The 144,179-nt window shown below is 40.3% G+C and overlaps 5 protein-coding genes across 10 annotated transcripts in view; 1 reads left to right on the top strand and 4 right to left on the bottom strand.

The window, feature by feature from the left end:
• mtmr1a (myotubularin related protein 1a) overlaps nt 1–22,621 on the bottom strand; it is a 29,630-nt gene extending 7,009 nt beyond the window's left edge. Inside the window, exons 1-13 of one of the 4 annotated variants that reach the window (XM_041984841.1) lie at nt 22,341–22,621; nt 16,101–16,206; nt 12,432–12,455; nt 9,598–9,660; nt 8,883–8,970; nt 8,671–8,765; nt 8,065–8,172; nt 7,886–7,984; nt 5,287–5,370; nt 4,597–4,746; nt 1,120–1,308; nt 800–985; nt 537–695 (exon numbers count right to left, since the gene is read on the bottom strand). In XM_041984841.1, coding sequence (XP_041840775.1) covers nt 537–695; nt 800–985; nt 1,120–1,308; nt 4,597–4,746; nt 5,287–5,370; nt 7,886–7,984; nt 8,065–8,172; nt 8,671–8,765; nt 8,883–8,970; nt 9,598–9,660; nt 12,432–12,455; nt 16,101–16,206; nt 22,341–22,393 — 1,404 coding nt within the window. In that variant the 5' untranslated portion in view covers nt 22,394–22,621. The remainder of the gene's footprint in view (nt 1–536; nt 696–799; nt 986–1,119; nt 1,309–4,596; nt 4,747–5,286; nt 5,371–7,885; nt 7,985–8,064; nt 8,173–8,670; nt 8,766–8,882; nt 8,971–9,597; nt 9,661–12,431; nt 12,456–16,100; nt 16,207–22,340) is intronic. The other 3 variants (XM_041984842.1, XM_041984843.1, XM_041984844.1) reach the window with 3 other exon arrangements.
• A 2,644-nt stretch (nt 22,622–25,265) lies between these two features.
• mtm1 (myotubularin 1) lies at nt 25,266–47,864 on the bottom strand. Its single transcript, XM_041984847.1, is given in 17 exon segments — nt 25,266–27,381; nt 27,499–27,675; nt 27,909–28,022; nt 30,171–30,263; nt 30,354–30,401; nt 30,491–30,646; nt 30,744–30,926; nt 32,849–33,034; nt 33,431–33,580; nt 33,674–33,757; nt 35,556–35,657; nt 35,819–35,872; nt 35,874–35,930; nt 39,813–39,907; nt 42,333–42,405; nt 42,998–43,078; nt 47,782–47,864. Coding segments are annotated over 16 exon segments (1,818 nt in total). The 5' UTR covers nt 43,055–43,078; nt 47,782–47,864; the 3' UTR covers nt 25,266–27,192.
• Nucleotides 47,865–52,130: 4,266 nt separating this feature from the next.
• Nucleotides 52,131–97,641, top strand: nat16 (N-acetyltransferase 16). Of its 3 annotated transcripts, XM_041984864.1 has the most exons (6): nt 52,131–52,324; nt 82,561–82,741; nt 89,101–89,326; nt 90,438–90,662; nt 90,767–91,101; nt 92,523–97,641. In XM_041984864.1, exons 3-6 carry the CDS (start codon nt 89,111–89,113, stop codon nt 92,749–92,751), a joined length of 1,005 nt encoding a protein of 334 aa, XP_041840798.1. In that variant the 5' UTR covers nt 52,131–52,324; nt 82,561–82,741; nt 89,101–89,110; the 3' UTR covers nt 92,752–97,641. The 3 variants fall into 3 exon arrangements, with proteins under 3 accessions (XP_041840798.1, XP_041840799.1, XP_041840800.1); XM_041984865.1 differs by lacking the exon at nt 82,561–82,741; XM_041984866.1 differs by lacking the exons at nt 52,131–52,324; nt 82,561–82,741 and adding an exon at nt 87,809–87,869.
• A 2,682-nt stretch (nt 97,642–100,323) lies between these two features.
• Nucleotides 100,324–132,796, bottom strand: acox3 (acyl-CoA oxidase 3, pristanoyl). The gene is made up of 19 exons (XM_041984838.1): nt 132,731–132,796; nt 131,515–131,688; nt 128,722–128,819; nt 128,499–128,634; nt 127,173–127,247; nt 126,970–127,059; nt 126,294–126,437; nt 125,057–125,145; nt 121,199–121,295; nt 112,666–112,848; nt 107,827–107,949; nt 107,615–107,735; nt 107,416–107,538; nt 106,520–106,633; nt 105,940–106,055; nt 105,197–105,371; nt 105,059–105,126; nt 102,623–102,709; nt 100,324–101,846 (listed from the first exon to the last, which is right to left on the bottom strand). Exons 2-19 carry the CDS (start codon nt 131,632–131,634, stop codon nt 101,727–101,729), a joined length of 2,079 nt encoding a protein of 692 aa, XP_041840772.1. The 5' UTR covers nt 131,635–131,688; nt 132,731–132,796; the 3' UTR covers nt 100,324–101,726.
• Nucleotides 132,797–142,647: 9,851 nt separating this feature from the next.
• htra3b (HtrA serine peptidase 3b) overlaps nt 142,648–144,179 on the bottom strand; it is a 19,870-nt gene continuing 18,338 nt past the window's right edge. Inside the window, exons 9-10 of the mRNA XM_041984855.1 lie at nt 143,595–143,690; nt 142,648–143,503 (exon numbers count right to left, since the gene is read on the bottom strand). Of these exons, the coding sequence (XP_041840789.1) occupies nt 143,335–143,503; nt 143,595–143,690 (265 nt within the window). The 3' untranslated portion in view covers nt 142,648–143,334. The remainder of the gene's footprint in view (nt 143,504–143,594; nt 143,691–144,179) is intronic.

The raw sequence follows: 144,179 nt of genomic DNA, 5'->3' as shown, positions 1-144,179 counted from the left end.
TTTATGTGTACTATAAAAAGTTCTATAAATAAAGAGGAAAAAATAATAATTGTGTTAAATAATCAAGACCTCAGTTTTAATCAAAGTAATTGTGATTATCATTTTTGCCATAATCGAGCAGCCCTAGTTGAAGGGTGTAATATTGAGAAGCAGAAGAATGGTGAGTAAAATAGTGTGAAACAGTGAAATGGTGTCTGTGGAGACAGAGGACAACCCTGCCTGCACCTTCTCTAAACCTCAAAGTTCCCACGTTGGTGATGACATCTGTTACTGGACAGTTTTAAAGAACCCTTACACATTTAATAAAGATGTACCAACGCCTCATCATTCCAGACTTCTCTGCATCTGAACGGGACAATATTCAGACTGATGTCTAAATAACAGAATGTCTGATGTTTTCACCAAAGTTTCCGTCTTTAATAAAACCCGTTTTGTCTGCTGAACCTGATAAAATGGATTCCGGACGCGTCTGTCTGAATCTTGAGCTCCACATCAACAAAGAGTAGCAATGTATGTCTGACAATGTATGACATGACCTGGAAGCCTCTGAGGGTGCGGTAGTAACTGTCCAGCATCAACATCGCCAGGGAGGTCAGCTGGGCGGTTCGGTCCCACCCATCGCTGCAGTGAACCACCACAGATGTCTTTGCAGACTCCACCTTTAACGCCACCTTTGCGGCTCCTGCTAATAACAGCTAGACATAACACATGACAGTATTATAAAAAAACATAAAGATGCATTTTCTTTTAATATCTACTTTAGAAGGTGAATATTTAATTGATTATTGGGTGTGATTACCCTTATGTACTCCAGCCAGTGTGTCTGGTCAATAGCAGAATGCCAGTGGGGTTCATCAATTGTAGGATAAACCACATCCTTCATCTTCCTCAGAGACTCCCTCATCACGTGGATGTTAGGGATGTCCAGAAAATTCAGTTCTACATTGGGGTAGAAATTTTCACTTTCATATCCTCCATCCTTTGCCTGATGTGCAGAGATAGAGGAGTGAAGTGATTGAAAAGCGATTGTCAAATCTGACAAAGCATCTCATGGCATACTGAACAAAAAGAACAAAAAGATAAAAATATATCACTGGTGGAAGAGGTTAAACTGTTAACCTTGTTGGTGAATGCCACACTGCTCTGCCGGGCATCAAAGATGGTGAGTTTATGAGACTGGGCGTTGGCGTCCATGATGATTTGGAGCAAATGTTCGTCTTCTTTGCAGCGACGGTCTGAAGGTCCAACTAACGGCTGGCTGCAGCGCATTATTGCAGCCTGAGACTCTGGGTGGATCCAAGACAAGACCTGGAGGAAAATTAGGACCAGTTCAGAACTAGTTTCCTATTAAATGACATAATGAGAGATATATAGCATAATTTTCATGTACAAACTGAATAATGTAAATTAAACTTTAAATTAAACTTTGTCTATTGTCAGGACATGTACCTCAATACGTTAAGACTGCTAATCAAACCTTTAAAAAAAATGGTAGCTCCTATACAGACCTATATCCAACCTCCCCTATATGTCTAAAATTAGTTTCAACTCCATGTGCCCATTTGAGCATAAATAATCTGAATAATTTCAGTCAGGATTTGGAGCTCATCATAAATCGTGAAAGTTACCAATGATCTTCTCATGGCCTCAGATGAAGGACTAATGTCTGTACTTATCTTGTTAGATTTCAGTGCTGCATTCAACATTCTGTTACAAAGGCTTGGACATGTTGACATGACATATTGGGAATAAAAGAACTGCATTAGGCTGGCTAAGTCACATTTGTCTGATAGATTTCAGTTTGTTAATGTAAGTGATCAATCTTCGTTATGCACCAGAGTAAGCCATGGAGTTCATGCTAACATGCTTCCCTTAGTTAATATTAGAAAGCATGGTATAAACTTTCATTGTTACGCAGATGATACTCAGATTTACTTATCCATAAAGCCTGACCAATCAGTTTGTTAGATTACATGTTAGATGTCTTTTCTTTTCCTCCTCAACCTGTCCTGTCCAGCATCATGACAGCAGAATGACGGTCTGGCTGCCGCATTGTGCTGTACAAATTTTCCCTACCTTGGATATGGGGCTCCCTTTGAATCTTAAATGTTATTCTTTATTATTATTTTAAAATATGTTTTTGCTTAAAGGTAAAGAAGAGGTAGAAAAAAAACACAACAACTGCAACCAAAGCTAAACAGAGAAACCGAACACCTGGAACACCTGCTACACCTGCTACACCTGGAAAGAACCAGTTAATATTGTCAAGTCTTCTAAGAGAACACAAAAGACAATCTATAGGGTCACCTGTGAGAAGAAAAACTGTGAAAACATGAACAACAATGAACAAGACAGCAGCTAGTATGTGTGTGTGTCTGTGTGCAGAGTTGTGGGTGTGTATGTCTGTGTGTGTACTGTACATTAAGAGTGAGTTGTGTTGAGTGGTCATGCAAATACAACCGCACCCCCTCCAAAAACAGAACTAAGACAGTGTGGCCGTTGGAAACCTGGGGCAGAAGTTCACAGCCCTGCCTGACACCGGCCCCAAGAGTATGAGCCAGCGACAGAACCCATGACCCTGCGAACCAGAGGGCCACCCACCATCCCAGGGAAGGCCCGGCCGGACACCCGGGACACATCTGTCCACCGCGAGCCAGCACCTGTCCCAGTGCCCATCCCACACCCCAGACCCAGCGCAACCCATCCCCTTATCAACCCGTTCCACATCTCCAAATCTAGGATAAAATTTAATCTAGGATTAAATCTAGGATATAATTTAAAATTCTTCTCCATATAAAGCTCTACATGACCAGGCTCCATTGTAAATCAAAGATCTCATAGTTCCATATATTCCCAACAGAGCACTTCGCGCTCAGACTACAGGTCTACTTGTGGCTCCCAGAGTCTCTGAGAGTACAATGGGAGGCAGAGCCATCGGCTATCAGGCCCCTCTCTTGTGGAACCAGCTCCCAGTTTGGGTTCGGGAGGCAGACACCCTCTCTACCTTTAAGATCATGCTTAAAACCTTAATTTCTGAAAGATCCTATAATTAGGGGTGGTTAGCACTCCCTTGGTCATGCTATCATAGGCTTAGACTGCTGAGGGATGTTCCATGATACACTGAGCTCTTCAATTTCATCTGCCTGCTCCTTATCTTCCATGTATAAACATATGACAGTTTTGGCTTTATTAACATATTTCTCCTCTCTGAGCAGGTCTTCTTGGCTAAAAGTTGCAGTGTCTGTTGGTCTCTCTTTCCTGTCCTCTCCAAACCCAATCAGTCAAGGCTGGCCGCCTTCCCTGAGCCAGGTTCTGCCAGAGGGTTTTCCTTTCTGTTAAGATGTTTTTCCTTTCCACTGTCACCTTTTGCATGCTCAGGATTGGGGATTAAATCAAAGTTAAGACTCTGTGCCTGTTGGTTTAGATCTATTAGTTTTCTGTAACTTGGATATTATTTATTATGAATTGGCTCAAACTGATTCATCTGTTAAGTGCCCTGAGATGTGGCACTATACAAATAAATCTGAACTGAATTAAGCTTAATGGCAATCCCAAATTATCTCTGCATGCCAATTGTAGCAGGTTAATACCTTCATCACAACCCCCCCTCATGTACCAAACCTATTTTCCTTCATGCATAGACTAAAAAGCCATGCACCCCCTGTCCCATCTCGTGCTCTCTGAGTGCTTCTAATACTTTATTGATGACTAGGACTATACTCATTCCTAGGATTTCTTTACTAATTCCTTGAACTATTTTACTGATTCGGAGGATTAGTTCATTAATTCTATACATCCATCTACTTCCTTGCTACTTATTGGGTTGGGTTGTGGGGAGAGCTGCATCAGCAGAGAAGCTCAGACTTCCTTCTTCTCAGCCACTTCTTCCAGCTCATCCAGGGGGTCCCAAGGCATTTCCTGGCCAACTGGGAGTTTTAGTACTTCCAGCATATCCTGAGCCTTCCCCGGGGTATCCTTGGGTGGGACGTCCCTGGAACACCTCACCAGGGAGGCATCCAGAAGGCATACTAACCAGATTCCCGAGCCACCTCATTAGTGGAGGAGTCATATTCTAAGCCCCTCCAAGATGAGTAAGGGTGAGTCTGGTCATTTCCTGGTGGAGGAAACTAATTTCGGCTGCTTGTATTTGGAGTCTCGTTCTTTTGGTCACTACCCACAGCTTATGATCGTATGTGAGGGTAGGAACATAGACTGACATAGATTAATGTGTAAGTATTATAAAAAAATATTGCTCTTGATGTCAAATGTCTGGATCAGGTAAAAGAAAGGGGAAAGAACTTTAAAAAAAAGTGTAAGGTGTGTGATCCCTTTCTCTGACCATGTGTCTCAGCTTTCTTTTGAGACCAAGATTTACACCCCTGCAACCAGAAACACAAACGTTTACCAGACACCCTGGTCAACAATCAGCTGGTTCACCATCACTTTCTGTTACATTGACCCGATAAGGATGATGTGAGCAAACCTGCTGGCAGAAAAATGTCCAACAGCGTGTTTATCAACTGCTTTTTTTCAAGGATTTTTACTAAACAAGGAAATTTGAAAACATTGGTGCACGTACATGTTCCTCAGACTCACCGGTATGCGGTGTCTGGCTCTAAACAACGCAACTTGCTTCAGGTTTTCCTCGCTGATGTTGGTGGGAATGACCAGGATGGAAGGGTAGGTGTCACACAGCTCATAGCTGCTGTTAATCTTACTAATGGCCCAGCTTTCATTTGGGAGACCCTGAAAACACATCCAACCATAGTGAGTAAATTATGAAGAAGAAATTTTACATTTACTTCAGCAAAGCTAAATTCTGACCAAGAGAGAATCAGACTCATTATTTAAGTGATAAACTGAAAATAAATTCACAGATTCATTGCTACCAACTGGATAACTGTCACTTTCCGAACAAGTAAAAAGGTAAAGTTTTCCTGCACGACAGAGGTTAGAACCTCAGCTCCTTTCCACCAACTTTAATTTAAAACACAGAAACATTAAAACATTTCAGTAAAAAATGGTCACTTTCCATCTTGGTGGTAAGAGCTTTTAATCTAGGAGGTTCTACAAAGGATTCAATACAATCTCATTCACACAGCAACACCTTGTTTTATACCCTCACGCTATATATGCAGCACTTTTTAACTCTTCAGCCTCACACATAAAGGTGGAGGAGTCAGAAACCCGATTTTCTGATTGGAAACAGACCAGCTTCATGGCTCTGATATCTCACATCTTCCAGCTGCACCAAGTCAATGTGAATAAAGTTATCTCCAACATTACCTGACGCCTGTACTCCACTGCAGGCTCGTACACCTTCCAGCCATCCTCAGGAAACTGCTCCTTGTAAAGGAATGCAAACAGAGGCTGACAGAGAACACAACACATTAACATTTAGAAGATAAGGGACAAACATTATATATATATATATATATATATATATATATATAGATCCAAGACTCTTTTCACCGCCACAGACCAGTCCTCCTGATAGTTATTTTTTTCTTTTATGAAGATTTAATAATTCAAATAAAATGGTAAAATGGTATTCAAAGGATTAAACATCCTGAAAATGATTAAATGTTTAGTAGTTTTGAGCAGGTCTGAAGTTGCATAAGTGATTTATGGGGAAAAGGCAGAAAAATATTAATGTTTGATCATTAAACAGCAGTTTCAGGACATGTTTGCTATCAAGCTGTTCAGAGTGCTAAAGTTCAGGGAGGGCAGAATGGTTTATAGATCAATTAATATTATATAAAATCTAGTTCCTGTGAGGGGAGAGAAAAACGTTTGGTTATTTCATCAATTCACCAAACAAAGCTTATACCAATAAATGCAGCCAAAACTAGTTTACAAAATAATAATAAAACAAAACATGTGAATTAAATATTGTGTGCAGACACAAACATACATGTTTAAGATCAATGTGATTATGGTGGTGAGAAGCTCTACTAAACATTAATAAGAAGAGATAAGGATATCAATTTAAGGACATATACATTACTATAATAAATAAAATAGGACAGTAAAATAAGTAATGTCAATGTGAATATAAAAAAAGTTACCATTTAGTAAAACCTACTGATAAAGTATAGTTAAAAGCCAGACAAAAAATTATGCGTTTCAAGTTTTCCTTTAAAAATGTCAAAACTCTCAGCTGCTCTCAGGTCTTCAGCTAAGCTGTTCCACTGGTGGGGACCATAAGAAGAAGAAGCTGCATCTCTGTGTGTTTTAGTTCTGGTTTCAGGTATTGATAAAAGGCCTCTATCTGAAGACTTGAGTGCTTTCAAGGTCTTATAAGTTAAGAGCAAAACAGATAAATTAGTAGGACTAAGACTATGAAGACCTTTAAAAACCAGTAAAAGGATCTTAAAAGTTAAATCCTGAAGCACACAGGTAGCCAGTATAGAGACTTTAAAATAGCTGTGTGAGCTCTTTTTGTGGTCTTCGCTAGCACACACGCAGCTAAATTTAGCAGCAGCTGTAACGGTGCAATAGTCTTTAAGACAGACCAGAAAGAACAGCATGACAATAGCCTATTCTGCAGGTAATAAAAGCATGAATTCAATTTTCTGGGTTTATTTTTGAAAGAAACAATGATTTGGTAATGATGAGAAAAGCAGATTTTTGTTACGTGACAAATTTGGTTGTCAAAGTTTAAATCTGAGTTAATTAAAACACCATGATTCTTCACTTTTTTCAGATAAAATGAGGGCCAAAGCTTTCAGTTTAGAATGCAGTATCTTCCTGTGCGCCTCAGGACCAATAACCAGTACTTAAGTTTTGTCCTAGTTGATCTGTAAAAAAATCTGCCATTCATGACCCAATGTCTAAAATACAATAAAAAGGATATTTATTGGTCCTGTGTCATCAGGAGACACAGTAATATAAAGCTGTGTATCATCAGCATAACACAGCATGCTGTGTCTCCTGATGACAGCACCCAGTGGCAACAAATAGAGATTAAAACAGAACAGGACCAAAAATCAAGTCTGGGGGGGACACCACAGTTGAGGTCATAGTTCCTATATGGACATGCATTCATATTTATAAAAAAAAATGTATATTGCTAAGGTTAAAATTAGTACCAGTTATACCAATATGCTTTGAAGTATTTTATGATCAACATTATCTAATTCTGCTGTCAAGTCTAATAAAACCAGCACAGAAACACTTTGTCTCCAGGTTACACCTAAGGTCCTCTACAATTTTTACCAGAGATGTCTCAGTGCTGTGATTAGCCCGGAACCCAAATGGACACTGTTGGAGTTAATAAAATCATATGACTGATTAAAGACAAGCTTCTCTACAATTCTATGAAAAAAGGTATGTTGGATACTGGTTCAAAATATCCAAACCATCTCTCTTCAGGACAGGCCAACATGTGCAGCTGAGAAAGATACAAAGCCGTTTATACGGTAGAATATATGGTTTTGACATTATTTACTTTTTTTTTGCTGTAATTTATTCATAGAAATAAGTAAATAAAACAGAAACGCATTTTGCATGTGAAAGCTTTAAGTTTAATCTTGTTTTTAAGTTTAAGTTTTTAATAAAGAAAAGGAAAAAAAATCTATTAAAATCAGAAATTGGATTAGGTTTGAAAAAAAATCTGATTTTATTTTTAGGCCATATGGCCAAGCGCTAGGTTTCTGTATTTATTCTGTTTGACCTTTTTTAATGTCAGAGATTCTCCGAATCTCTCATCAGCATTTCCTGTGATGCGTTTGGCTGTTTGCCTTTAAAATGAACTATTCTGGTCATGGTTAAAATGCCATCCTGAAAGTTTACAATGATGCCAGACTATCTTTATGTTCAGTCATCTAGCACACATGTGGTAGCATCACATCAAGCATTAGAGCTTCGTCTGAATGAAACTGACCAGGCTGTGAGTGAGAGGAAAGGCGTGTTTAACCAGAACATCTAGAACATCAGGCTGACCATCTTCTGTCCTGTAGGCAAACCTGGGACTCCTCAGGTCCTGATCAGAGATAACATTAGAAACAAATCAATCGGGACAAAAAGATAAAACATGAAAAACTGTGTTTGTGTCAGGAGTACCTTGCAGACCAGTTCCAGTCCCTTAGTATTGTCTCCCTGTTTAGGAACACAGATAGCCTCCAGCCTGCTAATGACTCCTAGATTTACATCAAGGATGAAGGGAGAGACCTGAAAGAACACATCAACTTTAACTTGCACAAAGGCAGCAGAACCTTCAATTATCAGACCCGTCTGTGGAACTAGCTTCCAGTTTGGCTGTAAGAGGCTGGTACCCTCTCTACCTTTCAGGTAAATGGACTGTACTTATATAGCGCTTTTCTAATCATGTTGACCACTCAAAGCGCTTTACACCACGTCACATTCACCCATTCATGCACACACTCATACAGTACAAGTTATACACTGCTTTGCTCTATCACACACATTCATACCCTGATAAACACATCGGGAGAAAACATGGGGTTCAGTGTCTTGCCCAAAGACATTTCAGCATGTAGTCAGGGAATCCATCAATTTTTAGGTTGGCAGATGACTGCTCTTCCTCCTGAGCTACAGAGAAGACTTAAAACTTTCCTTTTTGATAAATCATACAAGTAGGGCTGGCTAGCCATGAAGACCTTAACACAATACAAACAGTAGGTGGAGAAGCAAACAAACATGTTCTACCTTTTCCTCACTGGTGAAGTACAGCTTATAGTCTGTGATGGTCAGAGTCCCATTTACCAAACCACTGAATGGACAGATGTACATCACATCCTTCACTACACACACACACACACAGAATGAATAAAATAGTTTACTTTAGGTTAACTAACAACATATGGAATAAAAACAAGTAGAGAAAAGGCGTGCTGACAAACAGCTGGGGATACATGTACCTGTGATCTGGACTGTCTCTCCTGGCAGCAAAGGAACCTGATTCTGGAACATTTTGACCTGTGACCTGTATCCCAGAGCTGGAAGGTTCTGGAGAAAACACAGACCAGTAACTGATCCAGCAGGAATCACAAAAAAATATGGACTCACTCAGAATATTTTTCCAGGTGTTGTAAAGGAATAAAGACCACGTGGATGAGGTGCTGATCCTCTGAAGAAATGTGTCCACAGCCCAGTTTAACTGAAGCAATATGGACCTGTCCAGAAGCAGCTGCTACTCATCAGTTTTCCACATGTTTAACTCAGCCCAGCTTACAGGAAGTTTAACCCATTTTATTAACAGCTGCTGCTGTTTTTCTGTGTTCACCATTTTTCTGCATCATTTTTTCAATCCTGCTGATTAATTGGAGATGATAAAAATAGGATTTTTGCATCTTTTTCTAGCCCCAAATTTAATAAAAGAAAGAACAGTTAACATTTCAGTAAACTCATCTGTACATTTTAAAGTTCAATACAGTATAGAAAATGATCAGCCATCCACGTGGTTATGGTCTCACAAGAAAACAGTGATAAAAATAATAAATAACAATTTAAGACATTACAGTGCTTTTATTTCTCTGATTAACTCCAAACAGCCTCATTTAGCTGACGGAAAACATAAGTGGGGAAAGGCAGGTGGGACAGGAAGAAGACAGAAGGACGGACAAACAGACTTGCCAAAGCATCAGAAGGATGTTCAGGGTCACTTTCTCCAAAGAAAAAAAGCCCGTCTACTGAATCCTGCAGAGGAGAGCCGGCATGGAGAAAGTGACAGCAAGAGAAAAGAAGAAGAAGAAGAAAAAGACAAAGAATTGTTTTTTGGTCACTCAGCATTGCAGAGCTGCATTACAGGGTCGAGGAGAGCAGCCCAAACTTTGTCATTTCTCTTCAAAACCAGCATTCACTGGTAAAATTTCAGCAAGAGGTACCGACAGTTCACATTTCTCTTTTTTAACCTTTACTTAACCAGGCAAGACAGATTAAGATCAAATTCTTATTTGAATCAAACCTATTTGGTTTCAGAATCATTCTTAATTTTTATTATTACACATTTTAGTGCAGAAATTAATTCACAACTGACAAATCAATAAAGGTTCTTTCAATAATAATATTCATCCTGAGAGCTGAACAGAGAATCTCTATTACATGGCAAATAAAACCTGAGTCAGAGGTCTATGTCATAACTCCCAGAGACTTTTTCTGACCCAAACACTCAGCAGCCTGTTAAAGCCAAGGCTGTAAAACACCCACAATGCACACAGCCTTGTGTTGAACCTGACTATCAAAAAACTGTAACCAATTTCTGGGAAAAAAATAAAATAAATAAACTTTCACCATTTTTTCTCTGTTTGGTGAGAGCCTCAAAAGTACTGGGAACTGTGGAAATAAGGCGGCAGGGACTTATTCCACAAATGTGTCTGTGGTTTCAGATCTTTAGCTTCATAGGTAAAGAAAACTGACATAGCACAGTATCTTTTTATGTAACTCATAAAACATTCATTTATACAGCACATTTCACACCAACTCAGTCAATTAATAAAGTCCCAAGTGTCAAATGAACTCAAGAAAAGCTCTCTGCTGACCAGACCTGCTCAGGCAGCTCAGTCCAGAGTTTAAATGTTCTGTCAGCTCTGGTCTGAAACCAGGACTCTGGATCCAGTCAGGCTTTTCGCAACGGCAGGTGCTGGTTTCTGAACCTGATTATAAACCAAATGCCACGTTCAGACCAAAACACTGGAGAAGTCAGTTATCAATAGGTACCATGAAATGGTGGCTGTCCTTTGTGAACTTAAGATAAAGGCTTATTCACCTGAACTCCAGACCAAATACTGCAACAGTAAAATAAAAGACTTGGACAAAAGTGGAGCTGGGCATGGCGTTGCATGTCCATCTTTCCAGCTGTTGGACTATGGAGGACTGAAACTGCCAAAATAAAAAATACAAAAAAATTAAGGCTGTCAAAAATAACGCATTGGCAGTAACTAATTTATGTAATTAATTGCACCGATATTTTTAACACATATTTCACATTTGCAGCATAACAAGCCACAGACATCCGTCATTCCTCGGTTATGATGGCGGGGAATTCAGGTGTTTTGAAGCGAGAAGGAACAAGATAAGCTAGCTGGTTCAATGGATGGATTTGAGTCTAAAAAGAACATTAATGGGACATCTAATAAATAAAAAGTGATCTGCACAATCTACAAGAAGTTTTATTTCAACCAAAGTACTTCAAGCACCATCAGAACTGGCGTGCACTACGTGAGTGGGGGAGGGGTGAGTTATGGTGGCGCGCATCTCAGGTGGAGGTTAATATTAACAGACGTCAACTCGTCCAAGACTCAGGAGAAGCTTTCAGAAAGTTTAGAAAACTTCCAGTTCCAGTGTAGAGGTATGTGGTTTTATCTGACATTAAAATGCTGTTTTATTTTTAATCTGTACCAGCTAACGGCTAGCGAAGATGGAATAAAGCAGAGTTTCATCTGTACGAGCTGAGGATACCTAAACTGGAATAAAACTTCTCCACATAATGATGCTGTGGGTCTCAAACCCGCAGCCGCAGGATGATATTTTGTGGCCCCCTACTTGACATCAAAGTTTGGTGTTTCTGCATTTTTCTCGAATGCACCTTTTTACCGTGTCGTTGTGTAGGTTTACAGTCACATGACCACTTCACACAAACCATGGCTGCAGCGCAGTACAAACAAACTCTTCATAGCAGACCGGGAATGAAGCACAAGAAAGCTATTAGAGGGTCCGTCTGTAATGCTGAACCAGAGAAGGATGAATATCTGGCCTTACACATTAAGTATGTTTGGAGGATGAAGTGGCTTTTGGTGGATTCTGTTCACCACTGTGACAAAACACCTATAGGACCAAAATCAGATTTTCTGTTGCTATTTTTATCTGTTGATAAAAATAGCATGTGTGTGTGCGAATTACAAGATTTGTGAATTACAAATCTGACAAAGAAAATCTAACAAATTTGCATTATCATCATCATTAAAATTTGCAGTTTTACACCAACGTCTAGATTCAGATTAAATTTTCTGTAAGAAACAATATTCTATTAAAGTGCTGATACACACTTTCTGCAGTCAAAAGTTTAGTTTACTTTTTACAGACATATAAAAGTCTATAAAAGATATTCTTATGGGTTATTTAGGTTTCATTTTCAATTTGTACAGGACATTTGTAGGTTGTACAGGACACAGTAAACACAGCAGAGTATGAACGAGATCCAAGTTGAGAGGTTAGGAACTAAGAAAGAGCCAACAGGAGAGAAGCTGACAATAGAGCACACTTCTAACAGGAAATAGTTCCAACAGGAAGCAGCTCAAAAATGAAGCAGCTCAAAACGTAAACAGCCTAAACGGGAAGCAGCTCAAACAGAAAGCATTTCAAACACTGATGTGTCTTACAGCTCAGCCACACAATAACTCATATTTACTTTAAGCAGAAGGCAAACAATCTGTTAACAGACACACACATATAAATGAAACAAGTCTTACCATGTGATTCAGCCGCTTGGATAGCTGGATGTTAAACACACAGAACAAATGTAGCTTAACATTAAAACCTTCTGGCAGGATATATGGGTTCTGGTTTGGATCTGTGGAAACCATTTGGCTCTAGCATACATTTTCCCCCAGTCTGCCAGTCCTCTGCTCAATCATTTTCAGTCTCCCGGGTGTAAACTAGTTCCTCCTCAGTGTGCATGCCTTCTCTTGAATACAGGCTCATCTCCCTCCACATCAGAACATACTGAGACCTTCTCTGCCTCCATCTCTAGCCTGTCTGCCTTCTGCAGCTCCCTCGCATCAGCAGAGAGAGAGTGCACATTGGAAATAGTTGCATCAACCACCTGTAAGGCAGACAAATATCTACATAATAATAATAATGCCCTCCCTTATTCAATAATAAGAGCAGCTGGAGGTGTTTCCTGCTCTGGTGTACTAAATACTTCATGGTTTATAGTTTAGCTATACAGGGGCGGGTCTAGAGAAGTTCTAATGGGGGCCAGGCAGGAGCACTGACCAAGAAAAAAAACAGGGCACAAATGAGACCCTTTATTAGGTCTAGATTTTATAAAATATTGAACTGATAATTGTCAGGTGTAGGCGGAGGTGAGGACCCCAATGCAGATAGATCATGCAGAAGCTGAACTGGGATGAAAAACTGGTTTGTTTACCGAAAACTCAGGACAGGGAACAACACACGACAGGGAGTAAACCATAAGGGCCTGACAGGGAAGAACTGAAACCATCAAGTATTTGTACACAGAGGAACTAATAGAAAACAGGTGAAATGAATCAAAATCAAACCACGTGAGCTAATGAGCCAGGGACAGAAAACACAGCACACGAGGGAAACTAAAGACTGTAACAAAACCAGAAACCCTAAAGCAAAATCATAACTAAAGACAAAAATCAGAACTAATCATTGATATTAAGAAAACACCAAACCCAGGAAAAGAACCAAAACATGTTCATCATGACAGGTTATTATAGGGATGGACCGATATGAATATTTTTGCCGATACCGATATTAATATTGTTGTTACTGCCAATAACCGATATTTACCAATGTCGATATATATTTTGTTTCAAAAGGTTTAAGATTATCAAATTCTGTACAAAGTAAAAATGATACAAACATTAAGGGTGTTAGCTTCTCACCATTGTTTGTGAACTTCTAGATGGTAGATTTTCAGATGACAGATCAAGTTTGTGTGATTAAATGATTTGACACGGCGTCCTACCTGCATCTTTTCGACTTTGCAGATATTGCATGCTGCTTTTCTTCTTTTGACACCATGAAAAATGACCACACAGCTGACATTGCTTCTAGCTTCCGTTATATCCCACAATGTAATGCTGCATCACTGTTACCAAACATGGTCGCATGGCCAAACCCGCCTCCTCCTCCCAATATACGTACAAAAACAGCAATTAGACAAAAATAAATATTGGCTGTTAATATCGACCCAGTTTTCCTTTTCAGACCGATACCGAGATGTTAAAAAATGACTAACATCGGCCGATACCGATATTAATGCAAATATATTGTGCATCCCTAATAATTACAACTAAAGTAATCATCTAATGTAAAAAAAGTGAAGATAACTAGTAAAACAAGCAGCCAATTATGTATTTTATCAGTAGGTGTTTACTTTGGATGATCCTGCTGTAGGACATTTATCACTGCTGCACAAACACTCACACTTACCACATGGTAAATGGTCTGTATTCATATAGCACTTTACTATTTCTGGAATGATACCCAAGGCGCTTTACATCATACTTTACGTTGTTCACGCCTTCACACAAATTCACACACTGATGACAGAAGCTACCACGATCCAGAGCAATTTTGGGACTCAGTGTCTTGCTCAGGGACACCTCGACATGAGCCGAGGATCAGACCGGCAACCCTCAGGCTACAAGATGACCACTCTATCCACTAAGCCACGCCGCCGTTTCATCATCGATGTCGGCTGTTTCACTTCAGTTGTCACATCTGCTGGTTTTATGACAGACATTTTCACCATTGAGACGGTTGGTGAGATGATGATATATGAATTCTGAATTATGATCTAGAACTTGGTAGAGATGATTTAGAAAAACATATAGAAGTACTTTACATGCTGCACTTACTGAGCCTTGGACATTGACGTTTACCCAAGGGAAGTTCAGTTAACACCAAATATTTGTAAACTGGCTCTTTTGGTTGACACAGTAATAACGGGCAAATTTCAGGCATAGCTGCGAATAATGATTAGCTGTGATTAATTTGATTAAAATTTTAATCATTTGACAGCCATCAAGTAGATGAGAAAGTGAATCAGGAAGACCTCAGGACTGAATCTAGTTTGTCTGTGCTTCTTTGCCATGTAAATTAAACGCTGTGCCTACAGCAACAAAAGCAATTTTTTCTTGTCTTTCCGTCTGATCTTTTTGCTTCTGAAGGGCAACATTTCTTTGATGGTTTAGTAACCAGAAGCTCTGGTGTGTTGGCTCCATTATTGGGGAAAACTCCGGACAAAAACGGTTGTTAAAATTTCCACCACCACAACAAGCTCAGGAGGCTGAAGAGAGGTGATTACTTCTAGGTGAAACTTAGTGGTGAAGCAGACACGGGACTCTGCTGTAACTGGCAGAGCTGTGTGGTCTTTATTGCTAAAGCTGGTAGCAAAACATTCACAGCTAATCAGGAAGTTTCTCACAGCTACTTTCTCAGCTCCAACGTCCCCCGCCTTCCCTCCCCTGCACTGTGCATCTCTCTCTTGAGCTAAAATGTTCTTAAGGGGCCACACAGTTCTTTCAACACAGCGCTGCAAACAGCAGCATGTCTCTGCACATTGACAGATGACTCTTGCAATCTGTTATGTTTAGTTTTTTTTTAATTAACGTAATCTGGCAGGCCAGATATTATTGGCGGCGGGCAAGCACAGGCCCGCGGGCCACCAGTTGTCAACCACTGATCTAGAAGAAAGAACAGATCCAACTCTACTTATGGAGGAAGCTCAGATCCTTTAATGACTGGACCAAGATGTTTCTTATCTTTTAGCAGTCTGTTTTGCAGCATCTGCTGAGGCAGCAGAGCCAGAACCAGAAACTTAAAGAAGCTGAACAAACTGATCCAGAAGTTTTGGTTCTGTTCTGTGGACTGATCTGGAGCTGCTGGAGCTGACTGTGCAGAGGAGAATGGACTTGTTTGCCTTCGTCTTTGATCTTTCTGTCAACCAGTGAGGTTGGAGAAAAGGCTGGTTACACCAGTGACCAACCAATCAACCCAGTTCAATCTTCTTCAAAATAGTGAAAACAGCTTCATAACAGAAGGATTTTCTCCCATTTTCATTGAAAGACTCAGCAGTAACTTAGCAACTAAATGAAAATGAATGAGAAATGTGTTAGCAGTGTGAGCATGTATTTGTTTTTCCCGACATGATGGGGAAAACTGACTCAAACTTATGGAGACTTCCTAAATTTGTGGAATTTTGTCCCCGAGTCAAAAATCTGAAGGTTAGCACTTAGTTTTAGGGTCTGGAATAGAGTCAGATTTTGATTTCAGTGTAAAGGTTATGGTTTAGCATCCATTCAAGACAAATGTGCTGTTAGAGAACAGGTCCTGTCTAACTTGGACAGGTCCAGTAGAAAAATGTTTTTTGTGATAATCACCTTGTTATCCCTGTTGAGAAGATCAGGTTGGGCAGATCTGGACATCTGACCGGAGATGGTGGCTGCAATCAGCTGCTTACACCACTCCACATGGGAACCTGTTGGACTAAACACAAAGACCAGTTTAAAACCAGTTTAAAAAAGAATTCTTGTTCTCCCACTAAATGATGACATCCTTTAAAAATGTGAAAAATGGCAGAATGGTGAATGAGAGTTACTTGTTGCCATGTCAACAACACTATTCTGTCCACACACAGTGGATTGTACACTGTACACTCAGTGTGGAGGCGGAGGACAGGTGATTACTTCTGGGTGAAACTGCAGCTAGCTTCAGAGTTAGCTCCCTTTACTTTAACCAGCAGTGGTGAAGCAGACACAGGACTCTGCTGGAACTAGCAGAGCTGTGTGGTGTTTATTGCTAAAGCTGGTAGCAAAACGATCATCTCTGCATACCATCTTTACAAAATACTTCCACATTATCAGATCCAGAACTTCGGGAAACTAAAACAGAACAGTGCAGAACCTGTAGGTCAAAGTGACCACCTGTCGCCAAAATAGGTAGAAATGGTCATATTTCGTTTGGTTTTTACTTAAAAGTCAGGGACCAGCACGGCTTCATTTTTTTATTTGACATGACTGTATATGCAAATTTCAAAACGGTCAAAATCACTGCTTTGGCTGTTAAAGAGATAATGAAATTCTGATTGGATTATTAACAAATACACAATCATTTAATGCCTTTAAATTATAATAATTACAGTCATCTCAAATTTCATTATTTAGTGTCCCTTCACAGTTTCAGTAAATATTTAAATTTTATTATAAATACACTGCTATGATTTTAGTTGAAAAATTGGGTTTAAATAAATTACATTTATGAACAGTCTCCTCTCTGAGCTGCCACCTTATCCCGGTGGAGGAGTTTGCATGTCCTGACGACCCTAGGAGCTATGTTGTCGGGGGTTTTATGCCCCTGGCATTGTCACCAATGGCAAACAGGTCTCTAGGGGAGGTGCAGGACAAAGTGCAGCTCAACAGACCCTTATGATGAAGAAAAAATGGACCTAGTTTTCCCTTGCCTGGACGTGGGTCACTGGGGCCTCCCTCTGGAGCCAGGCCTGGAAATGGGGCACGAACACGAGTGCCTGGTGGCTGGGCCTTTGCCCATGGGGCCTGGTCAGGCTCAGCTCAAAAGGGTGACATGAGCCCCTCACCCCTGGGCTCACCATCTGGAGGAGGGCCATAGGGGTTGGGTGCAGTGTGAGCTGGGTGGTGGCCGAAGGCGGGGACCCTGGCGGTCTGATCCTCGGCTGGAAAAGCTAGCTGTAGGAACGTGGAACGTCTCCTCTCTGGCGGGGAAGGAGCCTGAGCTGGTGCGCGAGGTTGAGCAGTTCTAGCTAGATATAGTTGGACTCACCTCGATGCACAGCTTAGGTTCTGGAACCATTGTCCTCGAGAGGGCCTGGACTCTCTTCTATTGTGGAGTTGCTCACGGTGACAGGCGACAAGCAGGTGTGGGCATACTCAATGCCCCCCAGCTTGGCGCCTCTACATTGGGGGTCATCAATTCAGACTCAAAAGTCTCCACATGTGCACATGGCACCAGGACATTCTAGACCGCAGTTCGATAATCGACTTTGTAGTTGTATCATCGGACTTGCAGCCACATGTCTTGGCCACTCAGGTGAAGAGAGGGGCAGAGTTATCAACTGATCACCACCTGGTGGTGAGTTGGCACATATGGTGGGGGAGGATGCCGGTCAGGCCTTGCAGACCCAAGCGTGTTGTGAGGGTCTGGTTGGACTGTCTGGTGGAGGACATTGTGTCCGAATGAGCTGTGTTCCGTGCGTTATCTGTTGAGGCGGCCATCTGGAGCTGTGGCTGTAAGGTTGTCTGTGCATGTTGTGGCGGTAATCCCCGAACTCGTTGGTGGACACCAGCAGTGAGGGATGCCATCAAGCTGAAGAAAGAGTCCTATTTGGCCTTTTTGGCCTGTGAGGCAGCTGATCGGTATTGGAAGGCAAAGCAGGATGCAGCTTTGGCAGTCACTAAGGCAAAAACTTGGGCATGGGAGTAGTTTGGAGAGGCCATTGAAAATGACTACCAGACAGCTTTGAGAAGATTATGGTCCACCATCTGGCAGCTCAGGAAGTGGAAGCAGTGCTATATCAACACTGTGTACAGTGGGGATGGGAACTGCTGACCTCGACCTGGGATGTTATGGGCCGGTGAAGGGAATCCTTTGAAGACCTCCTCAATCCCAACAAAACATCTTCCAATGAGGAAGCAGAGTGGGGGGACCCTGGCATTGGTCCTATCTCTGGTGCTGAGGTCGCTGAGTTGGTTAAAAAGCTCCTAGGTGGCAGAGTCCCAGGGGTGGATGAGGTCCCCCAGAGTTCCTTAAGGCTCTGGATGCTGTAGGGCTAAATGGACAGTCCACGCCTTTACTTGGAAAGTTTACAAACGTTTTGTGTAAACAGTGTCACAGCTCTAGTCAATCACATTTATTTGTCTTTTTATTTTGGCTGACACGCCTCTGCAGCATTGCATGGACATCGGGGACAGTTCCCCTGGACTGGCAGACTATAGTGATGGTCTCCCACTTCAAAAAGGGGGATCGGAGCGTGTGCTCCAACTACAGCAGGATCACACTCCTCAGTCTCCCTGGTAAAGTCTATTCAGGGGTCCTGGATCGGAAGGTCCGCCGGATAGTCGAACCTCGAATTGAGGAGCCGCAGTGTGGCTTTCATCCCGGTATCCCAGTATCTCCAGTTCTGTTCATAACTTGAGGGGATTGAGGTGTTGAGGGGATCAGGTTTAGTGGCCTCAGGATTGGGTCTCTGCTCTTTGTGGATGTTGTTCTGTTGGATCTTTAGCTTTTGCTGAAGTATTTTGCAGCCAAGTGTGAAGTTGCTGGGATGAGAATTAGCACCTCCAAATCCGAGATCATGGTCGTCAGCCGGAAAAGGGTGGAGTGTTTTCTCCGGGTCAGGAATGAGGTCCTGCTCCATATGGAGGTGTTCAAATATCTCAGAGTCTTGCTCAGAGAGAAGAGAGAGAAGGATGGAGAGGGACATTGTCAGGCAGATTGGGGATCTTCTTAAACATCCACACTAACACATTGTGATGTGAATTCTGCATTGGTCTGTCATGATGAAGAAGGACCACGAGCTGTGGGTAGTGACCGAAAGAACGAGATCATGATTACAAGTGGCCACAATGAGTTTTCTCCACAGGGTGGCTGGACTCTCCCTTGGAGGAGCTTGGTGGTCCAGGAGGGGCTCAGAGCAGAGTTGCTCTCCTCCACATTGAGAGGAGCCAGATGAGGTGGCTCAGGAATCTGGTCAGGATGCCTCCTGGATGCCTCCCTAGTGAGATGTTCCAGGCATACCTCAGTGTGAGGAGAACCTGGGAAAGACCCAGGACACACTGGAGGGATTGCATCTCTCAGCTGTCCTGGGATTGCCTCGGGATCCCCCTGGATGAGCTGGCGAATGTGGCCGGGGAAAGGGAAGTCTTGGCTTCCCTGCTTAGCCAGCTGCCCCTGCAGCCCGACCCCAGATGAGCAGAAGAAAACAGATGGATGGACATTGATGAACAAATCATTTGTTTGTAATATCAGCATACCAATCTGTGTTCCCCTGCCATGTGTTTGCCACTGCTGCTGTGGCGGGCATGTTTGCCTTTCCACACACTAGCTCAATATGGAAAAATATAGTAGGTGCATTTTAATAAATAGGAAATCCTTTTTATTTTTTTTTTACAAAGATTGGATGGATCATGGGATGTTGTCAATATTACGTTGTTGAATAGCTATATATAACTACGTTAATATTAATTTTATTTCTAAATATAACTTGGTGTGTTCTGAAAGCAAATTTAGTAAAGTTGTGAAAGCTTTATTGGGGGGAATATCATTCAATTGTCTAAAGGAGTTTTAATGGATTATTCGTATAGTTATAGAATATGTTTAATAATGTAAAGATATAAGTTTGTGGACAAGACCCACAGCAACAAATTCCTAAGGACATACCTCACTAAATAATCTCACTGAAGAAAAAAACACCTTTCTTTTAAGGTTACAGCCCAAACTTTTAATTCAATATCTTTCTTTTCCAATCTCACCAAAAGCCGAAGAAATTAAATTTAAAGTGTTCAAAGCTTACTAACTATCCAGTGGCTTTCTTTATGGCAGATTAAACATCCACACTAACACATGTACCTCACAATCAGCCGAACTTCTTTTTACTTTGACTTCTATTTGGATAGGTTTCCAGGGGGGTATTCCACCAACGTAGCTAAAGAAAGCCAGGTTGTATTGGGAAAGCCTCGCTTGAACTAACACTATCTCTGAATTAAGACTCAAGCCGTTCCACTAACACATTTCAGCTACATCTAATTGAGGCTAATTCAAGCTAGGCTTACATAGCCTGGCTATGTGGGAGGTCCTGAGGAACGTAGGAAGCCCTGACGAGTAGATGGTGGAAAAGAGGAGCTGCAGAAAAAGAGAGCAAGCCGAGAGCTTCATTTTCTCAGCAGCTGAACAAAGAATGCTGATGGAGATCAGTGACGTGCGGTGAGGTTCATGGCTGGTGAGGCACTGACTCCTCTGGAGTCAGATTTACAATTTTAAGAATCGAAAAGAGCATCTTATTTCACTATTCATCCAACAGCATGCAACTACGCCCCCTTGAGGTGAGGCAGAGTAATGCCTGCCTCACCTGCTGACTTTTCTCTGCACTTTATTGTACGATAAGAAGGAATAATTTTCTCACACATACATTAAAGACATTACACGGACTGTAGAGAGTCATGGTATATAACAACTTTTTCTGTAATGTTAATATTGGCGATATGCTGAGGAACAGAAACGGGCACGTGTCATGCAACCCAGTTTGTACTGGATCACCAGTCAGAGGAGGCACAGCTCGCCAGCTGATCAGGAAATCCTCAAATTGTATAGAGTCATACTGAAAATGTATTTTTAACACAGATCAGTAGAAAATATTAATATTTATTTTATGTACTTTTCTTTTTTATCATGACACCTCTCCTGACCGCACGTCACTGCTCTCAATTGTTGATTTCACTGTCCTCATTTATTTATGGTCTCCCCTTGTGTTATAAATCTACTTACATAAAGCAGCTGAATTATCTCTGTATGTACTGGCCCTGCTCAATTTATCAATAACCCAATAATCAATATGCATCATCTTTGTGATTATCGTGTGTGTGTGTGTGCATACGCACATGTGTGTGCGACCTACATTAATTCTGCACTTTTACATCTCAACAGCAGCATCTTACCATCTAATCTAATCTAATAACAATAATAATTCCAAAAACCAGGGGCCCCTTCCAGAAATTAGGGGCCCGTTAAAGAACTCAAGAGCCCATTATAGAAACCAGAAGTGCTTTCCAGAAACCAGGGACCTGTTACAGAAAGCAGAGGTGGGGCCCAGAAACATGGGGACCAGAAATCACAGATGTGCTCCAGAAACCAGGCGCACATCCAAGAAACTAGAGGCAGAGCGCGTTCCAGAAACCAGGGGCAGGGCCCATAGATTTAGGAGAGGAATTAATTGTCTTGGTGTCCTGTCCTGGACACATGTCCTCAGGAGATTTCTCTTATATAAGCTTCCATTCATCAATTTGTGGTTTTTATTTATTTACGATGTTAGTAGGTGATTCTGCAACAGGAAGCAATGTGTACATAAGAGTCAGATGGTGTTATAAAAAACAGCTGAAAAGCTGCAGGGAGAGTGGATGGGGGTCCATCACCGCAGACTCATCTGAACCCAATACAGTCAACCTCTGTAAACGTCAAAGTGACTGAATGGTTAGAAGTGAAACAGGAAGTGTTGCATGTTATACTCCCTGTACGGCCTCTACAGAAGCTCTGATGTTGCCTTAGTTTCAGCTCTAGGGGCAGAAAAATTATTCTGAGAAGTTCTGGAATGAAAAGTTCTGGTTCTGTGCAGACAGCCAGACTTTCAGAGGAACCACAGACAAATTTCATATGTTCAAACCCACACCTCTTTATTGATCTGCTTGAGTCCAAACCTCGGATGGTTCTCACTAATGGAGCAAATTCCTCTGACTGAGCTCGGAACTTGTCTGAATTTTATAGAATCTGTTTGTAGATCAGTTCTGGAACTGGTCCATTTGCAGACATTAAGATTCAGAAAATGGTCTGAGGAAAACCTGGTGTGTAAAAAGGAATTGTTTGTACCGACTCACCTATGCGGCCCATCTCCTTCCATGGTTCCGCCAGCTGCTGTCTGCTTCTCCATCTGTCGACTAACTGGCTGCTATCTGGGTCAGAGGGGTGGGGATAGACAAGGATGTGGATCAAATCTAACTGTATTTGTTGTGTCCGGACGCGAGTCGAATCTGAAGAGATTCAGTGGTTTCCTGTCGCTCCGCTTCCTCTAGTATTTTCCTCCGTTTGCGGCTCCGCCCAACTCCCGACCCGCTTATGTCTGCACGAGCTGCTGTTGTTATGATGTCTCATACGCAGTGTGTATAGTGCGCTACGCGGAGTGATATGACATCCAGCAGCTTCATCACTACTCCTGTAACAGGTCTGTGTGAAATTGACCAGAGGTCATTCTTCTCTCAGTTCAGATGACAAACAAAACAGGACAGCGGTACCGGAGTTAGCTGAAATCGTTTGAAATCAGTCCCCCTGCAGATGAAAGCATCGCCGTCACGCATTTTGAGTTGGCCTGCTTTAAAAGGCGTGCACACATAAAAAGAAGTTAGATTAAACCTTTTATTCCTAAATGTTTCACCTGTGTCCCTACGATAGATATATATATGAGGACTGACTAAACTCTGGTCCTCACCGGGATGCGTCCTCTGGACCGGAAGGCAGCCACTCTCTTCAGGTCTTCTTCTTTACTTTTAAAGGGCACGGCCAGCACAGTGGGGTACGTGTCACAGTTCATAGTTCTTATTGATGAAGGTGATGCGCCACTTATTGTTAGGCAAACCCTGCAGGAAACAATAAAAACCATCATATAGATATATATGTTACTTTACTGAATAAGGATAAATTAAAGCTATTAGACCATGAGCTCCATTCAAAACTTAAGTTACACAGCGTATCTATAAGATAGAAAACACAGAATGAAAGCATATTTTACCAGCATATACCATAGACAGCGTTCCCGGGGGGTGGGGGGCACAGGGGACGTGACCTCCTCTCCATGAAGCCTAAAAGTTAACCCATCACAACTCACGACACATACCAGTGTTTGTTTTTTTGTGAGCTAGTGGGTCTATATCCTCCTGACTACCAGAAAAAAAAATTGTTTAATCAATATTTTTTTTAATTTCCCCGACTGTTTGAAGGGTAATGAGAAAACTCTGACAATGAAACTCGTTCTTCTTATATGAAAAATACAGAACAAAATTCAGGAAATAGCTACAAATGTCCACTACAGAAGACAATTCTCAAACTTATGTTGTGGTAAAATGTTGTTATATTCATTTAGAAAATGGTTTAATGTGTTCTCAAGAGATATCATAAAGAAATATTACAATAATACTTCAGGACTACATTTGCACAAAAAGAAGTTATGAACTCTTCTTATGAAATGTGATTGTGGTAATGAATGCCATTTTCCTTGAGGAAAAACAGGATGTTCCCAAAGCCCCACCCCTATAAATGTGGTACCATTCAAAAGCCCTGGATGTCCTTTTTAGAGAACAAAATGAGTGGGTTTAATAGCGTGAAAGGGGGATGGAGATATTCAGGTTTACAAATGTCCTCCACAGAGGACTAATTTATACTACTGGTAGTCAGGAGGATATACCACAGGGTAATGTGATGGGCACTGGATTTTAAATGTCTCAAATCCATGGCATTAGACTCAAAGTCGTTACCTTTTGATTAATTTACAGAGCCCATGACCAAGATGCCTCATGGAAACTGAGAAACCAGACCAGACTAGCGGGGATCTCAAGCCACAATGGTCCCTATAGGTGGTTTCTACTTAACATGGAGACCAACCCAACACTGGCACAGCAAAGGCCAAGTAACGACAAGACAATGTGTTGTTGTGTAAAAGTGTAATTATCTGATTTTGTGCCTTAAGGATCTCTGTCGTGTGTGATATTTAAAGCATGTAAGGTTTTCCTCTCAAATGTCCTCCTTCTACTCTCCTTCAGCCTCCTCCACCTCTCCAAGTCTGATCTCGACTGACACTCCAAAGCTCGAGTCCTCCTCTCGCACAAGTCTGGTAGGGTTCCAAGAAACTGGATCCCTGTGTGTCTATTGGATGCCACACCTGAGCAGCAGCATCTCAGTTTTCCACACTGGCTGACTTGATGTGAACAGGGGTGTGGAAAGTACCGTGCCTTCTGGAGCTCTCCCCACACCAAAGCCATCAAAGATGTCATCCTTTCCCTGTATGAGGATTAGAAAAGAAACCTTCATTTTCTTCTTGCTGCACTGAACTGTGTACAATGTCGTCTTTAACCTAAATCAGGATGAGTAGAAACACACTACTCACATTATAGTAGTCCCAAGTCATTCTGGCCTCCCCAGTAGTTTTGCGACTTTTTGTCGGTGCAGTAAATATAATAGTTGTTCATTCATGGTAGACAAAAGCAGCAAAGTTGTTTTGTTTCATTTCTGCAAATAGAATTTTAGGGCATTATCAGAAATGCACTGCCAGCCCACATTTCTCAGTGAACATGGAAAATAGTCATACCAGATTGGGACTACTGATAATCATGTGTGGACTCTTCCACAGTGTCCCGGCATATGGAAGGTGAAGGTGGGATGACCCCACCTGTAACAGCTGGTCCTTGAGGTGGAGGTCAGTTCAAGTTGTGAATATATTGAAAGGAGAGAAAGGATAATCTTGGGAAAGCAATGAGGACTTTTTCATATTTCATACTTCTTACTTACCAGAAGACCCTGATGGAAAGTATGTAAGAAAGTAATTACACATTTTTGTGTAAACAAAATTATGTTTTCTTTTTAAAAAAGGTCATAAAAACAGAAAAAAGCAGGTATAAAATTAGACCAGTGAATTACCTAACAGGAAGTGGAATTAGGTATGGTATGTGTCTATTAAAACATTTAACATTAGTATCCTGAATGCAGCAGGAGCACAAAGTCATGGTAAAAAAAACACAGATATGACTCAGAAATCCTTAAATTAATTTAATAAGGAATATTTACAGAATAGGAGCAGATCCAACAAACTAAAGAGTAAGTTACCCAAGTAAATACATTCAGAATGTATTCAGATTTCTGTTCAAACACATTTCATGTGTACTTATTACAAAGGAGGCTATAAATGATAGAAACACCCAGACGTCCAACCCCAGGGTAAGAAAAAAAAACTGAAGTGAAATGAACATTACAGACTGAAATGAAGAGGAAACGTCGCCCTCCTGCTCAAACAAAAAATGCCCTCACTTAGAAAATAGAACATTTTCAACTCACTGAGCAGAAATCCAAAATTTTTATATCAACAACTTTAATCAATATTACTTCCTTTTTCATTTTTTTATAAAATTATTTTACTACATAAAATAAATGTATTTTACAACAATTCAGACAGTAAAATAGGTTCTGATTGAGGTAACCACATCATGGTGTTTATATAAAATAATTTGAGAACACTTCATGTTCCACCTGTAGACCTCACGGAACACACACTTCCTGTTCCACCTGTAGACCGCCTCACAGAACACACACTTCCTGTTTTACCTGTAGACCGCCTCACAGAACACACACTTCCTGTTTTACCTGCAGACCTCCTCACAAAACACACACTTCTTCAGAGCTGCAGAAATTCCCTTTTCTATTATTTGTCTGGTAACACACGTCAGTCACACCATTTCCTGTTTGTAGGACAGAGAAGAAGAATCGGTGTGTGTGGGTGTGTATGTTGTAATATACTGGTTGCTAACGGGACTGAACTCAGAAAAGAGCAACGGGGAAAGAACAAACACTCATATGTCCAATTCCTGTAGAGCAACTCAGCACAATGCTGTTTTTTAAATATGGGAACTGATATTCCAGACAGTAGAATTCCACACATTTCTAAGTATTATTACTGGTTCATTTATCTCTGCCTGGATAATCTGAAGGAAACAAGAAAACTGCTGGATAATCTGAAGAAACTGGGAAAAAACACTTCCTGTTAAAAACAAGGATGAAAATGCCTGACACACAAATCCAAAGCAAAACTTCTCCACAAGGCACATAGACAGAATAAAAATAGATATTAAATGAAATCTTTTCTCCCTTTGCTGGTAACTGTAAACTGTGTGTTCTGGGTTGGTTGTGAAAACACTGGATAAGAACCATTTTATTTTCCCATCTGAAGAAGCTGAACTCTATTTGAAACTACAAAGCAGCACTGAACATCAGAATAAAGTCAAACTCCAACCACAGCTCTGGACCTGAACATGAGACAGAACCAGTTCCGTCTTCCACCAGACATGCCGGGTGGACAGTACAAGCTGCAGATCTGACAGAACAGGACGTGGAGAGTAGAAAGCTTGCTTTGAAGAGCATCATCCAGCTGGAAATGTGCTGCAGGTAGAAACATCTCTCACTACGGCCACGCGTGTCTCCGTTGTCACGGCTTTTTCACCTCTGACCTCTGATCACGACTGAAGGTGTTGTGGCTTTCTCTTACGCTCCAAATTCTCTGTTCTTCCACATTTAGCCAAAATAATCTGAGCTGGATTAGAAAGTGTCAGTTTACAGATTAACTTCATAAAAAGCTGAAACCTGAGTTAAAAATGACGATTATGGTTCAGTTATTGATGCTGTTCTGGAATATTCTTCTAAACTGATGTATAGGTTCAGCCCTGTGTGTGGTAAATGCGTGTGCGTGCTGTGTATTGGAGCCCTTGAAAGCCAGTGAATGTTTAAGGCTTCACTGCATGATGAGACAAAAGGCTTAACTGTGACATATTGCATAAATCATCTTCACGAATGATGTTAGTAAATCTGAAGTCCACATGAATGTGTGTGTGTGTGTGTGCATGAGAACAATAATGGGAGTGAAGAGGACATTAAGTGCAAGTCAACAAGAATTTCTGGTGTGTGTGTTTTCCCTCAGAGTGGAGTCTGTAGGTGTGTGTATTGCTGTGATGGAGAAGTGGGGGAGGTGGTGTTGGGAGAGGTGGAGTTAGCCAGGTGGGAGGAGGTGGGAGACTCTGACAGCTGCAGCTGCTCCAGCTTCTTCAAGTATTCGTCTCGGAGGGCCAACAGCTCCTTGTAGCGCTGCTCCACCGGACTCTGCTGCTGAACACACAAACACAACGATGTGAAAATGAAGGTTTTTACAGACTTTTTTTTTTATCTGATCATGTTACTGATCAGTCACGGTGTGAACGGCTTGGTAAACACACAGAATCCTACCTGCTGTCGGATACGGGGGTTCCAGCGGATGTAGTAGGTAACCCACAGCTCAAGGTGGCGCATGCTGGCAACAGGATAGAGGACCCTGCCAGACTCAGGGGTGTAGAAGGGGTTTAAATACAGTTCCATCTTACTGTTGACCAGGGACCACAGAGAGACCGTCTTCAACCTGACTTCCTGCACCAGAGAAAGAGATTTTGTAGACAAAGTACATTCAGCTGACGAAGTTAAAGCAGAGTGACACACACACACACACACACAACAGCTTTTTGTACAGAAGAGTTTTAATATCTTCTGGTTAGCTGAGTTTACACCTAATCCTAATCCAGATGTTGGCACCATCAGCAGATTGGAGATGGTGCTACACCTTGTCATTGAAAAGCTCCAGGAGAACGTGCATGTGGTCTTACATTCTGGTCTCGTGCACTCTCACAGTTGTAGAGGAAAGTCCCAAAGCGACAGCTGTACAGATGATCCAGGATTGTCAGCAGGAGATGCTCATTAAACTCAAAAGCTGTAGGAAACTTAAAGAAAAAGAAAAAAACTCCATCAGACATGTGAAATGTTGCGCAGTAAGTTTTAAGCTGAGGCAGACTCCATTTACACCCGATGTCTGTTTTTGTTTATGATCTGACACCCTGAGATTAAAATAAATGATCATTTCAAGGAAAAAAGATTAAATAATCCAACCAATCTGCATTGTGTGCATTATTATTATTAAAAAAAAGATTTGCAGATACTGATTGATACTAAAAATATTATCCAGTTACATGTCAATAAGCTTTGATGTTGATACTTAAATGTCACTTCTGCATCTGCTGGTTTAGAGAAAAGACAAGCCACCCTAACCATTTTTAACAGGGATTGCAGTAGGCAGCCACTAACGCTGCAGCAGCTACCTGGTGAACACGTTTTCTACACAAAACATGCATTTCCAACATGGCTGCAGCCAAAAGCAGCTCATGACTTGAGTTCCTTGAGGCCAGTTTTGTTAGAAAATCTGAAAAGACTTTGAAGTGATGCTTCACCGGAGACTCCAAATGGAGTCGTGTGAACTATCTGTGGAAGCAGACCAGGGTGAGTTTAAAGTGGACCAAACGGTGTTAACACATTACTTAACATTACTTTAAATTATGTGTGGAATATCGAGAGGTGAGTAAACTGCTGCTCAAACATAATATGAACACTGAGTTTCTACTGTCCAGCCTGGCCGCCAGTAAAAGTTAATTACACCGCTCAAAAAAATAAAGGAACACTTAAACAACACAACGTAACTAGAAGTCAAACACACTTCTGTGAAATCAAACTGTCCACTTAGGAAGCAACACTGACTGACGATCAATTCCACATGGAACAGACAACAGGTGGAAATTATAGGCAATTATAAAGACACCTTCAATCAAGGAGGGTTCTGCAGGTGGTGACCACAGACCACTTCTCAGTTCTGCTTTCTGGCTCATGTTTTGGTCACTTTTGAAAGCTGGCGGTGCTTTCACTCTAGTGGTAGCATGAGACGTCCACAGGGGTGGTTGTGCTTACAGCCAAACACGTGCAGGACGTTTGGCATTTGCCAGAGAAAACACCAAGATTGGTAACTTCACCATTGGCGCCCTGTGTTCTTCACAGATGAAAGCAGGTTCACACTGAGCACATGAGACAGACGTGACAGAGTCTGGAGACGCCGTGGATAACGTTCTGCTGCCTGCAACATCCTCCAGCATGACCGATTTGGCAGTGGGTCAGTAATGGTGGGGGGTGGCATTTCTTTGGGGGGCCGCACAGCCCTCCATGTGCTCGCCAGAGGTAGCCTGACTGCCATTAGGTACCGAGATGAGATCCTCAGACCCCTTGTGAGACCATATGCTGGTGTGGTTGGTCCTGGGTTCCTCCTAATGCAAGATAGTACTAGACCTCATGTGGCTGGAGTGTGTCAGCAGTTCCTGCACGACGAAGCATTGATGCTATGGACTGGCCGCCCGTTCCCCAGACCTGAATCCAACTGAGCACATCTGGGACATCATGTCTCGCTCCATCCACCACAGACTGTCTAGGAGTTGGCGGATGCTTTAGTCCAGGTCTGGGAGGAGATCCTTCAGGAGACCATCCGCCACCTCATCAGGAGCATGCCCAGTTGTAGGGAGGTCATACAGGCACGTGGAGGCCACACACACTACTGAGCCTCATTCTGACTTGTTTTAAGGACATTACAGCAAAGCTGGATCAGCCTGTAGTTTGTTTTTCCACTTTAATTTGGAGTGTGACTCCAAATCCAGACCTCCATGGGTTAATTAATTTGATTTCCATTGATAATTTTTGTGTGATTTTGTTGTCAGCACATTTAACTATGTAAAGAACAAAGTGTTTAATAAGAATATTTCATTCATTCAGACCTAGGATGTGTTATTTTATTGTTCCCTTTATTTATTTATTTATTTATTTTGAGCAGTGTTTATGGCCGTCTGTGTCGTCGCACCTCTCTCAGCACTTGACAGTTATCTAAATACATAACACGCTTGTATTTTCCACCGCTCCAAAGCAAGGAGTGTTTTTGTTTTGTTTTAGCTCAAAAGCGTGGAATTCAAGAGAAGTCGAATGATAGAGATATGCTGCTGGCATCCATATCTAGCTTTGACTCAACCCATCGTGTTCATGAAAAACAACAGAAAACATACCTGTTTAGTCATCTGCCAAACACAGTCGATGAACTGAACAAAGATGGGTGATCTGTCCTGATCTGCATGGTTTTTGTCACCATGACCTATTCTCTACACACAGACAAAAAGAAAGAAAAGATGTGAAGACGTCCTGTCTGTATCCAGCTGAAGGAGAAACTTTCTCAACACATGTTTACTTACTGAAGCAAACTTGTGGCCGAAGCTGATCCATTCCTTTTCAATCAGCACCTGAAGAACCCAAACAGAACATTTTCTATGATCAGATCTTTTATGGACCACCACCCAGCAGGCTTCCTTCACCCCATTCAGGTTCTGACCTGGAATCCCCTCAGAGTTCGGTAATGGCTGTCCAACATCAGCATGGCGAGTGAAGTCAGCTGAGCGGTTCTGTCCCAGCCGTCACTGCAGTGGACCACCACAGAGTTCCCACCTGAGACTTTGTCTGCTACCTGGATAGCTCCTGACAGGACCAACTACTCCAAAGCACAAGGGGGAAAACACAGAACACAGGAATTAGAACATCTTTCTGAACCAGAACTATCTCTGTGTTATCCTGATGCTCATTCTGACCTTTACATGTTCCAGCCAATGTGTGGACTCCAGACTGGACAACCAATGGGACTCCTCCACGTTGGGGTACACGATGTCTTTGAGCTTTTTCAGCGACTCCCTCATCACATGTATATTCTGGATGTCCAGGAAGATGAGCTCTGCATTTTGGTACTCGTCACCTTCATAGCCCCCTCCGGTGGCCTGAGGAAGCAGAGAACCTCAATTGGACACATGGACGTATCAGACAAACTGACATACAACCAGCTAATCTATCAGGAATAAGCTAGTTGGTAAAGACTGTATACAGAAAAGAAAATTTAAATTTTTAATTTTAATAATTTGGCTTTATCCCGATACACATCCCGATCTTTTGAAATCTCCTCCAAAACACAGTATAAATGTTGAATTCAACATCGGAACCTCTCTCCCCTCCCTGCAAAACATCTACACCTCTCGCCTCACCCGTAAAGCCCTCTGCGTGGCCAGAGACCCCCACCCACCCGTCACTCTGCAGCCTGCTGCCACCAGGAAAGGACGGCAGTGCCTGCGGGCCAGGACCAGCAGACTGAGGGACGGCTTCGTCCACCAGGCTGTCAGGATGCTGAAGTCTCTCCCTGCTCTGCCCCCCTCCCACACACCCTGGATGCTGACTCCCCCCCATCAACACTTGAACTTTTTACACCCTCAGGAACAAGCACACAGCCACTTTAACCAGACCATAAGATAACTTTTCTTTTTAACTAGAACCATAAACAAATATTGCACTGACTGTAATTTGCCTTGTCTATTTATCATCGTGTTTTATTTACTTAGTGATCGTACTTGTTTTGTTTGTTTTGTTCATTGGCTTATATTCTTGTATTTCATGCATCAAGGTTTGAGAGAAACATAATTTCTATTCTCTGTTTGCTGCAGAATTGACAATAAAGCTGACTTTGATTATCATGCATAAAAAGAGATCAGTAGGATTTAAGTAAGATTTATTTTGAACCAGGGACCTGCACTGAAACACTTAATAAAATCCAGTGTTTCCACGACCATTAAATTAGGGGGCGCCCCAACCTCACAACAGAAACTCCCACCAACCCCAGAAAATCAAGTTCATTTTATTTTCTAGAATTGCTCAATATCTGATATATTTTTTTAATTCAATTATACTGAAATATCATCTTATTGTACTATTTAGGTTATTTTTGTTTTGCACTAGATCACAAGAGAACTTCTAAGTTCTAAGGTTAATTTTCCTCTAGAACAGGTTTATATTATATCTCATGCTGACGTTGAGTCATGTCTGTACATGCCGTGCTGCATGCAAGCACAGGTGAGCTACGCTCCCATCAGCAGAGAGCCAGAGCACCTGGAAATTGTTGCATCAATCACCTGTAAATCAAACAAAAATCTCTGGTTTAAATCAGCTCTTATTTAATAGTAAGAACAGCTGGAGGAGTTTCCTGCTTTGGTGTACTAAGAACTTTATGTCAATCGGGAAAAACGCAAAGCTGAACAATCAGTCTCCCCATCACAGTCGTCATTTCTGAGGCATATTACTAAAATAAAACAGACGTCTTGCATTCAGCTTCCTTGCTTGCTAGCTAGCTTCTGTCCTGTCTCTCCTGAAACAACACACATGTGCACAGGAGTGTTTTTCTAGATGGGCGGGGTAGTGAGCTGTCTGCTCTGAGTGAGAGAAGCTAAACTATGTAGAAAGTCGCATGTAGACGCTTGTACTCTATGTTTGCGATATAGACATTATATTTATCGTACGTAAAACTTTTCGGGATATATCCGATATATCGCCCAGCCCTACGATAAACTGATGTAACACATGATTCAGCAGAGCTGATTTCAAGGTTGAGATTTACACCTTTGTTCATTAATCCTGTATCTAAGTTACACGTATGAAACTTTAGAGTCAAAATAGACTAATTCTTATTTGTTGGTGGTGGGTCGGCGTCGTGCCAGAACTTCATCATCAAGCTCTTTGCAGCCTGTTAACGAGCCACTCGTTTCCTTCAGGTTTGTTACAGCAGGCTTATCTTTAAAGCATGCGGGTGGTGGGTCCTAAGGACCTGGATTGAAAAACACTGATTTAGATGACGCTGAGTGGTTCTGAAAGCTCTGACCTTGTTTGCCACGGCATTGACGTTGGGCCGAGCGTCGTATATGGTGAGCTTTGTCGTGTCATTAGCCTCTCTGATCAGGTCCAGGTAGCGTTCATCATCTTTATTTCTTTTACCCGACATCCCAACAAGCGGCTGACTGCAGCGGACTATCACTGCCTGGTTCTCCCGGTGGATCCAAGACAGAACCTGGATGAAAAGATCATTCTGATGTCAGATATCAGAACAGGAGGTTGCAGTGTTGACTCCTGAGGCTTCCTGACAGTCTCACATAGACAAAGAAAGCTTGAGTCACTTTGCATTACGTCAACATTGAACTTGAACAATGTTTCAGGCTTCTTGGAGTGAGTTAGATTTCCAGTTATCAACTAATCCCTCTCCTTGTAAAACTAAAATACATAAATAAAAATAAATATATAAAGCTAATAATGTTATTTTGTTTCCAAAATGTTTGTTTTACAAAAAGAATATTTTGTTTTAGAGAAATTTCCACCATGAAACAAACACCACCAGTGACTTCTTGTCCACAGCCCATTTTCCTCCCATCAGAAGTGAAATGAGGACTGACTAAACTCTGGTCCTCACCGGGATGCGTCCTCTGGACCGGAAGGCAGCCACTCTCTTCAGGTCTTCTTCTTTACTTTTAAAGGGCACGGCCAGCACAGTGGGGTACGTGTCACACAGTTCATAGTTCTTATTGATGAAGGTGATGCGCCACTTATTGTTAGGTAAACCCTGCAGGAAACAATAAAAACCATCAACTACTCCAGACAACACAGGGCTAAAAGAGGAAGTTCTCCATCTCTGGAGTCTCGAACTTCTTCTTACCTGACGTCTGAACTCTTCGACAGGTTTGTAGGTGTTCCAGCCACTCTCGGCATATTTCTCCTGAGTTACATATGCAAACAGAGGCTGGATCGAGGAGAAACATGAAAACTTTTTCAGATGATGGTTACAGAAACCAAAACACAGACACAAACTGTGAGTAACAGAGAACAAAAGGTTCTGCTGTCTTTAAAGAACAGGAAATGAGTAAATGTTAGAGAAAATAAATTTAAAAACATGTTGGGGAATAGCCCCGTGATGGTATATAAGGCAATAATTTTCTATCATTATGGACTGAAAATTAAAACCTGGCAAATTCTCCCAACACAATGCTTCCTGAATGAGCTAAGTGAATCCTCTGCCTGGTTTCAATGTGCCCTGGATCCCCTGGAGCAGGGACACATCCCTGGAATGATGGAAACACTCCACCAGTCAACACACCTCAGGCAACCAGCACGAGCAGAGCTGGAGTCTTCCAGTCCTACCGCAGCCGCTTATCTTTACTTTTTAAAGATGTTTCTGACTTAGAAAACAGAAAGGAGGTGGTTCCGAGAGACTAACCCCATTAAAGAACAGGTTTTATTCATAAGTTAAAAAAAAAATCATGAGATGAACTTTGATCAAATCTTTACATCAACCCCAAACTTCAGGAGGCATGACGCTGCTTCATTCTTCCTGGTTAATATTTTAATGATTGAAATAGTTTTAAAACTGACATTTGCATTAATCTGATTAACTGATCAGGCCTAATGGACAAGTATATTTAAGTATGATCTACATAGCAATGAATATTTATACCATGCTGTCTAATATTACCTAAAAGAAGAATGTACAAGGTGAAAGGTATTTGTCCAAATACAGAACGAGGAACTCCATGACATACTCTGGTGTGTGAGGAAGACCAATCACTTCCAACAAACTGGAATCTATCAGATAAATATGACTTAAACCAGCCTGATGTGGTTCCTTTATTCCCAATAACATGTTCTAGCCTCTGTAACAGAATGTTGTGATCAGTGGTGTCAAAAGCATCACTGAGATCTAACAAAACAAGTATAGACAGGAGTTTGTTATCTGAGGCCATGAGAAGATCAGTGGAAACCTTCACCAGGTCTGTCTCTGTGCTATGATGAACTCTGACTGAAGCTCTTCAAATGGGCTCATCAAGAGGATGTTAGATATAAGTTTAAAATTAGCTCACTGTTCTGAATCCATTTGCATCCCTTTTCTATACCTGCTTATTCCAATTCAGGGTCAGAGTGGGAGCTGGAGCCTCTCCCAGCAATTACCAGATTAGAGGCAGGTACACCCAGACAGGTCAGAGGTCCATCGTAGGGCCAACACAGAAAGACACACTCACTCCAATGGATAATTTAGAATGACTTTATATGCATGTTTTGGATTGTGGGAGAAAGCCGGAGTTCCTGGAGAAAGTCTGGATCAAGTGAAGAATTTCTAAACCACATTGTACCTGACTGATACAGTCTTCCTTCTCATGTTGCTCTTCATAAAATAATACAGTAATGTCTTTTTAAAATCTGCAGTGTTGACATTCCCCACTGAAAGTATGTTTCATGTCTTTGAAAACTGATTTGTAGTTTTGTAGATTTGTAGTCCCAAGTCTGGTTTCTGTGCTGGCTAACAGCAGCGTTTGTCTAGTTGAGTTCAACTGATTCCAGAAACAAACCTTAGTGCATCTGTCTACTCTAATGTAACCTTAACATGTACTGGAAATCATACAGTATATGAGAAAACTTCAAAGTGGACAAATGAACTAATCTAACAACAAAATCATCACTGGAAAAAAAAAAAAAATCTGAACATCCATGGAAAATTACATATTTTTCTGCATTTTCTAGGCTGGAAAAGTTTGTAGTTGCATTACCAGACCATGAGACAGAGGGAAGGCATATTTGAACAGAATGTCGAAGATGTCTCTCCTGCTGTGGCCCTCCTGTTTCAGAGCAAACCTCAGGTTCCTCATGTCCTGTGAACACATGGTCAGTGATGTCACCATCGACACAGTCAATCCTGTCTTTAAGCCAAAAACCCAGTCTAAACCCTGACTCAGTCTTTTACCGAAGACAAAGACAAAGTCCCTCTCTGGCCTATTCTGAAACTCCTCCTAAACAGTGAACACACACATACCTTGCAGGTGATGTCCAATCCATATGAATTTTCTCCTCTGCTAGAGGCCCCCCCCCATCTTCTCCACCCGACTGATGGCACCAAGAGGAACATCCAATATTACGCTCACATCCTGCAACATAAATGTGCATTGGTATCAATAAATCATACGTAATATCATCATCATCATTACTGAAATCATCCGTTCTGCAGCGCTCCACCAGGTGGCAACACGCTGCAGTATGTCAGATAACACTCCATTTTTATACATAGCTGACTTTCTTTTTAAGACAATTCACTGTCAAGCTACATTTTAAGATATTTTTTACGCTGATGTGGAGGCTACGTAGCTAATTTGATTTCTCAGTGTACATTGAACCAGCAGGGTCAACTGATGAAGCTCTCCAAAACCAGTGAATCAGTGAAATAACAAATCAAATCCCAAGTTAAAGAGGAAGCTAAGAGGATGCAGGACAGAAGCCAGGGGGAGAGAAAAAAGGTGGAAATTTAACCTATTTCTTTCAGCTTTTCTGATGGTAACGTGAGATCGCCAGCTAACAAAATGGACAAGCTTGAGGCGCTAACAGAGTCTCAGAAAGAATACAGGGACTGCAGTACTTTGTGCTTCACCAAGACGCGGCTGCACATGTCCGATGCTAACGTGTAACGTAAGACTGTACGAGCACATAACGACAAGAAAGTGGAAACCTGATGGGAGGTGGAACTGCAGTGTTTTTTAACCACCACTGGACATATCGCTATAAAGGAGAAGATCTGAACAAGGGACATCAAACTGTTAGCTGTGAGAATTCATCCATATTATTTACCCACAGAGTTTACCTGTGTTAATCTGGTTTATACGATTTATATCTATATATATATATATATATATATATACCTGGTACCACTGCAGACACATTGTGTGATGTCATCAGCTCCAGTAGTTTCTAGGCTTCAAACACAACATCCTAACACATTCATTAAAATCTGTGGAGACTTCAACAACGTCTCCCTCTCTGCTACATTACCAACATGCCAACTAGTTTGTCAACTGCTCCACCATAGAAAATAACATGCTGGACTTATTTTATGCAAATGTTAAAAACGGTTCCAGCGCCTCTGCTCTGCTTCCTTTAGGGCAGAGGTCGGCAACCCGCAGCTCCGGAGCCGCATGCAGCTCTTTCATCCCTCTGATGCCTGCCAGAGATTTACAGAAAGGTACACCGTCTCACTTCCCCAGTTTGGGAGAGTTCAAAGCAGCTTACATGATAAATTCTGAGTATTTATATCACCACAAATGTTGTTTGGGAAATGATTCTGTGAGTTCAGAGAGGGAAAAACTACATTATCCCCACAGCAGACTCACAGATAAGCTTCCAGTCCTGAGTAAAGATGAAGGTGATACAGCCCTGATGTGCAGACGCTGTACGCTGAGGTTCAGGAGCAGAAATCACATTAACCAAGTATGGAAAATATTTTAATTTCCTATTATTTTGCATTTATTCATATTTTTTCATTGTTCAGTGAAACAGTCCTTTTATTTTTCGGGAAGACCACTGACTGTATGCGCCAGACGGCACAAAGAAAAAGGACGGCAAGTTTGGTTGCTGCCGGTGTCTAATTTAAGTTCGGTGTGTTTTTCATAAATACAAGAAGGACTCAAACAGATATTGGGTATTTTCCATCAAAGTAACCTTCAACCCAAAGCCTTTTTTTTTTATTTTAAAATGTTTTTGTTGCATCCAGAAATGTAATGTCGTCTTCTCTGCAGCCGTTCATTGATTTAATAAATGCAACACATTATAGCTTGTAGGGCTGCAACGATTAGTCGACATTGTCGACAATAGCGAATTAAGCCGTCGACTATTGTCGGAAAAAAAAAACTACCTAGTGAGACATCGTTTTCTAATCCTATCTCTAAGTCCACCAGGGTAAAAATATGGTGGCAGACTAGGGAAGAAAACAGCGACAGAGAACGTTAAAAGTCTGGGATAACTTAACGTTAACTTACAAAATAAATTAAATACATGTGAGATTTTTAAAGCGGACCTTGTGTACCACGGAAGTACGTCTGCAATGCTCAAACATTTAAAGAGGAGGAACGTCAGACTTAACAACCATATGCAAAATTTCAAAGCTGAAAGTGAAATATGATCCATTTATAATAATCATGAGATACATAATCCGATTGGTCGACTAGTCGTTTTAATAGTCGGTGACTAATCGACCATCAGAATAGTCATTAGTTGCAGCCGTAATAGCTAGTTTAGCCTATAGGCAAAGGAAAAAATTTTACATGCAGTGTTTTTTAATTTTAAATGTCAAAAGGGATTTGTGGCTCCCAGTATTTTCTTTACTTTGGTAAACGGGTCCAAATGGCTCTTTGAGTGGTAAACGTTGCCGACCCCTGCTTTAGGGAGATCAGACCATAATTTGGTTATTCTCACCTCCACAGCAACCAGTCCTCACACAGACCTGGTCTACTGGTCTAAATATGCTGAAGATGCTCTTATCGGGTGCTTTGAGGCCACAGACTGGAATGTCCCATGTGAACCACACGGACATGACATCATGCCATGACTGAATGCGCATCAGATTACATCAACTTCTGTGTGGACAGAATTGTCCCAACAAGGACAGCAAGATGCTTTCTTAATACCAAGCCCTGGATAAACAGTGACCAGACGGCAGAGCGACAGCCCATGTTCTGAACCATAACGTAACCACAAAAGCAACAGTAAACTCAGATGAGATAAATGAGGATGTAGCACCAAACAAATGAAACCAAGGTGGTACAGAACAGCTATGACTATCTGAAACCACCATCACACACAGAAGAGTACAGGACCTGTTCCTCCCTTTATTTTTAACCAGTTTCCTGTTCAGAAAAGCAGAAGTAAACCTCTACATTTAACAGGTTTAAACTGAAAATGTCTTTCTGATCCATTAGTTATATTTCCTGACCTAAGGCAGAGGTGACAGCTACAGAAGCCGAGGGCAGACAAGCCTAAAACACACTGATTTTTCACAATGTTATCTGGTGACATTAACTCGAATATGACAATTGTTTTACTACCTTTGGAAAGGTAGCGACCATGGTAACTTATGCACCAGAACTAGCCTGCTCGAGGGCAGGCTAACGTTGTGTGTGAGAATTATTCCTGCTTATCGTACAACAAGTCAGAAGGTGAGGCAGGCAGTACTCTGCCTCACCTCAAGGGGGCGTAGTTGCATCCTTCTGGATGAATAGTGAAATAAGATGCTGTTTTCAGTTCTTAAAATTGTAAATCTGACTCCAGAAGAGTCAGTGCCTCACCAGTCATGAACTCCACCGCATGTCACTGATCTCCATCAGCATTCTTTGTTCAGCTGCTGAGAAAATGAAGCTCTTGGCTTGTTCTCTTTTTCTGCAGCTCCTCTTTTCCACCATCTACTCGTCAGGGCTTCCTACGTTCCTCAGGACCTCCCACATAGCCAGGCTATGGAAGCCTCTCTTGAATTAGCCTCAAGTAGATGTAGCTAAAATGTGTTAGTGGAACGGCTTGAGCCTTAATTCAGAGATGGTGTTAGTTCAAGCGAGGCTTTCCCGATACAGCCTGGCTTTCTTTAGCTACGTTGGTGGAATTCGGATCAACGCTTCAGGCTGCTGCTATAAAGACATTTCAGTGATTGTTGATTCCTCCAGCTACTGATCAGGTTTACTGAACACCTGCAGCACCCCGACTCAACCTAACTGACTGTCTCACCTGGACTGTTGAAAGTCATCAGGTCGTGTGTGAGGCCGCAGTGCTTCAGCCGACGTTTTAATCGTCTCTTAAACCTTCAGGCAGCTTTAAACATTTAATGAGTAGCTGCACTGATACAAGTCTGTGGGTATCTATGTTGTGAGAAACATGGACAGAAATGTAAGAGTCTACAGACCAGTGCTGCAGAAAACAGTGTAGAGAGAGTTGGGTCACACAGACCCTGTCAGGATATTTAACATTGATTCTTGGGTCGATGGCCTCTGACTTACAGCGTCTGAGCTCTTAAAGTAGAGTCTGTAGTTGGTAATCAGCACTTTGCCTTTCACAGCTCCACTGAACGGGCAGATGTAAATGATGTCCTTATCTGAAACACACACACATTAAAACAAATTAATTTAACCTCTTAGCCAATCTAACATTAATGTCTTCCCTTTCTTCATTCGGTGCGCTGATTCAACACACACCCTCCAAACAGGAAGCTCAGTTAGAGAAGTAAGCAGCAGAAAAAGGCATAAAAACACACTGACTGGCTGAGATTGATTAAACACATTCTCTAAATGTAAGGCTTTTAAACTATGAGCCCAAATCAGTTACACTCGCCGGGATAATGCCAAATTTGCATTTTTAATATGACAAAAGTAATAATTTTGTTTGAGTTAATGCGAAAGAAAAAGAAAGTGTTAATTCCACATATTAACCTCAAAACATTAACACATTAATTTTGACAGCCATAATTAAAACTTAACAGACCTACAGGTAGTGTTCATGTGATTTTACAGTGCTGGGAAACGAAAGCATAATAATCCTGATTATCACAAAATTGTGATTATGTGTTTGAAAATATTTGTACCAAAACAATTTATAATTGTACCATTTCTAACTACAACTAAAACTTCCCAAAACATGAGGGTAAAATAAAAAGTTGAACATATTTTTAAATATATAGGAGCATCAGCAAATAAAAGGAGTACCACTTCATTTCAATTCAACATGTCAGTTCACCTGGACTGCATCTCGGAGAAATTTATGGCAAACACAATATAAGGAATTGTGTGTGAAATTTCTTTTCTCCACATAGCCTGCACGGGTGGAGGATCCAGGAAATAAAAATAAAATTAAAGCTGCAAGCAGCGATGAAGGCCCTCGCACCTCTGGCGCCGCTCCGGCCTATTGCACCGCCCCATCAGCCGGCAGCCTCCCTCCTGTAGCACGACCGCTCTCGCCTGCAGCCGTATGCCCATTCTTCCAGAGGTCGTCTGCTTTAAGGGGGGATTTTCCTCATGAGAGGATCAACTTGCACCTCAGTCTGTCCAGTGATGGCATCCGAAGCATTCATGACCTTGTTTCTTGCTAACTGTTAAATTCTTACAAACCGGAGCATAATTTTATCAAGAGGAAAAGTCCACGTGGCCACTGTAGTCGTTTTTCATGTAGAACCATGTTCAGGTTGGAACTCTAATGAGAACAGGAAAATATCACCTCCATTGGTCAACTGACAGCAGGGTTAGAGCTACTTCCTGTTTCATGGCGAATGATGTAAATGTCCCGTATTTATGTAGCGCTTTACTGTAGCTGAAACGATACCCAAAGCGCTTTACATCATATATCACATTCACACACACATTCAGGCACTGATGGAGGAAGCTGCCATGGAAGGCGCTCAACTACGACCCATCAGGAGCAATAAGGGGTTCGGTGTCTTGCCCAAGGACACCTCGACATGAACTCGACTTGGCTGAGGATCAAACCGGCAACCCTCGGATTACAAGACGACTGCAGTTAGAGTTGGTTTTACAGGTATTAAAGGGTTAAAATGGTGGGACTTCCTGTTTCCAGGGGGCGGGGCTATGGCGTTGACAACATCTGGACATGAAGAGGCTTTTTGTTTGTCCTGGCATGTTATATAAATATGCTGAATTTCATCAATGTCAGTCAATGCAGCGATTGGGGCTGACAGATTAAATATAGGGGGCGCTATAGAGCCATATTACCAGCATATGTCTATCTGAATCAGTTCCAGGCCTGACCACTGTCCTCCCTGCCGAGTTTGGTGGAGCAGTGTGCTGGTTTACTAGAATTTAGTTCACATTCTGTGACCTGAGGAATTGTTGGCAAAAAAAAATGGAAAATTCTGAATTAAATTCTAGAAAGAATAAAAAGAAAAGAAACTTTTGAAAATGTTTTATTAGATTTGAATGACGTGGTAACCTAATGGACATGTGGAATTGTCTTTTATTACTGATTCAACCTTCATTTAAAGATTTTGCATTGTTATGATCAGCCTGTCAGGTTAAATGTCGTCTGTGTGACAACATTTAACTTTCTCATCAGTCTGTTTGCTGAGCTCTCCCGACCCCATACCATGTCTTCTTCTCTGTTTCTGCAGTATTGGAAGCAACACAGCACCACCTACAGACCTGTTACACATACTACCGCATTTTCTTGATTTCACACACATTATTTGGAACGATTTAATCTTTACTAAAAACTTTTAAAAGCTAAACTAGTCCCATTTTCATGCAGATATAGCTAAAGTCAAGAGCCCTGGTTTATAGTTTTCTGCCCTTAGATCGTTTTCACACCTAAGAGTCCACTAGCTTCAACATCCACCACATAAGTTGTAGTTCTCCTAAACAGATGCTAATTTCATATGGAAACTGTTTATCACCTTTAGGATTTATCAGTCCAAACAAAAGATAATGGTTAGATAAGTTCTGTCTAAATCTGGTAAAATGGGAGACGTAGACGTTTTGATTTTAATGGTTTGAGTGGCAGTGAGTCGTACTCACCTATAATTCTGTCTTCTCCTGGCAGCAGAGACACATCGGCTAACAACTCCATCTTCAGCGAGTCTCTGGGCGTCTACAAACAAAACACACCGACGGTTGTGTCACTGATTATTTACAGTTACGGTCCAGCTCAACTCAAAGGCACCTGTATTCCTCCACCACCTCTTTTCACAGGATATAGAGTGCTTTATTTACTCCTTTTCCTCCTGAAATCAATAATCATCCCTTTTGTTTTGTTTGTGTTCAAGATGAGGTTTTTTTTTTTTTTTTTTTTTTACGCACCATCTCACAAACTGACCAGTTCTCTGTACTCAGCTTCTGGTCCATCACTGATACACCTCACAATTGCAGAGTAATCAGAGTATTTCTGCAGATGACAGGACTCAGAGCTGGACTGGAAGTCTGAGGTGTGCGGTGTGGTCAAGGATTGTTATCCACAATCATAAGAGCTGCTTCCTAACAGTGTAAGACTGAAGTGTTTCTGCTGCCTAACACTGGCAGAAATGCTCACTATTACAAATACAACAATGTGAACATCAGTCATATTTACTGACAAAAGACTCCCAATGAAACCTCCTGTCTTAATATACTCCTTCCAGTCATCTGTTTTATTATTCTAAAATATACTGCAGTAAAGATAAAGAGACAAACACAGATGAACTTACGCTGGGGATGTGAGAATCCAAACTGTTGGAGTTGTAGACTGAGACTGGTGAGGCCATGACTATGGGAGGGGCTTCCACAGGCTGAAAACCCAGTACAGAAACTGTTAGTGTTGTCAGGAACCATCATCAGTTAGTTGTCTGTAATATTTCAACATTAAAAATGTCAAATGCAGAGGTATCAACACTGCTGCAGGTGAGCATATAATTAGATACTAAGTTTTAGTAGAGATCAGCCCTGTACCATGACTGACTGATGCTTTACTGACATGCTTTACTTACTCAACAAGCCAGCAGTACTGTTCTTTCTAGAAGACATGAACATGGTGATAAACCCCTCAAATATTAATCTGAGTCAATCAAGGCCCCAAGTCATAGCTTCAGATCTAGACTCAGGTGGCAAATAGGGATACAAATAAGGTCATAATTACTTATTTCTACATTAATCAATGTATTAAATCCCACGATTGATTAATCATAAAAACCCCTCAAAACTGTCACTTTCTATAAAAGATGATGTATGAACCATATCAGCGCAAGCTCAGTATGGAAGAAAAATGAAGTTACACCACATCCTCTGTGAGGGTTGCAGAAGAGGCAGCCTGAGTGGTAGACTACAGCAGAGGAAGAGTTTTTCCATCCAAACAGATGCATTAAAACATGCTTGTCAGACTTTTTTTTATTTTCTTTTTTGGATTAAAGAATTTTTTTTAGACATTTAAGTCTGTAAAGCAGAACATAAAAGGTTGCAGAGAAAGGAGAAAATAGATCCAATATGCTTCACCACTAGGATAACCAGCAGCCTCATGCTACAGTAAAGGTAAATGAACAGTAGTTTGGATAAACGACGCTAATATTGGTCTAACATAGCACTAAAATGAAATGTTATGCTGTCATCTGCTCAGGGCTCCAGACTAACGTTTTCTACGAGGAGCACAGTGGCCCCTAACTTAAATTTTTAGGAGCACAAGCAGAAAATTTAGGGGCGCACATTGAAATCACCTTGCAAAGCAAACATTCACATTTCCTTTCCAAGTGATAAATACTTGAACAATAAATTCAGAAATTACAAATGTTTACCATTCACATTTTTTGTGCAGCAGCTGACATAAAAAAAAAAAAAACATCTTAGTAGCGGCACTAATACAAAACAAGTGGACATAGAACTTGTCAAGTCAAATTTGCTGATTTGATTTGCACTTTGTAGTCAAAGCAGAACGACAACTTTGTCCCCATCATCCCCCACAGGGCATGGTATGACTGGTCCATGTCGTTCCAGGCACAGCTTCAGGGACTGACGCTCCTCTCCAGCCACTGTTCCCACTCCTCAGTAAGAACAGCAGCTATTGGCTGTCGGGAAAGGCAAAATCTACAATTTATGTTCTATGTATGTCAGCGGTGAAAGAACTAAACAGTATGAGTGAATCTAGTATAAGAGAATTAGTTCAAACTAAAGAAATTTAGACAAGTGAACTAAGGGGTTTTAAATTTTAATGGTTGGCCATAAATTGTAGATACATATTCCCACTGACAGGTCCAAAACCACAACTGGCAGTACTGAAAAATGAACAATCACTTGTGTCAATAACTATAATTTATTTTTTATCATTACATAATGTATAAAATTAGATGCTGGTGGTGGATTTCTTTTCCTGTCCTTTCCTTTTCATTCATGGTGCCATGTTTAAAATTCAAAGAGGGCAGAACTTTATAACATTGTCTGAATCTGCATCTCCCATGAGCCTTTGCGGTCGGGATATATTGAATTTTGAAAATAGCCCCGTCCCCTCTGACAGAAGCGTAACATGTTGAGTTTTCTTCGCTAATCATTATTATTACACTGCACAATGTAGAAAATTATTAGAAACAACTTATTTGTTTTATTAATGAGAAACTGTTATACAAAACATAAAATGATAATTAGTCACTACTAAAAAGTTTATGTTCAAACAAAATGTGGGCTAAGAGTGTGGAGTCACTGTGTGAAGTAAAACAAGCGCACCCTGAAGAAGGTGAGGACGATTTGTTTGGATTATCTCGTATTCTATTGGCTGGAGGAGGTTTGACAGACAGCTCTTTCTGCAACCCAAGAGAGGAAAAAATATCCAAGAGCAGAAGTTTTGAGAGCAGAGAAAGTGTCTGAGTGTGAGGGAAAGAGACCAAGTCTGAGCGCAGAGTTCTGAAAGGAAGAAAAATATATTTGAAAGTAAGAGGGACTTTCTGAGTGTGAGAGCAGAGTTTTGAGAGTGAGCAGGATGATATTTGAGTCATCTTGCTCTCAAAGCAAACAATTGTGCTCTTGATTAAAGATACAAAAAGACCCCCATAAGCTAGTAGCTAGCCAGGTTATATTAAAGCAATGGGCCGAGTAGCGCTTGCCAACGGGTAAGTTTATAATAATGTTGTACAATTAATGACTCAGCATGTCTCCAGTTTCAATTTAACTATGTTTGTCAGGTGTAATGACGAGTGATGCATGCTTCGATGTGTCGGGTCAGCTTTTTATTTACGCTGCATTGCTAAGTTGGCACTTCCCGTTGTAATGTTTTGGCTTAAGCACCGGAAAAGGATGTGCATGTAAAACGTTAGAGCATTGCAACGTTGACTTGTTGTCGTAATAGCTCGTCAAGAACCTGCTGATGTCAGCAGTTCACACATATCTTGTGGTGAAGTTAGTCCTAAAAAACTAACCGGTCATAATACCCCTCTATGTTAGCAATAACATTGCTGTTATCCCAACCTAGCATAGCATTAGCTAAGTAGCCAGTAACTGCAGAAATAACGTAAGTGTATAAAATATCTGAGAGTACAGAACGAGCGTTCATCACTCCGTCAGCTGCAGGTTGAGACGTATTTTAGGAGGAGAGATGTGAATGCAGAGGGGAGGAGGTTTATTTACTGCAGCACCGAAAACTTATTATTAATATTACAGTCTGTCTTCCTTAGTTTTACTTTGTCAGAAAACACTAACATGACAGGCTGTAACAGCGACTCACTATGTGTTACAATTAGTGCCAGACCATGGTGACCATTAAATATAAAACACAACTCTATCAAAGATGACATACTTTTGACATTTGAGAAAAGCATGTCTGGTTTTTATTTTGGTTCATATATGATACATGCCATGATATATTTCATGACAAATAAAATATTGGAGTTAATAAAATGTCATTTAACTTTAAAGAGCATCAGAAGGCTGCAAAAATAATGTTTAGCTAACTTCACTCATGTTGGTTATATAAGGCATACACCTTATATATTTTTCAACCTGTACTTTAAACTACTTCTAATTTGCATCAGCAAGAAGTACAAAACAAGATATATTTAATTAATTCATCATTTATTTATACAATCCATTTATAGATTGACTTTTTTAAAGGTTATATATTTTATTTTCTCAGTTATTTAATGCTTTGTTGCAGGTTCTTCTGTTGTAAAGTTAAACATATGAGGACAAAATATTGTGAAACAGTAAAATGTTCTGCCTGTAAATCATATTTTTGTTGGTGTAAGCATTAATGAACAACAAAATAGGTTACATTATTCATTATATATATATATATATATATATATATATATATATATATATATATATATATCGGTCGGGCCCTAGTGTTTACGCGATGCCATGCACTGAACCCCACAATGCACTTTGTTTTGTGGTCCACTTCCTGGTCCACTTGAAGGGGGCCAAGACCCACATTAGTAAGAACCAAGTACATTTCTTTGATTCGAACCAGAATATGTTTGCACATCAACAATACCACAAATTATGCGGAATTTCGGAGCAAACAGACATGGGTTAAAATCAAAAAGGCTGGTGAAAACACTATGTTACACGTATGAAACTAAAACATCAAAAGAGACTACTTGTTAATGGATGGATGGATGTGGGTCGATTGTCCCCCCTCGCCTTCCTCCAAAGCTGCGAATCTGAGGAAAAACTGTGCTTTAACTGTTGTGTTCTTTCATATTATTTTTTTTTTACAATAGCTGACTTTGAGTTGCTCTTAAGCATTTCATAAAGTGCAATATAAATACAAGAAATAACCATTTTCTAAATTAATGACAGACAACAAATATTATAGATGTATTTGTTCAATGGATCCAGCGTTATATATGAGGATTAACTGTATGTTAAATGTGAGTGGGCACAGGACACGGTTAGTGCAACATAAATAATGTTTAAAGTCTTTCTTCTACATAATAAATAACTTTTTACGTTACCAGCTATTTTTTTAAGTTCATATCTTGTATGATATTCTTTAATATCTGTCAAACAGAGTTTTGTTCATGACACTGCAAAGAGCTTACAGCTGTTTTAATCTCTATATTTAGCTTATTATATCCAAAGTTAACAAAAATCATGCGGGACACACTGGAAATAGACTTATCCATGATCTACCACCACCCAAATAACTTCTGTCTGATCGTGGCCACCCAATTAAACATTTCCTGGACACGCCACTGATGAAGACATAAAGTGTCTCGCATTGTCTACAAACTTCTCGATGTTAGTAGCCATGCTCATGCTTTACAACCAAATCAGACTAAACTGGAAGACGAACAGCATTCCAGCTAACATTCCCTGAACTGAACTTTTCCAATAGGCAGTTGAGGAGGTGCACCAGGAAATAGCGCAGGCCTAGACCAACCGACAGCTTGTTGCACCAGATATCAGGGCTGTTTCTGAGCCACAGGACAACCAACCCACGGCAGAGCCCTCCGCGGAACACCCTGCGTGAAGAAAGCTGAGCTGGTTGCGGTTAAATGTCTTTACTTACCCGCAAAGCGCAATTCTCCCGTGGCTAAATTTCGATCAGTCTCCCTCAAGCTACAGCAGGAACTCACTCTACGTCACGTGCTGGGACGTCGCGTCAATGATTGGCTGATTGTCAAACAGACGCTCGCAAAGCATCTGGGAAACGTAGTCTTCTAATAGAAGTGACGTCTGTAGTATGAAATGAAAATGAAAAATACTTTATAAATCCCAGAGGGGAATCCCAATGTTGCCGTGGTTTTTCTTTCCTTTAAAAAAAAATTAAAACAATAATAATTAATTAAAAGATAGTGACGGTGACGACTGCTGTTGATGATCTCCTGTATGTTTCTGTCTCACAATGGACCAGAAGAAGCCTACGACTCAATAGTTTCCTCACTGTGTTGTTTAGAAGATGTGAATAATTGTCCATCGTGTTCAGTGTACATCATAACCAACTTTGTACTGAAACAGATAACTGTAAGCTCATCACTCAGAAACCATCAAGTGACCATCAAACACTGGCAAAGTGAGGCTGGGGTGAAGAGTGCAGCAATAACAGTCGGAAACAGGGTCCTATAGGCAAGACTGGAGTCATGCCCAATTCACCTTGATCGTTGAGAAGCAAAGACTTCATTCAGGCTGAGATTTGAAAAAGACCACAGGAACTAGACAGTAGAAGACTGGAGGTCATCTTCTCTGAGTCCAATTTTCAGCTTTCCCTTGAGAGAGACCTGCAAGCCTCAGTGTGTATAACATATGCCCCTTCATCCCAGGATCTCAGCTGTGTTTCTGGAGTTTTACTGTAAATGGCCTGCATTTATGTAGGAGATGCAAACCTCAGAAGGATGAGACGGATATGAATCCAGAGCAAACTTTATGTCCTGATGTGTCAGGCTGCTAATTCAACTGAAAAATAGATAGATGTGATTTTTATTGATCAAACTTCCCTTCAAAACAGTGTTATCAATAATGTTTCAACACAAAGCTCAGAGCAGACACACAACCAATCAATGAGACTTCCATTTCAGATTCTGATGGGTTACAACCAGTGGCACAAAGAAAAACAACTAAAACATTTCTCTGTGACCTTTTGGATTAACTGTGGTGTAATAAAAATGTTTGTAGCTACACTTTAAATTCCAGTCAGCTCAAATATTTCAGAATTTTAGCAAAAAATATTCTATAAATCAATAACATTAAAGAGTCAAACCTGACAGTTTGGCTTTAATAACAATAATAAAAACATGTTTCCTGTAAAACCTGAAGTGGACCAACCTAGACGGATCTGAACTGATTTGGACCCGAGCTAGACTGATCCAAACCAATCTGGACTGATCTGGAGTGACCTAGACCAACGAGAGTTTGTAGAACTGAACTCCATAGGTCTGCTGCCAGTCCATGATGTTGATAAGCTACATTTTATCACCATAGATCATGTAGGAGTAGTGTAATCAATAGTTCTGGTTTTCTGGGTATTTGATTTACATAACCAATATATCTTTTTGCAACCCTGTTGTATGTTACACACAGTCAAGGACGTTCGTATATAAGCTTGAAAGGAGGCCTGAAATGGTGGACTTAGGGTCAGCACACAGTCTGTGGGTCAGAGTCAGGGTTAGATCACGGATTATCAAATATATACACATGATTAAACTACCATTTTAACCACTGATAATAAATATACTGGAAAAAATAATAAAAAGACAAAGTTTACTTGAAGTGAAATTGAAATGTAAAATTTACATGATTTACAGACTCAAATAGTTTTTAAACTTGACATAAAACTGCAGTTTTTGCTTGTCCACTAGTAATAAAATCATACACTGCTCGGATTTTAACGCAACACACTAAGTCCAGTTTGTTTAAATTAATGAAAGTAAAGCAGGATGTAATGGGGGCTGTGGCATAAAAAGACATCTGCAACGCCATATGCATTATGTTTATTATAGTACAAGATTTGATTTGCACACACATGGTTTTTACACTATCTCTATATATTGAAGTGGTTTATTGGAACTGAACTAAAAAAAACAACAAAAAAAACTCCTGTTATTTAGGAGTTATGTGAGGTTAGGTTAAATACCCTCTACCATATATTCCTGGAAATATTTCTTTTCTTTTTTTTTTTCTTTTTTAATTTATTTTACCCTTTCATTTTTAACTTAACTGTAACTTTTTTTTAGTTTTTCCCTACTACACAGAAGACAGCTATCAAAGGATCAGGCTGTATATATTTGTAGTAGATCAAATAAACACCTTCAGTCTTGAATTTACTGTCAAAGGGATATGTCATATTATTAGAATATAGTCTCCTGACTGTCTCATAGTTTTCACAGTTTTTTGGATGAAGGTCCCTGATCATCTTCCCCTGCACTGCTAGTCCACTGATTGTTACTTTACTTTCACACTGGATGACAGTAATTCACAGTTGTTGTTCTGTCCCAGAAATGTTCTGAAAAGTCTCCAGTTGATCCAAAATGCTGCAAACAGGGTTCTGATGAGCACTACCAGCAGAGGTCATATTTCACCAGTTTCATCTTCCCTTCTTGGCTCTCTGTTAAATTCAGAATAGAATATAACATTTTGCTCCTCACATATTTAGCTCTTAGTGACCAAGCTCCACAGGACTCCGATAGTGCACTTCACTGCAGTTTACTTACTTTACAGAGGATCGAATGGAATACTTTATTAATCCCTTCGGAGAGCCCTCAGGGAAATTTGGGTATTAATATATTAGTTATATATATATATATAGTTATCGGACCACTCTCTACGGAACCATTCCACATTTGATCCAGTCTGCTAGTTTCCTTAGCTAGGTAATTATTTCATGAATTGGTTTATATAAACTCGGTTATTATAAATTGGAATAATGTGGATCATAGAATACATTTGTTATAATTAGATTATGAAACAATAATTAGATTATGATGATAAAAATAATATATATATATATATATATATATATATATATATATATATATATATATATATATATATATATATATTTTTTTTTTTTTTTACACAGAGTCAAACAGTGATGCTTAAATAGTCTGTATACAGTCACGCAGAAATGATAGGGCCAAATAATACGGTCTCCCAGAATATGCACCCCCTTCTATATCTGACTCCAAATCACTTGCTTAGAACTTAGATAAATAGATCTCCGCTGCCTTGACAACAGCTGCTATGGTGTTAATTCACAAGTTATTGATGATCATGGTCTGAGCATACTCTGAAAATGAGACTAACAGGGACAGATTTACTATTTACCTCTATATCTGACTTCAAACCACGTGCAATGCCATGGTGATAAAATGCTTGACTGTCAGTTATTCTTAACACTTGCACACGCACAGACGAAATCACAAAAGCCACTCAACATCCTGCAAAAATACAGGTCTGCCAGAATATGCACACTCCCCCAGTAAATCTGTCCCTGTTAGTCCCAGCATTTTGATATCTTCAGAGTATGCTCGGACCATGATCATCAATAACTGTTGTGAATTTGGAGATTGCAAGTGATTTGGAGTCAGATATAGATGGGTGTGCACATTCTGGTAGACCTGCTGCCATAATATGCACCTCCCAGTAAATCCGTCCCTTTTGGCCCTATTATTTATGTATGACCATATATAGACCATTACTGTTTGACTTTTTTCTTTTTCTCTGTGTTATATATATATCTATATCTATATCTATAGATATAGATATATCTATAGATATATATTATCACCAGGTTAGTGCAGGCTTTTGTTAAGTTCTTAAGGGTAATAATGACTTCTCGCCATCTACAGGCAAGATGCTGTTACTGCGCTCCTTGAGAAGGGGTGCGTTTCACGGCAGGGGTGCTTTTTGTGGCACGACACCGGACGTGAAGTTTCTGACTGGTAACGTCTGATAAAGAAATGAAACCAAAACGGATATAAAATTGACATAGTTTTATTAGAAAAACACGGAAACTGCCGTGACGTTCATGGTAATAACATCCATGATAACAAAATATTAAAGCCAGAAACCCTTTGCTACTCTTCCTGCTCCATTAACCTGCTACAGAGCATGCGCACTCTAAGTGGTAAAACTACACTTCACTTTGATTAAATGCAGGATATTAAAGGGGCCTAAATAATAAATTTAGCGCTGAACAAACATAAATATTGAAGATATAAAAAATACAAAATATAACTAAATGCAAAACAAAAATAAACAAAATACTACTAATAACAACTAAATTGTTCTGATGTGATGTTATGTGCAGAGTAAACATAGTTTCTATGTGGCTCCAACACTGACTGATAGATAAAAAACTTTACCAGGTTACCATCCAGACTGCGGTCTCTGCAGAGGAGCTGCACGCGGATGCTGCCGAGATGCTGTCCGTGACGTAACGGAGGGGGAGAGGCGGGGCTTATATGTCGTGTTGAGCCTCCGTGAATTTCCGATAGAACCGGTCTGGATGTCTTTCATTCATCAGCACATCGGTGCGTTTCCTGCAGCCCTGTAACCGGAGACCACACCGCTTCCTTTCACCGGCTTTCAGGATTCCTCCGTCGGCATCATCCGCGGTAAGACCCGCAGCAAACGGGGCTGGAGACCGAGTGTCGTCGTCCTATGGGCGGTGAGAAGGAAAATGACCCGCTGTTAGCATCACTGTATGGGCCGTGGTGCTGAGTAGGCCCGCGGAGGTCATTTTGACGGTGTTATATGACGGTCACCGTCCCGGTTATGTCTGTTATTGTTGTGCTTTTATGCTCCATCAAAAGATGGTTAAAGATGACCTTGGTGAATATTTGGACCGGGTCTGGTCGATGGGAACCATCAGTAATGAGGACACCCCCACAAGCTGCATGAAGATGAACCCTGGGACAGCCAATAACCATTTCTGAGTCGAAGCTCGTCATCTGAAGGCTGTCCTGAATATTTAATGCCGGGGAAGTTAGAAACGAGGTCACTGCTGTCAGATCCAGCCTACCCCCCTTATTATTCCAGAAACACATCAGAATTCATCATGAAGAAACTCAATCAGCGGTACGAGGGACAAACTAACAAAAGACTTCTAGAACATGGAAGAGACAGCATATCACATTTGGTCCTTATATTCAGGTTTAATATAATTATTTAAAAAAAATATCCAGTTTTAAGTCCGTCTGTAAATCTAGAAAACATCAGTAAAGATGCAGCTGGTCCACAAAGCTGTCCTCCACCCACCACACTGGCAGCTCCATACACCACAGCTTAGTTTACTTATTAAACTTTCCAGTTTCAAAACAAAAATAATGAACATTTAAGAAAAATAATCAGACATGGATTAGATATTTAAGAAATGATCCGTTGTGTGATCCATTAAACATCGCTATGGATTCCTGGATGCCAGACCTGGTTCTGATGTTGGTGTGTGTGAGTGTGTGGTCAGCTGAATATGGTTTGTGGTGTTAACATGTTCCGAGTGGTAAACAAATGTGCTGTGTAAAAACAGTCCATTGAATGTCCACCATGAGTGAGTACATGATGGCCGATCACATGCAGACCAGTCAGGGATCATTTAGCCTTTTGTTATTTTTAGTATCAACATTTTATTTTTGTGTCTGAATCAATTATAAACGACTGACTTGATCCTTTTTACAGCAGATTTTCTGGATTAAACTTGGAATATTTTCTCTTTTTTAGAAGTGAGTATAAGAAATCCTCAACCCTGAACCAAACAAGGTAAAAAAATGAATGTAAAACAGCTGGAGCTTCAGAAAAATACTGTTATAAAACAAAGATAAAAGTCCAGAGTAAAGACATAGTTTATACCTTTATTATTACATGGAATTTCTTTTGTTTTATTTCAGCTTTTTTTTAATGGATATTAGCACACATAGTAAGAATTAAATGACATATAAATACTGTAAAAAAAAAAAAGCAAAAGTACAAAAAAAAATGTTGAAAAATTACATAAAACTGCTTTTATTGTTTTATTCTGCATTTTCAGGGAAGATTCTTGTATTTGCTCAGTATGACATGTAATAAAACGATATATCACCAATGTAACATTTCATTTAAAATATACTTTACTGATCCCAGTTGGGAAATTCGTCCTCTGCTTTTAATGCGTTTCTAGTTATCGCTGGTTGGGGGTTAAGAGCCGTGTTCAAGGGACCACAGTCTGTGGATTTGAACCTGGGCCCTCCAGCCCTGAGTCCACCTATTTTTATCTCTAGGCAAAATCTACTCTTAATTGAGTATAACATAAATTGACAATCTGAATAAATTCCCAGTAAAATAACAAACTATTAACGCTGTGAAGATATATTTTTCATAGTTTAAGTTATTTTATGTTATTTAACATTTAACATTTACAGTTAATTTCTTGTTTTTAGGGAAAAAAACTGTGAAATAATACAGAAAAATTGTAATATTACAGCTTTTTCTTACAGTGCAGGTTATAGAAACAGCATGGGGGCCCTGTAGGGGCCCACTGGGTGGAGAACGCTGCAGACAGTTAATTTCTGCAGTGTACCTTTACATCCGATGCCAGCTGAGTTAAAAATCAAGCCAGCGAGGTTGTCATGACACAGTAGAAACCAATCAAACATTGACTTTTCTCCACATAGATCTTTACCAGCACCACGAGCAGAAAACTGGGCCAGACTGGATCAGATCACAGGATGTGTGTCAGTTTGCGCCTCACCTCCTGGTCCTGCTAGCTGTCTGTCTGCAGCCATCCAGGGTGTAAAAATCAGCACTGACCCCAGTAACAGTGGTTCTGACTCAGTTTACTGTTTTCTACTCTTCCCTACCCCCCCATCCAAGGTTAACCCGTCAAACTCTCTGGAGCCCCCAATTTCTTATACCCAGTGTTGTGCAAGTAACTGAAAAAAGTAACTAGTTACAGTTACTAGTTACTTCCTTCAAAAAGTAACTTAGTTACTTAGTTGATTACTGACTTGAGAAAGTAATGTGTTAGTGTTAAAAGTAACTTTTAGTTACTAAAAGAACTTTCTTAACCTGTTAAGGCCCGACCTACGAAAAAATGGTTAAAAAAAGTCAAATTTTTACCTACCATTTATTACCATGTGATATTTTAAAAATATTATAATGTGGTTTTCTGCTTCTGGGTATCTCTTAGGGGACTGAAGACGAGTATCAGATTGTGTTCAACAGGATTTTGAGCAAAGTTTAGACCATAAATTGAAGCAAAATGTCTCAGAAACTGTATGTGACAAATATGTCACGTTGGGCTCTTATGGGTTAAATATTCTTCTATTAATATTTTTAGAACTTAATCACATTTTTGTAAGAAATATAAAACAAACTTAAACACAAAGTAATTTTTGATCACTAATTTATTTAAGTCAGGCTAACAGATTCTTTGAAAAATAAAAAAATAAATAAAAATAAATAAAAAGTAATATAATAGCTGCTCAAAAACTACACCTATGTTCCATGCTCGCATCTTTCTCCTACTCTTGTATGTTTTTTATTTTTATTTCCTAGGGGTTGTCACCGTCTCTCTGTCAAGTGACGTTGTGTGTGGGTAGAGGCATGCATGGTTCGGATGCCCGCCGTAACCAAGGAAACGGGTCTGTGAACACTAGTTCCTAAAAGCGAGTGTTCACAGCCCCGTGCATCACCGCTGCAAACAGGAAGAAGCTCACAGCTGCTGGCCAACATGTATTAGTTTAGCTAGTAACGGAGTAATGCACCGTAGGGTGATGGCAAGTGTGTTACTTCATTTAAAGAGTGATTCATTAGACTATTAGTTACTGGCACAAGTTATGGCGTTACATTAACGCATCACTAGTAACGCCTTACTACCTAGCACTGCTTATACTATCACCAATTTCTCAGGAATGGTAGTGTATAACTCTGTGGAGTAAATTGTGATGGATAGCGGGGGCATTGCTACACATAGAGGGCCCCCATCACAAAGATCACGGTATTTTTTTTATCATGAAGACCTGTTGTATTTATAAAATGGGTAACGTTATGTTTCATCTACTTCCGTTTGCTAACCGGACTGTTGCTGCTGCTTCCAAAAAACTGTTGCTGAAACTGAAACGCTGAATAATATAAATTATAATAATTATATGGTTGTAATTTGGGTTGTCACGATACAACAATTTTAAACTCGATACTGATTTAAAGGATGGTGTTCAGTACTCGATACTGTTTTCCATAGAAGGGGAAAAATCTTTTTTTTTTTAAGTCTAAGTCACCAAAAAAAAAAAAAAAAACACAGCCAAAACAATACAATAAAATATATTATTATGTATAAATATAAGAAAAGACATTATCTTTGTAAAATAAATGCATTATTTTAAAGCTCTATTAGCTTGAGCAAAGATACAGTCTTGTCAGACTGCTGACTGTGGTGCAAATAAAAAAAAACTAAAAAACTTTAACCACTAGATGATGTACTTATTAGGGTCCGAGCCATACAAAGTATGGCAAGGCCCTATTGGTACTGACATGTTTTTTATTCTTCTCCTTCTCCTTCTAAGCATTTTGAGCCTAAATATCACCCCCTAAACACCCATGAAAAGTTGTGAAATTTGGCACACACATCAGGCCCGGTGAAAAATTCGATATTCTAAAGTCCGCATACACTTCAATGCAAAATTGGCTCAACAGCGCCACCTAGAGACCCCAAAAATCCCCAAATGAATGGGGTCCCGAAAGTCTACTTCGACATAGGAACACGAAACTCGCCACACACGTATAACACCCCAGGCTGAGCTAAAAAGTCAATGAAACACCTGTTGCCATGGAAACGGTGTGCCCGCCATCTTGGCGTGTGCGGCCATTTTTTTGGCATTTTTTGCACTTTACACACATAGTATTTGAACGAACTAGTCAGAGGGGATTGGTGCGACTGACTCCAAACTTGGTGGAAAGCTTCCTGACAAGTTGGGGACCAAACGCTATTCAAATCTTTCCAATAGCAGAAAGCGTGTTACCGTGGCAACCGACGGAAAATGACCTTCTCGCCATGAAACACGGTTTGCTCATATCTCCTTAGAAATACGTGGGATCTCCACCAAACTTGACAGTATTCATACGTGTAACACCCGAAGTCCAGCAAAGAAGTCAATCGAACACCTGTTGCCATGGCAACGGGGTGCCCGCCATCTTGGATTTCATTGCCATTTGAACGAACTAGTCTGAGGGGATTCGTGCTACTGACTCCAAACTTGGTGGGAAGCTTCCTGACAAGTTGGGGACCAAACGCTATTCAAATCTTTCTAATAGCAGAAAGCGTGTTACCGTGGCAACCGATGGAAAATGACCTCGCCAAGAAACACGGTTTGGTCATATCTCCTTAGAAATACGTTGGATCTGCACCAAACTTGACAGTATTCATACGTGTCACACCCCAATTCCAACAAAGAAGTCAATCAAACACCTGTTGCCATGGCAACGGGGTGCCCGCCATCTTGGATTTCATTGCCGTTTGAACGAACTAGTCTGAAGGGATTTGTGCCATTGACTTCAAACTTGGTGGGAAGCTTCCTGACAAGTTGGGGACCAAACGCTATTCAAATTTTTCTAATAGCAGAAAGCGTGTTACCGTGGCAACTGACGCAAAATGACCTTCTCGCCATGAAACACGGTTTGCTCATATCTCCATAGAAATACATGGGATCTGCACCAAACCTGACAGGATTCATACACGTTGGGTCCTTAACGCATTACACCACCTGTTGTCATGGCGACATCGGGTGGTGGGGTCCAGGCCGCTCGGACCCGATGGATGCCGCTTGCGGCTTTAATTTACATTAATGCCCTTTTCTTCACAATTCTGAAAAACAGATCAATAAACAACAGAACAACATAGTTAAGATGATCTAATTTTTAAACTAAATAAATTTAAAAATATTTTAAAAGGTTTCCTTTTTAAATGTTTTTATCTACAGTCGACATTAACAGGCATTAATATTTGATTGTAAGCTATGGTGGGATCAGCCAGTAGCAGCTTTGCGTGATTCTTTCTGAGTCTGGTCGTGGAGCAGAGGTGATCATCTCCTGCTCGGACTGCTGCTGCGTGAGGACCGAGCCTCTATGTCAGGGGTCTATGTCAGCACCTGCTGCTCACTGAGAAGAGCAAACAATGCATTCTTTCACATCAGTCTCCAACAGTCTCCAGTAACACCAGAAAGAGTAGCTGGAAAGGAGTCGAAATGTCAGACGACTGAGTGGTTAATTGTGTGATATATCAAATAGGGCATCCTGTAGTCATCCTCCAAATGTAAGGTTTGAAAACTGCTAAAATCTTCATGAATAAGGAGGATAAAGTTTTGGCAGTCCATCAGGATGACAAGGCACCTATGAGCCCAAAATAATGAGGCAAAGGCAAATTTATTTGTATAGCAAATTTCATGTACAAAACAATTCAAAGTGCTTTACATAAATCATTACAGCAGGGTGCAGACAAGTGCATTAAAAAAATAATAAAAAATAAAGAAATAAAGATTAAAAGAAATGCAATTAATGAAATAAAAGCAGAAGGAATATGCTAAATTAAAATAGATAAAATGCAAGAAATAAAGTTAAAGACAATATTAAAACATGATTCCAGCTTAAAAGAACCAGATGCAAATCTGGACTTCTAAATAAAAACTACTGAAATGCAGCAGAGAACAGGTGGGTCTTTAACCTGGATTTAAATAAACAGTGTTTCAGCTGATCTGAGGCTTTCTGGGAGTTTGTTCCAGACATGTGGAGCATAGAAGCTGAATGCAGCTTCTCCATGTCTGGTTCTGACTCTGGGAACTGATAAGAAACTGGAACCAGATGACCTGAGGGTTCTGGTAGGTTCATACTGGGTCAAGTGGTCTCTGATGTATTTTGGTCCTAAACCATTCAGAGCTTTATAGACCAGCAGCAGAACTTTAAAATCTATTCTCTGATGAATAGATTTGTGAAGTGTAAAGACCTCAGATCTGGACTGATGTGGTCCACTTTCTTGGTCTTAGTGAGGACTCGAGCAGCAGAGTTCTGAATCAGCTGCAGGTGTCTAATTGATTTTTTAGGTAGAACCTGTAAAAACACTGTTATAATAATCAAGCCGACTAAAGATGAACGCATGGACTAGTTTTTCCAGGTCCTGCTGAGACATCAGATCTTTTACCCTTGATATGTTCTTAAGGTGATAGTAGGCTGACTTTGTAATTCCCTTAATGTGTTTCTCAAAGTTAGGGTCTGAGTCCATCAATACACCCAGATTTCTGGCCTGGTTGGTGGTTTTTAGGTGTATAGACTGAAGCTCTGTGGTGACCTTTAATCGTTTCTCTTTGGCTCCAAAAACCATCACCTCAATTTTGTTTTTGTTTAACTGAAGAAAGTTTAGACACATCCGGTCATTAATCTCTTCAATACATTTCCCAAGAGCCTGTACGGGGCCTCGATCTCCTGGTGACATTGTAATATATATCTGTGTGTCATCTGCGTAACTATGGTAACTAATTTTGTTTTTCTTTATAATCTGTGCCAGTGGGAGCATGTAGATGTTAAACAGAAGAGGCCCCAGGATGGAACCTTGGGGAACTCCACATGTAATTCTTGTCTGCTCAGATGTAAAATTACCTATTGACACAAAGTACTTTCTGTTCTCTAAATAAGATTTATACCAGTGTGGTGCAGTGCCAGAGAGGCCCACCCAGTTCTCCAGTCTTTTAAGTAATATATTGTGGTCGACTGTATCAAATGCAGCACTGAGGTCCAGTAAGACTAAGACTGACATTTTTCCATCATCTGTATTCAAACATACGTCATTAATGGCTTTGGTCAGAGAAGTCTCAGTGCTGTGGTGCTGTCTAAAACCTGACTGGAAGACATCATAGCAGTTGTTTTGTGTTAAAAAGTCATTTAGCTGATGAAAAACGACTTTTTCAATTATCTTACTTAGAAAAGGAAGATTTGAGATCGGCCTGTAGCTGCTCATTTGTGTCTTGTCTAGATTGTCCCGTTTTAGCAGAGGTTTGATTACAGCTGTTTTTAAAGGTTCTGGGAAGACGCCAGAAATTAAGGAAAAGTTCACAATCTGGCCCAGATCTGGCTCCAGAGTCTTTGAAACCTTTTTGAAGAAACCTGTGGGCAGGATGTCCAAGCAGCAAGAGGAGACGTTCAGCTGACATAAGATGTCACCCAGATCTTTGCTGTTAATGGGATTAAACTGTGTCATGGTGCTTAAACTGGTTTTCAATGGACACAGTATGTCTGTTGAACCGGCTGTTGATAAACCAACTACTTATCTGATATTTTGGATTTTTTCCATGAAAAATTTGGCATACTCATTGCAGCCTTGGTGGAATAAAAAGTTCAGGTGCTACTGACACAGGAGGGTTTGTTAACCTGTCAACAATAGCAAATAAGACCCGAGCATTATGATAGTTTTTGCTAATAATGAGAAATAGGACTTTCTTGCATTATTCAGTTGTAGATTATAAGAGTGAAGTTTCTCTTTATACATGTCATAATGAACCTGTAGATTTGTTTTTCTCCATCTGCGCTCGGCTTTCCGACATTCTCTTTTTCCATGCTTTACCAGTGTGGAATTTCTCCATGGAGACTTTTCCTTCCAGAGACAACCTTCACCTCAATAGGAGCAATAGCATCCATAATATTTAAAATTTTAGCATTAAAACTAGTGACAAGCTCATTGGCTGAACCGCCTGACAGGGCAGGTGTTGAAGAGAAGACCTGGTTAAACATCCCACTTGTGTTTTCAGTTATACACCGTTTTGTGATCATCACTGTTGAGACATTTGTGTGAACAGAAACTGTACACTCAAAGAAAACACAATAATGATCAGACAGGCCCACATCACACACAGTAACCTTGAAAACATCCAAACCCTTCGAAATCACCAAGTCTAGAGTGTGTCCTTTAATGTGTGTGGGCTCTGTTATATGCTGAGTCAGCCCAAAGTTCTCCAGACTGTTACCCAGATCTTTAGTCGCTTTGTCCTGAGGATTGTCTACATGGATGTTAAAATCACCAACAATAATTACACAGTCAAAATCCAAACAGATTGTAGCCAGCAGTTCACTAAACTCATCATAAAATTCTCACAGACAATGCCAAATTTGAATTTTTAATATGGCATGAGTAATAACTTTGTTTCTGGAAACCGAGTAATAAAAATTCTAAATGTAAGGCTTGAAAAAGATGAGAGTCTTCATGAGGACCGAGTCTTTTGTGAGTGCTTTTGGATGGGAGAGTATCCTTTGGCAACACCCTCTGGTCACTGAGATAAGCAAACAATGTGCTTTCACGTCAAAAGTCTCCAATAACACCAGAGATAGTCACTAAATTAGTCGCTATTCACTGTTTTGATAAAAGCTGCTTGAGGTCTGAAAAGTCACTAAATATAACAACAAAGTTGCTAAATTGGCAACACTGTAAACAATGAGTCCACCAGGCACCTGCTGTGTGGGGAGGAGCTGCCTTCTACAGTGCCATCCATCCATCCATCCATCCATCCATCATCCATCATCCATCCATCCATCCATCCACCCATCCATCCATGCATCTATCCATCCATCCATCCATCCATCCACCCATTCATCCACCCATTCATCCATCCATCCATCCATCCATCATCCATCATCCATCATCCATCCACCCATCCATCCACCCATCCACCCATCCATCCATGCATCTATCCATCCATCCATCCATCCATCCATCCATCCATCATCCATCCATCCATCCATCCATCCATCCATCCATGCATCTATCCATCCATCCATCCATCCATCCATCCATCCATCATCCATCCATCCATCCATCCATCCATCCATCCATCATCCATCATCCATCCATCCATCCATCCATCCATCCATCATCCATCATCCATCCATCCATCCATCCACCCATCCACCCATCCATCCATGCATCTATCCATCCATCCATCCATCCATCCATCCATCCATCCATCCATCCATCCATCATCCATCATCCATCCATCCATCCATCCACCCATCCACCCATCCATCCATGCATCTATCCATCCATCCATCCATCCATCCATCCATCCATCCATCCATCCATCCACCCATTCATCCATCCATCCATCCATCCATCCATCCATCCATTTTCTGCCGCTTATCCAGAGTCGGGTTGCGGGGGCAGCTGCCTAAGCAGGGAAACCCAGACTTCCCTCTCCCCGGGCACATTCAACAGCTCATCCGGAGGGATCCCGAGGCGTTCCCAGGCCAGCCGAGAGATGTAGTCTGTCCAGCGTGTCCTAGGTCTTCCCCCGGAACTCTTTCCGGTGGGACGTGCCCCGAGCACCTCACCAGGGAGGCGTCCAGGAGGCATCCTAACCAGATGCCTCCTGGACACCTCCCTGGCTCCTCTCGATGTGGAGGAGCAGCAGCTCTACTCTGAGCCCCTCCCGGATCACTGAGCTTCTCATCTCTAAGGGAGAGCCCAGCCACCCTGCGGAGAAAACTCATTTCGGCCACTTTTATTTGCAATTTTGTTCTTTCGGTCACTACCCACTGCAAATCGCTCCAGTGAGAGCTGAAGATCATGGCCCGATGAAGCCAAACAGAACCACATCATCCGCAAAGAGCAGAGACCCAGTCCTTCTACAGTGCCTGTTGAAAATGGGTGAAGGTGGTTTGTCATTTTCCTGAACCAGCAGATGCCAAAGTGGCATTTAAGTATTAATACCTGTGCTTATTGATTTCTAATTTGAAGATGCATTAAGTAACTTTCTGACCTTAAAACTCAGTGTTCTGTACTCGTTTCCTGACACAATGTCTTTTATCATGGACTTTTCAGGAGACGCTGCTGCCCAGCAGCATCCTAAGAGTAAGAAACTCCACTATGGACCATTCTCTTTGTTTACGCTGCCATGTTGGGTGGCAAAAAACTAGCTGTGATCCCGCCCCTGCTGTAGCGACTACTAACTGTTGGGATGGCGCTAGCAGACGTCACACTTTCCAAACCAGTTCAGCACTTATGCAGTCAGGTCAGACAGTGATATTTTGAAAAAAAAACATGCACTTGTTGGTGCTCAAAATCCATATGATTTTCCAAATTCCTGGATAAAAAAATTCCAAAACATCCAACTACCCAATTTACCTTACCTTGACATACTACCAACGCAATCACCGCACTTCACAGGGGCAAAATTAAAAGCATATGAGTCAGATAAATATTTCATTACTTTTTAAAGACTGCTTTGTTTAAGACCACAAAGGAAAATACATGTCCCACTTTTCATTAACATTGAAAACTGTTGTCACTGTGGTGATCCGCAGTGGAGGTTGAATTTGTCGAATATCCAACAAATTTTACTGTGGTCGCATTTACACTGAAATTTTTATTTATTTATTTATTTATTTTTGCTGCTTCATATAAAACATGACTTACGTATAAACTTATTATTTGACTGTCCTTCCAGTTACACATTAACAACGTTTTTGTACTTGTTGTTGAATGAACAAGAATATCTGTGGAAAAAAACATTTTAAAAACTTTAATGTAATTTGTACTCTTCTCTCTTTTGCTTGCTGTCGTCTTTCAAACTTTTCCAGATCATCCTTTTGCCTTTTTTTCTCGGGAGTGCAGACAAACATGAAGATGGACGGGCATAGACTGGTGACAATGGGTTGTCTTTTACTTAAGGGAAGATATAATTAGCCTCAATTACATGTCTGTTAACAACGGACTAACTGACATTTCTGGTCCCAGGGCGCAGTTAAACCACTGGAGTTTGCTGCATTTTAGTGATGCATTGCCTTTACTTTTTCATAAATAAATATATTTAAAATTAGAGCAGCCGACCATAAATAGACTTGGAAAGTTAATATAACAATATTTTAGAAAAACTTACACAGCTGAGAGCTTTCTGACACTTTCCAGTTATCTCGTTTGATGGCAGCAACTCATTTAGCCGTCGTTCAGGGTTTCTACTGGACCATCCAAAGGCACGACACAGATGTACTATCATTTATCTATTTACTTTGTGACGTGAAAAGCTGGCTGTAGAGCTGAGCCGGTAGCAGTATGCCTGCTTTGTTTGTCTTTTTGCCAGTCACATGATCAGTGATGAAAGCTGAGAATGGTCTATCCAACCTTTTCATTTGGGATGCCGCGTTTCTAGTTGATGCAGTAAATTCAGCAATGAACTCATTATTATTATTATCATTATTATAAAAGAACCCCTTTTCAAGATAATGTAGTTTTTTTATGAGACATTAAAATCTGATATATGCACCGACAGTAGATGATAGACTCTAGAGCCTTATTCAGCATTCATTATAGCCTTAAACTTGGAATATTCCTCATACTCTGCATGCTGAGTTGTCCAGTGGGTTTTTTGTGTGATGCTGGTACTTTGGTTGTTGTGATACAGTTTTATTTGTTTTTTTTTGTTGTTGTTGTGGTCTCGGTTATTTTTTAGGTACTCATGATGATTGTCAGCGTTGCTTTCTTGTAAAAGCTGTAGGAAATTCTCTGTTGTGTTTCTGTACCGGTGTAGCAGTTGGTTGTCTTGTGTTAGGTTGAATCAAAGGGTCAGTGCTTCTATCTACTGTAATACTTTCATAAATAAATCTGATTATCAAGAGGAGCCTTATACCCATAAAGCTCCCCTTGGCAAAGCAAACACAGCAGCCAGACCATCATTCTGCTGCTACCATGCTGGACCGGACAAGTTAAATAAATAAATAAATAAATAAAAGCTGGAATATCATTTAATCCATTTGAACCTAAAATCAATTGGTGTTAAATTTACAGTTTTTCAGATGACAGCGGCATCTTCACAATCCTGAGATTATAAATAATCAGTTAATACTAAATATGTGCTGGTTGATAACTGGGTTAAAATATTATTAAAAAGTATATACAAAATATACTATACAGTCAAACTGTTTTACCGCGACATATCAGAGTTGCATGATTACCGGTAAAAACTTTGATGAATTTCTAATTAGTATTTAATTAGTGTTGCCCTAAATAAATCCTAACATGCTGGTGATATCAGCTCAAACTGTGTTAGTCCAGGTGTGTGGCGCACCTCTCTTCTCAAAGAAATCAGGAAGTAGCTACTTCTCACTTCATTTTCTCTCCTTCTTCTTTCTGTCTTTTGTTTTTTGGTAGCCTGATTTTCCTTTCTTAACAACAAAAAAAAGACTTTTTCCCCCGTCTCTTGTGGGGATCACTTGTCATAGGTTTCTGGCAGGAAACGTAACTCAGTTGAAACAACCGGGGCAGGTGTGGACTAGACCAGGTGAGAAGGGCTTCAGAGACCATCCATAATTATTGTAAATGGAGAATTCAGAGCAAACTGGAGCTTGCAATTCTATGAAACTGAGTTATTTGAGGTTTACAATCCAGCCGCAAAATGTAGTGTTTCTTCAGAATTTATATTTTAAATCCACAATGAGCGCCCATGACAGCCCCGTTATTGCTCTGCATCATAGCGACCTCTGTTTTGACTTAGAAATTATGATGAATCCACTTCCAGTGAAACTTTCCACCAATCAGAGAGCTTAAATTGACAGCAATGTCCAATCAGGAGCAGCCAAAGACCAACAAGTGAGCAGCAGGTTTATGTGTGTCTGAAATGAACACGAATAAAGCTCCTCTATGACTGGAATAAAGCCAAGATGTTCACGATGCACAGCGGTGCCAAAAACCAGCTGAGCTGGAGTTTTGTGAGGATAGTATGTAAATCGTAGCATAAATAACTGTAAATAGCAAAGATCAGAGGAAAAAGTGTGAAAATGTAAATAGTTTCTGTTATATGTTTTTCTCCTGAAAGCCAAGAGAAAAGGATATTAAGTTGAGAAAAGGCTTGGTCTACAAAGTACTGCTGATAATAAATTCTGTTCTGTTGTTGTGGTTGACCTTTATGGTGCAGTATCGATTAACATTAATTTTACATCATTTTAGCCTAATACTCTGATAACTGAGGCTTTCCTGAAAAACAATGTCTGGACGTTGACTGGGATTAAAAGAGTTGAGCTTCTACATGCAGTTTTACATTAATAAAAACAAAAAAATTAATAAATAAACAAGCAAAACAAAAATACCAGGAAATGGCTTAGAGTTTTAAGTGTTTAGGTGTAAGAAAATGAAAATGAATCATAATCAGTAATTGATACTATGCTGCTAAAATGACAAACATCCCTCAAACCTCATTGTTTGGATTTGTGTACTTCTGACGTTATTTGGTTTCTATAACACACAGAGATGTCAAATGATTAAAACTTTTAATGAGATTAATCATAGCTTACAAATTAATCATGATTTACCACCATTCGCAACTATGTCTGAAATCTGCCCATTTTTACTGTATTGTACCAACAGAAAGAGCAAAAACTTGGGTTTTTCTTTGCATTTTTACATTAGATGATCATTTTAATAATCAGTTCATTATTACATAAAATCAAGACCTTATAAATATATCTCCTCTATATATATATATATATATAGATATATATATATATATCAACGACAGCCTTCATGATTCACAACAGGAGAGGAAGGGGGCAGAGGAGGAGGCTGCTGCTGTACAGCTGGAGACCACCAGACAGTAATGTTTGTGCAAACTACGTCAAAATTTGTTGTTTTTTTTTAATGTAGCGCATGTTGAACCATCTCACCAGGAAAAGTGTGGGTGTTAAAACATCCTCGTCCCCCACCTGTGTGATGCCTTCAAATCCATCCACAGAGCCAGCCAGCTCACCTTTAGAAATCTCCATGTCTCGCCATCACAAATTACAGATAGATAGAAAATCTTTATTGTCATTGTAACATGTACAACAAAATTTGAAAGAGCCATCCAGCAAGATACTTCATATATAAAATTAGTACAAAACAAATAAAGAAAAGCAAAAAATCATGCACATGCGTTACAATTTTTAACGGTTACTTACATAAATTAGTTAACAAGTGTTTTTTTGACAGCCTTAGTAACACGTTTTCTTATCTTTTAAACATGGACTAAAAATCTATACACTTGATTATTATTGTTAAACAGTTACAATCAACTTATTGAGCATTTTTTCCTTATCTTTATTCCTCTTTAAATAAAACGAGGCCCACCAACCAGCCCCAGTGAACAACTGCAGTCATCTAACCACTGAAAGGGAAACCGTAGAGGTTTGGGGTTGCAAGCCATGCAGAGGTTTTATGTTTCTTACCATCGTGTTTGTTGACTTGGTAACCAGTTTAGAGGTGTACTGCAGCCTGTCCTTGCCTTGCCTGCTTCTGACCAGTAATGCTGAGTCATGGGTTAAGTTTCGGTCTTTAAACAATGATGTTTTCTTGTTTTTTCCCAGAAAACAGTACAAATTCTATTATTAAACTGCACGTCAAAAGAATTAAACCAGTCGACCACACCTCGACCGGATATTGTTTCTGTCCAAGACTCTGTGATAAAGACTTCTCATCTAAACAGAAGGATGGGTGGAAAGTCAATCTGAGACCGAAGCTAACATCTGTTGATCAGGTATCACAGCAACCTTCCCTTCAGGATCATTGGTAACACTTTCTCCTCTCACAAACTAGCTAGCTTCTATTCTACAGTCATTTAGGAAATGCTTTTCTCTGAAAGGACTTGCATCTGAAGGAGGTTAGGCAGTAGCATTAAGGGTTTTGCCTCAGGAATTTGAACTCCAGTCTAGCCACCAAGCTAGATAGATCCGAAACTCTCTCCCAGTTTGATGTTGATGGACCATGAAAACCAGAGATATGATGGTTTCAGTTGAAAATACAAAAACATTTATCCCAGAGTAAAACTGGGGTGGGCACATACCATTACTTTCAATATATCCACAATTATTGTCATTTTACTAAACAGCAAAAAAGTGATTTTTTATTATTTTTTATTTTATTTTAAAATGGCGCTTATTTCTTTTTGGATTAGATGGTTTGTGTCTGTGTTAATAAAACAGGTTAAAGTGAAAAAACCATCAGATCGTATGAATGAGGTTGTGCTGAGAGAAAATAAAGATCCCAAACATGGCTGTGGTAAACATTTTCTTTTTCTTTGTGTTTTATAAAAGGAAAATAAAAATATTCAGGTTTAGTGTTATCAGGACTTTACTGAGTTGTAGGACAAAGGTTAAATATCAGTTATGGTGATAAACTCATTTTAAAATGATAGCTGCCACCACAACATAACAATAAATACGATTTTCCTCTGGAACTAGCCTAATGAAGTCTGATGGAAAAGGTCTCTTCTGCTGGGTTGTAATATCAGACATGAAGGTGGTGATGAAGGTGTTCCTTCACCACCTCCACCTCTTCTTCCAGAATGTAAACAGTACTTTGTTTACTTCTTTCTGATTTCAACAATATTTTTTTTGTTTTTGTTCAAGATGAGTGGGAGGGGGAGGGATGGTGTTGTGGCCTAGTGGTGACAGAAGTGGGTTTGGGTCTTGTTTCCCAAGTGTGCCAACAGAGGTGAACCATTGTGGGCCCTTGAGCAAGACACTTAACCCCTCCCAACTGCTTCCCCGATGCCAAAACATGGCAGCCCACTGCTCTCTAGTACAGCTACAGAAGGGTTAAATGCAGAACTGAATTTCCCGTTTGAGATTAATAAAGTTTTAAAAAATAAAGAAAAAAAAGAGGTGATTGTTTCTGCTTTTTCTCACAAACTGACTGACCTGTACTGTACTCAGTACATGACAGGACAGGAGTTGTACTGGAAGTCCGAGTGTACAGTGTGAAGAGAAATGGTGAGGGTACAGTCCCTTGTGGTGCTCCAGTGCTGCTGACCACCATCTCATGCACACAACAAACTGTGGTCTGCTTGTTGGGTAGTCGTAAATGGAGGTGTCCACCTGGAATTTATGGAGTTTCTCACATAACAGAACAGCTGAATTTTATTTAAAGCACTTGAAAAATCAAAGAACATGGTCCTCAAGTGCAGCCTGATTTGTCCAGATGAGAGTGGGTTTTCTGAAGCAGGTAGATGATGGTGTCTTCAACCCCAAGAACATTACGATATTTAAACTCTAATGGGTTCTGAAAGGTGTTGAGTTGCTTATCAAGATGAGCCAATAACAGTCTCTCAAGGACTTTCATGATGTGAGATGACAGGGCAGCTGGTTTGTAATCATTGGATTCAGATGGTTGGGATTTTTTAGGTACCTGAACAATGCAGAATGTTTTCCACAACACAGTGTTTCTATGGCCATGATTCCACGTTCCTGTAATGACCGTGTTTCTATGTTTCTGTAACTGCTGGGATCCCACATAATGTAGGCGACTTTATTTTGTGTATTTTGTGCTGCCATGCACACTCTCGTGGCTACTAGGGAGGAAAAGAAGAGGAGGGAAAGGGGGGTTCAGAAAGGGGGATTTGAATGTGATCTAATGTCTTTTGACAGTTGGTATTTGGAATGAAAGACTGGAGGCTTTATTGTATCATGGAAGGGAGAAGAAAACAAAAGCAAACTTGGACATCCCACTCTCTCCACTGTGGTTAATATGTTTACGCACTCAGTCCATCCTTCTCTGACAAAGACAGAAAATCGGCGTAGAGTTTTATCATAAATTTACTCTGTCCACTTCATCAGGTCCACCTTGCTAGTACCAGGATGGACCCCTTATTCCTTCAGAACTGCCTGAATTCTTGGTGTCATAGATCGACGAGATGTCGGAAACATTCCTCTGATATTTTTCTCTGTATTGACATGATAGCATCACACAGTTGCTGCAGATTTGTCAGCTGCACTATTGACAGCTTTGTGACATGCATTATTCTGCTGCATCAGAAGATGGTAACTTGTCATAATGGAATGGACATGGTCAACAGCAATACTCAGTGAAAGGGAAGGAGATACTGTTGATCCAAGACAGGATGGATCCATGCTTTCATGCTGTTTCCACCAAATTTGGAGCCTACCATCTGACTGTGCAGCTGGGATGGAGACTCGTCAGACCAGGAAATGTTTTTCCATCTTCTTTTGTCCAGTTTTGGTGAGTCTGTGTGAATTAAAGCCTCAGATTCCTGTTCTTATCTTAAAGGACTGGCACCTGGTGCGGTCTGCTGCTGCTGTAGCTTATCTGCTTCAAGGTTGGACGTGTTGTGTTCAGAGATGGTATCACATACCTTGCAATTCCTGTTGCCTTTCTATTATTTCCAACCAATCTGTTCATTCTGCTCTGAACTTTGACACCACCAAGACAAGACCAAGGCATTTTGGTCCAGGCAACTGCGGCTCACTGGATATTTTTATCTTTTTCAGACATTCACTGTAAACTCTAGAGATGGTTGTGTGTGAAAATCCCAGTAGATCAGCTGTTTCTGAAATATTCAGACCAACAGCCATGCCACATTCAAAGTCACTGAAATCCCCTTCCTTCCTCATTTTGATGCTGAGTTTGAACGTCAGCAAGTCGTCTTGACCATGTCTATATGGCTAAATGCACTGAGTGGCTGCCATGTGATTGGCTGATGAGATATTTGTGTTAACAGCAGCTGAAGAAGTAGACCTGACTAAGTGGATGGTGAGTGCACATTTTGAAGGTGTTATTCATACAGTCATGGAAGATCTTCAACCATCTGTTGATCTCTTATTTACACTGCTTCTTCCACCATCTTTGAACTTGACCAGAAATCTGCATTTGTGGTCATGTGACAGTTTGCTGGTGTAGCTTCCTGGTTCTGTCTCATGATGGTTGTGGAACATACGTTTTGGAACATGTGCAAACATGCTTTTAATGTACAAGTGTATCCACATGTGCTAACCCCACTGCTTCTACTGCTTCTTCCAAAGTTATGTAAGCACTGTGTCAGTGGTGGCAACTTTATCGTGTTTACATAGATCAGTTTTTGTTGACATTAGTTATATAATGTCTGTAGATCAGTGGGACTCTAATGATCAACATGTCCACCTTTACATTCATTATGAGATTATTTATTAAAAAAATGTGTCTTTTTTTCTTTTTTTGACTTATTAGATTTTTTTCTGTAATAGAAAATATTGTTTGTCTCAGCATTTTTGAATTTTTGACAGACTTCTAGGTTTTGAGCTGCAGAATATAGTCAGAATAAAATAAAAAAATCTAAATAAATGTCATGTAGTATCTTCTGAACTCGGTAGGAATAAATGACTGCTGGCCCTGTTTTCACAGAACCAGAAGATCTTTTTTTTACATCACTTCAGCTTATTTTCTTTTATCAAGTGATTTCAGGTTAACAGCTAAATTATCAGAATCAGGGTAAAAGTAAAGAACAGGGGTTCTGTAGCCCTGGAGGGCTGGACTATGGGTGGAGCTCATTAGCATATTTATAATCCCTTATCACTGGAGGAGCCTGTTACAGTTTGTTGATGTTCTCAAAGTGACAAGAGCAAAGTTTGGCCTGGTTATGTAATACTTCACAAGAAACTTAGTCTGTGGCGGGAAGGTCTGTATCTGCCATGTATCTTGTTTAGATTTTTGTACTTCATCATCACTTCAGCAGCTGTTTATTAAATGGTAAGTATTTATATAGCTCTTTAAATGGTAAATGCTCTGTACTTACATAGCACTTTTATCCAAGCTCTGTACATATACGTCACATTCACACACTGATGGCACTCAAGGCGCTCAACCACAACCCATCAGGAGCAATTAGGGGTTCAGGGTCTTGCCCAAGGACACCTCAACATGAATTTGACTGTCCGAACCGGCAATCTCCAGGCTGCAAGACGACCACTCTAGCTTGCTGAGCCACACCGCCCTTTATTAAACCTGTCAGCTTAACCTTGATGAATCTTTTGCATCAGCAAAACAGTTTCAGACTAAGGCTGCACGATATACAAGAAAAATTACCTTCATGGCAACAACTGTCTAAAATGTGATAAATAGTAGTCCTTTTATGCATATTTTAAGGAAGTGACGTGATTTTGTTCCAAACGCTGCTGTGCATTCATGCTCTGTGTTCATCTGTTACCAGTCAAATGGATTCTTACCGTCCTGGATGCTCCATGTAGATGCTAATGGGGGTGGCAATAGATCACACAGAGTTAGCGTTTTCATAGCAGAAAGTAGAAAAAAAACAAAAAAGTGATGAATTTCTGGATTAAACAGCACATTTCCTTAGAAACGAGATAGTTTACTGGTCCCACTTTAACATTATCCAGGGCAGGTCTGATGGTTTTCTGGTCCCAGTTTAACATTATCCAGGGCGGGTCTGATGGTTTACTGGTCCCAGTTTAACGTTATCCAGGGCGGATCTAATGGTTTACTGGTCCCAGTTTAACATTATCCAGGGCGGGTCTTATGGTTTACTGGTCCCAGGTTAACGTTATCCAGAGCGGGTCTAATGATTTACTGATCCTAGTTTAACATTATCCAGGGCGGGTCTTATGGTTTTCTGGTCCCAGTTTAACATTATCCAGGGCGGGTCTGATGGTTTACTGGTCTCAGTTTAACGTTATCCAGGGCGGGTCTAATTATTTACTGGTCCCACTTTAACATTATCCAGGGCAGGTCTTATGATTTACTGGTCCCAGTTTAACATTATCCAGGGCGGGTCTTGTGGTTTACTGGTCCCACTTTAACGTTATCCAGGGCGGGCCTAATGGTTTTCTGGTCCCAGTTTAACATTATCCAGGGCGGGTCTGATGGTTTACTGGTCCCAGGTTAACGTTATCCAGAGCGGGTCTGATGGTTTACTGGTCCCAGGTTAACGTTATCCCGAGCGGGTCTAATGGTTTACTGGTCCCAGGTTAACGTTATCCAGGGCGGGCCTAATGGTTTACTGGTCCCAGTTTAACATTATCAAGGGCGGGTCTGATGGTTTACTGGTCTCAGTTTAACGTTATCCAGGGCGGGTCTAATTATTTACTGGTCCCAGGTTAACGTTATCCAGGGCGGGTCTGACGGTTTTCTGGTCCCAGTTTAACGTTATCCAGGGTGGGCCTAATGGTTCACTGGTCCTAGTTTAACGTTATCCAGGGCTGGTCTGATGGTTTACTGGTCCCAGTTTAACGTTATCCAGGGCGGGTCTGATGGTTTACTGGTCCCAGGTTAACGTTATCCAGAGCGGGTCTGATGGTTTACTGGTCCCAGGTTAACGTTATCCCGAGCGGGTCTAATGGTTTACTGGTCCCAGTTTAACATTATCCAGGGCGGGCCTAATTATTTACTGGTCTCAGGTAACGTTATCCAGGGCGGGTCTGACGGTTTACTGGTCCCAGTTTAACATTATCCAGGGTGGGCCTAATGGTTTACTGGTCCCAGTTTAACGTTATCCAGGGCGGGTCTGATGGTTTACTGGTCCCAGGTTAACGTTATCCAGAGCGGGTCTAATGGTTTACTGGTCCCCGGTAAATGTTACCCAGGGCGGGTCTTATGGTTTTCTGGTCGCAGTTTAACGTTATCCAGGGCGGATCTAATGGTGTACTGGTCCCAGTTTAACATTATCCAGGGCGGGTCTTATGGTTTACTGGTCCCAGGTTAACGTTATCCAGAGCGGGTCTAATGATTTACTGATCCTAGTTTAACATTATCCAGGGCGGGTCTTATGGTTTTCTGGTCCCAGTTTAACATTATCCAGGGCGGGTCTGATGGTTTACTGGTCTCAGTTTAACGTTATCCAGGGCGGGTCTAATTATTTACTGGTCCCACTTTAACATTATCCAGGGCAGGTCTTATGATTTACTGGTCCCAGTTTAACATTATCCAGGGCGGGTCTTGTGGTTTACTGGTCCCACTTTAACGTTATCCAGGGCGGGCCTAATGGTTTTCTGGTCCCAGTTTAACATTATCCAGGGCGGGTCTGATGGTTTACTGGTCCCAGGTTAACGTTATCCAGAGCGGGTCTGATGGTTTACTGGTCCCAGGTTAACGTTATCCCGAGCGGGTCTAATGGTTTACTGGTCCCAGGTTAACGTTATCCAGGGCGGGCCTAATGGTTTACTGGTCCCAGTTTAACATTATCAAGGGCGGGTCTGATGGTTTACTGGTCTCAGTTTAACGTTATCCAGGGGGGGTCTAATTATTTACTGGTCCCAGGTTAACGTTATCCAGGGCGGGTCTGACGGTTTTCTGGTCCCAGTTTAACGTTATCCAGGGTGGGCCTAATGGTTCACTGGTCCTAGTTTAACGTTATCCAGGGCTGGTCTGATGGTTTACTGGTCCCAGTTTAACGTTATCCAGGGCGGGTCTGATGGTTTACTGGTCCCAGGTTAACGTTATCCAGAGCGGGTCTGATGGTTTACTGGTCCCAGGTTAACGTTATCCCGAGCGGGTCTAATGGTTTACTGGTCCCAGTTTAACATTATCCAGGGCGGGCCTAATTATTTACTGGTCTCAGGTAACGTTATCCAGGGCGGGTCTGACGGTTTACTGGTCCCAGTTTAACATTATCCAGGGTGGGCCTAATGGTTTACTGGTCCCAGTTTAACGTTATCCAGGGCGGGTCTGATGGTTTACTGGTCCCAGGTTAACGTTATCCAGAGCGGGTCTAATGGTTTACTGGTCCCCGGTAAATGTTACCCAGGGCGGGTCTTATGGTTTTCTGGTCGCAGTTTAACATTATCCAGCGCGGGCCTAATGGTTTACTGGTCCCAGTTTAACATTATCCAGGGCGGGTCTGATGGTGTACTGGTCTCAGTTTAACGTTATCCAGGGCGGGTCTAATAGTTTACTGGTCCCAGGTTAACGTTATCCAGGGCGGGTCTGATGGTTTACTGGTCCCAGGTTAACGTTATCCAGGGCGGGTCTGATGGTTTACTGGTCCCAGTTTAACATTATCCAGGGCGGGTCCTATGGTTTACTGGTCCCAGTTTAACGTTATCCAGGGCGGGTCTTATGGTTTACTGGTCCCAGGTTAAATGTCATCCAGGGCAGGTCTGATGGTTTACTGGTCCCAGATTAACATTATCCAGGGCGGGTCTAATTATTTACTGGTCCCAGGTAACGTTATCCAGGGCGGGTCTGACGGTTTACTGGTCCCAGTTTAACGTTATCCAGGGTGGGCCTAATGGTTTACTGGTCCCAGTTTAACGTTATCCAGGGCGGGTCTGATGGTTTACTGGTCCCAGTTTAACGTTATCCAGAGCGGGTCTAATGGTTTACTGGTCCCCGGTAAATGTTACCCAGGGCGGGTCTTATGGTTTTCTGGTCGCAGTTTAACATTATCCAGCGCGGGCCTAATGGTTTACTGGTCCCAGTTTAACATTATCCAGGGCGGGTCTGATGGTGTACTGGTCTCAGTTTAACGTTATCCAGGGCGGGTCTAATAGTTTACTGGTCCCAGGTTAACGTTATCCAGGGCGGGTCTGATGGTTTACTGGTCCCAGGTTAACATTATCCAGGGCGGGTCCTATGGTTTACTGGTCCCAGTTTAACGTTATCCAGGGCGGGTCTTATGGTTTACTGGTCCCAGGTTAAATGTCATCCAGGGCAGGTCTGATGGTTTACTGGTCCCAGGTTAACGTTATCCATGGCGGGTCTTATGGTTTACTGGTCCCAGGTTAACGTTATCCAGGGCGGGTCTGATGGTTTACTGGTCCCACTTTAACGTTATCCAGAGAGGGGTCTAATGATTTACTGGTCCCAGTTTAACATTATCCAGGGCGGGCCTAATGGTTTACTGGTCCCAATTTAACATTATCCAGGGCAGGTCTGATGGTTTACTGGCCCCAATTTAACGTTATCCAGGGCAGGTCTTATGGTTTACTGGTTCCAGGTTAACGTTATCCATGGCGGGTCTTATGGTTTACTGGTCCCAGGTTAACGTTATCCAGGGCGGGTCTGATGGTTTACTGGTCCCACTTTAACGTTATCCAGAGAGGGGTCTAATGATTTACTGGTCCCAGTTTAACATTATCCAGGGCGGGCCTAATGGTTTACTGGTCCCAATTTAACATTATCCAGGGCAGGTCTGATGGTTTACTGGCCCCAATTTAACGTTATCCAGGGCAGGTCTTATGGTTTACTGGTTCCAGGTTAACGTTATCCAGGGCGGGTCTTATGGTTTTCTGGTCCCACTTTAACATTATCCAGGGCGGGTCTAATGATTTACTGGTCCCAGTTTAACGTTATCCAGGGCGGGTCTGATGGTTTAATGGTCCCACTTTAACGTTATCCAGGGAGGGCCTAATGGTATACTGGTCCATGTTTAGAGATTATACAGGGCGGGTCTAATGGTTTACTGGTCTCAGTTTAACGTTATACAGGGCGGGTCTAATGGTTTACTGGTCCCAGTTTAACGTTATCCAGGGCGGGTCTTATGATTTACTGGTCCCAGTTTAACGTTATCCAGGGCAGGTCTGATGGCTTACTGGTCCCAGATTAACGTTATCCATGGCGGGTCTGATGATTTCCTGGTCGCAGTTTTACTTTATCTGGGGCAAATCTTTTGGTTTTCTGGTCCCAGTTTAACATTACTGGTGAGGGTTTTAAATGCTTTCTTCACCATCCTGGATCAAACTGCTCCTCTTTAAGTGTATATTTATTTTAAATGTTAATCTTTTACTTCTTTTAAACTGTTTTATGTTTTTACTTTACTTACATTTTTCTACTGTTCCATAATTTCATACGTAATATTTACACATGATTTTTAAAGTAGTTCTATATTATACATTTTTTTCGCATCTTCTGGAAGGTTTTTCCAGGCTGAATTTCCAAGTGCTTTTCCTGCTTTGTGAATAATTTGAAAGAGACGAGGTGAAGGGTCCCAAATGCTTCTGCACAGTTGGGTTGTAAAATAATCATCAATATAAGGACTAAAAGGTAACTAGTGTAAAGACTAGAGTACATCAAATGGCACTATAATATCTACATTACATTAAAACAGAGAGTCCACTGGTCATGAGGAGATGTGGCCCTGGTACAACTGATGACGTACCCCACAGCGAACCACATCATGTTCAGGAGATCATTCATCTGTGGATGGAAAACAACACTTTTTCCTAAAAGAGAAATCAATGAAGAACAAATTAGCAACAATCCTGGTGATAATCTGGTCCATGCAGAACCAGAGCTGAAGGTTTTTAGGGCTTTTACAGTATATTTCCACATTTCAAAGCTGCACTGAACAGTTTCACTTTCTCTCCGTACCTTCATAATTTTTTCATTTTTCTTGGTTTTTAAGAAAAGAGGTTTCAAGAGGTTTTCAACCGTCCATAACTGATGTAAAGTCCATGTGGTAGAAATAAAAATTGTTCCAAAAAAGGTAAACTGCTGTTTAGAATGATACCTTTCATTCAGTTTAAAACTCTTCAACCATGCTTATAAATTCATCTATGCATTTTGTACACCCAGAAATTGATCCAGCTCAGCTACAGCTGGACATGTCCCTTGTTCATCACAGGGCTAATAATGAGACAGCCATGCACACCCACACTGGCTCAGTTTCATGACAGACGAGCCCAGCAGGGGGAGCTAGCACAAGGACCAGTGTTTGGATGCTATCCATCAGTCATGAAAAAGAGGACAGATTTCATACCACACTGTACTTGTTGAAGCCTGAAGGTGGAGTAGAAGATTCTCTAGGCAAGAAAAAACACTGGTTCTGACAAAAACATTATCAACATTTCATAGCCCTCAACATTTTGGACAAGTAGATTGTTGCTAATCTGTTTAAATAGAAATAAAATCCTGAATTGGATTTTGACAGGCTGTATTGATGTGATTTATCACATTTTCTTGTTAAAACACATATTGCTGTATTTTACACAACAGCAGTGATGACATTCCAGAGAGGCAGAACCTCTGAGATCTAAAGATAGAGAGAGAGATCTGAGATAAACTTGGTCTAAAAATTGTGGAACTATTTTACAAAATTGCACAAATGTTCCTGTCAGCTGTGTGTGAGTCTAACAACTTGGTGACACTGAGGTTGGATTGGAAACTGCAGAAAAAATAATCCACAAAGAGTTAGGTGGTTGACATTGGGAGCCACATTTCAACACTGTCATAACCAGATAGAGTGAAGAAATCTTGTAAATAGTTTTGTGGTTGCATATCATCTTAAAATGACTCCAACTCAACCGGTTGGATTCACTGAAGCCAAACCATGAGTTGAATCTCACCTGAACACCCCACTATTTCAGGAACACCTCGTAAATTGACAGCAGGCTAACAACACATGGTGGTACGGTACAGATGTCAGAAATCATGGAATGCTGATCACCTAAATCCTGTTTTATCCAAGTATTTTTAAATATTTGACTATGAAGTGGTTCTGAGTTGCAGCAGCAAGATCTCATCTTCAACTTGTCAGGAATCCTGTCCATTAATGATCCAGTGTTTAACTTGTAAGGAATCCTGTTCGTTAATGATCCAGTCTTCAACCTGTAAGGAATCCTGTCCGTTAATGATCTTATCTTCAACCTGTTGGGAATCTTATACGTTAATGATCCTGTCTTTAACCTGTCAGGAATCCCGACTGTTAATGATCCAGTCTTCAACCTATCAGGAATCCTGTCCGTTAATGATCCGGTCTTCAACCTGTCAGGAATCCTGTCCGTTAATGATCCTGTCTTCAACCTGTCAGGAATCTTGTCCGTTAATGATCCGGTCTTCAACCTGTCAGGAATCCTGTCCGTTAATGATCCGGTCTTCAACCTGGCAGGAATCCCGTCCGTTAATGATCCGGTCTTCAACCTGTCAGGAATCCCGACTGTTAATGATCCAGTCTTCAACCTATCAGGAATCCTGTCCGTTAATGATCCGGTCTTCAACCTGTGGGGAATCCTGTCTGTTAATGATCCTGTCTTCAACCTGTCAGGAATCCTGTCCGTTAATGATCCTGTCTTCAACCTGTCAGGAATCCTGTCTGTTAATGATCCTGTCTTCAACCTGTCAGGAATCCTGTCTGTTAATGATCCTGTCTTCAACCTGTCAGGAATCCTGTCCGTTAATGATCCTGTGTTCAACCTGTCAGGAATCCTGTCCATTAATGATCCAGTCCTCAACCTGTCAGGAATCCCGTCCGTTAATGATCCAGTCTTCAACCTGTCAGGAATCCCGTCCGTTAATGATCCTGTCTTTAACCTGTCAGGAATCCCGTCCGTTAATGTTCCAGTCTTCAACCTGTCAGGAATCCCGTCCGTTAATGATCCAATCTTCAACCTGTCAGGAATCCTGTCCGTTAATGATCCTGTGTTCAACCTGTCAGGAATCCTGTCCATTAATGATCCAGTCCTCAACCTGTCAGGAATCCCGTCCGTTAATGATCCAGTCTTCAACCTGTCAGGAATCCCGTCCGTTAATGATCCTGTCTTTAACCTGTCAGGAATCCCGTCCGTTAATGTTCCAGTCTTCAACCTGTCAGGAATCCCGTCCGTTAATGATCCAATCTTCAACCTGTCAGGAATCCCGTCCGTTAATGATCCAGTCTTTAACCTGTCAGGAATCCCGTCCGTTAATGATCCTGTCTTCAACCTGTCAGGAATCCTGTCCGTTAATGATCCGGTCTTCAACCTGTCAGGAATCCCGTCCGTTAATGATCCGGTCTTCAACCTGTCAGGAATCCCATCCGTTAATGATCCTCTCTTCAACCTGTCAGGAATCCTGTTCGTTAATGATCCTGTCTTCAACCTGTCAGGAATCCTTTCCATTAATGATCCAATCTTCAACCTGTCAGGAATCCCGTCCGTTAATGATCCTGTCTTCAACCTGTGGGGAATCCTTTCCATTAATGATCCGATCTTCAACCTGTGGGGAATCCTGTCCATTAATGATCCAATCTTCAATCTGTCAGGAATCCCGTCCGTTAATGATCCAATCTTCAACCTGTCAGGAATCCCGTCCGTTAATGATCCGGTCTTCAACCTGTCAGGAATCCCATCCGTTAATGATCCTTTCTTCAACCTGTCAGGAATCCTGTTCGTTAATGATCCTGTCTTCAACCTGTGGGGAATCGTTTCCATTAATGATCTAATCTTCAACCTGTCAGGAATCCCGTCCGTTAATGATCCTGTCTTCAACCTGTGGGGAATCCTTTCCATTAATGATCCAATCTTCAACCTGTGGGGAATCCTGTCCATTAATGATCCAATCTTCAATCTGTCAGGAATCCCGTCCGTTAATGATCCAGTCTTCAACCTGTCAGGAATCCCATCTGTTAATGATTCTGTCTTCAACCTGTCAGGAATCCCGTCCGTTAATGATCCAATCTTCAACCTGTGGGGAATCCTTTCCATTAATGATCCAATCTTCAACCTGTGGGGAATCCTGTCCATTAATGATCCAATCTTCAAACTGTCAGGAATCCCGGCTGTTATTGATCCAGTCTTCAACCTGTCAGGAATCCCGTCCGTTAATGATCCTGTCTTCAACCTGTCAGGAATCCTTTCCATTAATGTTCCAATCTTCAACCTGTCAGGAATCCCGTCCGTTAATGATTTCAGTCTTCAACCTGTCAGGAATCCCGTCCGTTAATGATCCAGTCTTCAACCTGTCAGGAATCCCGTCCGTTAATGATTCTGTCTTCAACCTGTCAGGAATCCCGTCCCTTAATGATCCAATCTTCAACCTGTGGGGAATCCTGTCCATTAATGATCCAATCTTTAAACTGTCAGGAATCCCGGCCGTTATTGATCCAGTCTTCAACCTGTCAGGAATCCCGTCCGTTAATGATCCAATCTTCAACCTGTGGGGAATCCTGTCCATTAATGATCCAATCTTTAAACTGTCAGGAATCCCGGCCGTTATTGATCCAGTCTTCAACCTGTCAGGAATCCCGTCCGTTAATGATCCTGTCTTCAACCTGTCAGGAATCCCGTCCGTTAATGATCCTGTCTTTAACCTGTCAGGAATCCCGTCCATTAATGATCCAATCTTCAACCTGTCAGGAATCCCGTCCGTTAATGATCCAATCTTCAACCTGTCAGGAATCCCGTCCGTTAATGATCCGGTCTTCAACCTGTCAGGAATCCCATCCGTTAATGATCCTTTCTTCAACCTGTCAGGAATCCTGTTCGTTAATGATCCTGTCTTCAACCTGTGGGGAATCGTTTCCATTAATGATCTAATCTTCAACCTGTCAGGAATCCCGTCCGTTAATGATCCTGTCTTCAACCTGTGGGGAATCCTTTCCATTAATGATCCAATCTTCAACCTGTGGGGAATCCTGTCCATTAATGATCCAATCTTCAATCTGTCAGGAATCCCGTCCGTTAATGATCCAGTCTTCAACCTGTCAGGAATCCCATCTGTTAATGATTCTGTCTTCAACCTGTCAGGAATCCCGTCCGTTAATGATCCAATCTTCAACCTGTGGGGAATCCTTTCCATTAATGATCCAATCTTCAACCTGTGGGGAATCCTGTCCATTAATGATCCAATCTTCAAACTGTCAGGAATCCCGGCTGTTATTGATCCAGTCTTCAACCTGTCAGGAATCCCGTCCGTTAATGATCCTGTCTTCAACCTGTCAGGAATCCTTTCCATTAATGTTCCAATCTTCAACCTGTCAGGAATCCCGTCCGTTAATGATTTCAGTCTTCAACCTGTCAGGAATCCCGTCCGTTAATGATCCAGTCTTCAACCTGTCAGGAATCCCGTCCGTTAATGATCCAGTCTTCAACTTGTCGTGAATCCCTTCTGTTAATGATCCTGTCTTTAACCTGTCAGGAATCCCGTCCGTTAATGATCCAATCTTCAACCTGTCAGGAATCCTGTCCGTTAATGATCCAATCTTCAACCTGTGGGGAATCCTTTCCATTAATGATCCAATCTTCAACCTGTCAGGAATCCCGTCCGTTTATGATCCAGTCTTCCAGTTGTCGTGAATCCCTTCTGTTAATGATCCTGTGTTCAATCCGTTGAGAATCCCGTCCATTAACGATCTTGTCGTCAACCTGTCGGGATCCTCTTTGTTAATGATCCCACGTTTAACTCGTTTAATAATTCCACCTGATGGGAATCCCATGTTCAGCCTGTCGGAAACCTGCCCTATAATAATCCAGCCTTCAACTTGCCGGGAATCCCATTCATGCTTGGCAGCAAAGTCGTTTAGCTGATTAAATCTGGAGTTAGTGTTTCAGTCTAAAAGTTTGTCCATGAACCTTCCAGTACTACATCTTGCAAAGTCTACAGGCGACTGGTTGAAGAACTGATCCAACGATTCTTGATTGATCAGTCGGGGTTTTTACTGTGGAGACTACTAAAGGCATTACTGTCTTTTAAAGTTCTGACTAATGGATGGGAAGTTGACACTAAAGTTTGATCGGATCAACTTCGAGCCACAGATCTGGTAGAAATTAAATACATCTACAGAAAACCAGCAAATGAATAGCAAAAACATTGAGAGGTTGCATGAAGGTTTTCATGATTCTGATTAACATGTTTTTCTTGTATATTGTTATTTAGATCAGTGGGTAAGTTCAGAAGATTTTACTTCTGCATGGAGGGCTCTTCCAGTCATGACTTACTGTACTATTTTCTTTATGAACATCATGATTTTCTTGTAAACACCAGTCAGATTTATATTTACTGGCTTTTTTTAATGATGGTAGATGGTTTAGTTTTAGCATTTTTTGTTCAAAGGTCACAGTTTGGGTATATTATTATGGGACTCATCTAAAAGGAAAGTAGAAGTAGGTTGCTGAGATACTCCCAGCCTCCCTCCGTCGGCTCATAGGAGAACACTAGGTGTTATTTTTGTGTTTTAAACCTTAAAAAAAAACAAAATGTTGCTGCTAATGGGAACACAAAAAGTTGAAGGTTTGTTGTTTTGATGCCTTTTGGTTTTGTTGGTAAAATAATTATGTTCATGTACTGGTTATGAGTATTTATTGCAGATAAAATCAGAAGAGATTTATGATGAGTGATCTTTGACAGATTTACCAACTAATCATTTTCTGGTTCCTGTGTCTCAATGGTTTGTTTCATGTACAGGACAGCGTGGGAATAATGGAGCTTGCTTTCGTACAGCAGAGTGATATGCTATAATGATTGCATCAACATGGAGCCCACAGACAGGAAGCACTGGAACCAAGGATCAGCCCAGAAGACATGAATGATTTTGCTGTGGATGTGATCATCACTTGACCAACAGGATAATCTGCTGAAGAACATGGTGTGTTCCCATGGGTTTTGGACTATTAAGGTGCTCAAGAGACCAGTTCTCAGTATGGTCGTATCAGGTCTGTGTTTATGTGTTCCAGACAAAATGCAGAATTATTCATCTTTACAAAGTTGCAGACAATATGGTATATAAAAGTCAGTTTCTGTTTTTGAAGAAAGGTTTTTTTCTTTAAATCCCTCCGATAATCCAAACTGATCAGAAACAGTCAGTAATTGAGTAAATGGTGGAGTTTTCGTTCATTGTCTGTTGGAAAGTCTATTTATTTATGGAAAATGAGTTTGAGTTTATTAACCAATGGTTTGTTGTCAACAAATTATCTGTTCACTTTGGGAAAACAAAATGTATTATATTTACAAATAGTTACAAAAAAATTAAAATAATAAATCATGAAATTGACATAGTTACAAAAATTAAGTTTTTAGGCGTTATTGTAGATCATAATCTAAACTGGAAATCACATATAAATTATGTTAAAACCAAGATGTCAAAATCTATTGCAATACTGTACAAAGTAAAGGACTATCTGTGTCAGAAATCGCTTTTTATTCTAAATAACTCATTGATCGTTCCACATGACCTATTGTGTAGGGATTTGGGGAAACACTTATCACACAAACACAAATTCAGTTTTTTACTGCAAAAGAAGGCCATACGTATAATTTGTAAAAAAAAAAAAAAAAAAAGTATTGTGAACCAACAAATCCACTATTCATTCAGTTACACACACTGAAATTCAGAGATCTTGCAGATTAGAGCACTATTCAAATTATGTATAAAGTTAATAAAAATCAATTGCCATTCTGTATCCAGAGGCAGAGGGAGAAATGTTATGAACTTAGAGGAAATTAAATATTTAGCAAACCAGCGGTACGGACAAATGTTAAGTTTCACTGTGTATCAGTCACTGGTGTCAAACTGTGGAACAGTTGTTCTGAGTTTTACTTTGAAATCAAAGTACATAAATGATATAATAATGAAGGATCATGACAAATGACTATGCCGAAATAAATAAATAAAATAAAAAATATTTCCCTTTTAAATTGAGCCACATTTGGAAGGAAAATGTATTTGTGGGAGAGTCACATACACAACTCTGCTGCTCATCCTTTTTTTCAACAATTTTCTTTCTAAATGTGGCTCATTTAAAAGGGAAATAATCAGACTTTCCAACAGTAAAAGATTTGTTGGTAAAGAAAGAAATTCACCAAACATTTACTGACTTTTCACGATCAGTTTTATCATTTCAAATGTTGAAGAGATTACTAATAGTATAACGATCAAGCTCTTCTTTGTATCAGTGTTCGTACTATTCTTTACCAGGTGTAGTTAAATATAAACATGTTGACCTAAAAAGAAAGTAGGAGTATGGAGTGAGTATTATTCCTAAGTTAAATTCTACTTTGTTCCTGCTATCAGAGCAGGAGGCAGAATATTTAAGATTTTGTTTTGTTGGACTGATAACATCTCAAAATCTAGTGGAGTTTCACGCTGCAAATAAAACTTTAAATGGTGATGTTGCAGGGCTTAACCTCTGCTGGGTTTTCTTCTACATCCAAACAGCTTTGTCTCACACAGGTATTATTACATCACAACCCAAACCTCGCTGAGCTCACATTTGTATAGCTGCTTGCAGGTTGGCATTCTTTGCAAACTTGCCAAATTCCATTTTGTCTGGAGTACTCTGCCAGCCAAAGACAGGAAGCAAGCACAAGCATGGGAGAATGAAACGAACAAAGAGTCAGCGACTGAAAGACAAAAACAAAAGCACATCACTCCCACTGGCAGGATTGGCCAAGCCTGACAGTTAATCTCAAAGCATGATGGGAAAATCCCAGCGTCTGCAGCGTATAAATGTGTTTGTCCGCTGGGAGCAGACAGTGTTTTCTCTGTAAATGCCCTGACAGCTCACATGGCCCACTGATAGATTATTTGAACGAATGGAGCTTTTATCTGCTAAACAATTATTAATCTATGAGACCGAACAAGTTTAATCAATACTCTCTTCTATTGGCACACAAAAAAGAAGTATGACGTAGTGTACTGTATGATAGCAAAAACAATATTATATTTCAGCAGTTTAGTCATCTTCCTCACACAGATCACACACAAAGCTCTATTTTTATCTGTTTATCTAAGTTTTCAGGGTTCATTTGTTAACATAAACTTACTGTACAAGTTAAACACCAACAGACAAACATGGACATGCATTTTACATGCCAGCAGTTTAGAAAACCGGAGACAATCCAGCAGATTTAAGCCCACTGTTATTGTTATTGTTAGAGCTACCCTGTGGTATTTCACTCAGCTTTTATATGTATTCAGATGGAGGACATAACACTGGTTTTTAACCCAATAGTTTCATTAGAAAATAGACTAATGTTGTATAACTATTGTTGTTTTTCCATTGAATGAATTATTTTTCTTTTAGATTTCAGTTATTTTATTGGAAATCAGGTTTCTGAGTAAATCTGTATTAATTTGGCATTTTTAAGTTAGAAGTGCAAGACTGTGTGATTTGTTCTAAACCTGGTATCTGAGCTGTTCCTGGGACAAAGATCTCTGATGTTCCGAGGGTTTGATCTGGGATCAGTTTTTGGTCCCTTCAGTAAACACAGCTCTACTGTTGCCTTCACATCTATTCCTCTTTTAGTTTGTGGTATATTTTCTCAGCTTCTTGATGCTGCTGTCTTACTACATACATCTGTCCACAGTTGGGTAGCCATCACGCCTTTATGAGTCTGGATCTGGAAGCCCCAGGGATTTCAGCTCTATTATTTTTCTCCACCTTTGGAAGTAACGTCCATGTGGAACCTCTAACCAAACTCAGCATTCCTCAGACGTTCCTCTAGTTCCAGCCTCTTGGTTATGGTGGTCCATGACCACCATACCTGTCTATGTGCTGGACCATCTCAGGGTATATTGGCACTGTGTTTCTGGTTTGGTAAACATCCTGTTTATTTTCCTGAGTTTTTCTCCTCTGGTGAACCTTTTCAGATTGGTTGATGGGATGAATTGCCTCGGATACAAACAGCGTTTGTATTTCTTAAAAAGTTCTTTCTTTATTGGACCTTTATGTTGCTCTGATAACTGGCTAACTTCTTTCTGTGATGTCCTCATCTTAAATCCTCAGGAGATACTGCTTCTTTTAGCCTGGAGGACTACTGCTGTTGTCATGTATATCATCTCAATCTCTATTGTGGTCCTTGTGGTTCTTGAAGCTACAGAATGCAGGGCTGCATTCACATCTTCTAACAGACTTCCAGAAGATTCTTTATCTCTTCTCCTTGGTAGAAGCTTTACTTTCTGGCTAAAACAAGTCAAACACCAGTGTTTAGCTGGATCACCTTTAACTTTGATCGATGAGTCCTGGTGTCATCTTTGAAACATGAAAAGAAAAAAGAAATAGCTGAACCAAAACCTGGATCTGACCAGCTGACACTGCCCTCCAGGCTTGTAAGGGATTCTCACAGCTTCATTTACCCAAATACGCCCACTAAATTTGAACTGATCAGTCCACCAATCAATCTTTAGGATCCCTACTTTCTTAGGACTACAAAACTGTTCAGTCCCAACACCTCCAGTTCTCTTTGCTTTGATTTTGTGGAAATAGTCTTGTTCATCTTTTCTCCTGCTAATGTTCTTGGATTTTTTTCACCAGACATTCAACCTTTAACAAGCATCAGGCAGTTCTTAGGGAACCGTACTTTAACCCTTTTGAAATATCTTTCCAGAATATTTCCATGGGGTCGATATAGAACCCAGAGGTAGAAACGGGTAGACACAGTTAAACATGAAGTTGTAAAATGATACAGGATGGTACACGTAAAACACGTAGGTATAGATAGAGACAGGTAGAAACAGATAGAAATAAGTAGATATAAATAGATACAGGTAGAAACACATAGGTAAATAAGTATATATACACTACCAGTCAAAGGTTTTAGAACACCCCAATTTTTCCAGTTATTTATTGAAAATTATGCAGTTTCATATCTCATTTCACTCTGAAATGAAAGTAAAATACAAATGGTTAAAAAATAAATAATGGAATCAGTTTATAGACCAAAAATATATTTTAAACTTTGGGCTCATCAAAGTAGCGTCCTCTGGCAGATATAACAGCTGAACACACTCATGGCATTCTCTCTACAATAGAAATCTGATATTGCTTGGAAATTTCTTCCCATATCTGCATAAATTCCCAAAAATGTGTGGCACTTGTAGGTTGCTTTGCTTTCACTCTTCTGTCCCGTTCGCTCCAAACCAGCTCGATGGGTTTAAGTCTGGAGACTGTGCTGGTTTTCAAGCTTACCATCGTATTCTTTTTTCCTGAGGTAGTTCTGGCATAGCTTGGACTTTCGGGTCATTATCTTGCTGTAGGTTGAACCCCTGACCAACTAGGCGCTTACCAGAGGGTATTGCATGGCGCTGCAGACTGCTGTGGTAGCCATTTTGGTTCAGGGTGCCTCTGGCTCTGTACAGGTCACCAACCCTGGATCAAGCAAACCGGCCCCATCGCTTCTTCATCCAAGTTTGACAGTTGATGCCATACACTGGAACCATCCTTTCGTCGTCCTGTGTGATGAAGTTTACAAATTTCATTCGTCAGTTCGTAATACCTTCTTTCAGTCTTCAGTAATCCAGTGGGAGTGTTTCTTTGCCCAGACAAGCCTCTTATTTATTTAGACGTCTTAGCAATGGCTTTCTTGCTGCAACTCGTCCTGTCAAACATGTCTTCTCTTCACAGTTGAAAAAGAGAGACCCGGGTATAAACAGGTAGAGACAGATAGATACAGAAAAACAGGGAGAAATGATAGACAGACAGACAGACAGACAGACAGACAGACAGACAGACAGATAGATAGATAGATAGACACAAACAAGTAGTTGCATCTATCTATCTATAGATGTAGATAGCATGACTAGATTAATTTAGTCTATTCCATTTATAGCTGTAAGGATCCACCGGAAGGCAGGAGGCCTGACCAGCTGGGTAAAAATCTGTCAGGTTGCCTGGCTGGTCACGCCTCTGGGATACCATCAGCTCATAAAGGCACGTCACAATCCACGTTAGATTACATTTCTGAGAAGACTGAAGTTCCAGTACTAACACATCGAGGTAAAATTACAACTTGTTAAAAAAAAACTCTTTTCTGATTAAAAGGATTCTTACAGCTATAGATATATAGGTAGACGTATGGAGAAACAGATAAATACAGGTAGAAACAGGTAGATATAGATAGAAACAGGTAGATAAAGTTAGAAAGAGGAAGTTGGGTAGACATAAAAACTGAATATGAGAAATCTCAGTTTTGCTGGTTTGCTGTCTCTCAGCTTAACTTGTTTTGGTGTGTCTGCAGGTGTTTTCCACGGGTTGGGTCAGGTGTCTTTCTAAATGTTCGTAGTCTCTGATGCAGCTTTCAGAAAGCTTTCCAACCTCACTGTAATTTTGTAAATGCTGAAAGTAAAAAGATGTTTATGGATGACATGTATGTTATCATGACCCTGCAGAATTCTGTTGTATAATTTTCTATTTTCTCCTTTTGTTTAGATTTTATATAGTATTTCATGTTTTCTTTTTACAAAATGTTTATTTGTACTTCATCATGTGCATTGTTTTTGGTCATAATTAAATAAGAAAAAATACTTCCAACTCCTGGAATCTGTGGTCAAGACTCGATAAAGGGACTTTAGTTCATATTCTTATTTAAAGATCAGGTGTTGACAATGCTACGCTCATCTCATCTGGAGACACCTGATGTGTACATGGGGATGAATAAACACTATCATGGGGATGAATAAACAGTATTTTGAGGAGCTGTGTGAAAGTTTATTGTTTTTGTTTTATTTCGGAAATTTTGTGAATTTTTCTTGCAGAAAATATAGGAAATAGGTGTTTATGATAAGGAACCAGGGAGTAACAAAGGTTCAAGATACCCCACCTTGTATCAGTTTTGTTAAATCTATTTCTTTTCTTCCACCTCCCTCTCCTCCAGCTGTCTGATCTGTGACTAGGTGTCTTTATTTTAATTTTCCTGTATCAGTCTTCACATTAAGATAGATCTCTTGTGGCAGTCACGTGTTTGGTTTCCTTTGGGTTAGCCCATATCTTTTGGTTTTCTTTTGTTTGTTTTCTTTTGTTTTTTAATCATTAATTATGAACATTATTTTCTTGATTTAGGGATCATAATAATTCCAAAGAGTCAAATCTCAAGGACAATTTCATTACTTTGCTTTACACTGGAACCATTTGTGTTTCAAGACAGGTTTACCAGGTTGGGATCGTCATCCTAATCTGACTTCAATAACACAATTCTTAATAACCTCTTATTGACTTTTTATCTCTTCAGTTATTTAAAGATGAAGATTGATACCAGCCTGACTATGCCCCAGCTCCCAGAGGCCCTGGCCCAAGCTGGCCTCCAATTCGCTGTGGCCACTGAGGAGGACTTTGATGAAATCATGTCAATGAGCCAGGACATCTATGGAGGCCTGGACTACCTTCCCACCAGATACTCCAGCTGGCTGCAGGATACCAACCGTACAGTTATACTGGCCCGCAAACAAGGAAAAGTGGTACGTTCGACATACAGCATGGAAATACATGAGAAAGCATTGGTCTGAAGATGGCAGAAACGTTTCCTGAATATATTCTAGAAAACATTGAGAGGGACTTTATCGAACTTAAGTTTTATTTATCTAGTCATTTTACTACTAAACTGAGATAAACATCAACATTAATGTCATTATAGAGGGTAATGACTCTGAGAAACAAACATAATCCATCTTTGGAGACGTTCATGACCAAAACACATCTAATCATTTAAAGGTCGCAGGGTGGGGACTTTGGTTCCCAGATGACTGAAATCTCTTATCTAAAACTTAGCTAGCATATAGAAGCTTTCAGATATCTCCCACATTCTAAGAAAAGTCTGTAAAATTCATGTACTGTAAAAATTTGATTGAACTTTTCACTCTTCTCAAACGTAAACATATCTGAAAGTCCTTTGTTTTGGAGCCATCTGAGATCAGTTTTCTACTCTCAAAGTTTGACGTAGCTTTAGTTTCCTCAAGACATTCACTTTTCTCCGGGTTAACAGATCCACAGTAGTAGTGTGCAAAGACAGCTTACAGTAAATCTATATTCAGCACAAATTTAACCTTTTATCATTGTTACCCTCTAAATTGAGTTACGTGCTTTACTGTCTGTGTTATTTTTTTTTATTTGTATATCAATAATGATGGAATATTCTTGTCTGTTTAAATGTTAAAGTTGACATAATGAGTGCAGTGGACAGTACAGGAAGGGACACCCACCAGCACCACTACCTCCAATCTATGTGTTTAACTGGCAGTAGCTGATTTTGGATCAACTTAATTCAATAATTTGTCACCATGTTGGATGCAAACCGTTGGTGTTCTGCTGCATTATGTTACAGAGCACAGCCACTGTACGCATCACCATCTTGTTTTTGCCACCAGAGATTGACAGCAGCGTTTTAACGAACCGTTTGATGTTAAAATGTGTGCTTTCTATTTTCAGTAAGGTCCAACGTGTACAGATAGGAACACAGACAGCTGAATCAGTCATTTATTTACTTGGTTAGTTCGTTGGTTTAAACCATCTTCAGGTTTCTGGTTTAATCTTGTTTATATAAACACTATTAAACTCACTAATATCTGGCAGATTGCTCTGGAGTCAGTGTGTGTGATTGATGATGGGGAGACCATGCTGGTGGAGGGTCTTCGTGTGGCACCCCAGGAAAGGGGAAAGGGTGTGGCCGGAGTTCTGCTGCGCTTCTGTTCTGAGCTGGTCAAATCCAAGTACCCGGAGGTGAAAGTGAGCCGGCTGACCCGTGATGACCAGATGGGACCCAAGGACTTTCAAAAGTACCGCCTCATAACTAAGCAGGTAGAAACACCACGATATTTCCTCCAGGTTCGGACCCGTCATGGCTGCTGTGACGCTCTGAGTCTGTATTACAGTAAATCTTGACAATGACTTTTCGTCCTCAGGGTATCCTGCTGGTTCGCTTCAGAGCTGAAGACCTGAAACTACGACTGTCTGAGTTCAGTTTGAGCAGAGACATCTATTCCTCTCTGTCCTCCAACCATTCACCCGTGCGTCTTGATGATTCTTCCATTACCCAGCTGTATCTGACCACAGACCTGATGCAGGGGGTCCTTCCTAATTCCACCATCATACAAGACTGGCAGCCGTTCAAGCTTTTGGCCAGTAACATCGCCATCCTGCTAAAGAAGGACATCGACTGGATGGTGGATGATGTGTCCAGCCCCTCGGTGGCCAGTCTCTGTACCTTCCCCTTCAGGGTGCCCATTGGTGACAACTGGTACTGATCTTTATTTTCATTAATGAGGCCAAGCAGCAGACAAAAGAAAGAAAACAGGCTTATTACAAGATTTATAACTGTCTAAACTTTCTGAGTAACTTTGAACACACAAATATTGAAGAATTGTCTCTATAATTTAAAATAAATGGGAGGTGAACTAGTCTGTTATAGAAATCATCCTTCCCACTTTGGAATAACTAAAAGAAAATAAGACTTGAATTAAAATCCAGATGACCCAGCTTTCCACAACCATTAACTTCTTCTTGACAAGACCCCCACTGTACAGGGGTCAGCAGTAGATAGTACAGTACAGAAGATGTTTGCACACAACAGGAAACAGTAATCCTAACATGTAACGTACCAAAGTTATGGTAATTATGGTCTGGTCAGCTAAAAAACTAAAAAAGTATTCGTACCCAAACCACAGCTACCAGCCAAAATCATAAATCTTGTCTTAAATTTTATTCCAGCTCTAAAAACTCCATTAATGTTTTCTATGATTCTGCTCTAATCTACTAATTCCCAGGACTACGTTACTAATTCCTTGGACTACTTTGTTTTAGGACTACACAAATTCCTATGGCCACTTTTAATTCCTAGGACTAGAATACTTATTATTTGGACATATTTACTAATTTACAGGACTACTGTACTAATTCCTAGGACTACTTTACTAATTCCTAGGACTACATTATTAATTCCTAGGACTACTTTACAAATTTTTAGGATTATATAATTTATTCCCAGGACCTCTTTACTAGTTCCTAGGACTACTTCACTCATTCTTAAGACTACTTTGCTCATTCCTAGGACTATGTTATTTATTCCTAGGATTACTTTACTCATGTTTAGGATATTTTACTAATTCCTAAGACATCTTTACAAAGTCCTCGGGCTACATCACAAATTCCTAAGACATTTAATTAGTAAAGATGTCTGAAGTAGGATTGCTTTCCTAATTCCTTGAACTTTTTCATTCCTACATGAATTGGGTTACTATCCTCTGGTTTAGGAATGTGGTTTTCTTTTAGGAGATAACCATTTACATCTTCCACTTTGACACAGCAACACATCTTGATTCCGACACTTCTGTAGTCATTTACATGTCTCAGCTTTCTTTTGAGACCAAGATTATACATGCAGCACTTGTAGTTGTGTAAATATACTTAATTTAATGTCAAACAGGAGGCAGAAGAACAGGGCTTAGTAAGAAGAGGTTAAATGCAGCCCAAATTGGATCTGTGCACGTCAGATAAAGTGTGCACATGAATGACATTAAGTGTATATGCAGGAATCTGTTTATTTTCACTTTAATTAACCTGTCAGACCATTACTAATTTCATCCCCTTAGTTTTGAACAGAGGTTTTTTACGTTTGCAGGCTGTTTTCCTCTCAGCTAACTGGTGCTATTTTCCATCCAGGTACTACCTGAATATCGACATCTTTGGTAAAGACCTGAATTTGGCCCAGCAGCAGTTCTTCTGCCACCTGCAGCGTCACACCGCCACCCTGAAGGGTCACGTGATGTGCCAGATTTTCCTGGACCCCCCCCTGTGGAAGCCCATGGCTGAATTCTGCCATAACGTCCTGAATGTTGAGCTGGTGAAGGAGTACACCGAGCAGTGTGTGGTGGAGTCAGATGTAGTGTAGTTACAGGGGATGATGATGAAGACAAAGAAAAACACAACCCTCTTTTCTGAGGAGATAGAAACCAAGCAAACAAAACTTCAGAGAATGCAGTAGATTTCATTAACGCACAAACCCATAAATGGTAGGAAGGTTAAAGGTCATAGACACATCCTGTAATCACCTAATTCTTTCGTCTTCTGAACGATAGTCAGGTCTTTCCAGCAGGTCAGCGGCTGGTCAGTTGGCAGGTGAGGTGAAGGTTGCATGATGGCCCCTACATGTGAATCCCCTGGTCCAGACACAGAATCAATTATTCATCGTTTAGTTTCTGTGATTAAATGATTACAGGCGTGTCTTTGATCGTAGCTCCTGTTTCCTGTTTACCAGAAATCATTCATTAGAATTATGAGCTTAGAAAAAAACTCAAAAATTGGTAGAAGTGATGCAACCTAAAAATAGTTCAAACATGCAAACACGCTTCTTATGCTAAACCCTTTTTGTACCTTGACAGAATTTTAGACCTTTTAATTCTTTCTGTAAATACTCAACATCTGAGTGTGTATTAGTCTGAGTTGGGTTTCTAAATCTGCACAACTCTAAAGGCACTTTATCAGAGCTACAGTCAGTCTACATTCAGAGGAAAAGTTTAGGACATGCTCAGATACCTGATCACACCTGACTTTTTCATTTCAAGTGTTTATAAAGATTTACTGTATATATGTTACTAATTTAATATTTTCATTTTAATGCTGCAATAAAATTGACTTCTTAGGCTGTAAGAAAAATCTAGGCTCAGTTAATCTGAGACAGAATGCTAACACTTCAAAGTCTAACAGATACCAGAAATATAAATATGAACAAACAAGAAAAAGTCACCATTTCATTCAGTTTGATTCAGCTTCATACAGTCGGCCATCTCAGGGCTCTTTGTTCGACTATATGCAGTTAAACTTAGACACTTGTGCAGTTTTTCTTATTTTACTATTTTTATCTGAACAGATCTGAGTTTTATTTACAGGCATTCAGATCCAAATGGTTGAGTTTCAGTCACATGAGCTTTGTAGGTTCACGTACTTTCTGTCAACAAAGTGGTGGTCAACCAAACCAACATAAGCGATGATGTTCAGGAAGATCTGAGATGTTGCCTGAGTATTTCCTCAGTTTAGATGTGAGTTCAGCTCTAGAGACCTTAAAAAGTTGATCTTTGTTACGTCATAGATTCTTCTACGTTGTCTGTTGCTTCAGACCAGCTTCTACACAGCCAAGCAGAAGAAAACATAGAAAATCTTGAAGTGTGTGGATGGTAGAAGTAGTAGGAATTAAGACCTCTACTGACAAATCCTGCATTGTTTCTGCTCCAGGAAGTATGACTTTTGGAGTTTTTATAGCATTGTTGCTATGGCGACTGGCAGAGATAAGTTCCTTTGAAGGAGTCCAGTTCATGTCGTCTTAATCAGAAAGATTGCTATGACATCCTGGTGGATGAAGATAAAACATTAGCTCAATTTAAAATGAGCTAAAAGTGAAGGACCCTAACCCGCTGAAGGAAAGGCATTTCCAAACCTTTAACAAAGTGATCTCTGAAACTCTGACATGATCTGACCAAGCTCCTTCTGATCGCAATCAGAGGTTCACAAGACACTTCTCAATGTTTTTTTTTTTTTTTTTTTTTTATTATTATTATTAATTAAATCCTTGGCTTGCTCTCCCTTTGTATGACTTCTTGAGGAACCCTGAAGGAACCTTCATCAGTTTCAGGATCTGATCCATTAGAACAACCAGAAACAGGACAAGCGTCACTGCGCTCTGGTCCACCATCAGTGGTGAAGTTGACCACCACTTCCTGTTAACGTCAGGTGAAACCCAACTATTGAAGGGTTATTTTAGGAAGTACAAATATTTAAACTGTATAACCCTCTATTTCTGACTGACTTATGTCAAAAATTTTATGTAGTACTTTCGGTTTGTCTACAAAAACGTCCTGTTTCAGGTGATTATTCGTTTGCATTGATTGGCCATCTGAGACCGAACAGATGTTTGAACTTAATCCATCTGGTTCTGTCTGCTTCTCTCATCAATGAGCTTGTTTACATGAGCACCAAAAATCTGATCATTGTCTTATTTCTGGAGTTATCAGATTATTCCAGTGATCATGTAGACAGAATAATATGATTAAGAGAAATCAGATTAACACATGTAGATTTCGCTCCAGTACTTCGATGTCTTCCTACATGTAGAACCATATAAATGATCTTTTTTTTTAGTTTTTAAAAGTCTGTGCATATGCAAAAAAATTGCATTACTTCTATCTTTTCAACGTTTTCCATTAAAAATGTGGAACCAGCGCCATCGCATTGTGAGCAGAATACAAAAGAAAAAAACTAATAGTGTGGAGCAACAGGAAGTTGGAGTAAAGTAAAGCAAAACAAAAATTCAAACCGTTTCTTCCAAACGCTACGATGGGTAACGTGAGATCACTAGTTAACAAAATGGACGAGCCCGAGGTGTCTAACAAGGTCTCAAAAAGAAGAATGTGCTTCACCGAGACATGGCTGCACCTTCCGGATCTATGTGTTTATAGACTGCTCTAAGACTGTACGAGTAGACTGCGATAAGAAAATCAGAGGAAAGCTAAAGGAACGTGGAAATGCAGAGCTTCTTAACCACCATTGGTGCCATCCTGGACATGCGACTGTAAAGGAGAAGACCTGCACAAGGGATATGGAACTGTTAGATGTGAGTTTTTGTCTATATTATTTACTCAGAGAGTTTATCTGTGTTTATTGTGATAACGGTTTATATCATCCCTGGTACGGCTCCAAATACATTATCCTAACGATGCGGTTTCTGGGTCTTCAACTACGTCAACCTTTCTGCTACATTACCAACATTCCAGCAGTTTGTCAGCTGCTCCACCAGATAAAAAATAAGATGTTGGACTTATTTGTATGGAAATGTTAAAAATGCATCCAGCTCCTCTGCCCATCCTCCTTTAGGAAGATCAGACCATAATGTGGTTCTTCTTACCTCCATCAACAAGGCAACCAGTCATCACACAGACCGTTAAAACTGGTCTAATGAAGCTGAAGATGCTTTGAGAGGGTATTTTTAGGCCACGGACTGGAATGTCCTGGAGCCACATGGACATGACTGAGTGGGTGACAGATTATGTCAACCTCTGTGTGGACAGGATTGTCCCAACAAGAACAGTGAGATTTCCCACTAACAAACTCTGGATCACCAAGCTTTCAGGGATGGAGACGGAATTATTGAAGACAACACAAAACCAACTCAAAACAAAGATTAAGAAGTGCAGGGAGAACTACTACTGGGAAAAGTTAGACAACCAGCTCCAGGAACTCCACCACCACCACCACCTTTAGTTGAACAGACCACACCTCAATGAGCCACACCTTTCCCGTCACACCTCCACTCTTATTCATGATTGAGCCCAGCTTATTCATGGAATTTAGTCATGGGGTATATCAGAGACAGAACTGGTCAGACTGGAATGTCCTGAAACAATGACCTCATCTTCAACCCAAACAAAATAGAACAAAGCATCCTGGGAGAAAAGGTGGAGGCGGTGGAGAAATACAAGTACCCTGGGGATCAGCTAGACAACAGGCTAGACTGAAATGCAACACAGAGGTAAAAGTAGACTCTACTTCTTAATGAAGATCATTCAGTGTCTGCACCAAAATGTTGCATATCTTCTGTAAGTCTGTTGTGGGAAGTGCAATCAGGTTTCCAGCCATCTGTTGGGGAACCGTCAGAGTCGGAGACTTAAAGTTACTGAACAAATTTATCAAAACAGCTGGTTCTGTGCTAAGGATGACTCTGGAGCCGCTCCAGCTGATTGTCCAGAACAGGATGCTGCACAAGTTGCTGAAAATAATGGATAATTGTTCTCATCCTCTACATAACAAAGTGGAGAAGCAGTGTGAGGCTTCGTCAGTCCAATGCAAGACAGAAAGCTACTGGAGACCATTCCGGCCAGCAATCAGCACCCTCTCTAACAAAGCACTAAATTCTTCTAATCAATTATTGTTGTTTTTATTCACAAAAAAACATTGTAGGAACTTATGTCACTACATACTCTGGAAGAAATTTGATAATAGACTGGAAAATGTAGACCAGGGCTTTTTGAATACCACATTTCAGATACCACATTTTCAGATGTCTCAGCTCTGATTATTACAGTAATCTGATTACTCCCAGTTATCAGATTTAAATGGTCATGTAAACAGACTCACTTAACTCACAGGCCATCATAGGTTTTACAGATGATGTTGGTTTGCCCCTAATTCTGGTCGTCCTGTTACAGCCCACACCTGTAACAGCTTTTTAACTAATGACCGGATTACATGTCAGATCCTGAAAAAGGGTTCTACATATAAAAAGCTGTAATTCCTCTTACATCATTTAGACGACGGGTGATCTAAATGATCAAACTTTGGTGTATTTAAGGTTAAAATTTGTTGTCTGGAAGCAGCAGTTTAACTGGAGATTAACCCCCTAAAACAGTTTCAGGGCTCCATCTCATTGACTGGCCAAAGCTCTACGGAGGGATTCCAATTAGAAAAGAAATCTCAGAGTCATCCTCCGTCCCTCCATCCCAGACTGAAAGGTTTTCCTCAAGAATTTATCTCACTGTCCAAGTCTGCAACATGTATGCATAGCTCTGTTCAGCTCCACTGGATGGACGAATAATCTGTTTTGGGAGTGTTTTAATGATGAGTTGGAAAGAATGAGTTGTAATTACCTTTATGATCCTATAACTTTGCATTTAGGACAAATATTAAGTTAATTCTTTTCCAACAAATTAGGACCATACAGTGCTTTACAAAATGTTCTTTCACTCTGGCATTTCTCCTCTTTTGTTGCATTAAAACCTGGAATTAAAATGGATTTTGTATGGCTTGTATTATTTGGAACTAGTTTAACACCCAGTAGAGCTCCTTGTCTCCTCATGTTTGTAAGATCTATCCAAAAAGACAGACCGTTCATTAAAACTTCTGAAGTCAGCAGGAAAATGTGGACAGGGATCCTAGAATGGAGGTATGTGTCACTGTTTCAGAGAAGACTGATTTATGCTAATATAATCATTCCAGAAGCACAGACCAAAACTGATAAAGGTGTGGAGAACTTTCTCCAGGTCATTGAGAGGGACATAAGGTGAAGACTGTTGTCAGCAGAAATTCCCCCGTAGGCCCGAGCGCTGAGGGTGGCGCGAAGGCCTACTGTACTTCAAATGTGTTTTTTCTCCTCCTCCTTCATTCTTATTGTTCTTCTGGTAAATTAATTGCTTATATTTGGCTTAATTTGTAAGGACATCTATGTTATTACAGTTTGTGGTTAACAGGCTGATGCCAGACTGAAATATTAGCTTGAGTAATTATGTTGTATGAAAAAGGGGTGGGATTATTAATCCTTGTTTATATCCGAGATGCAACCAATATGGCGCAGGGAGGGCGTGTCGGCTAGTTAGGCCACGTGTCTGACAAAGACCAAAAACCTTTTTTAACAAACTCCTCTTAGTGAGATCAGTGTATGGCTCTCAAAGTTGCTCCTAAGAATCTTGACAAGTCTGTGATGAAAACTTTGTGAGTTCTCACCATTCGGTGTGGACGCTGTGGCCCCTCTAAGTTTGGTGTTCCACATACAAGTTATGTTTTACCAACGGGCCTATTACTCTAGACACAAAAATCTAATTAAATATTGTGTAAACAGTAAACAAGTAGATGATCCTTACAGCAAAAACCTGTGACTTTTACTTCATGGCCATGACACAGTGAATTTCGATGTAACGCCATGACCACTTGAGTTGTCATAAATCGCTCAGATGTCACATCCAATCTCACACCTGTTAATTACTGCATGCCCTGAATTCATCTATATACCCATTTCCTGTCAGTGATACAGCACCATCTATTGGTGACATCCATCTTTCCCCAAGCAACAAAAAAATATATTTTTTTCTTTCCAAAGTATCCACAGTGTACACAAAAGACCCTTACGTACGTAATTAGGGACGTCTATTTCAAATGTTGTCATTTGTTGCAGGGCTGGACATTTTGAGCCGAGACTGGACCGCCACCAACTAATGATGAAAGACGACCTCGCCTATAAATGAAAAATAACTTTCTACGAGAGTGCTTATACACTGCCTTGTTTATTTATATGTACTTGTCTCATAAACTTAAACTAACACCATCCTCACTGTCCCGTTATACTACACAGTACTTAGTGGTGGAAACCTGGAAATATGTAGATGATTAAAAATATAATTTTAGGAATACAGCTTAAAGCGAAACTAATAATAATAATAATAATAATAATAAAAATAATAATAATAATAATAAAAGTAACATTAAGAAACCTTTATTAGTCCCTCAGTGGGGCTGCGGAGGCCCCTCAAATTTTTATGTTTAACCAAAAAGAATCAGCCAACACTGAAACACCAATCTACACCAAATCCCTGCTCTTTGATACCATTCCCAGCCTGGACACAACCCTGGGTCAATAATCTGTCAACCCCATGTGGTCCTGCCCACTTACAACAGAAAGTCTTAGTTTTTGCACTTTTGTGTCCTGCTTATTAATGATTGATGTCTTACATTTAGAAATTTCTCAGAATATATAAAGTTCAACAGTTAAAAACTAATGCTCCTTGGCCAAATATATCCACCCATATCTAACACAAAGAAAATCCTGTCTTCAGCAAACATAATATGTATAATGACAAACAAACACCCTTATCAAGTAATCAAATTTTTTTCCAAGTATAAGGGAGTGGCCATGGACCGTGTTGACATTGCACTATTTAACAAACTTCAGCAGTTAATCCTTTTCCCCGCCCACCTCTTTGGTCCGATGCGGAATAAATTCATTACATAGTTTGAACATGTCAGAACTTGCAAAAAAAAAAAAAAAAAAAAAAAAAGCCTCTTGGACCTATCAGCTAAATTGAACAGAAAGTCATTTTTTAAAATAGTGCCATTTTTTAAGGTGATTTTTATCCCTTTTTTGCATTGCATTTTAATGGACTCCTCATAGGGATTTTGTCCCATCAGTCTGTCTGTCTGACTGTCTGTCTGTCTCTCTCTCTCTCTCTCTCTATATATATATATATATATGAGGAACCATCATGGGAGGACAAGCCCCTGGGAAGTACCACCAACAGATAGCTGAAGTGGCAGATATGAACAAGTCCTACCAATAGCTAGAGAGGGCTGGATTGAAGAATGGCACAGAGGTACTAATCATGGCAACACAGGAGCAAGTCTTGAGTACCAGGGCAATCAAGGCCCAGATCTACCACACCAGGCAAGACCCCAGGTGCAGGCTGTGCAAAGAGCCCCCTGAAACAATCCAGCCCCTCATGGCAGGGTGCAAGATACTGGCAGGCAAAGAATACATGGAACGCCATAACCAAGTAGCCGGCATAGTGTACAGAAACACCTGTGCAGAATATGGTCGCTATGAGAAACACCTCCCAAGGTTACAGAGAATGAGAAGGCTAAGGGGATTCTCTGTGGGATGAAATGAGTGCCGAACACATCATCTATGAAAGAAGCTACTACAATGAGCTGTAATCATACATTTTTTATTAAAAGAAATGAAAAATACTTTATCCCAGAGGGAATTTGCATTAATTACATTGTATTATACATGTGTACAGGACACATCTCAGAATAATAAAAACATTCACAAATATCTCTGTTCCAGTCATCGACATGTCAAATTAAACACCTATTCAGATTAAAATCTTCAAATCTGAATTTCTTTCCAGCAGGAGACGCTCCAGCAGCTGATTGTCCTGCATCACCGCTGATAATGCTGACAACACATCTGCAACCATTCAAGGCAAAGAAAAACCTTCCTTCACCATTTTCACCCTGATTCAGCCACAGTTCCTCAGTGAGATTCTTCCCTTATAAAAAACGATGGATTACTGTTTTAATCGTAATTTAAAATGAGACTGAAGCTTGAAAACAATAAAAGAACTGATCAGTTACAGGATGTAGGAGGAAATTTTATGGGTTTGAAATGAATATTTAACTGTTATACCTAAAACTACATTAACGATAAAACCGCATCTAAAAAACCAGTCCAACACGAGGAGATCTGATGAATTTAGAGCTTTTTACATCCACCTCTCGCTTCTACAGAAGTCAAGAAACAATGTCAGAGCTGAAAAAACAAAACACCCTAATGGCTTATGGGTATTTCCAGCTTCATTTATAAGAGCGGTGATAAAAATGAAGCCTGTTATTTAACACACTGGTGAAGACATGCAGCTTGAGTTGATGAACAAAGAAAACAAGAATGACATCAAGGCAGAAAGCTGGAATTCAGTGGTTCCCAAACTATTTTCACTGAGGACCCCCTTCATGGACCCCCTGCACCACTCTGTGCTGAAACCATGCTTGGTCACAAGTGAGGCTTTCCATCTTCTTGCCAGAACGTCTCCTCTCCTTGGTTTGACCTCACTGGGTGAGGCCTCTGGACCACAAATAATTAAGGGCATAACATGTAAAGGACTATGGATTTCAGCTGTTGCATTGATCAAGGCCTGATCATTCCTACACTGGGATCTGTCGGATACGAATGTTTTATAAATTACACATGGATCCAATCATAAGATCATCCCTGCCATCAGATGTGTGCTCATTTCCATGTACGTTTGATAAATGAGGGCCATTGTGTTGACACTGATCACGATGACTGAATGTTCAAAGCCTCAGAGACCCCCTGTGTTCTTTAAGGGACCTCATTGGGGGTACCCGGACCCCAAGTTGGGAACCACTGCTGTAATTAATGATAATTATTTCATCTAATCCAGAGTTTAGAATGTAATAAACTTGAAAAAAACGGATCCTTCAACCTCATTAAATGTTTTGATTTGTGATCTGATGATTATTTAGCTTGTTAATGCTTAAAACCCAGACACTGTGGGTCCACAGACGTCTCTCTGTCTCCAGACAGAGTCTCTAGAGTTTTGGACGCAGGGATCCGACCACAGGTTTGTCTGAGCAGAACTCTTTCCACCAGGACGGGCGCTCCAGAACTTGACCGCCCTGCATCACTGTGGACCACAAGTTCTTGTAAAGCTGCAGAAGAAGCAAAGAAAACCCACATAAAATATCTTTATGAAACCAAACACCTGCAAGAAGGAGATCTGTTAAGACATGGAAACATACAGATTTCCCCAACTGAGTACTACACTATTACTTGTTTTAAAAGTAGAATGGGAGGCAGAACCTTCAGTTATCAGACCCCAGGTTTCCGTAGCGAGGCTACTGTCTTTTAGGAATTGGCTTGTATGAACACTGTTTGAATTACAATGAATTGGCTTGAATTATGTCTGTAAAGTGCCCTGAGATGACAAATAAAGATAAGTTTAAATGAAAATTCTTTCTACAACCCTTAGAAACAAGCATATTGAACTGAATATTACCACTAAAGTAATCCTCTAATGTAAAACAAGTGAAGTAAGCACTGGTTTCTGTTTATAGAATACAGAAAAACAGGCAGATTAAAAGTACAAATGGTGATAATCACGATTAATAATGTGTAAGCTGTGATTAATTACTTGACAGCCCTCGTTAACTAAATGAACCTGAACCTTCTACAGTTTATTTTTTGTTCAGTAAACAACGACAGTTTGTGACACAAACTAATATATGAAGTATTTAAAAGGACATCCTGCTGAACTGAAGCCTGTAAAACCACACACCAAATATTTGTGTGACACTGTGACCTCACGCTGACAAACTGAAGTGTAATATGATCTGCAGACAGAGGAGCACATCTACACTAATAAGAAATTATTCATAAAATGTGACACAGATGTTTTGGTTTGTTTCTCAGAGTGTGTATGTTTCACCTGTCCATCAGCATTTCCAAGTGGTGAGTTGAGGATAAAATCGGTAGGTGCCAATACATCCACCAAAGCTACAGCATCATCCTTCAGCTAGAGGAGACACACAGGTAGAGTTCACAGTTACACTGTAGCAGAGTAATCATCAGTTTATGAAGAAAGAAACCTAACATCAGTAATATAAAACAAGACCGTATTCGCATTTTGTGCTGGCAGATCGCAACCAGGTTGCAAGTAAAGGATGAAGAGACACAATCTAAAGAGTAAGGGATTTACTGAAAACTGCATTTATACTCAAACAGGCTGTTCATCAGCTGATCAAATGTCTAAGACCATAGAGCCACCAGTGCAAAATGCAAATACTTTTACTTTTTTTCCCGGTCTTAAGATTTTGTTCAGGAGTGTATATTAGTCAGTGGGCACGGATACAGCAGACCTGAAGCAGCCTCTGACTCCACACACTGTGCTGTTTCCTCATTGTGCTATGTAGAGGATGTGGAGAACTGTCCATCATGTTCAGCAGCTTGTGCAGCATTGTTCTCTGGGAAATCAGCTCCAGACCAGTCCAACTGAACAAAGTGTTAGCTGGTGAGAGTTAAGCAGTTGTGGTCCTGGCTTATTTTACGCCTTGGGCGAACACCCATGTCTAATGTCTGAATCAGAATCAGAACCAGCTTTAATTTTTATAGCAAGTATGAACACATACAAAGGAATTAATATAAGTAATAATAAGAAGGAAAATAAGTAGGAAGTAATAAATAAAACAGACTCTTCTCACTGTCTACTGTATACAGAGCAATATTTACAAATACAAATTACAACTACAAATATCAGATCAATTTACACTATATACAGTAGATGCAGCAGAGGAGCGGTATAAAATGAAACATGTGAGTGGTTAGCAGTTTATCTGTTCAATAAAGTGACTGCAGTGGGGAAGAAGCTGTTCTGGTGCCTGTTAGTCCTGGTCTGCAGGGTTCTGAGGCACCTATTAGTCCTGGTCAGCAGGGTTCTGAGGCAACTGTTAGTCCTGGTCTGCAGGGTTCTGAGGCACCTATTAGTCCTGGTCAGCAGGGTTCTGAGGCACCTATTAGTCCTGGTCAGCAGGGTTCTGAGGCAACTGTTAGTCCTGGTCTGCAGGGTTCTGAGGCGCCTGTTAGTCCTGGTCTGCAGGGTTCTGAGGCAACTGTTAGTCCTGGTCTGCAGGGTTCTGAGGCGCCTGCCAGATGGGAGCAGCTCAAAAAGACTGTGTGCAGGGTGAAAGGAGTCCTTTATGATGTTCCCTGCCATCCTTTGAATCCTGGGGGAGTACAGGTCCTGAACAGAGGGCAGAGGGGTTCCAGTGAAGAGCTCTGCCATCCTCAGTGCACTGGAGTCTGGTTTTGTCCTTCTCTTTTGCTTTCGTGTGCTCTTACACAGACACTGTCTTGATCTTGGTTTTTGGTTTTGGATTTTATGGTCTTGTCGTGTTTAGTTCTATTTCCTGTTTTATCTTTGTACTTCCTTCCCTTGTGTATTCTGTTTGACTTTGCTTCCGGTTCATTAGTTCACCTGGTTTAATTTGTTCATTTACTTCACCTGTTCATCATTAGTCCTTCTGTGTATATTACAATGGGGCGAATATTAACACCTTCCAGTTGGGTCCTTGGGCAAGACCCTTAACGCTACCTCCTAACCACCTTATTACTCTCAGATGTAAGTCACTTTGGAGAAAAGCGTCTGCTAAATGACTGTAGAATGTAGAATAGAATACATATATATACATACTTGGTTTCCTTCTCACCTTTCCAGTCCATTGTTTTTATGTCATGTTACCATCTTATTTCCATTGTGTTTAGTCTTTGCAAATAATTTGGCTCAGGTGATAGAGCAGGTCGTCCAATTCCGATTGACTGGGGTTCGATTCCCCCAGTCAATCTGTCATTGTGTCCTTGACACTTCACCCGTGGTAGTCGAAGGCGTGGACTGGCTGCCACGTTTCCATCAGTCTGACTCAGGGCAGCTGTGGCTACACATGCAGCTTACCATCACCAGGTATGTATGAGAAGTACAATGTAAAGCACTTTGGGTGCATTGAAAAGGGCTTTATAAATCTAATCCATTATTAATGTTACTATGGAAACCATGCATGATGCAAAATGGACTGTTTATATTTTTATATTGTGTCCTGATTCATTGACAAGTTACTTCTGTATTGCTGATATATGAACTTACAGAAAAGAAGATTAATTTAGAAGTTAATTTTCATGATGACCAGAGTTTGTTGTGTTGTTGAACCACTAAACACAGAGAAAGCCTGGTTGGTGGTCTGGAATTGTTTCCTGGGTCAAATGTGTGAAAATAACTCAAATGTTTACAACAACTCAATTTATTTGGTTATGACACCAAATCCTTTGTTGAGAGACCTGACAACGATAAAGAAAAGAGGGGATTTTTCTTTACCTGGGAGCAGAGACTGAGGATGGCCATCTGCACCAACTCTGCAGGCTTCCTTCCACTAAAGTAATTACCTGTATGGAAATTAATCTGTCTTATTAAACAAATTTGATGAAAATATACAGTACAGAGTTCAGTTCCTACCCTGGTACAATGTGGCCATGTGGCTGCTGAGGCTCCACAGCCCATACAGAGCACACAGCTTTATTAGGACTGGCTTTAGACCAGCTGGTGTGTCCTTATCAGCAGCCAGATCATGAAATCTCTGGAGACAGTTGAGTTCAATGTAGGTGATGGCCAAAGACCTGCAATAGTACACCTGGACCAATAAATACAAACATTAGAACTTTGAGTTTCCACTTCCAACATTAATGCCAGTTTCGGTCATTCTTATGTTCAGATTAGAGATCTGATCTATGAGTCACTTTATTCTGTTCTCAGCATCTATCACACAGTTCATTTCAGCTTGAACAATCTAAAAAATTAACAAACAAAAGATGTTTACTGAAAACGTGTAAAACCTGTCTAGACCAACAGATTACTGAGTATCTTTCTGGATGACAGGAGTCATAGTTGTATTGGAAAACTGAGATGAAGAGAAATGGTGAGGGTACAGACACTCTGTCCTTTTTGGGTGGTTTGTTTACAAGATTTTACATCTTTTCCAGCTGTTCTCCTCTGACCACCAAGAGCCACAACCATGGAACAACCAAAATGGAAATGGTAACAATCAGTTGGTTTTCCATAAACAGTCTATGTTTTTTATCAAAATGAGTAACTTATATTTAATATGCCTAAAAACACTGAGAATCAAGATCCTGAGCAACGAGCAGAAGTTTTGATTTTAGCCTGAACAGCAAGCATATTTCTGTACGTGTTTGTCTTACCTGGGTGTTGTTCCGAGCCTCAAACTCATTGTTGCCCAAGGCCCTCTCTTGTTCCAGTCTCTTCTGACTCTCCTCCAGCAGGAAGCAGACCAGCCATCTATAGGCTGCCAGTGGCACTGAAATGATAAGAAATGCAGTCAGCAGAATTTGTGTTTCAGTAGTTTATGATCTGAAAATGAAGTCTGTAGTTTGAATATACAATGTCTGTAATGAAAGGCCAGCATTACAAAACGGGTCATATAAATTATCCTAATTGTCACTGATCACCTGATTCTGTTTGTCAGTATTGATATAACACAGACCTGCTTAACAGGTATGTTAAAAAAACAATAGAATGACATGGTTAATGAAGTGGTCAGTTTTTCCTGCCAATAAGGTTTAACCGATAAGTTCAACCTCAATCTTACATGCATTTGATTTTCTCCTGAGCTTCACTGTTTAATCACATTTTATTATGAAAATATTCAGCTGTTGGGATGATAATGCAGAATGAAACTAACCTTACTCATTTAACCTGGCAGCTTAAACATAAAAAAACTTATATATTATTGAATTTGAATTTCTTGGAAAGCTGAAATACCTTCTGGGTCCACACACTCTCCATGTGTCGTTGCTGAAAAACTGCTTTTCAGGATTTGCTTGAAATCATCCAAGAAATCCACAGTGTGAAGAGGAGACTCGATCCGAACATCATCTGAAACCCGACAACGTCCAATGAGGATATTTTCTGTTTATGTTTTATGTTACCCAAAAGACAAGTCCATTAATCATATTATCCTAAATTAAGTTAGGACAGTCTGCTGGTACATACATGCTGGTAGATGCTAGTTACTGTGTTATTTCACTTTATAACCAGTTTAAGTCACATAAAGGACTCAATGACTCAGCCACAGTCCCACCTTTTCCTGGGAGCTTGAATAAAAGCAGCTGTACTTCTTGGTTTTTGAAATATTTCATTTAAGTGGCTTCTTCAGGTCTGAATCTACATCAACATCAAGTACTGATTCTTCAAAACAGGCTCTGCTGTGTCTCCAACCAAGAATGAAGAGGCAAAGGATCCACATACCCTTCAACCTCATCCCTGAGTCAATAAAGTACATAAGTTCCCATTCCAGCAGGTCCTGATCCCCAAACAACCCAAGTTTGTCAACATGAAAAAGTTTCTACAGAAAAAAAAACAACAAAACGCCCATGATCGTAATGTTGACTGAGTTGTGAGATTAAAGAAGTGAATAGATGTTTACTGCAGTCCAAATATCCTAACAGGACATAAAATACTAAATCTGCATCATGCGAAGCCAACACGGGTCATTCTGAGTCCAGCTGTGGAACTCTGGTACATCTTTTCTCTGTCTCTGTTCTTCTATGGACCTCCTGATGATCTCCAGATAATATCCTAATATTATCACCTTCCTAATATTAAGATGGCACGACAGTAAATTCTGGAACCAGTCTTTCAGAGGATGGAGAACTAACCATGGACTTTGCTGTGGAACCAGCTGAGCAGATAGTTGCTGGTCTGTTGCAGCAACACGTTGTTGTCTCCTTCATATGTGCAGTTTGGGTCGTTGTCATCTCGTAGATCACCCAGCCGGCTCACTGAAACAGACATATTTACATCACTCTGGTCTCTAACTTGGAGAGATATGTGTTTAACTGAATATGTTAGACTTACTGGCCAGGTATCCATGTCCACCACAGGCCTCCCTACACTCCTGGATCGCCCTTTGAGCGGTCCAAGAGCCCAGGGGTTTGCTGGAGCAGCCCAAAGCGTGGATCTCTCTGCCCATCTCTGCCTGTAGAGAGATGGGCACATGAGAAAAACACTAGGACATGGTGTAAACAAGAACATGTTTGGATTTCCAGGTGTGCGTCATCTGTACTCACCTGTCTGATGCTGTTGTCCTTCATCATCTGTCCGGCTTGGAACTCAACAAAGTTCATGAAGGTGGATTTGGTAAAGTTTTCCAGAGCATATGCTGCTGCTAGGTAGGGGATCAGACGCCACTGCTGCAAGAACAACCATTCAAACATTAGAACTGTAGTCATCCCTTTCCCAGAAATCTCTCCTACAAGACCGGGAAGCTGCACCAATACGCAGACAACTTTTTGTTTTCAAGGTGTCTGTGGTCCTGCAGATCCATTATCCATCAAACTTCTCATAATATGTAAAAACTTGCCAAACAGGACCAAATTTTCATGGTTATATGCTGTACTGTAACAATCCATACACTTTACTGCTGAATTGGGGCGGCAGTGGCTCAGGCGGTAGAGCAGGTCGTCCAATGATCGGAAGGTCGGCGGTTCGATTCCCGCTCCCGCAGTCATCTGTTGTTGTGTCCTTGGGCAAGACACTTAACCCTCCTTGCCTCCAGTGTTGGCATCGCTGGTGTATGAATGTGTGGATGAATGTTCGGTGATGGTCGGAGAGGCCGTAGGCGCAGACTGGCAGCCACGTTTCCGTCAGCTTGCCCCAGGGCAGCTGTGGCTACACATGTAGCTTACCATCACCAGGTATGAGTGAGGAGTGAATGAATAATGGATTCACACAATGTAAAGCGCTTTGGGTGCCTTGAAAAGCGCTATATAAATCTAATCCATTATTATTATTATTATTAATTGGACTTAATGGCCTGTTGTTGACATGTAAAGGTGTGAGGGATGGATTATTATGTTTAGAAACTTGAACACAATGTACAATGTTCTATTTAAAATTTTTGAGGTTTCAGACCATTACCCTTTAAGTCAGCCTTTATTATCAGTTTGTTCATTTTATTTAAGTCTGATGATGGGCTCCTCTCTGAGCCGCCACCTTGCTGCGGTGGAGGGATTCTGAACATCTCTTCCTGTTCTCGAAGAAGGCCGACGCTTGTCTCTCTGTACCTACTCTACCCTGCTACTTCTCTGTCTTGTCAGTCTATCTATTTGAGCCTCTCTCTGCACTCCCTTCTGAATTTTAAACCATGGATCTGATCAGCTGGTCTCTCAATGCAATTGATCAAATTTATTCGAACCGCAAAACAGGCGTAGGGGAGCCTGCTTGCGCTTCCTGGAGTAACGTTCGCGGTTGGATACGTGATGGATGTGGAAGGTCAAGTTTCTGTCGCTACTTTCTGATGAGGACATAGAAGACATCTACGAAATTGGATTCATGATAACTGGGTTTCTGCTGTTTGGAGCGGGCAGTTACCTGGTGTATCGCATTATTCGGGCACTGTTGGAGACCACTGGCAAGCTGCCAGGCTTTTGTGCCGAGCTCTGAACACTCAGACTATAGCTTGCAGGAGCTTAATCATAAACTGGATGCCATTTGTGTGTGTGTGTTTTTTTTTTTTTTTTTTGTTTTTTTTTTACGATGTGTTTATTGAATTTTCATTTGTACATATTACAATTCACAAGTGCAGTATTATAGTATAATGTTATCTCCCACCCCAACATGGAACAAGATAGAACAAGGTATTGCTCTCTTATTTACACAAAGAATACACAAAGGCATCAAACAAAATCAATTTAACAGTAACATAAGGTACCTTAAAATCAGGTATGATTTCTTGTACCAGTTACACAAGTAAAATAAAGTCAGAAAAGGTAGTAAAACAACTTTACACCTCCTTTAGGAAATTACCAATGTTAGTCTTATTAATGTAATTAGTTAATGGCTACCAGATTTCTTGATATACATCTTTTAATTTTAATAAAATATGTTATTTTTTCCAGGACCATACATTGTGCCATGGAATTAATCCAAGCTCTGATAATAGCTGGATCAGGCTTTTTTTTAACAAAGAGCTAGCATTCTTTTGGCTTGTAATATTGAAAAATCTATAAATTTGCACTGGTGGTGTTTTAGTTTAAAGTTCTTTGGATACAAGTGTAAGAAAATCATTCTTGCGTCTAATGGGATATTCATGGATAAAATTACTTTTATAATACTGATCACTTTCCTCCAGAATTCTCTTATAAGACACAATGTACAAATGTCCCCTGATCCTCTCTGCATCTAAAATATGTATCAGGGATATTTATTAAATCTATTAAATTTGACAGCAGCTATATATGTCTGCATTAACCAGTTATATTGAAGTAACTTTAGGCTAACGTTACCCAATTGTCTCTAGGAGTTAACACATTTGTTTCCATTCATCTTCTAATATATCCCGTCAAGTCCATCTTCCATGATTCAAGTTCGGGGATTGTTGATTCAGTATACCCAGATAAAAGCCAATTGTAAAAAACTGATATTAATCCCTTATTATTACACTTCTTGGTATTAATTCCTCTAAAGGAGAAAGTGCTGACAACTCTACAGATTGGTTTTGCATAGAGAGAATAAAACTTCTTATTTGTAAATATTTAAAGTGCTTTCTTGGAAGACCATACTTAGAAGATATTTGTTCAAACAACATCAGAGTTCCCTCCCTAAAAAGATCACAAATTTTACTTTGTCCTTTGTCGACCCTTAACTCAAAGCCTGAATCCACCTTCCCTGGTTTAAATAATGTGTTGCCCCAGATGGGGCTAAACTGGGATATAGAGTCAACTACTGTATTTTCATATACTCTTTAACTTCGTACCATACAACAATCATATTGCGAACTATAGGATGAACTGTGCTTGTTTTCAATTGCTTAAACTTATATGAGTATATGTACATGTTGAGTGGCAATGCAAAAAAGCTTGACTCCATATCCACCTAAGACGGAAAAAAGGGAAAAGTAGAACCTAATTGTTCTCAATTGTACACCTAAATAATACAGTACAAGTTGGGACATTTTAACCCCCCAGTATTGAATGGAAGGTAAAGTAGAGAAAGACGGACCCGAGGGCATTTTTTGTTCCAAATAAATTTCCTGAATAATGAGGTAATCTTGGAAAACAATCCAGCAGGTGGCGCCAAAGGGATGTTTCGAAAAAGTTACAAGAACTTAGGCAAAATGTTCATCTTAAATATATTTATCTGTCCTATTAAAGAAATTGGTAAAGACAGCCATCTTTCTAAATCTTTAGATTTTGATTCCTCTAAAGCATTATAATTTATTGAAATTCTAGTTTCTAATTGGGGTACTATTTTGATGCCCATATATGTGAAGCTGGATGAAATTTTAAAAATAAATAAATGTTGTGTTGTGTCTTGACAGCTTACTTTGTTAAGTAACATTAACGATGACTTTGAATCCAGAGATACTTCCAAAACGTTTGATCAGATCCAGTAGTGCTGGTAGAGAACTGGTATTTAACCGTTTTAAAAATAGAACTACATTGTCAGCAAATAAAGCTATTTTATGCTTTTTACTACCAATTGCTGTTATCTTAATCTGGCTCGCCGGACTGGCCTTGGATGGCTGGTATCAAGTTTTCCTGGAATGTTATGTAGACTGATGCTCTGCCCCCACCCTCCCCACCTCCCATCTTCTCAAGCTGTGGACCTTTCCTGGATCAGCTCGCAAGGTTGTCCCATTCATCATCTGGTGGCAGAGACTGGAGAAATGGGAGAGAGTTCACAGGCTCACTTACTTACGCACACAAGCATGCACACTCACACACACACTCACACACTCACCCTCTCCCATGATTCACCGCCTTCTTTGGACGTGAGGGTGCGTGAGGTTGAGCGGTTCCGGCTAGATATAGTTGGACTCACCTCGATGCATGGCTTTAGCTCTGGAACCACTGTCCTCAAGAAGGGCTAGAATGGTAGGAATGGTCCCCCTTATGAATTCGAGTGGTGTTTTTTTTATTGGACTTCGTCATGGATTGTCTATAACAAACACCATGTTCAGGCATAAGAGTATCCATCCACATGTGCACTTGGCATCAGGACACTAAGCTGCAGTTCAATGATCCACTTTGTAGTCATATCATCCGATTTGCGGCCACATGTCTTGGACACTCGGGTGAAGAAAGGGGCAGAGCTGTCAACTCATCACCACCTGGTGGTGAGTTACTTTACCTGATCGGTACCAGCAGCTAAAACACCTTTAATGATGACCAAAAAGGTAGCAATGAACACTGTAGATGGAAATGCTACAAACATAACAACCAGGCTAAAAACACCCAGCTGATTAGTCACGTGAAACAATATGGGTTCAAGTCCCAGGGCTGGCAACTGAGGTAAACCACTGTGGGCCCTTGAGCAAGGCCCTTAAACCCCAACTCTTCCCCTATGGAACAGAACCTACCTGGCAGCTCACTGCTCCTAGTAACTAGAATGGGTTAAATGCAGAGAAAAAAAATTCCCAGCTGGGATTAATAAAGTATATCAGGATATTTAAGCACATCACAAACTGCAATATACAATAATAACAATAATATTCAATATACACCTTTTGTTTTTAAACTTATTGATTATTTAATATCTTTTAATTGTATTATTTTTTAATATTTGCCCCCTCTTGCAAGTGGTACAGTGAATATTAGTTTGTTTTCACTGGTGTTTTTTGTTTTGAATGTTTGTTCCTCTCAGACTAAATTTACTCTCCCTTCAAATTTCAATATTTTCAGTTTGATGAACAGTAAGATCGTTGTTGATGTCTTTACTCGTGGGCATTGTATTAACCCACACCTGAATGACCCTGAACCTTTTATAGAGGTGCTTACACTGATGATGATCAATGAATCAGTTTATTAATCAGCAGCTCTTGGCTGCTATTGACCCTCTGAACTCCCTTGGAAACAGAGGACATGGTGTATGACATAAGCCTTCTTGTTTGCTCCCTTCATTCCTACCTGCAACTGGTACTCCAGAACGGGAACCTCCTCTGTATCTTTGGGTCCAAACTGTCGTCTGGTGGCTGAGAAGCGTATGGCCACCGTCAGAGCCAGTTTCATGTTGATGAGAGCCATCCTGCTGATGAACACCCTGCCGCCTGAAAGGGCACCCAGAGACGATGCAAAACGCTTGTTTGGATCCTGATGAGAAAAACACAAAAAATGTTACTGGGAAAGAGGAGTAAAAACAAACAAAAAAAAAACCAAGTTTCTCCTAAAGACAGTCAGACTTTACTTTAATTTTAATGTTTAATGACCAAAAAGGGCAGTTAATAAAACTGTTTTTATGGCCTTTGATTTAACCTCTTCTTAACAAGGTCTATTTTTTCTTCCTCCTGTCTGAAGTACTGTATATCCTCACTACTACAAGGACTCTATGTTTAATCTTGGTCTTGAAGAGAAGCTTTGTCAGTGTAAATTTACCTGAAACACAGCCATATCTAAAATTAAAACCAAATTACTTTCAGTTAAAACCAGAGCCCAGTTCATATAGAAATTAGTGAAGAGGTCCTAGGAATTAGTAAAGTAGTCAGTCACAAGGAATGAGTAAAATAGTCACAGGAATTATAAAAGTAGTCCTAGGTATGAGTAAAGTAGTCCTATGAATATGTAAAGTAAAAGAGTGAACCTGATCAGTTTTTCAAGTGTTTTAATTGAGGTGGTACACAGGTGAGATAGTATATTATAGGAAGAGTAAATATTTACACTATAAAAAATACTTCATATTCATGGAAACTACCAGGATGTTCAGTATTAATTTTAAACAAAGGAAGAATCATAGGAGAACACATTACCAGATTTTTAGAGCTACAATAAAACTTTTTAACCCCAAAACAGCAAAAGCAAGGCATGATTTATGATTTTGGCTGCTAGCTCCCAGAGTTTTTGTCTGACACAGACATCTTTGTAACAGTAGAGTCTCTGCTGTCATATGGCATCTTGTTTGTGTGGTTTGTTTTAAGTGGAAACATTGGCTGAAGCTCTAAAGTAGCCAGTGCTGTTTTGTTATATTCTCATATAACTGATTGGATTTTTAGCTGTGTTTGGTTTGTTGGATGCCAATGCTTGGTAGAGTCTTTTATCTGAGTTTCTTTCCATCAGCTAGGACTGATGCTTCCTAGTGTGTGTAAAGATCTGAATTGTAGTATTTCATGCTAACCTGTGTACAGGGGGGTCTGTGATGAAGAGGTTAATAAAGATCTTTATAAGTTGTCTACTCCGGAGGCTTCCGGTCGGAACCATGAACATGGCGGCAGCATAGGAACACAGCTCCCCGACATTATGCAGTAATAATGCCCCGTACGGTTTAAATGTAAGTTTTTCAAGGACAAAGAGTGAATATATTACCGGGGGCAGGGATTATGACAAAAGGAAGACCAAAAAAGACGACATATGAAGCGGTGAAGAACGCGAAGGACGATAGCAAACACGATAAGCTAACATCGGAGCTAGCAGACTTAGCAGCAGAAGCTATCCCCGTGCTGGCGGAGGCGCATCGGGAGACACCGAGGCAAGTGGCTGAAAGCATGGCTGACTTAGATACGGTGTTGCGAGAGATAAGAGAGTTTCGCCGGGAAAATGCAGCTAGTCTTAAAGATATAAGAGAAGAGATCACGAAAACGAATGGCAGACTTGACGAGGCAGAAAGGCGCATAGTTGAAACGGAAGACCGTGTTCAGAGCGTGGAGGAAGCTACGCTGGAGCTGCTTAAACTTCAAAAGAGATTTGAGGAGAAGCTGATAGATCAAGAAGGGCGCGCCAGGAGAGAAAATATAAGACTGCACGGGGTTAAAGAGGGGGCTGAGGACAACACGGAGTCAATGGCTGACTTTGTAGAAAACCTGTTGAGGGAACAACTAGAATTGCCACCGTCACTCGCACTCAATATCGAGAGGGCTCACAGAGCACTGTCAGCACGCCCTCCAAGCGATGCGCCTCCACGGTCAATTGTAGTTAAACTGCTGAGTTACAGGTGCAAAGAAGAAATCATCAAGCTGGCTTGGGAAAAGAAAGGGTTTAGGTATAAAGGGCGGCGGGTTATTGTGGATCATGACTATGCTCCCGAGATTATGAAGAGGCGTAAGGAATATATCGAGGCAAAGAAGATCCTGAAAGAGAAAAAGATCCGTTTTCAGACCCCATTTCCGGCTAAGCTCCGTGTCTTCTATGAGGGTGACACACGGACTTATAACACAGCGACAGAGGCAACCAAGGACATGGTAGAGAGAGGATTCCAGGTGAAAGTCATCAAACCAACAATCGACCCGATGGAGAAGATACAGAGACAGATGTGGCGTCGAGCTGAAGCAGTGGATAAACCGGACGGGACGACATCAATGGGATATAAACAAAAACTACAGGTTTTCCGAAGAAACAGTGAGGAGAAACAGTGAAGAACAATGCATAAAGCCAGGTGAAAGGTGGCATATAGGACGATTAAGGTATCCTGATGCGCCCAGCTAGCACATTTGAGAATAACTGAGAGTCCCCTTCCTTTTAAGTAATGGTCATGTCGGGACTGTTTTTCTTTTATGTTAATTTTCTTGAAAGTATTGGACGAATGAACAGGGCCAATGTAGGCCAAAAGGGCCCCTGGCCTGCATGGACCAGGGTCTATCCCTTAGAGCTAGGAGTTGGCTCAGAAAAGATCAAGTTTTGGACCTCTTGTTTGGAAGTCGTTATAAATATGGTTCGATTGTTTTTTTCACTGTTCTTGTTCTTAACGTTTAAGTGTTGTAGCAAATGGGGTGGAAGGATAAGTAGGAGGGAATAGATAAATTAAAATATAGAAAATGACTACTATTAAAATTGCCTCATATAATGTCAACGGAGTACTCAACCCGATAAAAAGGAGTAAGATAATTAGTAAAATGAAGAAGGAGAAGGTAGAAGTGCTCTTTTTACAGGAGACCCATTTAACCGACAAGGAGCATGACAAATTAAAAAGGAATGGTTATAACCAGGAGTTTTCAGCGTCATACAAATCTGGACATAGAAGAGGGGTGGCTATATTGATATCAAATAAACTCTGCTTTGAGAGACTGAGAGTGGTAAAAGACAAAGAAGGTAGATACATTTTAGTGACGGGTCGATTGGAAGGAGAACTAGTCACACTACTTAACGTTTATGCACCTCCGGGATCAGACTGGGATTTCTTTAAACAATTGTTTAACTTAATGGCAACAGAGGTAGAGGGTATTTTGATTGGGGGAGGAGACCTTAACCAAAGACTTAATCCACAATTAGACTCTTCGGGGAAAAATGTGCAAAAAAGTGTCACTGGGAAAAAAATCTGTAAAATGATGTCTGAACTTGGAATTTTAGATATATGGAGAGAACTTAACCCTACTGAAAAAGACTATACATATTTTTCTGCACCCCATGTTCTGTACTCAAGAATCGATTATTTCTTAATTTATAATAGAGATCGATATAGGGTGGTAAGCTGCGAACTTGGAGTAAGGGACTTGTCTGATCATTGTCCAGTGTATTTAAGAATGCACCTGGAGAATGAAAAGAAAACTACATTATGGAGACTTAACTCAAATTTACTAAATGGTCGCATGAGGGAAGAAATTGAGAAAGAAATTCAGGAGTACGTGGATGACAATGATAATGGGGAGGTGTGTCCGTCAGTTCTGTGGGATGCTTGTAAGGTGGTAATGAGAGGGAAACTAATAGCTAGATCTTCATACTTAAAAAAGATAAAACAGGAAAAGCTGAAATCTTTGCAGGCTGATTTAGAAAAGATTGAAAGGGAACACAAAAATACATTAGATAAGGAAAAATGTAACGAGATTAAAAAGATAAGGGCAGAGATAAATGATATCCTAGCACAAGAAATTCAGAACAAACTGATCTTCACCAAACAAAGAAATTATGAGGCTGGAAGTAAATCTGCGAAATTGTTAGCATATAGGCTTAAAAAACAACAAGCAGCGACAAATGTTTACAAAATGAGAGACCCACAAACGAAGGAATTGGTGTATAAAACAGGAGAAATTCATAAATGTTTTGAATTTTATTATAAACAATTGTATGCTAAAATGAACCATGATAATGAATTACAGATAGATAGTTTCTTGGAAAGGCTAAACTTACCACAAGTAACAGAAGAACAGAATGCTGCTCTAATATCTGAGATAACTGTGGAAGAAATAAATACGGCAATTTCTAAACTCAAGAATAATAAGAGCCCTGGAGCTGATGGATACATCTCTGAATGGTATAAGATCTACAGACACAAACTATTACCATTATTACATAGGACTTTCAACTGGATACTAAAAGGAGGAGGGATTCCTAATTCATGGAAAGAGGGAATTATTTCTGTAATTGCGAAGGAAGGAAAGGATGAAACCAATTGTTCCAACTATAGACCTATAAGTGTACTTAACATAGACTATAGACTTTTCACAGCAATCTTAGCAAGGCGAATAGAGAAAATTTTGCCAGATATCATAAGCTTGGATCAAACAGGCTTTATCAAATGCCGCCAGACACATGATAATATCCGCCGGACCTTACATATAATGGAGTATATATCAAACAATAAGTTAGAAGCATTGATAATGGGGATTGATGCAGAAAAAGCTTTTGACTCGGTTAGGTGGGAATTTTTATATAGGGTTATGAAGAAGTTTAATTTTCATGAAACTTGTGTAAAGTTAGTACAGGCCTTATACACAAATCCTACAGCAAGGATCAAAGTCAATGGAAGTTTGTCCAATGTAATCACACTAGAACGAGGCTGCCGACAAGGGTGTTCGGTTAGCCCACTGCTCTTTGCCATCTTCCTGGAACCCTTGAGCCAGTGGATAAAACAGCATGAGGTTATAAAAGGTATAGTTATTGCGGGACAAGAGCAAAAAATAGCCTTGTTTGCGGACGACATCCTTATTTATCTTGAAAAACCCAACGCATCGTTATCTACACTTATGACCATCTTTGCTGAATTTGGGAAGCTATCTGGGTACAAAATTAACATACAAAAAACTCAAGTCATCACTTTTAATTACGAACCAAATCAGGTTATTGAACAGAATTGTACAATTAAGTGGGGACAGAAATCAATGAAGTATTTAGGAATAAACCTAACACAAGATTTGAGTCAATTGAAATCATCTAATTATATTCAGCTAATATCTAAAATAAAAGCTGATTTGGGAAAATGGAGCTTAATCCCATTTTTAAGTCTAACTTCAAGAGTAGAGATAGTTAAAATGAATGTTCTTCCGCGGCTGCTATATGTATTTCAGAATCTTCCAGTTGAAGTGACAGAGACAGAATTCAAAGAATGGGATAAAAATGATTTCTAGATATATCTGGCAAGGTCTGAGGCCAAGAATTAAATATAGAACATTGCAGTTATCAAAGGGAAAGGGAGGACTAGCATTGCCGTGTCTAAAGAGCTATTACTACGCTGCACAGCTCAAAGTGTTGTTGCACCTATGTGACCCTGATTATTTTGCAAAATGGAAGGACATAGATGAGAATTTAATAGAAAATGTTCCAGTACAGGCGATTATAAGTGACAGTAAACTAAGATCCTATCTAAAAGAAGGAACAAACCCATGGCTTGAAGTACCTCTTAAGATATGGACTGACATTGTGACTAAATACAATTTGATGGGTAAGTGTAGATTATTGAGATGGATTGCGTATGATACGGATTTCATACCCAATAAGTTAGATAATACATTTAAAAAATGGGAAAGTGGGCCAAAGATGTATTGGGAAGCTATTAAAGATAAGGTAATGATGAGTTTCCAGGAATTAAAGGATCGATATGTTTTGAACAATCAAGATTTCCACAGATATCTCCAGTTGCGACACTATGTAGGGCAGGAAATAAAAAAAGAGAATCTAGATGTCTCCCAACCAATAATAATTAAAATAATGGTTGAAGCATGTAAATCAAAGTTGGTTCAAAAAATTGTCTCCAAATTGTACATGGCTCTAGAGGAATTGAAAACTGACACCACAGATTATATAAAAGGAAAGTGGGAGAGGGAAGCAAATATTGAGATATCAAGGGAAGACTGGGAAGAAATAAACGAAATACAATGGAAACCACCAGCTCCACACTTTGGAGGGAGCATGGATGGAAGAACATAACAAGGTTTTTTGCGACACCCGCACAAAGAAAATACGTAGATGCAACGTGTTGGAGACTATGTGGAGAAGCCAGAGCGGATCACTATCACATCTTTTGGGGATGTCCAGTAATAGGTCAATATTGGGGTGAGATTAAAAAGAGTGTTGATAAGGTGCTGAAAACAAATATCCCTCTCACCTTTGAAACTATGTTTTTAGGAAGGACGAACATGCTTAACCTAAAGAGACCTGAGGATTACAAATTGTTGAGGATCATGCTGGTGGCCAGTAAAAAGACAATCACCAGGAGGTGGCGAAGTGGGGTAGCACCTAAGGGAGAGGACTGGGTTGAAATAATGATAAACATTTATCAAATGGAGAAACTAACTTTTTCTCTTAGATTGGAACTGGACAAACTCAATGCCATTTGGGAAGGATGGCTACAATATGTGAAACAACTAAGAGGGGATTTGGGATAGGAATTGTCTTACTTACCCCCAGACCATGTGGTATCTTTTTTGGAGACGGATGGTGTGTATGGGTAATCCTAGTCTTATTTCCGATTGTATATGTATCCCTAATGGAAAGTGAGACGGTGATTAGACACCCTTGTTCTAAGCTACAATGTTATTAATGTTCATTATTTATAAGTTCAACTTGTTTTTATTCTTTTTTGGTACCTAAAACTTCATCATTACCGAATATGAACGGTCAAAATTTTAAAACTTTTGGTATCTTGGTGCGGGTTGTAATTGCCTACATTCTGTGTATCATATGTGTACCAGAGTATTGCTCCTTCCTTTGTGTCTCTTTTTTCTTTTTGAAATTTCAATAAAAAAGTGAATGAAAAAAAGTTGTCTACTCCACGGTGCTGTGTTTTATGGAGAAGTGGACAGAAAAAAAAGACTGCTTTACATTCAGGGCATGTTCACACTGCCGCTTTTAGGTCCGCTTTAAATGGACCATGGTCTACTTCCACTGATAGAACAATTTGTGGACTCTGGTCCAGTTGAAAGTCAGGGGTCTCAATTCACTTGGATGAAAAAGAAAGAGACATATGCCATCCATGATAAAGCATCAAGAAGAAGAAGGAAGTGAGGCAGAGTATTGTTTTGGGTAGGAGGAAAATCAAAGCCCACAGCATGTGCTCAGAAAATCGTATTTGTTTTGCACAGTACAGTAAAATTAGGAACCCCAACGCCAGAGCCATGCTCGGGTCCAATTTTACCAACCCACACCCACCCTTTAGCATGACGAAACCTGACCCGCTGATATCTCCCATTGAAATCTGGAACCAACTCAACAATGTATACCTACGGCCTGACCCGCATGTTAACACATTAAAGGGGTAAAAATGTGTATTTTTGAGCTATAAACAACATACTATTACTTAGGGGCGTCCCCACGACATCGGACTGCAGCAAAACCGCAAACCACCCTTTCATCCCCACGAAGCCAGGGATTAGCCTCCATGAAACCGACCATGTCTGAAGCCAGGTACCAGAGTAGATCGGTTTGAGTCCTCTACCGTCTGCGGTACTGTGTAGACAGTGAAGCCACACAACTTGAGGATATGACGTCAATGTGATGAACACGCGGCGATTCCCAATCCAGCCTTCCTCGAGTTTTTTATGTTTTGTAGTCAAGCATTTTTTGAAGAAGAAGCTCAACTTCTTCATTAGTCCAAAGAAAGTTTCTCTTTTGCCTCGCAGTGAATCCTCAGCTATCTTCTCTTCTCTGCTTCCAATGTGAACTTCCTGCAACACGCAGTGAGCCTTTATCTGTGCAAGGAATCATTTCTGCCTGTGTATTCCTGACCCGCCCACTCTCTACCCCCTGATCACCCTACATCTCGCACCCCAACCCTTGCAGTTTCTGGCATTTTTCAAAATGTGGCAGTGGGTGGAGTTATGCAGAAAGTAGGGGGTGTAAATAACCCCCGTCCCTCCCTTCATTACATTACTTTTCTTTATTTGTTCATATATTTAATGTGATACTGTTGTTTTGTCATTGTTTCCATTTACAATAAAAACAGGAAAAAACAACAACATTGTAAAATTATCATAAGACAGAACTCGCTATTAACATTTTTAACACTGAACCACTAGACTACCTCCCTGTAGTCTGTTATTTTCCAGTTGGTTGCTTAATTCATTTGATCACATAAGCAGCAGTGTGAAAATCTTTCTAACTGGCTGCACTGGATGCTGGGATGGCAAGAACAAGGCTTGGAAATACTCTTGCAAGGCTTCATAGTGTAGGTGACAAGAAAAACCCTTGTCGTGTCCACAAAAATGAGAAAGTAGAAAGTAAAAAGACATGTCACCCGCGACATGTCAGCAATAAATGAATATACAACCGTATATGTGTTTCTACCTGTTCCATCTGCACTGACCTTAAATGGTGTCACATAGCGGCCATCAGGAGTAACATCTCCCGTCCGATTCAGTAGGTTCTCTCGTGGGATTCTCACATTGTGAAACAATGCAAAACTGTTGGAAAAAAAAAAAGAAAAGAAGAGATTAACAATGAAATTCTAATGCAACAGTGAAGAAAAGCAGAGGAATCTTTGAATTTATAATGTTATAATTTCTCTAAGTACTTAAATCAAATAAAATTTTATTTATAAAGCACTTCTCAAACATAAGTAGCACAAAGTGGTTTACTTAATAAAATACACACAAAAAGAATATAAAACAGCAATTAAAAATTCCACACCTACTCTTTTTCACACACACACACACACACCCAAAGCAAACTTACTTTAAGAACAACCAAATTGCCGGTACTAGAGGACCACGGGATCCGCAAGGGCTCATAATTTTAAAGGCACAAAACCATTAAGACATTTATAAACCAGTAAAAGAACCTTAAAATCAATCCTGAAATGTACGGGGAGCCAATGCAGCGATTTTAAAACTGGTGTAATGTGTTCCCGTCCTCTGGTCCTTGTTTTTACATGCACTGCTGAGTAGCCTACTGAAGTAATTGTAGTTTTGAAACAAACTATTTGGGAAGACCAGAGAGCAGGGCATTCCAATAATCTATTCTACTAGATATAAAAGCATGCATCAGCACCTCAGTGCTGGCAAAAGCGAGAAATGGACATTATTAAGTGATATCTTGAATTTAATGAGACCAAAACTAATTATTAAACTAAACCAACTTTAAGCAGCAAAGAATGCACATTTTATTAAATTAGATTAAGTTTTAATCTGTGGTTTAAAAAAAAAAACCAAAAACGTTTTAATGGTTTTAAAAGTGTTCTGCACTGAATTATCACTCAATGAAGGGGGATGTATGAATATGATAATTAGCCCCACCCATGCAATGCCACCCACACACACACCCACCCACACACACACACACATGAAGCTGGATCTCCAGAGTTGTGGGGATTCCTCAGCTAGCAAAAGCTGGATTTATGCTGGCGTTGCATAGGATAGGAATACCAATAAATGAAACCAATTAGTAAATAAATAAATAAAATCCAGACTTTTTTAATCTTTTCTGTGAGGGTGGGGGGTGGAGGGTTGAAACCTGAAAAGCTGCGTTTCTCTCCTACCTTTGGTAGATTAAGTGATTCTAATGTGACAATGGCAGACATTAATGAACACATCACAATATTAACTGTTCTTTTTTTTCCCTATTTCAAAAAGTCATTATAACAGAGATCTGGTCCGGTGCCAGGGTACCATTTGCCCTGCAGATCACTTCACTTCTATAGAACTAAGCACTTTTTACTTTAGCCCTGTGTTACACTGCCTGTCATTTTGCCTAATGACTCTCGTTTTGTATGCAAATACCTGTGTGCCATTACCCTTCGGAGATTGGCTCTGTTTAACACACCTTTGCTTCCTGCCTGCTGAGGATTGCTGGAAGCAGCTGGAACTGACACACCTTCACCTCCTTCCTCCTGATTGGATAATGGCTGGTCCAATCCCTGCTCCTGCTTTCACCCACCAGGAAATAAAGGACTGCTGCACCTGCTCATTCTAACAGACAGGCTGCCTTTGGCTTGCTGAACTTTGGAGATTCTGACTATGTGCTTTGACTGGTGATGTTAGTATAGTAGGATTAGTGTGTTTGGTTTCCAACAGCATTAAACTGTTTGGCTTTTGTGTTCCTTGTTTGGCTGACTGATAGTCTTGTTTTATTTTTCTTGGGTTTGGTAAAACTTAAAGCCCGTTTCGCTTCTCATTTTGTTAGATTATGGTTAAAAGTAGAATGTGTTGGGCTAATTTAGGTTTGTAGTTGTTTATAGTATCTTTGGTTAAATTTTAGATATTGGAGCTGGTTCACCCTTTGTTAAAATACTGTAGATTAGTAGGCCAGTTTTTCGTTCATCCTTTTTGGTTATTCTCAGTTTTGCTTTTAACTGGCTTGTTTTGAGCTGAATTTAGAAAATAGCTGTTATATTGTGTTTTTGGTTTAAGCAGCTTCGCTAACCCCAACTCGTGTGATTCACCACCTTTTTTTTATATTGTTCCTCATTTCCGCTTGCCACAATAAAATCTGTTAATTTCCATTTTTACATCCGTCCACAGTTCTGTTTTGTTACACCTCTCATTACCCCTGAGTCGGGTGGCAACACCCTGATTTAAGGTCACGAAGACAGTTAAATAATGGATTTAGTGAATCATTACTGCCTGGTTTAATAGGTAGTAGACCTGAATGTTATCTGCAGAACAATGAACTGGATTGTTATTATTCTGCCAGCCACAGTCCTTGGGATATCCAACTGAGCCAGCCCTGGGTTCCCTTGGCCCACTGACAAATGGTTCAGCTAGGTCTGGTGCTCACCAAGTGACCTCAGCTAAGTCAAAGTCAAGTATGTAGCTCCTGAACTCTATGTGGTCAATTTCTCCACCAGCATTGGGCTCTCTGAGCTGATCATGATCATTGGCTTCTTGTTTCAATGTCTTCACCAGCTAGCTTGTGCTAACTTATTGTCATAGCTAGCTAGCTTCCAATTTCAGCAGTTCTTTACAGCAAATATAAATCATCATTAGCCTCAAAGAACTCAGACTTTCTTCTTGTTTAGAAAGTCTTGAGCAGTTATGCTGCGACAATTTTTCTCTTAGCGGTGGACATATTTCTGTAAACAAATCATGTTCCAGTGTGTTGCAGCTTCTTGGGGCAGTAAATGTGGGGAAATATTAGGTGAGGTTTTGTAGGATTAAAAGACAGAAGCTCTGCTTTGTTGTAGACTTTTAAAAATAATAAAGACAGTTCAGTACAGCAGTTCTTCTTCAGTAAAGATTATTGGTGCGTCATTGTCCTTAAAATACGCTGTTGGTCGATCAGCTCCATTAGGTTCAAACAAATGAGCATTTCATCTCAGAGATCTTCAAGCAAGCTTCCTGTGTTACTTCCGTACCTAAAATCCTTCCCTCTGTGAAAAGACTGACCCAGATGGAAACCTGCATACTACCATGAACGATTCAGAGATCAATATTACACAAATATACACCTTATAAATCTACTATTTAGATATTCAGGTTTAGTCATCTGTCTAATAAACAGACAGTAAACCAAAGTCGTTTTTTCTTAATAAAATTAATTGAACGTGTTTAACCAAATAATCCCTGAAACTCTGACTGATCTGACTCTTCTGATCCCAACCAAAGGTTCACAGGACCCCTTTTCTTTACCAACTCCTTTAATTTTCAGGATCTGATCCATTAGAACAACCAGAAACAGGAAACGCATCACCACACTCTGGTCAACAATCAGCTGATTGACCACCACTTCCTGTTACAAAGAGCTGATGAGGAGGATGCGACATCAGGTGAATGCAAACAATATCAGATGAGGAAAAACACCCACAGAGAAACATACATTTTTTACAAAATACACAAAAGTCTTAGTGGTGTGATACGGAAACACTGTTTGATCGAACATAAACATCTCTCAGAATTCTGCCCTGCTGGTCCACCATCGTCTGATATGTTTTTTTTTGACGTGTGCAGACTGTTCAGGCAGTTTGAGGTGTATTACCCCTGGCTAATTATGAACTTAAATATGGTTGTGTACAAACATTGCTGTTTTAGTCCATTTTATTAAGTGGTAGTCAATAAATATAACAATGTCTGTCAGCATGTTTACAAAATACAGAGCTCATTAGTTAACATCTGGCTAAACATACTGATGAAATTATTTTCTCTTTAAAACCTTTTGCTTCCCATATAACACGTCAGATACAGAGAAAAACAACAGAAGCAGGTTAGCATGTCCGGCTGAGGCTACCTACCCGTTATCCAGGCCATTCTGACCCAACTTCTTCCCCATGTCTCCAACTAGCACACCAGGTAGAGCCAGCAGGGTTTTAGGATCTCTGACCTGGATCATACAAGGTGGTTTACTGGAAGCGTCATCGTCAGCATAAAACCTCATCTACCCTAAAGGAATACTTATCGAATGACTTTAGCAAAAATACATTATATAGAAACTAATTTATATTAGAAGACATCGTAGTAAAGAAAGCAAAGTTTGTGTTCTTTTCAATCCAATTAAATCTGTTTCAAAAGAACTGTATTCACAGTGATATTTTATGACAATAAATAAGAAAAGTATATAAAGAAATTAAAAGACTGGTTCAGACCTTCAGTTTGATTAATGTCCATCTATAACACCACAACAGGTCTGATCAGTCTTCCTCAGACTAATGATGAAGATAACGTCTTCTGCTTCGTCAGATCTGTAAACTTGCAGAATATTTAAAGCCTGATTTTACTGAAAGGTGTTTATTTTAATGCTTGATCTGTTCAGATTAAACTTCATTGCGTTGAGAAAAGTCCCTTTAACACATCTGTTAATTTTTAAGTTTCACTTAATGTTTGACTGACTGATGTTTGACTTTGACGTGTATTACATCACTTCCTGTTTACCTTGTGCGCAGAGGGGTATTCCATGAAGCAGGATTAAGGGAAATTCTTGCTTATTTCAACAACTCTGGAGAGTTCAGTTCCATCATTGTAGCTTAAATGAGTCCCAGCTGAGTAACCATGGTAACTAGTGCTGGAGAACCACTATGCTCCAGACCAGGATAACTGTCCAGCTTATTTAAGTCTTGTTTCAAAGAATGTCCAACAAGTTGACACAGGACATAAGGACAAGATAAATTCCACACTTACACTGCTGAAGTCTTGTAATGAGATAATATTAAAATCTATTAAAATAAAAAAAACTGCATTGTCATTGTTGTTCCGCTGTGGTGGAGTGTGTATGTATGCCGTTGATTTGTAACATGTGGGATTGAAAGCGTTTTGGACATTGTGCACTACTCATCTGCTGAGAAGCAATAAACTGGTGATATTGCAGTTACAACAAAGCCTTCTGGATTGAATTCTACACACAAACAACAGGTAGAACATTAGCCGCCTAGCACGTCATAAACAAAGCAGCTACAGACTGAAGCCTCACTAGCGCAGCATTGGGCTGGATATTGTAGGGTCTGACCATTACTCGTGTTGCTAGTGGAGTTTTACCGGGACGACGAAGGAGTGCAGTCCGTGGCAAACCTGGTCCGGTGTGAAGAGCTGGGCAAACACCACAGCGTGGGTGGCGGTCTTACCCAGGTTTCCTACCCAGAACTTGGCTGCCTCAAAATCTGGAGAGTTGATCACAAACTCCTGCAGAGGAGACAGAAGCTGAGTAAGTTATTTTAACATTGGTCAGCTCCTGAATTCTTTATTTATTTACACATACAGAAATATCTACAAACTATATATATATATATATATATATATATATATATATATATCTGTGGAACCAGCTCCCAGCTTGGCTTCAGAGGGCAGACACTCTCTCCAACTTTGATTGGACTTCCTTTCTGAGAAATCTTATAAATTGGTCTGGCTTGGTGACCCTTATCCATCCCTTTAGTTCTGCTGATACAGGTCGAGGCTGCTGGGGGACATCCCATGATGCACTGGGCTCTGCTCTGTTGCTGTACCTTCAGATGACTTAGTTGTAAATAAAGGCTGTATAAATAAAGCTGAATTCAAGTGAATGAAATAGTGGAGATTTTTATTTTTATTTTATTAGACCATAAAATATAAACAGTGTAATTATATTCTTTCTCGTGTCTTTGTTTAAAATTTAAAAAAAAATCCTCCTGTTTCCTTTATCTGAACATGGAAATATGAAGGAAACTATGCAGACCTGAGTGGATGGGTCATACGTGGCTGTGGTCCTCATGGCTCTGGTGTTGCTGCCATGGCTCAACTCCGTCAGTGCAAAGCATCCATATGTCTGAAAACAGAAAACAACACCTACTGTGTGAACATCTGTGGAAGCGATTAGCATTCCTTTTCTTATCTGCCTCTTAAACCTTAAATAAATCAGAGAGATGTTTATACTCTTACCGTCATGTCTTCAGTGCTTTCAACATATTTCCTGTGTCTAGTTGATCCTGCATTCGCGATGGTTGCTCCAAACATCTGAAACATGTTTAAGATTAACTTTTTACTGGTATGAACAATTTATTTAACTGTCCAATGGACAAAAGAAACAAGAGACAAACCAAAATTCGATCCTTACTTCTGAGAGACTCAAAATCTCTAAGGTGCTCTTTTCAAATAATGTAAACAATAGTAAATAATGTTACAAATTAACCCTCAAAACTCCCTCGACCTCCGAGCACTACCGCTTATTATCGACCGTTTGTAAGGAACGGCAGTGTGTAACTCTGTGGGATAAATTGTGATGCATAGATTACCCTTTAGGTGATCTACAGAAGGCTTTCAGGCATTTATATTATGTCCAGAAGGTTTTAAATCCAGCCACAAAAAGAAGTGTTTATTCAAAGATTTTGGTAAATCCACAATAAGTGATCCATGATAACACATGATCCCCTTCTCATCATAAAAAAAAGTTCACTATCACTATTATGTTGCTTAGAGGTCTCTATTTATAACTGGAAATGGTGATGAAGACACTTCCTATTAAATCTTCCACCAATCAGATACCTTAAAGGGACGATGTGTAACACTAACGGTCTGCCATCTTGAAACTACAGTGTGCAAGGGACAAATTGCACGAACTACGCGTTTTCCCTGCGAGCCAGCGCACCATGATTGAGATGCAGGAGAAGATAAACGAGAGCGGCTTACTACTCTGGCAAGTTGAAAAATCTGTTAAATTGTTATTCACAAAATGCAGGACCATGCATGTGCAGCAGCAGCACAGGGGCCGTTTTACCATCACCAAGAAAGCACAAAAACTTTCATTTAATCGCCCAGCCCTAGTCTGTATGATAGACTACGCTTAAAAAATGGCTGGCGGATCAAAATTATCAAATATTGGCTTGGAGTTTTAAGGGTTAACCTGATTAGCTGCTACATTTTCCTTCAGATGCTGGTTTTAAACACCACTTCCTACTTCAGACTTTGGTTTTCTTCATCCCAACAGGACAGATTTTTTATTTTATATAACATCAGCCTCTAAAACTCAGGATTTGTACCAACATTTATGTCTGGGCTTGTTTTTAAAACAAGCTACATGTTACGTCACCACAGCTTTCTGTCTGAGGGAAAATGTAAATAGGAACATCAGAAGGTGCTGTCCTGGGAATTCCTCAGTCCCACTCCCAGAATCGTTTCATCTAGTTTAGCTTATGTCTATAAAGAAATCGTTTAGACAGAACCTCCTTTCCCAGTAAATATGTTCCACAGCATGTCACACAGACTCACCCCTTTGTTGAGGAAGAACTTAGCAACCAAGGCCCAGTCGTACATGCCCAGACAGTCTTCTAGGGCCACAGCCTTCCAGGGGTTGGCCATGGTCTCTTCCAATGTCATAAAGTTGTAGCGAAACAGCTGCTTTGCCCTGCAAATTTAGTTTGATTTCTAAAAGATGCTGAAAATAATCAGGGAAACGAATCTTACAGAATTTAATAAAAACAAATGCTCCTGCCTGAGAAAGGTCAGCTCTCTCTTCTTCTCGATGGGCACGTCCTCTCCAGGACGCCGAGCAAACAGAGGATCATTCTCCAGCGTCGTAAAGATGTGTTGCTGTAGCAGAGGACGAAACAAAGTCCAGGATGATTGAATGGACACATGAACTCTTTTATCAATTTGAAATAAAGGAGGAAACAGATTTTAACAGATCTGTATCATAAATAAAAACACAGCTGCAGATCTTTCTATCATCACACCTTAGTTGTACAGCAGTATGGTCAACATATGTTTTTAAACGTGCAACTTTGTTAGTGAAAAAATCAAAACTACACAAAACATTAACATCACACAGAAAAACAAGAAAAAACTAAGCTGTGTCTAAAGTCTAGAATTAACTCTGATTTTATGTCACAATTTAATATGGTTGATTTAAACGTATTTTAAGTATTTGTTTGGCATCTGAAATCAACAACATGCGCTCTGGACATAATACCATCTGACTTTTAAAAAACAATTTTTACCTCAGTAAAAAGTGATCTACAAATAATTAACAGCTCACTGGCATCCGTGACTAAAGATAGCTGCTGCTCCTAAAGAAAAGAACTTGAGCCACCGCCACAATGAGCAACTACAGACCTGTCTCTAAGTTCTCTTTTATATCTAAGATTATTGAGAAAGTTGTATTTAACCAGCCTCCAACATCACCACAGACCTGAACCAGCTCTGGTCAAAGACTGAGTAATGACTCTGGTCACGTATCAGCCCTGGTTTTGCTGGCGATCAGTAGAGCGTCTGATACTGTAGATTACAGAAAGATGTCGCACAGACTGGAAAAGTGGGTGTGGACTTTCTGGAGCGGTGTCTCTGTCTTTATGTAACGTAATGATATCCACTTTCATTCAAACAGTGGTTAACGTAAATGTAAAATGGAGACAGAAATAAATACGGTTGCAGGAATAAATAAAGAAAATGCATTTTTGGAAATATTGGGGAAGTAAATGTCAATTTAAAAAAGTGTTACTAAATAAATAAAATATTAGATGACAGAAAAATAATGAAGGAGGAAATAAATAAAATATAAGAAATAAAAGAGCACTAATCAAATAAATAAATACAACTGAAAAATAAATGGAATATTAAATAAACGGGTAATCATATACAGTTAAATTAAAATAGAAATGAGTTCGCAAATACAAGCAGCTGACATGAGTTTCTTCCCCATGGTGCCTGAACTGTCCTTCAGAGATAGGATGAGAAGGTCATCCAGGGGGGGACCCGAGCAGAACTGCTGCTCCTCCACATACAATGGCGCTAGATGAGGAGGTTCAGGTTTCCGAGGCCGCATTTATCAAACTGTGCATAGCAAAGCAAATTACAGGTGGCATCCGCGGCGCAAAAAGGAAATGCGGCACACTTCACCTTTCAGATTTATCAAAGTGTGCGCACACACATCCCACACCTGTTTCCGTTTATAAGTCAGAATCAACTCTAAAGTGGGCACACGTGAGGGAACGCCTTCCCACGCCCACATGGTGGCTATAAAAGGTCAAGTCAACGTCTATAATAAATATTCATCACATCATTTCCACGTTGAAAAGCATAAAAATGTTTAATTGGTGGGCACGGCGTCGGCATTACTTGTGTCAGAAAGGCAGAATAGTGGCAGCAGAAGTCAGATGCTGTCATCGCAGCGTCAGAAGGGAACTCACGCCAGAGGCATCGGAATGTGCAGCTGGATATCTCAGTCAGTAGGGTGTCCGTCTACCATGCGGGAGATCAAACTCTGAATCCCACAGGGTTAAACAGTAACACCTTCCACTTGGATCCTTAGGCAAGACGCTACAGTCAACAGTAAATCGTTCTGGAGAAAAGCGTCTGCTAAATGACAGTAATGATGCCGGTAATGTAGTCTTTTGTTTTAATGTATAAAATAAACATTTACAGATACATCTGAGAGTGGTAGCAGTTTATTTAGTGTTAAATAATATTTCTTTAAAGTTCCTGGGTGTTCCAGGTGGATCGGCGGTGCTGCAGCTGTGATTGGAGAGGGTGAGGCCAGAGACTCCGTGCAGCACTGCAGCAGCCATGTCCTTCAAGGAAGTCCTGCAGGTGTAGAGGGACACCATCACCGCTATTAACAATGTGGCCAAGGAGTTGTGGGACATGGAGACCGTCTTGACAGAAATTGGGACAACAATTACAAAATTTGTGTAAGAATAAATAAATATATAAAGAAAATCCACCTCTTGTGTGTTTCATAAGCGTTGCATCACTTCTAGACGCTCCAGTCTGTCCCACTCTGCTGGACCTTAGAATAAATGGTGTCGCAGTTCCCCGTTTTCCCAGATTTTGTGGGTACGCCATGATCAGAGTTTGTATAGAGGTAGGAACATTCTCCCACCAAGTTTGGTTTTTATAAACTGATTATATTTGCAAGCTTTATAAATGAGGCCTCTGGTTAGGACGCCTTCTGGACGCTTCCCTGGTGAAGTGTTCCAGTGATCCAGGAAACTTCTCCAATAAGCAGTGGAGAATGAATGGATGGAAAATTACAACAGAAATATCCATTTCTGTGTTGCATTTTTTTAAATTAATTAATAAAAAGGCTATTTTTTATTTGTGGTATAATATACTGTCATATTAATTAGTTTAGATAAGGCTTTTGTGAGTTTAATTCAGTCAGGTTTTCTGAGTTTTTTAAGGTACTTTTCACCACAGTAACTGATCCAGATTAAACCAGAATAAGAGGTTTTCCAGTCCTCTGTCAGGTGTTTAGACCACTTCCAATGAACAGAAGACCTGATGTTACCTTGAACTGGATAATTTCCTCTCCATCTATGAAACGAAGCATGTCCTTCCAGTTGAAGGAAGCTTTTTTCCTGTATTCATCCAGTGGACCACTGGGGAAATCTGCCACTTCATGGTCCATCTTATTCAGTTCAAGCTGGAAGACGTCACTGCTCAGGATCAGAAAACACGGTTCCTTAAAACAATCCAGACAGAAACAAACAAATGTGTCAGATATTTTGAGCTGTTATCATCAATCTGAAGGTTGTTGTTCAGCAGGCTCATTACTGGCAAGTTTACTGACAGTGAAACTGTGATTGGACGTGAAAATGTAATGCCCAAGACGCAGCATAATACATAAAACAGTTTTACACTTGCCAAAACATGACCACTGCCACTAGCTTCCTACTTGAAGACTGTTTTAACCCAAAAACCCCTGTACAAGTAGAGCCGTGTACAAAACTGCATCTTCGACACAATTAACAATGGCTTCCTTCTTAATAATAAACGGTACAGAGCAGTCATGAAAACAAATGGAAATTTTTGCCCCCTAGTCTGAGTCCAAGTCATTGGATTTTGAGTATCTGCCGATACCGACTTCCGATCCGATACTTCAGCAATGCATTAATGTGAAGAAAAAAAGAGCACATCCAAATTATATTTTAAGATTTTTATTATTTATATGACAGTATCCAACATACCTTTTTTATGGTTCTTTGATCACAAGTTTTGTTAGTGCAGCATTCGTTTAAACGAAGTAAACAACATAAAATCTTTTTGTAGCTTATCAGTGGTGCAGCACAAAATAATCATGTAAACTTTAAATAATTATCTTTAGATAAACAAAATAAAGATGTCTGTAAAATAACATCTTAATAATTCCACATAGTGCTGCATTGTAAAACTAACTAAAGCACCTAACTCCACTTCTGAGAGGTACTTTATTTCACTCCAATATATTTTTACTTTATTTCTGATTTTATGGTTTATGGATATCTATCTATCTATCTATCTATCTGTCTATCTATCTGTCTGTCTGTCTGTCTGTCTCTCTCTGTCTCTCTCTCTCTGTAATGTAAACAAAAAAAGTTTTCAAACGTCCAAAATTCAGTCTGAGGAACAGCAGCTCGTTTCTGTCCAGATTTACAGAAAACGGTGACCGGACACCAGAGAAGACAAAGGATGACACAGAAGAAGAAATGTCCTCCCGCTGACATTAAACAATCTAATTTTCTTACCTCGCAGCTGTTTCGCCTCTGTTCTTGTCCTTGCTCAGACTGAACTCTGAACTGGGCTAAAGGTACTTCCGGTTGTTGTTGCAGCCGCGGCGTCACTTCCTGTTTCTCTTATCGAGTCCCCTCTTGATCATTAACTGGAATTTGTTTTTGCTTGTTTATATATATATATATATATATATATATATATATATATATATATATATATATATATATATAAACAATAATTTTCCCCACCAATTATTTTCCTTACTTCAATCCCAATAAGCACTGTAGTATCATCTGTCAGTGATTACTGATTAATAATCACATTACAGTTTAAAACTTTTTTCACCACAAATCAAATATAAAAACCAATCAGCTGAAAATGCTTTCAGTTTTTTTTTTTTTTTTTTCCACTTCGGCCCTCCATAGTTAATGTCTAATGAGCTTTGTTGTCAGGACCAAGATGGCGTCTAGGGTATGTGTCTTTGCTGATCAACCAAAGACAGAAGAATACTTTCCGATGCTTTCTGTCAGCATCACTTCTTGAAGAATATATATCACTGCTCATTACCAAGTATAAACAATGCCGTCCTTTTGTTCTTTACATTTTGTGTACCAGCATGGATTGTTTTACATTAATAAAACACAATGTCAGACAAAATGAAATAAAATTGCAGTTATACTTTTGCGGGTTAGCTAATACTCTGTTTCCAGAGCTACTGAATGTGTGAATTTACTCCAACAGTGAGGTTTGTTGCTCTGCTGCTATCATCAGAGAGCAGAGTTCAAGGCTAATCATATCTACAAGCTCTGCTTTTGACCACTAAACTTTCTGTTTAATGATACATGAAAAATCAGTGTTTAAAAGATCACTCTGTCAGATTGAACAATAACCTTCCCTAGATATTTCCATCTGTTAATGTTTTCACCAGGAGAGATGATCACTTAAGTTTGCTCTAGTTAAATTAGCTAGTCAACATTTCAATCGATTTTTTTCTTTTTGTTTTTGGTATTCTGATTCCATATTGTGAAGAAAGAATATCAAATGAAAGGAATTTCCTTTTTCTATGTTCTGTTTTATTTTTACTTTTCCATTGAGTGAAGTTAATCATCTTTTTGTATTGCAGGATGTCAGGGTTGTTCCAAATGGCTGTAGATTTACATAGAATTAGAGAAAACTTGGTTATTTTCAGGAATTCCTGCCAAGCCATTAAAGAGGAACTAATTGTGGTGTAGTGGTACAGGGTGATGAAGGGTATTGTTAAGAAATGGAGATTGAAGATTAAAGTTATTAATGCTTTATTTAAAATGTGGGACTTGGAAGACCGACAACGCCACCTGGGGTGTTAGACCCCAGGAAATAGGACACAGGCTCGCTCCTGCTGAATAGAGACGTGGTGCAGATTAAATGTTTATTTAATACAAAGGAATTTAACTGTCTCAAGTTGAAATCGTACAATTATTAAAACTCCATTCCAGCTAAAAGTAATGATTAAAAACTAAGTTGCTAAACAGTAAGACTAGCTGGGGGCTAGTGGAGAGCAGCCTACAGGGGGAAATGCCCAGGTGTGCCACCACTCAACTCGTGAACACAACAAACCTCACTGCAAACTTAAAACGTGGAGCCCTCGTAAACCCAATACGACAAACCATGTACAAAGTGGGGATCCGCAACCACGAGTGCCTAGCACATTCACCTTATGGCTCCCAGCAGTTTAAAAGGACAAGCACAAGTTAAAACAACAACAAAATGAATAAATCAAACTTAACCAGCTTCTACAGAAAAAGAAAAGGAAACTACTACTAAATATAAACACAATTCTAACAAAATAGAGGAAGAACAAAACCAAACCACAAAAACAAAGCAGCACCAAACAGCAGCAGGTAACCTGCAAGTGAAAAGCAACAAATTAATGCAAATCCTCAAAGCTTTCTTTTATAAATATTGCTTGTCACTGTACTCACCACCCTTAGTGTTACGAAGGACGCCTCTGAGACAGTACTGGTTTAACAGGTTTTATTCTAAACTGAGAAACAGATGGAAGCAGGAGTCTTCTGATCATGAAGTTCAGCGGTATTCCAAGTTGACAGCTTGGTGAGTCGGGACCGGGACGGGGACGTGGAAAAGCTTGCTTGAACGAGGTCCGACGGAGACTGGTAGTAGAACTGGAGCTTATAAATCCTGGATCCGGGATTACCTGCAGGTGTGTGGGATTAGTATTCCGGAGAGGGAGAGCGGCGGTGATTGACCGGAGCAGGTGTGGCAGGGTCTGGTGCAACGGTGACACGGGTTCAAAAAGGTAGCCACCACCACCAACAACAGCAATTGCAGGAAGCAGAGGGAAAAAAGAGGTCAGCAGGTGTCTTATATGCTGCTGCTTTAACTAGGGGAGGAGCCAGTGCTTGAGCTACACTCAGAAAGTCAAGTGCTAACCACGACAATCTACCCCTCTGATTTTGAATCGATTACTGCCATGGCCTAAAGATAGTAGAAACACATATCACTGGCACCTAAGAGTTAGTAGCTCCTATTGCTGTACTCCTTACTGTTTGAGGCAGATGGTATGGATTGGTATGTCTCCCAGCAGTTAAGCGAGTGGTCCTTCTCAGGGGGAGCTCTCCATCTACTGTCCTCTCTTACATTATGGGAGCTTGAGGTGGCAGATTAGGCTGTGAGTCAACGGTTACTGACGTGGAACCAGGAACCAAACCGAACCATTCACCATCCACCATAGATTCCTCCAGGGAATAAAGTTCTTCTGACTGCAATTCATTTTTTACAGGACGGTCATCCACAGCAGTCAATTTACTTTCAACAATGAGCAGTGAATGTGTTTTACCTTAGTGAGGTCCTCAAGAAGTGCAGAAGGTGTATTCCGATCCTCGTGCTGCTGGGGCTCGCAACACCTTGTACACAACAGAGCTCCAAACATCTTGGATCTTGGCTCTGACATCCTTCAGGTAGACCAACTGACCTTCCTGTAATGTGGAATCTCATACCTCTGTCATGGTGCTCCTGCGTAGCTGGGCTTTGGCCTCCAGATGTTGGGTCACTACTTCAAAGGCATGGCGTAGCCAGGTCTGATGTTCCACAACCCAGTCATGGACGGTGCCAGCAGTTGGTTCAGGCACTTGACCCAAAAGGAAATTCACTGACATTTGGGTATCTGTACTAAACATCAGGAAGAATAGAGACTGACTTGTAGACTGATGTGCAGTGGTATTATATGAGAAGGTGAGTGATGCAAGATAGCATGACCAGTCCCTTTTCTTGGTAACAGGAAGCGTGCGAAGCAGATTGTGCAGGGTCCCATTAAACCTCTCACAATGGCCATTACCAGCCAGATGATATGGGGTAGTCCAGCTCTTCTCTATCCCATACATCTGGTATATCTGTTGAATGAGATGGCTCTCAAAATTCCACTCATAGAGTGAATGCAACTTGGTGCTCCAAACCTATAAAACCACTCATTGACCAGCACCTTGGCAACCATGACAGCAGTCAGATCATGGGTTGGGACGGCCACATCAGTCATAATCAAAACATTTTCCATTCCATTCTTTGCAGGCTCCAATGTGGTAAAATCAATAGCAAGGATTTGATTTGGGCGGGATGCTCTTGTCCCACAGGATTCCATACCCGACGATAGAGCACTCCATTTTGCTCCACAATTCTATCTCACTGTCAAATGAGGACTGGAACATCCTTGGTGACCTGGCAACGTTTGGCTGCATCAGGGCCTTGCCTCCTGGACCAAAACTGCAGGAACTTCTTGATAGTGGGGTCATTTTCCTGTAGCGTACACACTGACTGGGTATGATGAGGGAAAGCAGAGATGACAGTTTGGGTGGCCTCATGGGTCTGATTAGATTCCACGGCCTGCTGTAATGTGTGTGGAATCTGAATACCAGAAGTAACAAGATCTGATGTACTTGCCGGTGCTGCATGCTGTCTGGGGAGGGCATCAGCATTCTTGTTATTTTGACCAGGCTTGTATTTTATGGTAGAGTCAAAAGTAGCCAATTGTGCAGCCCATCGCTGTTCAGTTGCACCCGGTTTAGCTGTTGAATAATGACTGAGAAGATTATTGTCTGTGTAAACCACACATTTCTGTCCCATCAAGTAATCCCTGAATTTTTCAGTCATGGCCCATTTAAGAGCCAAAAATTCCAGCTTCATAGAGCTGTAGTTATTCATACTGATGACTCCACTTGGCAAATCCTTCAATCAATCGGCAATAGTAGCTGGCAAACCCTAGGAAAGAACATAGCTCCAACACCATGTTTGGCCTTTTTCATTTGGACATCTTGTCAGGGTCTGTTGACACACCCTCCTGAGAAATGACATGGCCCAAGTAGCTCACCTCAGTTTTGAAAAAGGAGCATTTTTCCAGCTTTGCCTTGAAACCTTCCTTCTGCAGGCGACCCAGCACAGCATCCAAACGGCTCACATGTTCCTCTACAGTGGAAGAGAAAAACATCATCCAGGTACAGCAACAAATACTGACAATACTGATCTCCAAAGATTCTCTCCATTAATCTCTGGAAAGTACTCTGTAATTTCTGCCCAAAAGGCATCCTCCATTCAAATAGCCCAAACAGTGTGCAGAAAGCAGTCTTCACTTTGTACTTTTCAGTGACAGGTACTTGGTTATACCCAGCAGCCAAATCCCGAGTTGAGAACCATTGAGCTCCTGACAGCACATCAAGTGACTCCTCAATGACCGGCAAGGGAAAAGCATCCTTTTGTGTCTTGCTGTTCAGGAGGCGATAGTCCACACACAGTCGAAAGCTGCCATCTTTCTTTTTGACCAGCACAATTGGAGGCAAAGAGTCTACTACTCTCTCTGCTAACCTGTGAGTCAAGAAGCTGACAAATGTGGGCCTTTGCTGCTTCCTACTCTGGAGGAATACGACTGAACCACTGGCGAACTGGCACCTCATCCACAAACTGGATGTCATGCGAAATAAGGTTAGTACAACCTAGGTCCCCTTAATGTGCCGAAAACACATTCCTGTATTTTTGCAAGGACCGAACTTGACATTGCTCCTCTTCTGCAAGGGCTGTTAAATCAACTGTGTGAATTTTATCACTTACAGAGCTGGTGGCAAGCCCAGGTTGCTCTGATAGTGGCCTTCAGCTCTTCTGCATTGTTGGGTCTGGCGTATCGCATCTTCCTCTTCCTAATAGATTTTCTATGGGGTTAAGGTCAGGCCAGTTTGCTGGCCAGTTAAGAACAGGGATACCATGGTCCTTAAACCAGGTCCTGGTAGCTTTGGCACTGTGTGCAGTTGCCAAGTCCTGTTGGAAAAAGAAATGTGCATCTCCATGAAATTGGTCAGCTGCAGGAAGCCTGAGGTTCTCTAAAACTTCCTGGTAGACGGCTGTGTTGACTGTGGATCTAAGAAAACACAGTGGACCACCACCAGCAGATGACATGGCACCCCCAAACCATCATTGGCTGGAAACTTTACACTCCACCTCAAGCAAAGTGGATTCTGAGCCTCTCCGCTCTTCCTCCAGACTCTGGGACCTTGATTTCCAAAGGACATGCAACATTTCCATTAATCAGAGAACATAACTTTGGACCACTCAGCAGCAGTCCAGTCCTTTTTGTCTTTAGCCCAGACGAGACGCTTCTGACGCCGTCTCTAGTTCCAGAGTGGCTTGACACCAGGAATGTGACAGCTGAAACCCATATCTTGCATACATCTGTGCTGGTGGTTCCTGAAGCACTGACTCCAGCTGCAGTCCATTCTTTGTGAATCTCCCCCACATTTTTGAATGGGTTTCGTTTTACAATCCTCTCCAGGGTGCGGTTATTTCTATTGCTTGTACACTTTTTTCTACCACATCTTTCCTTCCTTTCGCCCCTCTATTATTGTGCTTGGACACAGAGCTCTATGAACTGTGAGCTTCTTTAGCAATGACCTTGTGTTATGCCCTCCTTGTGCAAGGTGTCAATGGTCATCTTTTGGACAACTGTCAGGTCAGCAGTCTTCCTCATGATTGTGTAACCAACAGAACTAGACTGACAGACCATCAAGGCCTTTGCAGGGATTTTGAGTTCATTATGTGATTAGAGTGTGGCACCAGGTGTCTTCAATTTTGAACCTTTCCACAATATTCTACTTTTCTGGGATACTGAATTTGGGGGTTTAATTAGTTGTCAGTTACAATCATCAAAATTAAAAGAAATAAAAATTTGAAATATGTCAGTCTGTGAGGAATGAATGTCTACATTATACAAGTTTCACTTTTTGAATGGAATTACTGAAATAAATAAACTTTTTCATGATATTCTAATTTTATAATGTAATAATATGATTGTTATAGACTTTATAAAAAATATATTTTTTTGTGAGCTGTCAAAAAAGTTAAACATACACATAGAGAATTTATAATCTAATCAAATGTATAAATTCATATGGATTTAAGTTAGAAAAAACCAAGTGATATTCCAAGTGAATATCAGATTATAGATCTTACATGAATTTAGAGGTTTGCTTTAAAAATAATAAAAGCTAATAAATAAAAGTTGGCATAATAAAAGTCATATAGTCAGACTTTATTCATATTTATTTATATTTACAGAAAGACATTATTATAAGTGATTGTTAGAAATTTGCTCCAAAAAATATGTTTAAAAAAATATGTTGAAATTTATTCTTCAGTAAATGTCACTGAGTCATGTTTTGTGTTGAAGCTGCTGCCTTACTGGGCACTATCTGACTGTGTGAAAAAATCTGAAATGTAGACCGCCTTGATGGACACAAAACAAAATGTACATAAGCCAGAGTTACACCACAATGTGTAGTGTGTTGCTATTGACACCACTGACTGAGAAATGTTAGAAATGTAGTTTTACACTGTGTCAGGGACAATTTTCACAATATTGATGTGGGTAGGGGGGCCCTTGGACACACTATGCCCAGGGGCCCCTGCACTTGTAATCTGGTCCTGATCACCATGACTGGGTATAAAAGGAGCATTTCAGAGAGGCTGAGTCTTTCAGATGGAAAGATGAACAATCTGAGACAAACTGGCTCTAAAACCTAGTGATGGGCAGTGAAGCTTTTCATCAAATGGGATCATTCAAGGGCAAAGGTTCCTGAAGTTTCCTTAATGAAGCCATCTAGTTCAAGCTATCATAATGACTTCAGTAATTTACTGAATGACATCAAATTTAATCTCCATGACGTTATGGGCATCTATTTAAGAAAAGTATGTATTTTTTTTGTTGTCTGTATTGTATCATCTGTACAGCTTCTTAAAGTACAATGGTTAAAAGGAAAAGTGGAAATAAAGTTTACAGTGAACAGGGTGAATACTCCACTTAGTTGTGGGGGAATGTGCCTTTTTGACTTGAATACATTTATTGAGTTTTATTTAGAAATAACACTTTCAGGAATCAGGTAATTCCTTTTTTTTTTTCTTTTTTAAAGAGAGTATTTCTCCTGCTTTGGAAAACACTCTCACAAGGCACAGAGGATGCAGGGGTGTTCAGAAAGGCCATTGCCATTTTGTGCAAGGTGATGTACACATATTTTTGTCTTTCTTTGTACCCCTGGTGCTAACACTGTGCTCTATCATATGTTGCTGTATTTCAATGGTGGCATCAGCGGCAACATTTTGTCTTCGTTCTTCTATTACTTTGTCATTCAGATGACACCACATGTTGATGGCTGTGATGATGACGAGCTCTGCAGCACATTCAGTTGTAAACCTCTTTGCTAGGGTTGCCTCAGCATAGAGGAAGTGTTATTGTTATAGGCAAGCTCTTTCAAACAAAAATGACACTTCACCTTTAAAAAAAAATACAAATGACAATAAAATATGCAATACAACAAGAAGGTGAACGACGTTGTCAATATTTTCAAAAATATATCAAACATAGGCTTCGTCATTGAGTAGTTAAGAGTAAAAGTATGTACCTTGCTGGGCTAATTGAAATCAAAACACTCCCAAACAGGGGAAATCCTCATTTTTCTTGCTCAATGATTTCAGAGTAGAGACATAAATGATGATCCACAAATCAAAGTTTCGATAGATGATGGGAGAGCTCCAAATGTAGGGACCTCCACTACGTCACTGCTCATTATAAGTCGAATTGCGCAAACCACATCATCATCCGGCCACGTGGTTTGCGTCATCAGAAGCTCCACAAGACATTTCCGGGATTACTCTGCATGCGCTCTGGCGCCTTAAAACTATAAGTCCCATCACTACTACGAACACTTTCAGAAAAAAACCTTCATGTAAAAATCTGAAGACTGTGAAGATCCTTCCATCTAAAGTGTATAATATCATCACCCATCAGGACAAGGCTAAAGGTCAAACTGGATGCTGGGGATCTTGGGGCCCTCAAGCAGCACTACATTAAAACCAGACATGATTTTCAACAGGAAATCATTGCATGGTCTCAGAAACACTTGGGGAGTTATTCACTGATTTTAGAAAGATTATGTGCATCTGGAACCAGTAAAAACAGTATCATTCACAGTGAGAAGGTTCAGATGGTGGACTGGGGGACCACAGAGGTCATATTTAAGAAGAACTAAGCGAGGGTTCATCTGATCAGGAATCTCAATCTATTCAACGTTTCTGAGAAAATTTCAGTTTTATTATTATATTGAGAGTCTTTTAACTTTTTCATAGACAAAAACAGTCTGAACAATAGTTTTCAAATATTATTCCAGATTATTTGTGTCCTGGTGGCAGATTAGGAACCTTGTTTAGAAAACAAGCAGTTAATTAACCTGATCCTCAGGTTGCTGCAGTTTCAGTCATTGACCTCTGGAAGGCGCTATCTTCCCCCAAAATGTGAAACTAAGACAGATATTCTAATGCTGTTATCCTTCTGCCATCAAACTCTTAATACCAACTGATTTAAACCAGTCAGTGCAGAGACTCACTGTTTATTCTACTGTGAGTTATAGTTGTTCTTTCACACACAGATTAACTGGTGTGTTTAATGGTGGATCTGTCCAACAGAACTGTCCTCAAAGGATAAACACACTTAAATCACACATGACTGACTGGTGCGTGTTGTCAGTAGTTTTGGCTCAAATTCAACAGATTTCCCTGCAGGTTTCCTGTTTGTTTTCATACATTATATATATATATATATATATATATGTATATATATATTATTATTTATTTTTTGCTTTTGGTTTTACAATTTTCTGCCTCATCTTGATGCTGAGCTGTTTCATCCACATCGGTTGAAGCTGAACAGCTTTCATTCCTAAATCTGTCATTTAAACAGGAATTATGTTTTGCTTTGTGAGAACAGTGTTTTTAAAAGCACGATAAAATTAAATCTGAACTCATCCTGATTCCTGGAGTTTTCCTGCAGAAACTCCCAGTGAAATTTATTCGAGCCGAGGAACATTGACCTGTTTCCAGACAAATCTGGACTGAGGAAAACTGGCAGGAACTTGAAATTCAGGAATGGTGGGAATATCCACACATAACGGCTCCATGGCAGTAAAAGAGAGCTCACTATGTCTGAACCCTTTTTACAATCGTCAGTAAATCTGCTGACAGCTGGCTTATGTCAGGAACCGGTCCGACGACAGATGACTGCGTTAAAGGGAACATAAACCCAGCAGTCGTTTTCATCACTGAGGATGCTGCTGTTTAGGAAATAAAAGGAAGTCAAACAAGACTGTCAGCTGATATAAAAATAAACTCAGTACCTTGTAATGGTTTATAAAAACTAGAACAAATGTTTATCTGCAGAAACTCATCACTGAACTATAAAAACTTTTTTCACCACATTCCAACTTCTCAGCTCTCTGGAATGTTTATGACCGACTGAAGAGATCTTTCCTTGTTTCCATACAATCAAGTGTTCTGTAGCAGTGGAAAATAACTTCAGAGCGGTTTCAGAGCATCAACAGTCACTGACCTGTTTTAAAAAATACAGATATTTTTATATCAGAATTTTAATTAAACATTTGTAAAAAAAAAAAAAAAGTAATAGCCAGGAAAAGTTATTTTCAGTTGTGAAAGATCAACTCCAACATTCAGACTACTGCCTGTTAAAGACAACATCACTGCTCATCACCACGGAAACATTTCACATCCTCCATTTCCGCAGCAACTCGCCTCAACAGCTGATATTCCAGTAAAATCTACTGAGGTAAGGTTGAATGAAAAAAACTAAGAGTTTGAGGAAACACACTCAGTTTCTGGTTCTAGATCAGCTGCATTGAGTTGGTTGAGTATCTTTACTCAGATATAGACATGTGCACAAACCACAGAGCGTTGCTGCCGTCAGATTCAAAATTAGCTAATATTTTCCAGACTTTTTTGGAATTGAAGTTGCATGACTCATTTTACTTAAAAATTCAAGTATTTATTTGACATTTAAGTGGTTTGGGTTTATGCAGCTCTGTAAAGTGTACATGTAATCATCTGTTCCAACACCTCTGGTTTGAGCAGTTGGAAATCACAGCTGTAAAAGGTCAACATCTTTGCAGAATGTGTCAAGTGCTCTTCTCTGGCACAACCAGGTTAACAGTAAGTCAGCAGAGTATTAGATCTGAGCACTTATGGTGCATAGATTCTGCTGACTCATTAGTCAAACTCTACATAGAAGCTGTGCTTCTGATGTCTACTGCATTATAATGTCTGGTTCAATGTTAAAGAGCAAGTCATCATTGTCCCTCCTGATCTCCAGCAGAAGGGCCGTCTCTTCCTGAAGGGCTCCCTGCAAGTCGGCCGTGGACATCAGGGGTCTGCCATTCAGTTTCACAATTATGTCACCATCTCTGATGCCACCTCTGAAGGCAGAGAAGAACAGACTCATCACAGGTAAGTCAGTCATGTTCATTTAAAAACAAGTGACAAACTGCATCTGAAAAATAAACTTACTTCTGTGCAGGAGAGTGAGGAACAACCTCATGGACATAAATTCCAGTGGTGACATTAGGGAAGTCTGGGTTCTGTTGTCTTAGCTCTTCAATTAACCTGAGACATAAACACATTCGGTCACTGACTTAAAATAGCCAGGGTGGAGCTGTACAGAATAATAACATGAGTTGCACTACCAGTTAAAAGTTTGGACATACTTACCTATAAACATTTAATGGGTAAACTCTAGAGAAGAATAATTTCTGGGACAGATTTTTGAGTTCTTACACCTTGATGGATCTGAATCGGGAAGACTGAGATACCTCGCCCTGAAATAGGGAAAGTGGGGCACCTTCCTGGAGCCAGGGACCTGGGGCTCAGCCTGAAAAGGCCACAGGTTGTTAACGCCAACTGGTTTTAGGAATGTGGAACATCAGCGCTCTGACTGAGAAAGAGCCTGAGCTGGTGCATGAGGTTGAGAGGTTCTGCTTGAGAAGGGCTAGACCCTCTAATACCATGGAGCTGCCCCTGGTAAGAGGCACAAAGCAGGTGTGAGCATACTCATTGCCAGCTCAGTGCCTGTACATTAGCATTTATCCCGATAGA

Source organism: Melanotaenia boesemani, chromosome 5 (assembly GCF_017639745.1).
Source record: "Melanotaenia boesemani isolate fMelBoe1 chromosome 5, fMelBoe1.pri, whole genome shotgun sequence".
In the NCBI taxonomy this organism is placed as follows: Eukaryota; Metazoa; Chordata; class Actinopteri; order Atheriniformes; family Melanotaeniidae; genus Melanotaenia; species Melanotaenia boesemani.
The sequence above is the reverse complement of the archived record's forward strand: the minus strand, read 5'-3'. Positions and strand labels throughout refer to the sequence as shown.

Bases quoted from the DNA above. Each gene is read 5' to 3' on its own strand.
- acox3 (XM_041984838.1), bottom strand. From the start codon at position 131,634: ATGGACCATGAAGTGGCAGATTTCCCCAGTGGTCCACTGGATGAATAC. The intron at 127,248-128,498 runs GTGAGTCTGTGT...AACATGTTTCAG, and splicing joins AGTTCTTCCTCAACAAAGGG to ATGTTTGGAGCAACCATCGC. The intron at 112,849-121,198 runs GTCAGTGCAGAT...TTTTCTCATCAG, and splicing joins GCTATGTGACACCATTTAAG to GATCCAAACAAGCGTTTTGC.
- nat16 (XM_041984865.1), top strand. From the start codon at position 89,111: ATGAAGATTGATACCAGCCTGACTATGCCCCAGCTCCCAGAGGCCCTG. The intron at 89,327-90,437 runs GTACGTTCGACA...AATATCTGGCAG, and splicing joins CCCGCAAACAAGGAAAAGTG to ATTGCTCTGGAGTCAGTGTG. The intron at 90,663-90,766 runs GTAGAAACACCA...TTTCGTCCTCAG, and splicing joins ACCGCCTCATAACTAAGCAG to GGTATCCTGCTGGTTCGCTT.